The sequence below is a fragment of the Chrysemys picta genome, chromosome 7 (assembly GCF_011386835.1).
Source record: "Chrysemys picta bellii isolate R12L10 chromosome 7, ASM1138683v2, whole genome shotgun sequence".
NCBI lineage: Eukaryota > Metazoa > Chordata > Testudines > Emydidae > Chrysemys > Chrysemys picta.
Genome location: NC_088797.1, coordinates 127,481,269 through 127,593,829, shown reverse-complemented (window position 1 = coordinate 127,593,829; position 112,561 = coordinate 127,481,269). Strand labels below are relative to the sequence as shown.

At 43.4% G+C, this 112,561-nt stretch overlaps 1 protein-coding gene across 8 annotated transcripts; it reads right to left on the bottom strand.

Moving 5' to 3' along the window:
* Positions 1 to 11,814: 11,814 nt before the first annotated feature.
* Positions 11,815 to 103,950, bottom strand: LCOR (ligand dependent nuclear receptor corepressor). Of its 8 annotated transcripts, none has more exons than XM_065552697.1 (10): positions 103,790 to 103,919; positions 90,645 to 90,870; positions 72,739 to 72,831; positions 50,085 to 50,191; positions 47,606 to 47,671; positions 47,108 to 47,187; positions 39,122 to 39,254; positions 29,161 to 29,448; positions 25,460 to 25,553; positions 11,815 to 21,486 (listed from the first exon to the last, which is right to left on the bottom strand). In XM_065552697.1, coding segments are annotated over exons 3-10 (1,740 nt in total). In that variant the 5' UTR covers positions 72,741 to 72,831; positions 90,645 to 90,870; positions 103,790 to 103,919; the 3' UTR covers positions 11,815 to 20,516. The 8 variants fall into 8 exon arrangements, with proteins under 8 accessions (XP_065408769.1, XP_042701144.1, XP_065408774.1 ...); XM_042845210.2 differs by having other exon boundaries at positions 103,794 to 103,919; XM_065552702.1 differs by lacking the exon at positions 50,085 to 50,191 and adding an exon at positions 45,244 to 45,525 and having other exon boundaries at positions 103,794 to 103,910.
* Between the last annotated feature and the right edge of the window lie 8,611 nt (positions 103,951 to 112,561).

Below are 112,561 nucleotides of genomic sequence, written 5' to 3'. Positions count from 1 at the left end.
CTCTGCCGCCAGAAACAGCTACGTTTTGATGCTGTCACTCACACCTCCACAGACCATGCCATTGTTCACAGTCCGAGCTGTCACTATGGGCTAGTCTACAGGCAGTGTTACCGCAATTTCTAACAGAAGTTGTGATTTTTAAGCCGATTATGTTAAACTGTTGTAAGAGGATGTGTGGACACATTTGTTTGGATTAAACCAGGTATGATACTATTCCCCATATTCTTCACAGAAATATTGTTATAATACGATTATAGCATAACTATATTTTGTGCAAGCTAAGGCATGTGAGATATCATTGGAAAGGTTATGATGTACTGAATATGATTAACCCATTTGTATCATTTTTGTGTCTAAGGTTAGGAATATCGACTGTACATCTATACTACAAAAGTGTTTGCACCTGGGGAACGCCCACCAGACAGAATGCAATCAGTCTGGCTAGCTAGCTGGGGACAAGTCAACGAACCATTAGGGACAACAATAGGTGTTTGAAGCAGCGGCGTAGCCAGCTTTTAAGAGGAGGGGGAGCAAAGATAAAAAAGGCGCCCCCTTGGCTCCTCCTCTGGCCACGCCCCCTTGGCTCCTCCTCCGGGCGCACTGACCCTCCCCCTCCATGGCTCCTCCGGCCCTGCCGTGCCATCCCCGTAGCCCCTCCCTCTCGCTCCTCCGGCCGCGCCCACCGCCCCCCCATGGCGGCAGGTCGCCAGCCTGGGCCCCCCCTTGCTCCTCTGGCCTGGCCGCGGCTGCTGGGCCGCGCTGCGGGCCACCAGCCTGGGCCCCCCGCCCCCCCTTGCTCCTCCGGGCCGGCCGTGGCTGCCGGGCCGCGCTGCGGGCCGCCAGCCTGCGTCCCCCCTCGCTCCTCCGGCCTGGCCACGGCTGCTGGGCCGCCAGGCTGGGCCCCGCCTCACTCCTCCAGCCCAGCCACGGCTGCCGGGCCACCCGCCTGCGTCCCCCCTTGCTCCTCCGGCTGCTTTTGGAAAGGCGGGGGAAGCGGCTGCTTCCCCTGCACCCCGCTAGCTACGCTAGTGGTTTGAAGATGCCAATCTCCCATCTTCCTGAGAAGCTGTCCTGAGATGCTACAAACAACCTCTGATTCATGGCTGCTTTGACACTGCAGGGTCATGTGATTAAGTCACCTGGTACTGGACTCTGACTCTTTGATCTGTTTGCTAACCTTTATAATCACTTGCAATCTATCTTTTGTAGTTGTTAGACTGGTTTTTGTTTTCTCTAAAACTAGTTTGTGGAATTCATAACTAGGGGGTGGAAAGCTGTGCTGATCTTCCTCCACACTGAGGGAGGGGGCGGATTTCATGAGCTTACGCTGTACAGTTCTCTGTGCGGCGCAAGACAACACAATTTGGGGTTTGCGCCCCTGAGGGGGTGAGCACTTGAGTGCTGGGCAATCCCCAAGCTGAAGGCTTCCCAGGCAGAGCTGATCTCAGTGTCTGTGTCTTTCTGCAGCTGGGGGTGTCCCTACCTGTGTGTGCTGGAAGAGGGTTGAGGCCTGGCTCAGCAGGACAGTGTAAGGGAACCCAGGCTGATGGAACAGGTGAGCTCAGTGGCACCCCAGGGGGAACCCGTCACACCAAGCTTCTTTCAGCTGGGCTCAAGTCAATTAGGAATCAAGTTCAAGATAAAACAAAACAAGCCACTCTTAAACCAAACTAAGAGTGTCCCCAGAGGCATGAGTCCAAGTTTAATTAAAATGGTACAGTTCAACCAGGGCAAGTTTGTATGTAGGCAAAGCTTATGTTTAACTGCTTTTTAATCCTGGGTGCTCTGTAAAGCTGACACAGCTGCAGAAATGGGAGTTGGAGTCATAGAAATGTAGGGCTAGAAGGGACCTGGAGAGGCCATCTAGTCCAGCCCCCTGCACTGAGGCAGAACCAAGTAAACCTAGACCATCCCTGACAGGTGTCTGTCCAACCTGTTCTTAGACACCTCCCGTGATGGGGATTCCACAGCCTCCCTTGGAAGCCTGTTCCAGAGCTTAGCCACCCTTAGAGTTGGAAAGTTTTTCCTAATATCTAACCTAAATCTCCATTGCTGCCAATTAAGGCCATTACTACTTGTCCTATCCTCGGTGGACATGGAGAACTATTGATCACCATCCTCTTTATAATAGCCCTTAACTGATTTGAAGACTGTTAGTAGGTTCCCCTCTGTCTTCTTGTCTCAAGACTAAACATGTCCATTTTTTTAACCTTTCCTCAAAGGCTAGGTTTTCTAAACCTTTTATCATTTCTGTTGCTCTCCTCTGGACTCTCTGCAATCTGTCCACATCTTTCCTAAAGTCTGCCGCCCAGGACTGGACACAGAACTTCAGCTGAGGCCTCGTAAGTGCCAAGTACAGCAGGACAATTACCTCCTGCATCTTACATACCACACTCCCCAGACCTGAAAGAGTTCTGTATAAGCTTGAAAGCTTGTCTCTCTCACCAACAGAAGCTGGTCCAATAAAAGATATTATCTCACTCACCTTGAGTCTCTAATACGACACTCCTGTTAATACACCCCAGAATGATATAAACCTTTTTCTCAGGTGCATCGCATTGTTGGCTCATATTCAATTTATGATCCGCTATCACCCTCCAGATCCTTGTCAGCAGTACTATCACCTAGCCAGTTATTCCTCATTTTGTAATGCATTTGATTTTTTTCTTCCCGAGCGTAGCACTTTGCACTCGTCTTTATTGAATTTCATCTTGTTGGTTTCAGACCAATTCTCTTATTTGTGAAGGTCCTTTTGATTTCCAATTCTGGTCTCCAAAGTGCCAGCTACCCCACCCAGCTTGGTGTCACATGGACATTTTATAAGCATGCTCATTGACTTTAAGGCCAGAAGAGACCATCGTGATCATCTAGTCTGACCTGCTGCACATTGCAGGCCACAGAACCTCACCCACCCGCTCCTGTGATAGACTCCTAACCTCTGCTAAGCTACTGATGTCCTCAAATCATTGTTTAAAGACTTCAAGTTACAGAGAATTCACCATTGACGCTAGTTTAAACCTGCAAGTGACCCAGGCCTCATGCTGAATAGGAAGGCGAAAACCCCCCAGCGTCTCTGCCAATCTGATCTGCGGGGAAATTCCTTCCTGTCCCCAAATATGGTGATCAGTTAGACCCTGAGTATGTGGGCAAGACCCAGAAGCCAGACACCTGGGAAAGAATTCACTGTAGTAACTCAGAGCCCTCCCCATGTAGTGTCCCATCACTGGTCATTGGGGGATACTGACTACTAACAGTCGCATATCAGCTACGTGCCATTGTAGGTAGTCTCATCATATGATCCCCTCCATAAACTTATCAAGCAAGCTCGGTCTGAAAGCCACTTAGGTTTTTTGCCCCACACTGCTCCCCTGGAAGGCTGTTCCAGAACTTCACTCCTCTGGTGGTTAGAAACCTTCATCTAATTTCAAACCTAAACTTGTTCACCAGCCAATTTATATACGCTCTACTCAATTATCCAAGTCAGTATCGTTTTTCAACCAGTTGCGCAACCACCTTATAGTAACTTCATTTGGACTCAACTGCTGTGCTTTATATATTTTTTCAAGAGCTACCACGTCCTTTTGCTATTTTTAATGTGATTGCCTGAGCTGAAGAAATGTTTTAGTGCCGATTCCTTGAGCTGGGTAAAACTATCAGTAGCTTGAATGCCAAATCCTGTCACCTTCCATAAACCTGTTCAATAGTTTGCTTATGAGTAAGCCTGCGAGTTTGTCACGGAGGTCACGGATTCTGTGATTTTCCGTGACCTCTGTGATTTCTGCAGTGCTCAGTGCGCCTGGCTCAGGGGCAGCTCAGGCAGCCCGTGCACCAGTCGCACTGGCTGCTCCTGGGACAGTCTTGGGCCACTACACCCTCCCACCCCCCCGCAGAGTTTGGGTGTAGGAGGGAGCAGGGGGTTGGGTCACAGGCTGGGGTGGGGCAGCGCTTACCTGGGGGCTCCCCGGAAGCAGCGATATCCCCCTCACTCAGCTGGTAGGTAGAGGCGTGGCCAGGCAGCTCTGCGCACTGCCTCTGCCCAGAGCGCTGGCTTTGCAGCTCCCATTGGCCGGGAACTGCGGCCAATGGGAGCTGCAGAGGCAGTGCCTGCAGGCAGAGCTGCCTGGCTATGCCCCTACATAGCAGCTGAGCGAGGGGGATGTTGCCGCTTCTGGGGAGCTCCCCAGGTACTGAAGTTAGGCTGACTGGTCTATAATTCCCTGGGTCCTCTTTGTTCCACTTTTTAAAGATAGGTGCTGTGTTTGCCCTTCTTCAGTCCTCTGGGACCTCACCCGTCCTGCCTGAGTTCTCAAAGATAATCACTAACAGTTCTGAGATTGCTTCAGCTAGTTTCTTAAGTACTCTAAGGTGAAATTTCACTAGGCTCTGCCAACCTGCATCCATCTAACTTATCCAATATTCTGTAAACTGTTCTATTACTTTTTGTGCATTAACAGAATTGTTTACTGAGTTACACCAGTGCAAACCTACTGCCAGCAATGGGGTTATACGTGTGTATCCAAGAATCTAGTTTGCCATATGGAAAGTTTATCACTGATGAATAAGGTTGCGATAGAAAAACCTAGCTTGATTTTCAAATCCCCGGCTGAGATTGAAGGGCTAGAAATCCAAAAACCAGAGTGCATTTGCTGTGGAAATTACACAAAAACGGAATCCCCAGTGCCATTTTACACAGACCGTTTTCAATGTTAAAATCACATTTTAAAACACTGCCAATATCTCGAAAGTGGTTACACTCTTGAAAGATTTGGAAGTAATCACACTCAGGTACCATGGCGACGGTATAAAAAGCTGAACAGAACAAATGAGATGTCCAACCACAACAGCGTACTACTAACGTAGGAGGGGCAGAAACTCCAATCTGAACTTCACCTGTCACCTGGTTGTAGGAACTGGAAATGCCTTTCTGGTATATGTAGCTTGATGATATGCTACAAACAATGTTTCTACATAGAGCAGTGCAGAGCTTTATAAACAGGTCAAAAAGGGAAATGAAATCACCTCCTCACTACCTTACCCATAACTGACCCACCTGCCTCTTCCACTAGCACCATTCGATCAAGCACCATAGCGGGGTTTTGTTAGTGGATATAACAACTGGAAAGTCACTGTTGGATTGTACAGGACAATATTTCCAATCAGTGTAATAGAAAAACCTCACCATGCACTCCCCTTGGAAGAACAGTATAAGTAACAAATAAAAATTCAATATATTGCTAAATTACAGAGGGCAGAGATACACTCTACATTCAAGAATATGGTCACCATTTCTGTTTTATTGTGCAGCCAAAGAAAAACCCATCAGGATTCTAAACTAAGGTTGCATTATTTGATCCTATATGGAAGCATTTTAGATTCAGGTTACAACAAGGTTCCCAGCAGGAGAATTCATCAGATACACGAGCACCACATCTTAAAACTACATCGCATGTGCATTAGTCACAGGAGAAAATGGCTGGCTGACCTGCATCTGACAGACTCAATCCTCTCCTCACACAACCCACTATTCAAATTTAACAATTAATGTCAAAACCTGCTTCGTGAACTGCAATTCTTTCAAAAACGGCAGCCTCAGAATCCAGAGATTTCATTCTGAACCAAATTAAGGCAGTTGAGTTGCTGAGGCTCTGGCCAGTCCTTCGGGAAGATGCAGAGCTGCACTTTAATGCCCACAATCTTTGAACTTGGAGGAAATGGCATTTATGTAACTTAGCTTTGAAAAAAATGTGTTAGACATTTTCTTCAATTTGTCTGTGTTGTTGATTCCATGAGGCTAGAAAAAGCAACCCAACTGAAATCCTCTATGCCGCTAAATATTCTCTGCACTTGAGACACCAACGCTTACCTTTAATTTTTGGGCTCAACTGCTGTGCTTTATATATTTTTTCAAGAGCTACCACGTCCTTTTGCTATTTTTAATGTAATTGCCCAAGCTGAAGAAATGTTTTAGTGCCAATTCCTTGAGCTGGGTAAACCTATTAGTAGCTTGAATGCCAAGTCCTGTCACCTTCCATAAACCTGTTTAATAATTCTTTGCTTTTAAAAAGTTACTTTCAAAATAATTCCCCAAGAAAGGAGTCCAGCTAGGGAAGAATAGACACTTATAAAGTAAGCACCCTAGAGACTTTTTGAACAGCACATGGGGCAACAGGGAAGAAAAGGGAATTCTAAGAGATTGAAGAAATCATTTTAGTGGAACACTGCTAGTGATTTTTATTTCATCAAATGCTCCTGTGTATTGAGTGTTCCTATAAAATGTCTATGAAGTTGAAGTAGGCCTGCAAAGAGGGAAAATAGAGTTTGCACTTTTCTGATGCTTTATTATGGACAAAGGCAGCTTGAAAAAGTTAGAATTTGTCCTTTGTTCCTTCAGAATAAAAGGGCGAGATGCTGTGTTTGTTTGTTTTCTCTCCCTCTCCGATACTAGAAATTCAGGTCTTGTCTACTCAATTTTTTCGTGGAAGACTATGGACAACTGAGAACTTGGCAGGATTATGACTAAGGCTGTGAGTCCGTGACTTACTGTGACTTCTACAGCAGCCAGTGCTGACTCAGGGGCTGCCCGGGTCAGGCATCCCGTGGGCCAGCAGCAGCAGTTTGGGTGTTTGGGATGGGGGCTCAGGGCTAGGGGAAGGGGGTTGGAAGGTGCGGGTGGGAGCTTACCTTGGGGTTGGGGGCTCCCCGGCTCCCACTGGCATGGCCCTGCAGCTCCTAGGTGGCGGAGGGGCCAGGGGGCTCCGCGTGCTACCCGTGCCCACAGGCCACCCCTGCAGCTTCCACTGGCTGCGGTTCCTGCCAATGGGAGCTGCACAGCCAGTGTTTGTGGTGGGTGAGCAGTGCGCACAGCCCCCTGGCCCCTCCGCAACCTAGGAGCTGCAGGGACACGGAGCTGGGTAGGGAGCCCCTGCCAGTCCCACCACCACCCCCCCAGCACGCGCGGGAGTCCCGCGCCGTGCGCCACAGCCTGGTCGTCTCCCCTCCCCGCCCATCAGTGGGGGTCCCAGGCCACACACCACTCTAGCACCTGCAGGGTCCCACTCCCCAGCCCCCCCGTCCCAGCACCAGCGGGGGGCCCGGGCCACCTCCCCCAGCACCCGGAGGCCCCCTACCCAAGTTTTAGTCACGGATATTTTTAGTGAAGGTCATGGACAAGTCATGGACCGTGAATTTTTGTTTACTGCCCGTGACCTGTCCATGAGTTTTACTAAAAATATCCGTGACTAAAACGTAGCCTTAGTTCTGACATTTGGAAACCAGCTTGAGAGAAGTGATTTTGAGTCAGACTGTTTAATACCAGGCTTTGTTCCGGTTCCACTGTCATCCCAACACCTCTTTACTTCAAATGCTGGGAGAAACTGTTAGCTGAAAACATGTCACTCCTCAGTTTTAATCCCTCCTCCGTTTCCACTGCATCCATTTCAACCTTCTTGGACTTGCCTTGAAGGAGCCACATACTTCGCTCCGCCTCACTTATCCACCCTCCCCGGCTGCAGCAGCAGCCGGAATGTTCCATTCTTCTTCAAGTGCTTGCGCGCGTCGCGTGCACGGACGGCGGAAACTTATCCCCTTAGCAGCTCCCGTCGGGACGCCAGGGGAGCCCCCTAGAGTGGCGCCCTTATGGAGGTGTATATAGAGCCCTGCCGGCCCAAACCCCCTTCAGTTCCTTCTTACCGTCTGAGACGGCGTTGGAACATTCTCTCTCGCTCACGAGTGAGCCCTTAGCTATTCAGTCTTCTAGTTAGAGTTGGTCTTAGATAGTTATCAGATAGTTACATACCATTGTATCCAGGTGTCTGGAAGCTAGTTCCAGCACCAGCCTTGGGCTGCGGGTCATGCCGCAAGCCCGGGGTTTCAAAGCTTGCGCCATGTACCGCAAGTCTATACCTAAGAGCGACCCCCACGACTCCTGTCTCTGGTGTCTAGGAGAAGGCCTTCAAACCACGCACTAAGAAAGAAAGAGACTTTCGTCTTAAGCAGTTGCTCATGGAGGCCGCGCTACAACCACCAGCCCCAGACCACCCGGCACCGGGCCAGAGTTCCTCAGTGCAAAGTGCGATCAGGCACCGTAAGAACGGCCATACTGGGTCAGACCAAAGGTCCATCTAGCCCAGTGTCCTGTCTTCTGACAGCAGCCAATGCCAGGTGCCCCAGAGGGAATGAACAGAACAGGGAATCATCAAGTGATCCATCCCCCATTGCCCATTCCCAGCCTCTGGCAAACAGAGGCTAGGGACACCATCCTTGCCCATCCTGGCTAATAGCTAGGGCCCTACCAAATTTCGGGTCCATTTTAGTCAATTTCACAGTCATAGGATTTTAAAAATATAATTTTAGGCAGCCTGACCCAAAAAGGAATTGTGTGTGTGTGTGTGGGGGGGGGGTCGCACGGTTATTGCAGGGAGGGTTGTGGTATTGCCACTCTGACTTCTGTGCTGATGCTGGCGTTGGCGCTGTCTTCGGAGCTGGTTGGCTGGAGACTGTGGCCGCTGGCCGGGAGCCCAGCTCTGAAGGCAGAGCTGCCATCAACAGCAGCACAGAAGGAAGGGTGGCATGGCCACTCAGTCAGCAGCTGCCGCTCTCCAGCCGCCCAGCTCTGTAGACAGCAGCGCAGTATGGGTGGCATGGTATGGCATTGCCACGCTTACTTTTGTGCTGCTGCTGGCGGGGTGCTGCCTTTAGAGCTAGGTACCTGGCCAACAGCCACCGCTCTCCAGCCACCCAGCTCTGAAGACAGGACAGAAGTAAGGGTGGCAATACCGTGATGCCCCTAAAATAACCCAACTCCCTTTTGGGTCAGGCCCCCAAATTGAGAAATGCCGGTCTCCCCCATGAAATCTGAATAGTATAGGGTAAAAACACACCAAAGACCAGATTTCATGGTCCATGATCCGTTTTTCATGGCCATGAATTTGGTAGGGCCCTACCAATAGCCATTGATGGACCTATCTTCCAGGAATTTATCTAGTTCTTTTACGAACCCTGTTATAGTTTTGACCTTCACAACATCCTCTGGCAAGCAGTTCCACAGGTTGACTGTGCATTGTGTGAAGCAATACTTCCTTTTGTTTGTTTTAAAACATTGCCCACTTTTCCCAAATCATCGCTGCACTTTCTTACATGCTCCCCTACGGCGCATAAAATGCCATTCCTCAGCTTATCTGCGGGCTGCTCCTCTCTGCTCATTAGTGCCACAGTTTAGCAAGGTACCTAACCTTAGGCATGTGCTAACACACGCAGAGTGGTCCCTTTGAACTTAATGGGTTAAAGATAGCCATATACTTAAGTATCAGGGGGTAGCCGTGTTAGTCTGTATCTACAAAAACAACAAAGAGTCTGGTGGCACCTTAAAGACTAACAGATTTATTTGGGCATAAGCTTTCGTGAGTAAAAACCTCACTTCTTCGGATGCATAGAGTGAAAGCTACAGATGCAGGCATTATATACAGACACATGGAGAGCAGGGAGTTACTTCACAAGTGGCGAACATATAATGCCTGCATCTGTAGCTTTCACTCTATGCATCCGAAGAAGTGAGGTTTTTACTCACGAAAGCTTATGCCCAAATAAATCTGTTAGTCTTTAAGGTGCCACCAGACTCTTTGTTGTTTCCATATACTTAAGTACCTGGGTGAACCAGGGCTTAACTCCCTCCTGAAGACTCATTTCTATCATGATGCCTGCATGAAAGGAGTTGGCTAAATATAGCTAGGTACAGAGGCCACTGGGATTTGCCATTTATTTAATATGCTTTGTATTCTCCTCTTGTAGTATTACAATATAACCAGTTCAGGGCATGGATGGTGTCTGCCTAAGTTTTACTAAGTGCCTGGCATACTTTGGTCACTGTTGTTGTATAAGTAAATTAATAATAATAAATAGCCTTCATTAAAGAGTCTACACCTCACTCTTTTAATTAAAGGCTACAAAACCTCTCAATCCACATCTCGGAGACTCCCAGTGCGTTCTCCAGCAAAACAAGACTTGACATTCCTGATAGTCCTACAGCAGAAAAGTTTATTTCATTAAAAAAATGATTAAAACCTTTCAACCCTTTATATGTTTTAAAGAACCCCAAAAGGGGACAAATGTATCACCTTTAAAAGGCTTGGCACCTACATTTTACAGTGCTGGGTGCACTAGTCATGCATAAAGATATGGAAAATATTAGTTTTCAAGGCACAGAGAAACTGATGTTTCTAAATTATATAAATATAAAGAGACTTATTGCTGGCTTGAAATGAAGTGTCACCTCCAATCAAAAGCACTTCGATTTTATTGTGAAAGGATTATTTGGAAAGTAACTGCTAGTCTAACATGGTCAAGTAACCTTTGCATTTTCAAAAAGAACAGGAGTACTTGTGGCACCTTAGAGACTAACACATTTATTAGAGCATAAGCTTTCATGGACTACAGCCCACTTCTTCGGATGCATAGTGGGCTGTAGCCCACGAAAGCTTATGCTCTAATAAATGTGTTAGTCTCTAAGGTGCCACAAGTACTCCTGTTCTTTTTGCGGATACAGACTAACACGGCTGCTACTCTGAAAACTTTGCATTTTCTTTTACTTCATAGTACCAGGGATAGTAAAACACTGAAAGCAGGCTATTGTGCACATTGTAGCAGTTACTTTTCCAGGATTTTTAACTGTGAATTGAACACAATGTTAGCAAATGTGGGCCCTTATGTACCCAAGCTTAGTTAGTGTGAACTATAAATAAGAAACTTCTGGTTGATAAGGGGTAGAAAACAAATGCAGGGCATCAGATTTTCCATAGCACTAACAGAATTTCTCCGTAACAGGGAGATTCCTACTATCTGTTGCCTTCACCCAATCTAGGTCCAAATAAGGAATTTTAGCAGAAACAGCTTGAAATTATGTGGGTTCCATCTCTTTGTACAACTTGTGCAGTAACCTACTTTTCACGAGTGAGCATTTCCAATATCAATAATGTATAACATTAAAAGTGGTACACACGAAGAATGGGTTAAAAGAAGGTAAATTTGGGGCTAAAGTCAGGAACAGCTGAAGCAGGGTGCCACTATATTGAATGTTACTCAGGACCGAATGCAGAAAGATGCCAGCGAGCACACAGTTACTGTTATTAGAAGCTTGCCGTGTATTAATCAGAGTTGTTGACATTCCTCAATATCTGCTCAGAGGATGAGAGCAACACTAATGCTGACTTCTGCACAGCAAACGGTCAAGCAAACCACAGTTCTCTTGGTCCAATTCCATCTGACAAGCAATCCAGCGACACAACAAAGACACACCAGCACCACTATATAACTGTACACATTCTAGGCAAAAAATATCAGCAAGCCACGTCAAACCACACAAGCAGAAAACAGGTATTTATATCTAGGCATTTACGACCATGGTGTATACTCCTAATTCATTAGTAAATCCTCAATAAGCCCAGCCGCATCATTTTGCAAAGAGACCACTCTCTCCCTTCACTAGATAAATTATTTACTATGAAAGAAAATTAAGGTGACCCGTAAGGGAGAGCTAGTTAGAATACGGGAGATCATGGGAATAGACATTCCTGCAAGATTGCATTTCAGCTTTCACATGCATCCTCTACTCAACTGCTAAAAAGGTTTAATCAGGAATCCTATTTACTACAGAAAACAGATGGAGACTCCAAACCTTGATCCCTCTACCAGTAATTATTTCCTTTACATTTGTATTTCCCCTCTGCATCTCTTTATTCTTCTTAATTTACATTTTACAACATCATAGGCTGTAATTGTGACACTTTAAAATACACACTAGAAACAACAGAATTACAACCCTTTTAAAGTTTTTCACAACAAAATTTATTAGAAGAATAGTGGTTTTGAAAAGTCTAGCATCCAGTGAAAACTACCATACACAACGTTACAGCTGGGAATGTGTTTCCAAAATGACATGGTCAAATAATACAATGGAGCCATTAAATCTTACACATGCACAACAAGAGAATTAGCGCTTCTGACATACAATGCAAAAAAAATAAATGGACCACGTGAATTAAAAATTTAAAAGTACTTATCACATACATTAAGACACAGCTTATTTAGTCCAGTCAAAAAATCAGAACTGCATTAAAAAAATTAATGTAGTGCAATCAAACCAAAAACCTTAATTTGTGATCATAAGTGCTCTACTACATAAAACGTTGATCATAGCAAGGAACAAAAGTTCAAATCACACAGTACAAAAAAATCTGTAAATAAATATAAACTACAGTACAAGAGAAATATTAAATTATACAATTCCGTCAAACTGTAAACAGTATATTGAAATGAGGTCCATAAGAGTAAAGGGGGGGTTCCTGTATTTTTTCCCATGACACTTGAACTTCTAGAGGTCAGAGAGAAATGCCATTTTCCATACTCGTCAAAGACTATGGGTCACATAAATAGAAAGAGAACTCTTTTCAGATGTAAAGTATCAAATAATAAAGCAGAGGTGTTGCTGACTTGTAACTGCAGACACATTACTACAGGTACAGAGAAGCAGATTTTTTCTTAAAATTTCACCCCCTGTGCAGATACAGCAGACAGGCCCATCTCTACAGCTGTTAAGTGCCAACACATTCTGAATTAGTGCTCAGCATTAGAAAAGAGACACCTGTCAGGGGCTTAGTCTTTCCAATTATGTGGTAGTGATTATACAGACTATTATAGACTTGTACCTCTGCTGATTATCTGACAGGTTTACATGCTTGTCATACAACACCGACTTTGGCAGAACAATTACTAATAAACTCAAAGCACTTCTGGCCCGTTGGTTTCCATCACAGTGGCCAGTGCACAGAATTCTCTAAAGACATTGCATAACTAGAATGTAGAGGTCAGACACCCAAGGACCGGTGCTTGAATTTAGAAGTAGTTATGGTGAAAGAGAAGCAAGAGCCACATTAAGGAAATGCTCCTGTAGAGTTTACAGAAGCAGCTGGGAATGTATTTTACTTTAGCTGCACTGGCTAGTAGTGGCATTTTAAAATATATACGCTTAAGATTACATATATAATATATATGTATAGAATATAATACATATTATATAATATAGAGAGAGAAATTTCTTACAATACATAGTTAACAGGAACCCCCATGCGATCTGCTCAGTAGTAACTGAATATACAGAATGCCACTATAAGTGTCCGAGGCACTGTGTGCTGGAGAGTAATATGCAGCTTTAAAATCCGTTTGGCTGAGTTATACCTGGATACCTGAACTGAGTTTTAAGTTGACATTCATCAAAGATGTGCTATCAGCACGTCAAAAGAAAAGCAAAACAAAAGACAAGTCACTGCTAGGTTTAAGAATAGAGTACAAGTACCTGAATTGAGTGAGGATAGTGTGTAAACTGTCCCTGAGGGTTTTTAAACAGTGTGTACAAGCTGGATTCCTAAGAACATTAGTTTAACTTACATTGCGGACTGATAAAATACCAATGTCTGACAATTTAACAAGTGGAGGTTAGAAAGAGTTATGAGCAAACACTCCAAACATATTTTATACATTTTTTAAAGCAGCAGTAAGCTGCTGTAAGCATACATCCCATCAGTACAAGCAACACATGGGACTCAGATAAAGGTTTCTATTTGCAAAAAGCCCATCACATATCAATAAGTAAAGAATAGTCACCTGCTAAATTAGAATGCACCTAATTACAGACTAGCAATTCAAGATTAGGTTTTTAATCAAATACTTTGCTATTACATACTAAAATTCCTTAAGCACACGAATGCTGGTATTCTAATCTAGTTAGTTTTTTTTAAAATGTTCCCCCTTCATTTAAGAAATAGACCATTCCACAATTTAAACATTAAGATCCATTTTCAGTCCTCAGACGTAAAAAGCATGTCAGTGAGTTTATATTAAAAATTTACATGGTAAAAAGGCTTGAATTTCAGCCAAAAGATTCTAAACACTGCTCATTCCCTGAAGGTGTAAGGGAGAGAGAATCCCTACCCATTTTTCTAGTGATATATTTTTCAAACTGAACACTACACAATGGTTTAAAATGATTTTTCATTTTGGGAAATTTCCCTCCTCCCTCCCAGTTACCCCAGATTCCAAATCTCAAGCCCTGAAATGGTCTGTGGAAATGATTTGTTAAAATATCAAGCATATACATTTAGAAGTTGCCTGAACACTATAAAATATTGTAGTATTATTCTTTAAAGACAGATTAATATCTCAAGAGAGCTTGTGATCTGACATGACAAATGGTTAATAATAATCCTAGATTGTAACATTTACAGTATCTAAGATTCTGAAGACCAGATAAATTAAGACTTTAGTATATTAGAACACAAAAAAGTGCTGCAGGATCCCTTTTCCGGTATTGTACAATAGGTCAGACAAGTGCTTTTATAATGACAGTAACGTTTACTGGACTTGCTGCCACCAAGCATAAAAATATCACCTGCAAAAACATTTGAGATGTAGCACCAAGTATTTGATAAACTGTATTAGTAACTCTAGTGGTGTCTTCATTATTTTAGGGTGGAGAAAATATCTAGATCTGATTTCATCTGGCTAGTGACCACAGAAAATTCTCTTCTGATGGATCTGTCTGTATCCTAACCCCAGCCACCATCATATTCACCCAGACAGACATATCTGCAAATATATTATCTTAAGAATCTTGCTAAATTCTACTCACCCATTTAATAGGGACAAGTAAAATATATTTTTAGAAAGAGAATGAAATTTTCTGGACAGAATTTTAAAAAATCCTTAATCATTGTAAAAAGGGTGGGGAAATAGATTTTGCAACTGGGCTAGGAAATTTTCATGAGGATACTATAAGGCTATTTTAAAATGAATGTTTTCAGGACATTACCTGAGTAAGGGTATAATTTTGTAGGACATGAAATCCAAGACGGCTGTAATACTGGTACACAGATTTTTGCCTAAGTCAAACCCAGAATCTGTGAAAGACAGATGTTGGAATATATGCATGTAACTGCTTGTGGGGTTTTTTGGTATCTGTGTAGTGTACCTGTGGATCATTTTTTGTGTCTACAATATTTCTGTTTAGCGATCATCAAGATATGATGAAAAATTCAATTATATATTACATACTGAAAGAGTAAATATAGTGATTACAATATATGATAGTTCCAAATGAACTTGCAACTAACTAACAGTGCATACGTTTAAGCTTCTGCAGGATCTAATTTCGAGTTTTCAGTATAATTCAAAAGCAGTGGAAACCTTACCAGTACCAAAACTAGTCACAGAAAGAGAATTTGATAGATATAATTTGTATACTAGCATTAGTCAATATAATCTTATTTGGAAAAAAAAAGGTGGGTTTACTTAAACCAGCATAAATCTCACCGCTGAAATTTCTATTAAGGAAAACCTCAAGTTATTCCTGACCCTCATGAATATGTAGGCAACATACCAATGTTACCACTATGTTTTGGCAGAGAATTTAAAACAAAAATCATTTTGTGACGAATAAAGCTTTCTGTACAATGTAATAAATTCTCCTTCATACAGTTTGGACTTGCAGCTAGTGTACATCATCTTTAAACCAAAGCGTTAAGCATCTGTCTTTATTTAAAAAAAAAAAAAAAAGACCTCTCCATGTTCTAGTTCTGGTAACACTGCATTTTGGGTAAGACAAGGGAATTGCACAGCCTTCCCTTCACTCACAGGCCACATTCATCTACCACTCCTAAAACTCGAGGACAGCCAAGAAGAGAGACTTAATCCTAAAGAAACTGAACAGAAAGACTTGGGAATTTGCCCTTCCACCTGACACCAGTATAACTATCCTTTTCAGTACAGTTTGAAAAACAATTTGATATGAACAAATAAGTTATTACGGCTTGTACAGAGTTTAGTAAACCCCAGGACTGGGGGATCATTTTGCCAGTTATCTTCACAAAACCCTAATCAATTTCTTTAGGAAGCCAACCTACTCTTTAGCGCTTCCCTGAAGGAAATGTTTACAGACTCTTTTAAATGCAGATTTGCCATGAAACACAGCACAAACCATAAGCACTGGAACTAGGGGTTTCGGGGTGCTGCCACACCCCCTGGCTTGCAGTAGTAATAAGAGTTTCCATGTTCAGCACCCCTACCATAAAAATTGTTCCAGGACCACTGGCAAAAATCATTCTTTGTGTGCTCCTGAACAATCTAAATGTATATGTGCAGCTGCCTCTTGTGTGACAGGAGTGCCCTCAGGCATGTGACTCAGGAAAGAACCACAAACAAAAGGGTACATAATAGTTACATCAAGACTGAGCAGCTGAATTTGTTACCATGTAAGAGGCACCAATCATATACATTTATTAAGAATCATTTCTGTTCTGAAATGGGAAATATTAGGGCTGGATTTCAGGTCTAGTGGCAGGCAGCATGGGCCAGTCAAAGTTTGGGTCCTGGGGCCAGTGAGAAGTAAGAGCACATTTTTTGTGTTGCTATTTAGGAACTTCATCTGACTAATGCAGAAGTAGCAATGAGTGATTCTAAAGGAAGCTGTGACTTGAGCTTTTAATGGACTGCATGGGGCTCTGAGGACCTTCTCTCTACACCAGAAATAAAATAAGCCCAAATACTACATGCCCCTACAATATAGAATTGGAATGTTCCATTCTTTATAGCTGGAGTCAAGTGTAACAGCCACAATAAGAATGCCTACTACATTGTGGAATGAGGATCCAACTGGCTGAAAGTGAGGTAATAATTTGTAATAGGTCACTAGAGTTCTAAAAAAGCACTTTTACATTTTACAGGTCCAAATAAAAAACAGATACATTTCATACATGTCGGGCTTGCTCACCAGAACTGTACGATAATTAACTCCACACCAGGACCCCTACCACATCTTCATTATATGCTGCAGCAAAGATTTACCAAGCAACATCTAAACTTCAGTACAATATGAAAATTGATTCTTAAAACTTTATACACACAAAATAGAACATTACTTTTCTAGGATGGGAATAGAGAGAGGGATTCTCCTTCATGATAGTTGGACTGAAAAACTAGTTTTCAGAGACTGCCACAAATATGATTCACAGTTTCTTGCTGTCATCAGCAGCCTCTTTCAGCTAAGTGAAAACTACATCATCAGTGTGCTATACAACAATACTGCTGAATCCAATGACTATATCTGATGGTTACCCTTGGGAACAAGAGAAAACTAGTGACTGAAAATACCTGAAAGGCCGCCTCCTACAGACTCCCTGATTTTCACAGGGTAGCAGTTTGTCTGTGTTCTGTTAACATTGTGCTCCCACAAAAGCACCAGGAGGAACAAGGTCTAAGCCCTATCTCCTGTCCAACTGATCCAAATAACATAAGCATCCACTTATCAGAAATAACATGAGAAACAAAGCCTTTGTTATAAAGACAGCAGTGAACCACCACATCTTCCCACACCAAAATATGGTCAACTGGGAATTCTGGCCATGCAAACTGCTAGTCAGCAGAAAATTAAGCATGCTAATGGACAAACATTAATTCCAATTATATATTTAAAATGATCCCAAATACTACGAAGATAGCTACACTGAAAGCGCCTGTAAAGAATATGGAGTGAAAGAAAGAAATTGAACATCAGTGGATCACTGCAGCACTAGAGCGATACCAGTCATGTGATCAATCACCTCAGAGAAAATACGTTAGATGGGACTTTGAAACAAAATTTAACATTAAAAGGTGCACCTGAATATTACAGACTAAATTTACAAAACCTACAATAAGGTAAAATATATATCTTTTGAATATTCAGCAGCTTTTTTTAATTGTTTTTATTTTTTTGAGAGGCTCATGAAATTTTAAAAGGGACCACTAACTAATCTCAACCATGCTTCACAAAACAATAATGGCTATTTTATATTGCAGTTACCAATGTAATGCAATTAGTGCTTAAAAAATAATCTACACTTTTTTTTTTCCTTTTTTCTTTTTAAACAGAGACCTTTGGAGGAAATATGGTTGTTCAAAAGCTTCTCAGAAAAGAAAGATTACCTGAATATTAAATGATCACAGATCTCAAGTGTAATGTTTAAAAGCTTCGCAGACATGAATATTACAATCTTCAGGTCTCAGGACATTTAATCTGAGAAAGATAAGCGTTTGGTTTGTTTTTAAAATTCACTTTCTAACCAAAGCAAATAATAAGAGTACTTCACTTTTCACTATCTATTTACAATTCTTAGCCTACAGTCTGAACTGATGCAAGACAAGTTCTCTTTTTAAACTGCAGCATTCAAGGGTAGGCACACCATTCTTCTGCTGCACGATTGTCATCCACTTAAACAGACACACACAAAATATTGAGGTGAGTAAATGAGCACTCCACGTGCACTGCAATAAAACTCAACTCATACACCACTTAAATAAAGACAACCGCAAAAGGTTAAACCTCTCTGAACAGTAAAACTCTATGCAAGTGTAACATTTTTAGCTTGCAGCAAACCTTCCACTATAACCTCCAACAGCAGATGAAATCACACATTTAACAGTGCACTTTTATTGCAATCTCCAGATAAACTGGACTATATTGCAGAGTTTATATACTGCTACTGAGCTTACAACTGCTTTAAATGATGAGATGGCAGCTAGATCTCTATGAGGAACCAGACTTTTGAGTGTTGACATTCAGTAAAAAACAAAAACAAAGCACAGCTGGGCCAAAAGCCCCGACCATCTCAAGAATGAGCAGTGCATATTTAAAACGACAGCAATGGTGTGCCTAACCTTTGAACAGAATAGGTTGCTGGAAAAAAAATATAAACAAAAGAAGGCTAATTGAATTAACTGCTCCAGAATTCATTCAGTAGCCCTGGGGCTACGGAGGCCATCTTCCCATGAACTTTTTAGTATCCACTTTCAATCACCAACAGTGCTTAATGCTCTCTCACACACAAATTCCAACACTTCTTTTGGTTGTGCAACTGGGGAAATAGTGGTCCTACAAACCTTTTGCACAAGTTTAAATTAAGACTAAATTGTTTCCACCTGAAGAACCAGCAATTCTGATTTTGTCAAATTGTAATAAGTCCAGTGAGCTTTATCTGGTGACTGATCACTCCAGCAGAAATGATCAAAGACAAGAGTATTGTACAAAATGTATCCTGAATCTATAGAACGATAAAAATATCACCATACTAAAAACAATTGGACTTGTGGTTTATGGAGTGTTTATATGATGTTTAACTGCTAACACTAGTGTGTGCTAAACCACTATCAAATCAACACCAGGTAAAAGTAAAACAAAGAAATGCAGGATATGAGAGAACATTTCCTGCTACTGGCAACTGTAGTATTTAAAAAGGAAACACTCATTGGGTGTTCAACCCTGACAGTATTACAGCTAGATATGATGTGGAGCCTAAATCAGATCAGGCTACCGGTGTGTTTTTATTTCTTCCCTGAACATTAACACAGATCCTTCATTAATGTGGATATTTGGGCAGACTAGAGAGGTTGTAAAGTTTATGAGATCACTGTTGTGTTTTACGCAAGATCACAGTAATTTGTTACGCGTACCCCCACTCCCCAGTTTAGAGTCATTTAACCTAGTTGTTGGAACCGCAGTTTAGTAAACTCAGAATCAAGTCTGTAAAAAGTGACAGGTTACAAAGAACCATAGTTTTGTTAAAATGAGGCATACCCCAATACATCATTTAGTGTACCCTGACTGCTCCCGACTAAAAGGAGCTTGTCTTCCGTGAGATAAGGCTACATCCTCAAACAGGTGAGTCTAAATCTCACCTTTATAAAATATCAAACAAAATTACAGCGAAGGTAGTGTTACAAAGTGGTTAACCAAAGTATTCTGAAGGTAGTGTATGTAAGTTTCCCACCCCTCCCCTCTGGGTGAGCACTAAGCAGACTGCTAATGGTAAATTAATTTAGAAAGAAAATGGCAAAAGCCTAATTAGACCCAATTGATTACCCATCTCCAAGTTCAAGAGATTTGCCATTCCTAAAGAGCTTGTGTTAGTTTAATTCTTCAATCAACTGGATCCAAGAAGGGGGAAAAAAGAGTTCTGAAGAATTTGTGAAGCTTTTCAAATTATTATAAAAAGTAGTTTGATTCTCATTCAAAAATGTCTGGCATTAGAGAGAATCAGTTTCACAGAGTGGACTTGGTTTTGAAAGGCAAATATGAAGGAAAAAAAAAAAGAAAAGAAAAAAAGTACAGGCTCCACAGGCAAGGAGTCTACTTCCACATGTCTGCATTCTTTGTGAGGTAACTCAATTCTCCATAGAACAATAGAGAAACATGCAAAAGGCAAAAAAAAAAAAAGAAAGAAAGAAAGAAAAAGGATCTGAGCCACACTGGGCCAGAAAATTTACAACTATGCAACATTCGGAGCACACCTTTCACCTGTGCCCACAAGAGTCTCATGCTAAACTGCAAAGGAGCAAGTGTCACAGTAAACAGAGGGGAGTCAGGTGCACTCAGTAGTAGCTGAACAATGCAGTAGTGCTCACCCAGTCTGTAAAGTAATTGGCACTCTACAACATCCCTATTCATCTTTTGATTCATTCGCACTTTGTGCTGCCTCTCCCTGGGGATCTAATTCCATCTTTATTGAAACATCCTGCCCCTCCGACCTCATTAATTTCATTTTTTTCTTTGGAGGGTTTTTCAAAGTGCCCAGCCTCTCTTTAACTTTGTACTCCAGTGTACTGTGGGGAATCCCATAAATACTCTGAGCTTTGGAAACACTCATTTTCCCACTCATAACCACAGAGATTGCTTCCTCCAGTATCTCGCTGTTGTACTGTCTGTATCTCCCTCTTTTCTTCCTAGGTTGCTTGGAGCCAGGATCTCCCTCTTGATCAGAGGTGGGATATGGCTGTCCAGAGGTAGACTGCTCAGCATCTGAGCCCCAGGAATCTGGTCCAGCATCCAGCAAACTTCTCCTGTTTTGTTTTGGAAGGATAGCCCTTAACTTTTTACTAAGCGCGCTCTCCGTTTGTGAACCCATTACCAAAGAGCTATAGCTGTACTGGTCACCAGTGCGGGACTCCCATGAAAGGTCCATGCCTCGAACTTGTGGTATCTTTAAATCCACAGGAGATGAATGGCTCACATCCTTTTTCCCATCCTGTTTAGTATGAAGTGCCATTTTTTGAAAGGCAGAGTTTTCTGTAAGAAAAGGAAGGTCACTGATGTTGCTGAGTGCACCATTTCCCCTGAATTTCATGCGGCTGAAATTGAATTCATAGTGTGGTTTTGCCCAAGAAGCCTCCCTGGATAATATTAAGTGCTGTCCATGATTCTGCAGTCCAGATGGCCCATGGCTGGCAGCTGTAGAAAACTGGTTTCTGCTCAGCAGTTCTTCGCTAATCTGTAGTGATCGAGCCAGTGGAACTTTAAGAGATGTGGAGTGGCCATAAGCTTCCCTGGTTCCATCTTGCAAGCTTCTTGGAGGTACCCCATCACCACTCCGAAGTCCCTCTGGATGGTGCTGGCTGGGTCTCCCAGGTCGCCTAATTGGATGGAAGGAAACTGATGTGAGCAGGACTTGCACAGGTAGGGAGGGATGGGTGAGGGGGCCACTCCTTTATTAGAAGGCCTTGCTTGGGTAACATCACTTTTTGTGTTATTTATTTTTGTCTCTATTATTATTATTTATTTATTTATTTATTTTTTTAAAGTCTCAGCATCAGTCAGTTTTAAAACTTGTTCGCAAAAAAAGAGAAGCTTTTTGGGCAAAGAAAAATGAAAGCTGCTGCCTGGTCTCTGGTTGGGTTCACAAATTCTCGGAGTAGAAAAGGCTTCGCGCGCAAGCGTCTGAAAATAGCACCTTAATTATAAATTACAAAGTAATAGTCAGTCTTCATAGATCTATACACGACTGTGTTACTATTGTGACGTTACCACTAAACAAGTACAGTAATAAAAGAGTGATACAAAAGTGATACCAAATGCAACATATTCAACACACAAAAACCACAGCCACCTGCAGTATCAACACATTGGAGGAAACCTTGGAAGTTGTTTGCTTACATCACATACAAGCAAGAGTAGCTGCTCAATGTAAAAACGCTTAGCAGAACTCCAAGGAATTTGCTTAACTTGTAGTAAACACTAAATGTAAGAACTGGAATATTGCAGATCACAAAGAAAAACACTACATTACACCAGACTTACCACACTGATTCCTTTTAAATACAACTAGCTGCATAAATACATGTTCCTGATTCTCTGTTTGATATACATCAAGGCTAGAAGAAATGGTCTTTTCTTACCTCCAGAACAGTTATTCAGGTTCGTGCTCTACAAATTTTAGTCCAGATCAGGGGTTAGTAATAGGAAAATCAGTGTTTTTTAAATATAAAAATGTTAATTTAGAGTATCAAATCAAAACATTTGTTTTTGTTTTTAAATGCTTTTTTTCCAAAGAGCATTCCTGTAGCAAGGAATGCTTATTTAAGGTAATTTTTAGAATACTGTAAACCAAATTATATTGGTCCACAATAAAGTAGCTAAACAAACACACAAACCCTAAAACCTTTCCATATTCAAGACAGATATTAGTTGAAAGAAGAGACTGCAAAAGCATGTCAGGAAGAAGCAATTACATTTTGAAGCTCTGGGATATTAACGTGGTGTGAAGCCATCCCGGTTCAGAGCAAGAATGGCTTATTCAAGGATAGCAAATTCTATAGAAAAACTGCACTAATACTTTTGGAACGTTGCATTTTAGATTGTCCTTACTCTAAATATCTCTTATGTTATTCCCTTTTAGCTGACATTTGCAACCCACATGGTGCTTAAAAGGTATACTGCTAATCTCCCTCCAGAATCTGACAGGCCTTAAAAATTATAATCAGGTAACAAGAGTCCACGTAGATTCTGAATAAAATCCATCACTCGCAAAGAACTGAAGAAGATACCGCTACTATTTCTGATGGACCGTCAGATAAACAACGTGCGCTGCCTACTGGCTCTGTACCAATGAACTAGTAAACCACCCCTGAGGATGCCCCAATTTTCCCAAAGTTAAGAAAGCATTGACAGCTTGCTAAGGAGACAGAGCTAATTTGCATTAAACAGAGCAGACTGCAGTCACCCTCATTTGCAACACAAATGTGAAGGAAACTATAGGTGTCAGTATGCAATGCTTTTTCTTGATTCCAACAGCTCTGATCAGGACACAGCATGGGATGTTGGGGCCTATAGTCTCCACATGCTGTATTCTGGCTACCCTTTGACGTACAAACAAGGAAGCAGGTGGTCAGAGCCATGTTAGCTTCTGATGCCTTCAAAATAGGAGAACAGAGATTGAAATAATCTTTTCTGAATTGAAACAGACGAGTTGCTGGGAAAGATTTATTTTAGAGTTAGAAAAAAGTTTAAAACTACTAACGTGGTAAATGGGGAACTATACAAGCAAGTACTTGAGATTATTCCTTTTTAATACCTAGTAATAAGGCTTTAAGAGGAAACACAGTAAATGCAACCTTCATCAAAAGATACAGTTTAGGAGGTTAGTCACGTCGATGGCTGCCAGTACTAGTTTTTTTAGTAATTAAAAATCCAGCAACTTTCATAAAGCTAAATCCAACAATTAAGTATTCTTTAGGCAAACTGGCTAAAATATTTATTTCTATATTCCACTATGTAAGTGTTCTCTGCTCAAGGCAAGTTCTCGAGGCAAAATCCCATTGTTAACACCCCGAATCCCTTTGACTCCCAGCCTACCACCTAGTGCAAGTGCCTTGTTCCTATCTGAGCATACAGGGTCACTAGACATATACAGCCATAATCATGAGAAATCTGTAGTTTAAAACTAGATTTGCTGATAGAATATTCTCTGGTACCTGGAACTAATTTCTGCAAGGGTGCTGTTTAAATTGACTTTCTGTGTGTCCTCATTTAAGCTGTGCTAATGCTAGCAGCGTTGTAGCCCTGTTTGGTCTCAGGATATTAGAAAGACCAGGTGGATGAAGTTATAGCTTTTATTGACAAACTTCTGTTTGGGAAAGAGACAAGCTTTTGAGCTATGCACAGCTCTTCTTCAGGTCTGAGAAAGGTACTCAGAGTGTCACAGCTAAATTCAAGGCAGAACAGATTGTTTAGCATAAGTAGTTAACACATTCAAAGAGACCATTTAAGGTGACGTGGCCCATTAAACAATTACAACCCATACTTCATGGGGACCACTCCCTGAGAGAAATCTTTCCCAAATCCCCTCTTCTGGCCTTCAAGCAATGCCTCTACCTTGCCTAAGGAATGATCATCATCAGAAGCAAGCTTCTCACAGACCAGGAGACACCAACCAAAGCAGCACCAGACCCTGCCAAAACAACAGATGAAACACTTGCAGACATATCTCCACTGCTTTTATGATCAATACCCCCAACAACTATGTACATGAAACCAGACAATTACTATGCTCTCCAATGAAATCACACAGAAAAGTGATAAAAACAGAAACACCCTATCACCTGTGGGCGAACACTTTTCACAAAACTATCACTGCATAACTCACCTCTCATTCTCATCCTCAGAGGAAACCTAAACTACACCTTCAAAAGACGAGCTTGGGAGCTTAAATTCATAACTTTGTTAGACACCAAAAATCATGATTTTAATAAAGACACTGTAACCCACTAACCCCATTTTTTTTGTCCTTGACAGCGGAGGTATTAACAGGCCACTTCACCTTGAATGGTCTCTTAGAATATGTGTTAACTACTTATGATAAACGATCAGTTCCATTTTGTATTTAGCTGCCACTCTCTGAGTACCTTTTTCAGACCTGAAGAAAAGCGGTGTGTAACTCAAAAGCAAGCCTCTTTCACCAACAGAAGCTTGTCCAATAAAAGTTATTACCTCACCCAGATTGTCTCTCTCATACTATCAGGCAGTTACAAGTTACCCCTCCATAAGATGCATCAACAATAACGACCCACAATTTATGTCTTCTGAACTGCTAAACATTTTTAGTGCTTTGACAACAATGTTAGAAGAAAGTACCAAAAAAAAAAAAATGTAGTAAATCTTGTCTAATAAAGTTCAGTTTCATTCACTATCCAAAAAACTTTTACCCCCCCCCCAAAATTTTTCCAGATTGTTGTGTTAAAAGCTCCAATCTCTAAATTATACTGCAAAAATGCAGTCTTCATAGCTTAAGGGGAGAGTGAGTTTTCACCTACACTCACACTGCTAGCACTGAACCCAACAAGAAGGTGAGGGGAAATCAAAGAACCAGCAGTACTGAATTCTAAAATTAATTTTTTTTTTAAACCTGTCCTGGTTAACAATCAAGCTTTTATTTGGCAGGTGGGAAGAAGGTATTTTTTGCAAAAGGCCCATAATAAAATACTCGTTACTCCAAAAGGTTAAAACCAAAATTAATCGGTAGCAGTTACCAGGAGGCAACTGGTATAAATTTATGCTAAATCAAATAAAATCAATTATTTTTAAAAATGGTAGTAAGCTGTTTTCCCTTACCCATTCCCTGCAGTACTGGAGCTGGCTGGAGAATGGCTCAGAGAGGTGCTGCCGGCACAAGGACTTTTCTTAGTGGACAGATCAAGCACTCCGTCTGCAGAGACATAAGAATCACTTGAGGAGGAAAAGAAGCAGGAGCAAACTGTAATTTCCCTTAGGTAAAATAAACATGTTGGGGGACTAGATGGTACAGTGGCTTAACACACTGGCTTTTCATCACTGGAGAGTTGGAGTCACTTCCCAATTTGGTTACACATGATGGCTTCCTTTTAGTCCTCATCGCAGTCACTACATAGACTGGCAGAGTTTGGCAGAATTGACTTCTCTTTACTAGGAGAGGAAAAGGACTAGAGCACCAGATAATGTTAACAGTTAGATGCATACTACAGCATCACCAAACACAAAAGGTTCCAAAATCAAGAATAAGACTCCCAAAAAATCATGATATCGGCTTTAATATAAGGGTTAAAAATTCTTTGCTTTTTGGTCTGACTCTGGATTTCTGGGCCCATGGGGAATTTGCATGGGATAATTCAATCGCAAATGAACACCCAGAAATGCAAGCTCCCTGTTCAACTGCTAGGAATGCAACTTTACCTTTCTCTCCTACTCCATGATGAAGTGTCCCAGTGGGGAAGCTGTCAACCTCTCCCTTTTCTGCCTCCCTCCACATACTCCATGCCCCAGAACAGTTTCCTGCTACAACCACATTCTTGTTCCTTTCCATTCCCATGCCTCCCTCCATATTCTCTTGTCCCTCACACCTCAATCTCCCTCTCTGTTCCCCCACTTCACATACACATTTCCTAACATTAAAAAGTTTCCTGACCAGTTTCCAGACCACAGAGAATGGGGAAGCCATCTTTGCTAAGGAAAGCCTGACCTCAATCCCATTGGAAACAATGGGAGACTTTGGCCATTTGTAATAAAAACAACTTTTTGTGAGACAAGCCCAGATGCCTGAGATTACTGGCAACTCTGAAACATGGGGCTTATGGGCAAGGCAAAGAGGAGAGTTACCACAGCTACTTGCCCATGGTATGTCTAGCTTGAATAAGTACCATCAATTCTTATAAAAAGAACAGGAGTACTTGTGGCACCTTAGAGACTAACCAATTTATTAGAGCATAAGCTTTCGTGGACATACAGAGCTCTGTATGCATCCGAAGAAGAAGGCTGTAGTCCACGAAAGCTTATGCTCTAATAAATTTGTTAGTCTCTAAGGTGCCACAAGTCCTCCTGTTCTTTTTGCGGATACAGACTAACACGGCTGCTACTCTGAAACCTATCAATTCTTATGTTCATGATGAAATATATTAAAATGCAGGGGAGTTCTCAGGTTGTCTCAAACTGCCCATGTGACATATATGTATTTTGTTTTATTTCCCAGCCCCTCCTCTTTCAGCACATTGTTCTATACACTCTGTTTGGAAATGTAGCATAATCCAAATTTAAGTAAACAGGCTTCTAGTTTTGAATGTAGCAATACCCAGACACAATGTGTTTATAGAAGTACAATAACATAGTGAAACAGCATTCCCTTCTCAAGCAAATCTACTAAGGGCTGGTCTACACCAGGAATTTACATCGGCATAACTGCGTTTCTCAGGGGTGTGAAAATCCCCCCCCCCTTTCGCCCCCACAGAGATGTAGCTATACTGACCTATCCCCCGGTGGAGGCAGTGCTAGGTGGATGGAAGAATTCTTAGCTACCACCTCTTGGGGAAGTGAATTCCGAGCAATGACAGGAGAACTCTCCCATCGGTGTAAGTAGTGTCTACACTGAAGTGCTACAACACTGCAGCTGCACCATTGTCGTGTTTTAAGTGTAGTCATGGAGCATGACTGCTTCAAAGGAAGCCACATCCATCCCCCCTCTGCCAGGAGGGTCACCACGACATGAGGGTGAGGGGGATCCTTCAGAGTGTTCCCCATCATTAGCCACAGGGGGATAGCTATGAATCATCTAATTTCCCCCTACACTCCTTCAAAACAAAGATATACCAAAATGGCACCACTGGAACTGCTCCAAGAGAGTCTGTTAAATACATCATTACAATAGGGTTTTTTGCCACATTCATTATCTGTCATGTAGCAATGTGAACTATAATACATACTTGTATGGATTAATCACATAACTGCGAATAATTATGGAATTACAACATGCATGCACACAGTAAAAGTGTTATGAACATTTATAAATTCACTTGAAGTTTTTCTATATCTTGGCAGATAACAACAGCAACAAAAGCAATTCATCCATTTTCTGAACAACCTATCAATAAATACTTTGTTTTTCAGCACACATTTCTGTAATTAAAAGAGCTAAGACAAAAACCCTCTGTACCAGTCTTTCAGGCGAGGGACTAGGAAGAAAACGGACCTTGTAATGACCTGAATAGTTGAACTCATTTCTCTATAATTTTGCAAGAAGATCCATTCCCGTGATTGAGATTTTTATACCAAATTTAGCCCAGAGCAAACTTCTGTTGGCTGAGTTACAATGTACTGGCACTACCACAGTCTTCATTACAACAGCTCTCTGCTGCCACGGTTAACTTAAGAAGTGACATGACCATTTACAGTAAGTGACATCAATGGTATTTGTTCATGACACTGTTTCCAGGATATGTTTTGTTTTAACCTTCTTATCAAAACCTCCATAAATGTGTCTCTCACAATGAATATTAGAAAGATGTCTGCAGTACCCAAAATTAATTGTACATAAAAATAGCAAAAGGCTTTAAACATGAATCCTTTTTAGTAGGTGTATTTAAAGGCAGTGATTTTCAAAATAACCTTTCCCAATATGGGGTACGCAGGCCTACCCTATTTTTCATGCAATCATTTCAGACATCTTTTATTGACACATCCTCACAAAGTTCAAAGGGTTAATCTGAATCATATCAGTCCTGTTAAAAGCTCCTCTGCATTGGACACAATGATCCCCTCTATTCAATACAGTTTCAGGAAAGAAGAGACAAAATGTTCAGCTATTACAATGGTGTTCGGAGAATTTGTTCTTTAAAAGCAGTTTGACAGAAAGCAAGGTTATCCATTTAACACAAGCTCGGCAGCACTGCACTATAGAAGATATTCAGTCTGTACTCTGCAAAGTATTTTTTATGTACAAAAATAAACTTCTGCTAAATACATAAAGAAGGAAACCATTGTATACCTTGTACAGGGGTTCCATTTTTTTATCCTGCATTCACTAAGCAACGTGCCATACAGTAACTAGCATTTCAAAAACATACTGCTTCTAATCCAAGCCAAACACGATTCAGGACTACTGTTCTGACCAAATAAAATAAGATAACATTATACATAAAGCTTCCTAACTCTCTGATCTTGCCTTATCAGCAGGTACATAAACAAACACACTACACATGTTCATAGCATAGCTCTCCTTGTAACAGTACCCTTGTTGCTAGAGTCAGTTTGGAGCCTTGTCAACAACTTTTCTCCTCTTGCATTAAAGGCACATAGATTTTTATAGCCTCCAATTTTTCAGCAACTTCCTTCTCCCACCCCATCACATCCAATCAGTCACTACATTATGCACTGCATTATGGGGTCTACATCTTTGCCATTCTGTGTTTCAATTAACAGTTTACACTTCTAATTCTTCCCTTCTTTGTGCCAACAATGCCTCTAGCATATTGGAACTGAATGCAAGATACTTTTGGTAATAGTCATACCTTGTTCACTAGGTTCTGACTGAGACTTTCTGACAGTAAGGTCCAGAGGCGAGTCTTGGTCAGCCATGAGAAGTTTGCTGAGCACAGGGTTCTGAGCAGTTGCAGCCGTGGGAGAGGAGGCGACCAGAGATGCTTTCAGCAGGCTTTGGTTCTTTGTGCTATTGGGCTGGCTGGAGTCCTGAGTAGAGCTATTTTTTGAGGTATATTCAGCAGCAAACTGTCGGATCATTCGCTGCATGATCTCCCGGGCCACTAGGGGAATATTGGGGTCAGAGACCCCAGGACTGTCTGTAAACATTAGAGATTTTTTTTAAAGGAAGAATTTTACAAGTAAAACTTTGAAATCAAAACATTACATTTCATTCTCTAGATTTTCTTAACGATGCAATACTTCCTTCAAGGAAACGCAACTTATTCTTAAGATACCTAAATAACAAAGTGTTGCTATTTATAACACAGATCCTCAATAGAACACCATTCCTACAAGATTTAAGTAATATTTCCTAAACTTTGTTTTCCAATAAGTATATCCCAAATGGACCTTTGAGAGGGGTTGGGGGTGAAAGGAGAATCAGAATCATGAAGGAAAATGTACAGTAATCATTTTAAACAGAAGTTTGTTACAAAAAACAGAACAGGTTTATGGTGGAAGAGTGGAGTAACTTACCTGCAGTAAGTTACCTGGAGTATTTTAGAATACAGATATTCAGGCCTGCCTGTAGAGGCTAAGGCTTGGTCTACACTACCCCCCTAATTCGAACTAAGGTACGCAACTTCAGCTACGTGAATAACGTAGCTGAAGTCGAAGTACCTTAGTTCGAACTTACCTTGGTCCACACTCGGCAGGCAGGCTCCCCCGTCGACTCCGCGGTACTCCTCTCGCCGAGCTGGAGTACTGCAGTCGACGGCGAGCACTTCCGAGTTCGACTTATCGCGTCCAGACTAGACGCGATAAGTCGAACCCAGAAGTTCGATTGCCAGCCGCCGAACTAGCGGGTAAGTGTAGCCAAGGCCTTAGACTTTAAGAACTTAGGTGTATTTTTATCACTTAGCTAGTTACAGGGGTATAAAAACAAAGAATCAAAACCACAGTCGGCCTGTGTCTGGGCCTTGTCTCCCTAGGAGAGTCTGAGGCCTGGTTCTTAGGCTCAGGCCTTTGGCTAAGCAGCAGAGGCAGCCATAAGCGGGGAAGCGACCGGTCACATCCTCACCTCCCAAACCCGTCACACTGAAATAAGGTGGGGTTGGACTGTCAGGAAGACGATCCCGTCCTGATAGTGCCCAGCACCACCAGAGAAAGAAACAGAACTGAGGATGGTTAAAGAAAACCTAGTTTGATAACATCCTGTCTGGCAAGAAATCACGTATCAGTGCTTGTGAAACCCTCATTTCTGTATGTTTTATCTTTATGGCCCGCACTTTTCTATTGTTAATCTGTCTGCTATGTTACGTTAGGATTGGTTAGTTAAATTTCAGTAAAATGATTGGTTAAGGTATAGCTGAGAATATTACTATATAAATTGGGGTCAAACAGGAAGTGGGGGGGAAGGGAAATTGGAATCATGTTTGCTATGGGGGGGAACGGGAACAGGGACACAGGCAAGGCTCTGTGGTGTCAGAGCTGGGAAGGAGGACGTGGGGTAAACGCTCTGCGGGGCCACAGCTGGGAACAGAACACTGGGGAACAGACCCTATCAGCGTATAAAAATAAGCCCGAATGGTGTGAAGGGCTTCGGAATATGCATGTTTGGAAACTAACTCCAATAAACATTGCATTGTTTGCACTTCGGACTTCTAGTCTTCTGCTTTCTGTCTACGTGACAAGAACCAGGAGAGAGGGTGAAGGGACAGCCCTCTAACAGAGTAACTTCCCCAAAAGCACAGTGGTACCCAATAAATATCCCCATGAGTGGGGCCTTATTTCTCTGGGTCACAGACTCCAAAGTAATTCCATCTAAAAAGCCAAGAGAAGTTCTAGGAATCCTTTCCATCCCTTCATACACAGTCACTGCAGCATGAGGTTTATTATTGAGTGAAGTCCTCTAATACGAAAGATGCCGAATAAAAACTAACACTATTTTTAAAACAGGTGCTAAGCAACTAATAAGGAATGTGATCTGGGGAAAACAAGAAATAAATTTTATTTATTTATATTAAAAACACCAGTGTTTGTACAGGGCATATCAGAACAAAGCCCCAATTCTGTCTGGAGGTTTGGGGACTAGTTCAATACAGATACATTTTACAATATTATTACGGTTTTAGATTAGTCATGCTTTGTGGACAGGCAGCAGATCCACAACTACTGCATCAGAGAAACTAAGAAGTCCTGCTACACCAGCTCGCAGACACCTCCTTGTGTTTAATTTGGCCACAGAACAAGTACTCCTGGTGATTTCTGAAGCTTTTAAGACTCAATTTTCATTATATGATCATATGTAATATTCAGATAAGTCTGTGCAATAGAAAAACAAGTTTTTAAAACTTCAAAAAGGGCTACTTGTAGCCAATGTAATGAATCTTCAAATGGAGAAGGAAAAAAACAAACAGTAAGTGCTCATTTACCCTTAATAGCTGCAATCTGTTTTAGTTGTCTGCCTAGGTTAAAATGTTTTTGTTCTAGAGAAAAAGGAGAGGGGAATAATATTATGTGCTGCATATTTCAATGAATATAGTGTTGCAAGTTTTGCTCTTCCACTACCTTTTTTGTCATCTCTTGTATTAAAAATAAAAGATTCATGGGGCAAGAACCTGCCATTTTATTTGTCTGTAAAATATCAGTATGTGGACTTGAACCAGGGTGGATAAAAATCAATGATTTAAAAAAAAATAAAAATAAAAATAAAAATCTGATTTTTTTTTATTTAAATCGGATTTTTTTGATAAAATGCTTTTTGCAGAAAAAAACCTATCTAAAGATAGTTTGAATTAAGATACATTATAGCTCAAAGATATCTCATCATGGAATAGAGATTATAAATTCTAATTCTATAGTCTGAGACAATATATTCATGTCATGTTTAAGAAAAGTTTTCTAAACGAGTTCCAATAGTTCATGGATTAGGGACCCAATCTTACGGGGTTCCAGGGACTTCTGTATAGATTATTTAGGTTAATCTTTCTATCTACCCAATGGGACTCAGCGTTCAGTCTAGAACAGGGGTTCTCAAACTGGGGGTTGGGACCCCTCAAGGGGCCGTAAGGTTATTACATGGGGGATCACAAGCTGTCAGCCTCCACCCCAAACCTCACTTTGCCTCCAGCATTTATAATGGTGTTAAATATATGAAAAAGTGTTATTAATGTATAAGGGGGGGGGGTCGTCACACTCAGAGGCTTGCTGTGTGAAAGGAGTCACCAGTACAAAAGTCTGAGAACCCCTCGCCTAGAAGGGACAGGCAGTAGAAACAAAAGTGAAACTGTTTGAGCAGCATATTCCAGAAGTCTTGAGGTCTTTCTGAGTGTAGCCTTCATTGATTTGAGATCTACCATACCGTTCTCTCACTAGAAGGAAAAACCTATAATGGCAGCAGGCCCTAAAAGAGACCCAGTTTGGGAATATTTTAATGAAGTTCCTCTACCTGTGGGTAAGACAGGCATGCGTGCAAAATGCAAACAGTGCAACAAAGAAATGCAAGGCCTGGTTGCCCAAATGAAACAACATCATGAGATATGCGTCTGACGAAGTGGGTATTCACCCAAGAAAGCTTATGCTCCAATACGTCTGTTAGTCTACAAGGTGCCACAGGACTCTTTGTCGCTTTTTACAGATCCAGACTAACACTGCTATCCCTTTGATACTTGACATCATGAGAAATGTTCTTTTTCAGGAGGAAACTGCATTGAAGATGATGAAAGGAATATGTTTGAACGTGCAGGATCTTCAGGTTGATAAACTTTTTTATTTCATACTTCTTTCTTAAGGACTGCCTGTCTTCCTTCTGGACTATTCTTGAATTCTCATATTTGAGCAAAAAATATAGTTGTTACTCTATGGTACTATAATTTTAGATGCAGTTGTGATAAAAAATGAATAGTTGAAATAGGCAGATCTTCCTTTTACAATTTCACCTTTAAAGTAGTACTGTCAGTGAATGCAATGAGTAATACTAAATGAGCATTATGGTAATAATAATTAAATAACTGCATTGACTTATTTTGTTTATGAGAATCCATCCTCAACATACAGGATTCTGAAGACTATCCACCTTCAAGATCATCATCATTTTCTATAGTTTCAGAGTTATCTGCCAACGATAGAGTTTCAGTCACATCATGTATGTCACATAGCCACAGTATATCACCTGTAGCAAAAAGGAAAAAAAATCTCCATCATCCAGAAACAATATAAGTTTCTGATAAGAACCAGCATATTACAAAAAGAGGTAACTGATGAAGAAATTGCCTGGTTTGTTTATGCAACAAATTCTCCTTTCCGTATGATTGAGAACCCACACTTCATTAACAGGGTTCAGTCATTAAGACCAGGATACAGTCCACCCAACAGAGCAGATGTCACAGGCAAATTGCTGGATAAAGTGCATGAAAGAGAAATTGAGCAATGTGCAAAAGGTCTAGAGGGTAAAATTGTTACCTGAGTCTTGATGGGTGGAGCAATGTCCACAATGATCCTGTTGTATGTGCTTGTGTGACAACAGAAGAAGGGAATGTCTTCCTTACAGAAACAATTGATACAGCAGGAAATGCACACACAGCAGAATACTTACAAGAAGTAGCAGTAAAAGCTATAACAAACTGTGAAAAAAAATTCAAATGTCTAGTACGCAGCTTGGTAACAGACAATCCTGCAAATGTATCCAAGATGAGAAGAAATTATTTAGGAGAGAGCGAAGAGAGTCCCAAACTAATAACATATGGTTGCAGTGCTCATTTGATGCACCTCCTAGTCAAAGACTTCAGTGTTCCAGAAATAAAGGTTAATGTTGTTGAAATTGCAAAATACTTCCATAACAACCACTTTGCAGCAGCTGCTCTGAAAAAAGTGGGAGGAACCAAGCTAACTCTCCCACAAGACATGCGATGGAACTCAGTAGTGGACTGTTTTGAGCACTATATCAAGAACTGGCCTAATCTGATGACAGTTTATGAACAAAATCATGAAAAAATAGATGGCACTGACACAGCCAAAGTTCTCAACATTGGGCTTAAGAGAAATGTTGAACACATGCTGAGTACCCTGAAGCCTATTTCTGTAGCCTTGAACAAAATGCAGGGAAATAGCTGTTTTATTGCTGACGCTGTTGAAATTTGGAAGGAACCAAGTGAGATCTTAAAAAGAGAAATAAGCAATGAGAGAGTTAAATTACAAGCATTAAAAAAACGAATGGGACAAGCACTATCTCCAGCTCATTTTCTTGAAAATATTCTCAATACTCGGTACCAGGGTCAAACCTTAACTTCTGAAGAAGAGGAGTTGGCTATGACATGGACATCCAGCAACCATCCCTCCATAATGCCATCTATAATAAACTTCAGAGCTAAGGGTGAACCATTCAAGAAATAAAGAGTCCTGTGGCACCTTATAGACTAACAGAAGTACTGGAGCATAAGCTTTCGTGGCTGAATACCCACTTCGTCCGACACATGAAGAAATATATGTTTGCTGATGATGTTTTAAAGAAAGTCACACCAGTGAACTGGTGGAAGTCACTTAACCACTTGGATTCAGAAACTGTTGAAGTGATCATCTCACTTTTGACAGCAGTAGCTTCTTCTGCCAGTGTAGAAAGAATATTTTCTTCCTTTGGACTAATTCATTCCAAATTGAGAAATTGTTTGGGACCTGAAAAAGCAGGACAGCTTGTTTTTCTTTTCCAGATTATGAACAAACAGGAAAATGAAGGTGAAGACGACTGAGTTAGCTGCAGAAGCCAATATTTTAAGTTTCTCATGTTGACCTGGCTGACATAGTCGATTTAATTTTTTTTACAAATATTTCATTTAACTATTTTAATTAAAAACTACTTTAACAAAAACAAACCTGATTTTAAAAAACTTGAATGTTTAACTAAATTCAAAAATTCATATGCTTGTTTTGTTAAAATATTATATAAATTTGCTGTTGAGGAAAAAAATCCAGAATAAATAACGTTGTTGTTTTAGTTAAATAAAACAATTTAAATGTCTGTCTCGTGATGTTCTCCTCCTAATACAACATGGCAAGAAAATCCACCAAATATTAATGATTAACCTGTTGAATTGGAGATAGTTCACCTCCCAAAGACTTCATAAATATCTGCTTCAATTACCTTTGGTAAATAAAATAACCAAACAATCATTCATTTTCTGATATAGCTGTAAAACTAATCTGAAAATTTTTCAAAATAAATCACTTAAAAATGTATACTGTGTACCTTCTAGAAATAAAACCTACATCTACTTCTGAGTTGTGAAGAATATGTATTAAGGTTATAACAACCAACAAGAATGCACTTTTATGTAGAAATCCATGATTAAATCAAGTCTTCCTGACTAGTGATTTAAATCATGATTTAAATCTCCTTCTTTAGAGGTTTTTAAGGTCAAGCTTGACAAAGCCCTGGCTGGGATGATTTAGTTGGGGATTGGTCCTGCTTTGAGCAGAGGGTTGGACTAGATGACCTCCTGAGGTCCCTTCCAACCCTGATATTCTGTGATTCTATGGTGCATATAGCAAGCCACAATCTAACCCTAAATAAATAATACCAACAACATCTTACTCCCTGTGAAGTTTAGTTCACTATACAATCACATTTCATAATCTTATACTGGTATAATAGTCTTAAACTTCCGAAAGGTTTATGTAAATATTTAATGTATTTCTGTACATTATACTAGCCCTTTATGGAAGTTTTCCTGTAAAGGGCAGGGGACAACAAGAGTTTATCTTGGGCTGAGATGTACCTAAGATTTTAGGTACATAATATACAGGAAACAGACAAGATAGATTCATGAGGCTTACATTGTAACACAGAGGACGTATAAAGGCTCTTTTCACCTAAGGTGAGATCTTCCTTTTCCTCAAGGTTTTATTAAGGCCTATTGAAGGATGTGCAAGATATGTCCAAAGAGAGTAAAAAGAGTCAAAGTTCTTGAAGCCTAGATCTCAGACCCAGACACTGGCAGCAAATATTTTGACACATCCCCTCAAGGTATACATGGGAGGATGCAGAACTCTTCAAAAACATTAAAGCTGCCTGGGGAAATTTCACACGAGGTGGATTACATGCAGATACAGAGTGCCCACAACACAGGGTATAGCTTATAGCTGGATCAATGAACATTTCCAGATAAGGAGAGAAGACACAGAACATACACCTGCCGTCACACATCACTGCAACCTGCAGCTTTAAAGGCACAGACACTGTCCTGTGCCTTCCAAGGTAGAGTGGCTCAAGATAATCTCATTAACTCAGGATAAAGAATTAGGACAGAAGAGCACAAACTACTGAATATAAATGATAAATACAAATAAAATACTCAGCACTTATATAGCACTTTATATATTCAAAGCATTCAACAAACAATTCTCAAATTTAAACGCTAAAGAAGAATAGAGTTGAGCATAACAGCAAGCAGCAGAAGTCTTGCTGATGCAGCTGCACTGTCTCTTCAAGCCAAATGGACACTTCTTTTGGGTACCATTGGTTAATAATTAGAAAATTAAATAATTTTTTACAGTAAAAGTACACATCTAATAAAAGCTTAGAATTTTCTCAAATAGAAAGAAAAATGCTACAGACTGGGGGACTACATAAATGGTCTAAAGCATAGTCCATGAATAAGGCTAAATTTTTATCACGGTTATTTTTAGTAAAAGTCACGAACGGGTCACGGGCAATAAACAAAAATTCACAGCGCCTGTGACCTGTCCGTTAACCGGGGGGCAGGGTCGGTAGGGGGAGGAATGTAGTCCCATTGGGAGCTGCGGGAGAACTGACAGCCCTGGCTCCAGTGGCTGCAGCAGGGGCGCAGCCACAAGGGGCACACAGGCCCCGTTCCAGAACTGGCCGCAGCTGCGGGACAGGGGTGCATGGCCCCAAATACAGTCCCCGCTAAGCCTCGGCCACGGCAGGGGGGCATATGGCCCTGGGAAGCTGCAAGGGGGGCACATGGCCCCCAGTGCAGCCGTCAGGCAGGGGTGCATGACCCCAGCTGCAGCCCTTGGCAAAAGCCGTGGGGCTGGAAGGCACAGCCCCTGCTGCAAACCCTGCCAAACCCAGAACACAGTGGGGCTATGGCGCATGGCCCGGCTGCAGCCCCCGCCAAGCCCAGGACACTGCCAGGCTGGGAAGCATGCTGTTACTGTCATGTAGCTGAACAAACCAAACACAAACACACACTAAACAAAGGCCAAGACAGACAATGAGCTGCATTCTTCAGTCTGCTTGAGCTACAAGTTGACTGTGGCAAATTCTCTTTGCACAGGGGAACTCTCTCTCCCCTCAGTATAGGGGAGCACATGTGCTCCAGAGCTCTGCCGCACCTATCCTCCACTAGTGCGGAGCTTATGGCAGTGGTGTAAGTTAGAGCAATCCCTCTATGGCAATGTTGCTAGGACTTGGCAGTTCAGCCTCAGAGAACTACAGGTCAGATGCAGGGAAGAACTAAGCCCTATATCAGTCAATACACTTACTTCTTTCACATGTCTATTTGGATATCCACACTCTGTCTATTAAAATCTGTTACCAAAAAAAAAAAAGTATTGCATATGCAGAGCACATTATTTTCAGTGGCTAATATTTTATTGTATTAGTCAATCTTTTTTTCAAAATTAGGAGGGTGCTCATTCTTCATTGGGACCTATGTACATGCCACATTTGAAGTTTTCAATTCAATCTTTCTTATACAAGTGCAAAGCACTTGAAAAACTACCTGTTTCCATCCCGGTATAACTCAGAAGGGGTTTAACAGATTTCCTCCAGGCTAATTTTTTTATATTATTTCTGGATTGAGAACGAACATGAGAAATTTAAACCCAAAAAGCAATTTTTGCCTTTAACAAAAAAGGCAAAGCCACTGAAAAGAGGAGCTTGGAATTAAAACTTTATCTCAACTATGACTTTAGTAATGAAATAGCCAACCTTCATATCATCCTACAAGATTTATGTATTTTATGCGATAGATCATTATATCAATTCATCTTTGGAATAGTCATAAAAGAGGGGCTAAAATATGGTTCTCTCTTTAAAACGCCTTAAATAGATGGTTAATAGAAGGGCAGGATGTTGACTGGCTACAGCAATTTCTAATTTGGTTATTTTAAACATAGGCCTTATATTGTCAGCCACCCAGAGCCAATGTAGAATTATTGATTTGGCAGATATTTGCACACATGGGTTATGCTGAGAAGTACATTCAAGACATGTTTAGAGGCAACTTCTGGCCTCCTGTTCCCCAGGTTGGCAGAGGCTGTGGAAGTGAGTTTCCAGCCTTCCAGGGAGAACAGCATAATCTGAATACCTCTTTTACCACAGTGATTCTTCAACTCTTACTGTGCTGATCACTACATGGTCCTCAAAGCATTTAATACTGTGGATCCCTGGGAAGGTCACCACAGACCACCGTTAGAGAACCACTGCTTTAACAATGCTGACTGCAGAACAGACACAGCACTAGAATGGATCTAATGACCACTCATTTTCCATCGAACTCCCCACTCACCCTTGCATTGGGCAAATATTGAACACAGCTCCCTCAAAACACAAAAAAAAACCAAAAACACAAAAACAACCCAGTGCTCCTGCCAGGGTGGCTTTACGCCTTGTAATAGGTGTCTCTCCCAGCCCTTCAGAGAGAAGATGGTTTTCTCTTTACCCTTTTCTAAAACTAAACACATTAAAGGGGTAAAGTAACTGAAAACACCGAATGAATGTTGAAAACGCCAACAGCCCGTCTTTGAGACACTAGTACTGCATGCAAAGGGCCAGGTCAGAGGTGCCATTCTTTCACTAAGACCAACCTTTTCTGTAAAAGACTGCATTGAGGAACTCTTCTGCTTGCCTCTCAAACCGAATGATTTTTGCTTGCTCTTGTCTAAGTAGAGCTTCTTGCCCAGCTTCTGAAGCTGGCTCATCCAGACTGAGTAGGTGTTCCTGGAAAAAAAAAAAAAAGGTAATGAAATGAAATGTTTGTAAGCTCTCTCCCCCTGCCACATTAATAAATCACTCACAGCTATCAAGCACTCTTTAAACCAGCACCATTATAAAAAAAGGGTTTTCAACCAAAACTTTTAGTTTTGCAATGACTGCCTACCCAATAGACCCATCTTGATAATTAAGGTTTAAACCTTAAGTCACATCAACAACAACAAAATCATGAAATGCAGTATGTTGGAAAGGCCAAAATATTAAATATAAACCTAAAGAGGGTAACCAGTGCTTTTCCTAGTATGACAGCAGTAGAGGAAATGAGGGATACCTAGGAAGGAGAAAAGGCTGAATATTTCACCTTGCATTTGGCCAAGAAACTGGCTTCAAACTCTTAATTTTCATTGAGAACTTTTAGTTCTATATGAAATCTAAGATGATAGAATACACAGAAAATAATTCTCATCCCGCCCCCACATTTTGCACAGCTTCCAGGCAAACTGAGCATGAACTGAGCACCGTCTGTTGCAAGACACATAACACCAACTTTTAAATGGAGAATAACCTTCTAGATTCACAATATTGCCATAAAACTGGAATGAACAGAAGACTCACAAGCTCTTGAAATCCCTCTTACAATTCAACTGAGAGCAGCTGGTTGGTTTCAAGAACATTCCAAAACAAAAAGCTTCATTACGATAGAGAGAGAGAGGGGTGTGCATGTGTCACTACAATTTTTATTTAAAAAAAAAAATGTAGTTAAAAAACCTAAAGTCAAAAGTCCAGAAGTGTATTTGTTCATTTATTTTTAATAGTGCAGTTGGTATGAATTATTTGTCAAACCTTAATTATATCAGTTGTACTGCAGTATAGTCACACACTGTCAATTAAATCTTTGCTATAAAATGGGTGGAGACCACTGGATTTTGCAAATTACCATCTTTTCAGTTTAGCAACGTAAGAATTAGCTAGGTTCTCCTATACATAATAATGTTCTATATTTACTTTGTCTCGGAGTAGATTGGTTGAGTTGGGAAGGCATATTCCCTTTTGTGTACAGCCGTGTGTGTGGCGTGTATGCGAATGCGGGGTAGTTCTTTTTAAATGTCATTTTTGCAGATTGTAAGTTTGAGTTGATATTTGTTCATGTTCTATTTGACATTGTTTGGTGCAAGGAAGGTGTTATGACAAATTCATTTTAAGAAGTGTGAAGTGTTATACAAATTAGGTGCAACTCTTTGGATTCTGGGAAGCTGCCAGTGGCACAGAGTTTGGTAGACGTTTCCCAGTTATCTCCCACTAGATACAAAGGCACTTGAAATGAAAGAGGCAGTGCAGCCTAGTGGACAGAGCGCTGGAGTGGCACTCCCAGTGCCATTCCCAGGTCTGCCACTGGCCTGCTGGGTAACTTTAGGCAAATCACTTCATCTCTGGGTGCTTCAGTTCCCCCTCTGTAAAATGGGGATAAAGATACTGACTTCCTTTGTAAAGTACTTTCAGATCTACTGATGAACTGTGCTATATACAAGCTAGGTATTATTATATTTGTGTATTTCATTATTCCTTCCAAATGACTCATTTGTACATTTAATTATTTCAGGCCATTTCTCCAATTTAACAAGATTGTTTTATTTTTGAATGTTCTCATCCAACGCATTTACTATCCCCCTTTGAACATCACATAATCCACAAATTTGCGTAGCGTACTCCTCACTCCATCCTCCAAAACAACTGCTACAAATACATTAAACTTTTCAGTATACTTCAGTTAGAAAGATTGTTTTCTCTCCTTTTAAAAAATGTGTGTGCATCTGACTGCTTGTGAAAGCAAGACTCTCAGCACAGACTAGAGCCAAGAGCAAGGGCAGGCATTTCCCCTAAATAGCTCTGCTAAGGCACCTCAATCTTGACCTGCACCACCCACTGTCAAGCCAATCCTGAGCTTTCCTTGAGCGCAGTCTGCTAGTCATGCTGAGTTATGTGGTGACTGATGTGGACAAAAGAGGACTAGGATCAGAGGACTAAAATCATTTTTACTTCTGATCTCATCAGGGTTTAAACATACATCTCTGGAAGTGCATCAACTCATTGTCCCATCTAGTCCCCCAGACAGAAACAGTAAGGATGGTGATGGGAGATGAGTGAGGGCTTGGAAAGGGGAAGAAGGTACTGACCAAAACCATAAAACTGGACAGTGTTTGCAATTGTTTCCTCCAGGCTGCAATTTCAATTACACAACTCAAATTCTGTAACTACACCCAAACAGCACCAACTCAATCCACCCTGTGCTGTCCAGCTCCCTTCCTAACATCGTCAAAAGGAAGGTGTGAACTGAACGAATAGAACTACTGTGTAAAGCAGTCAGGCCGTACAGGGAGCATTCAAGCTGACTCAAATCTCATGTCTGTGATAGAAGTACAGAATAATTACAGCACTGTTATGGAAATTGCAACCTAGAACTCCCTAAAAGAAGCCAGATAAAGATACAGTTGAAGTAGTTTATTGGAAGGAAGAGAGTTCAAACAAACCAGTACTATTCATAATTAAACTCTGTCCTTCAGCTGAAGACATACACACATGCGCCAAGTGAAATGGCATCCTTTATTATTTAATTAACAATGTACTCTCCAGGGAGCTTTTACTTGAAGTAATAAAATAGATGATTATATACCATACTGTCTGCAGCCCCCTCAAAAATATCACACTTGGTGTTACATATGGCGCTAAGGACACCAGCAAGGGTTGGAATGCTGCATCGGCAGAGCCATGTTTCCATGGGAAAGAAAGCACTTCACATTGCTCAAGCCATTTCTCTGGAGTGGCGCTGCCCAACCACATCCATCTCTCCTCCAGAGGGATGATCTTCATGACACAGAGCCATCATGAAAGGAAGGGAGGGATAAACGGGAAATCCCAAGGGTTCCAAAAAGAGGCTCTAATGTTTAAACCCACAGTGGGCATGGGGAGGAGAACCTACCAATAGGATTATTTTTACCGCATTAACCGGGAAGTTCAAAGTATGATCATACCGATTCCTTTGACACGGTGAGAGAGACAGCAAGATCTACTTGTTAAGAAACACAGCAGGTACAGGGAGCCTTCCTAGCTGCCTTCAGTTACTGTGCTACCAGTTATGAATTCCTACCAATGTGAAGGTCAGACTAGATCAGGAGTTTTCAGGACAAATTTTTTGGTGGCCTCAGAGTGCGGCCACCAACTCTTGCTGGTGGCCACTCTCGCACTTTTTCCTAAAATACTTAATTAGCTTCAGAAAAACAAATAAATATGCACATATACATGTCCAAATTATTGCAATTTATTTCTTGCTAGCTAGTAAATCTGTTGTGAAAAGTGATATTAACAAACATATAAGTATCACTTTTCATAGCAGACTTACTCAGCCCCGGCAAGCCTGGGAACAAATTAAGCCCTGGATGGGGGGGCCAAGGGAGGCAGCGGGGGGCTAGAGCCTGAAGCCCCACCAGCAGAGTCTGAGGCCTGCTGCTGTGCAGCCGGAGCCCGGGACTGGAGCCTGAAGCCCCGCAGCCAGAGCCTGCAACCCCACCCCCCCAGGGCTGAAGCCCAAAGCCTGAGCCCCACCGCCCCTGGGAAAGTGGAGAACCCACTGGGTGCCGGCTCCTCCCGTGCTGTGCCCCAGGTATCTCCAGAGGGTGGCAGAGCCCAACACCTGCTGGCGGCCCCAGCAACCAACACCAAGGCAAGGCATCCAGGAGCAACAGGGAGGGGGAGTGGCCGCTACTTTGCCCCCACCCCCAGCCCAGGAGGCTGTGGCTGCAAGAAAAGTCCCTGGTGGCTGCATTTGAGAAACGCTGGACTAGATGACCATAATGATTGCGTCTGGCCTTGGCATCTACACATTTCTGTTACTGCAGCCACTCTCGCCTTCTTCCATCTGTTTAACTCTTTTGATAAATAAACTCTGTCTAATTCTATGATGACTGACACTCAGCTTAGCCTTGGCACATCTCTACTCTCCATCATATTCAGAATCTTAAATCAAATCCTCCTCGAGCCTAACATGTTTGGATAATGTGGAGCCTCAAGCCCCTATGTTATTTCGAGTGTTCTTTTGCTGCATTCCCCTCCTGCGTACTTACTTCTGAAATTTCCTTTGACCAGTGAGAGCAGAACTCCATCCAACAGTCCAAATGTGGCCTGTCCTGCATTTTTCCTACTCACTTGTTTAAAAATGCCACACAGTATAAGGGATACAGTAAGTGCAGAGCTTAATTTGTAATGGAAGAGGTGCCAGAGCTCAAACATTTTTTTTTACTTTCATAACTGACATGCAAGCCCAGAGATATTGGGGCTATGAACTGCCAGGCCCAGAGATGCTGGGGTTATGAACTGCCAAGCCTGGAGGTGCCAGGATTCAGCCCTCGCACAAATTAAGCACAGAGTAAAATGACCCTAAAGAATTAACATTTGCTGCATATTAACTTCTATACTTTAAGGTTTATCTCACTCAATGTACATGACAGTCAAGTCCTGTGCACAATTGGAACCATGTGTTGATACTAGAAAGACAAAGCTAGCATGCTATATTCACAATACAGCAGGGACAGCCAAGCTTTCGGCTAAGGGCTGTATTAGCTATGGGACAGGAACAAGAGGACCATACCTAATTTGCACAAAATGGACCAAACTGCAGATGCTCTTGTCCTAGGTTTTTGCCCTGTACCTAGCAATACCAGACTGCTCAGTATCTTTATTTTCTGTGGGACTGTTTGTCTAAATAGGCAATTCAGATTCACCCAAATCCTTCTCAAATCTGCCTATCCACCATCTGATTCCACTTCCACAGATGGGGCCTCCCAGCCTTGTATCAGTTCCTGACAATATAGCCAAGCTCATGCCTGATTTAAATCCATTGGCTTCAATGGAGCTACACCAAGGATGAATTTGATTCACATGCATTTCGTGTGTTTTTGGAACAAATTGATAAATGAAACAGTACTAAGTCACCAGGAGCAGATGGGATGCAGCCAAGAGTACTAAAGCAACTCAAACATGAAATTATAGAATTTCTAAATGGGATTTGTAACCTATTGCTTAAATCAGCCTCTGTGCCAGATGCCTGGAGGATAGCCAATGTGACACCGATTTTATAAAAAGGCTCCAGCGGCAATCCTGGCAATTACAGGTGGTAAGTCTAACATCAGTACCAGGAAAACTGGTTGAAACTACATCAAAAAACAGAATTATCAGACACATAGATTAACATGATTTGTTGGGGAAGAGTCAATACAGCTTTTGTAAAGGGAAATCAGGCCTCATAATCTATTAGAATTCTTGAGGGAGGGGAGGAGGGAAATCAACAAGCATGTGGACAAGGGGGATCCAGTGGATATAGTGTACTTGGACTTTCAGAAAGCCTTTGACAAGATCCTTCACCAAAAGCTCTTAAGCAAAGTAAGGAGTCATGGGATAAGTGGGATGGTCCTCTCACAGATCAGTGACTGGTTAAAAGATAGGAAACAAAGGGTAGGAATAAATGGTCTGTTTTCACAGTGGAGAGAAGTAAATAGCAAGGTCCCCCAAAATCTACACCGAAGCCAGTTTCTGTTCAATGATCTGGAAAAAGGGATAAACAGTGAGAGGGCAAAATTTGTGGATGATACAAAATTACTCAAGATAGTTAAGTCCAAAGCAGACTGTGAAGAGTTACAAAGGAATCTCACAAAACCAGGTGACTGGGCAAGAAAATGGGAGATGAAAGTCAATGTTGATAAATACAAAGTAATGCAAATTGGAAAACATTATCCCAACTATAAATACCAAAATGATGGGGTCTAAATTAGCTGTAACCACTCAAGAAAGAGGTCTGGGAGTCATTGTGGATAGTTCTCTAAAAACATCTACTAACATGCAGCAACAGTCAAAAAAGCTAACAGAATGTTAGTAACCAGTAGCAAAGGGATAGATAATAAAACAGAAAATATAATGCCACCACAGAAATCTATAGTACACTCACAGCTTGAATTCTGAGTACAGTTCTGGTCACCCCATCTCAAAAAAAGAACTGGATAAGTTCATGCAGGATAGGTCCATCAAAGGCTATGAGCCAGGATGGGCAGGGATGGTGTCCCTAGCCTCTGTTTGCCAGAAGCTGGGAATGGGTGACTGGGGATGGATCACTTGATGATTTCCTGTTCTGTTCATTCCCTCTGGGGCCCTTGGCATTGGCCACAGTCAGAAGACAGGATAGTGGGCTAGATGGACCTTTCGTCTGACCCAGTCTGGCCGTTCTTATGTTCTTAAAAAAAGATATATTAGAATTGGAAAAGGTACAGAGAAGGACAACAAAAATGAGGAGGAGTATGGAACAGCTTCCACCTGAGGTCAGATTAAAAGGACTGGGACTGTTCAGCTTGGAAAAGAGATGACTGAAGGGCAATAGAGGTCTATAAAATCTTGACTGGTGTGGAGAAAATGAATAGGGAAGTGTTATTTACCCCTTGACATAACACCAAAACTAGGGGTCAACCGATGAAATTAATAGGCAGCAGGTCTGAAATAAACATAAGGAAGTACTTCTTCACACAACACACAGTTAACCTGTGGAACTCATTGCCAGGGGATGTTGTGAAGGCCAAAAGAAATAACAGGGTTCAAAAAAGAATTAGATAAATTAATGGAAGATAGGTCCATCAATGACTATAAGCCAAGACGGACAGGGACGCAATCCAATGCTCAGGGTATCCCTAAACCTTTAACTGCTAGAAGCCAGGACTGGATGACAGAGGATGGATCACTCAATAATTGCCCTGTTCAGTTCACTCCCTCTGAAGCTAGATGGACCATTGATCTGACCCAGTATGGCCAGATACTGTTCTTATGATAGCAGCTACCCCAACAGTACAGCATTACTCTAACAAAGCAGATCATATTCAGAACTCACTGTGTTGGTCAGGGGGCTCTCTTAAAGGAAGACAAGGTACCCCTCTCAAAACAGTTCTGCATCTGTTTCCTCCCCCTTCCCCCGACCCCAAGAGCCTTAATAAAAATCTTAATATCAAAATAAGTGGAAGGTGGCAATGTCATGAGCACTGTGGCTAACAGCAGCTAGGAGCCAGCACTTCCTATTTGCACAAACCGCACTGCCGTGAGCTGTTGCAAAGAAGGCTTTGTCTTTTTTTTTTTTTTAAAGTGTGCTGGGAGAACCTGCTAATAGACCACATAGTATATTACTTTATGTGATCACTTCCTGCAGAAAGAAGTCGGAGCCGAGAGGACCAGCTAGCCAGATTTCACTGAAACAGTTAAGCCTTCCTGCTTACATTACAGAACCACATTTCTGCACATGGACTGAGCAGTGACCATGTGCTAGCACTTGTTGCAAGCATGGCTACAGTCTGGTTACAAAACTTGTGTGTGGACAGAACTGTGTTCCTCCACATCCAGGCTGTGACTTGGTTACAAATGTGGCAAAAAACTCTACTATGTAGATGAGCCTTTTTATTCAGAGAAAAACAGGTCCCAGGATATGGAACAAGACTGCATGCTGGGGCTCTGCATCTGCATGCCAAAGAGGAGGGCAGTCACTGACTACAGTGTAGATGTGCAAGCCGCAATGCTTACAACGGAGCATGTGATCCATACTTTCTTTCCTAACAGTCCTTTAAAACAAAAAACCACACAACATACACCACTCACAGAGAGAAGTTACACAGAAGAGAGAAATCTTTGCCCATTAACTTGTATTAGGTTTACCAATAGAGAAAAAATTTAAGAGGGAAAGGGGAGTGTTAGGGGAACGACAGAAATTATATTTCTATATAACTGGGACAAGTGGAAAAAAAGCACAACCTACTAGCTTTACAGATCTGCATTGTTACCTTCACTTTTTCTCTTCTCAAGCAGCAGAAAAGACAATTTTCATCAAAAGACCAATCAGAAACACCTTCGGGCTCACAGTCTGTAAATCAGAGGAATAGCAAATTACTTCATATTCATAAACCACAACTTACTGGTGCCAAAAGACAAACCAATAAATACCTGTTTCACAACATTCTTCCCTAGATTCTGCAGATGCAGATGCAGATTTGGTTTCTGACATGTTTTAAATCCCAGAATATTACAAAACTATATACAGTTGATCTACGCACAATGAACCTGTTTTTTTCTAAGCAACGCCAAATACACTGCCAGCTACATAAAGATGAACGCACATTCATTAGTAATTTTAGCCAATATGAAACTAACTGTGAGCACTGCCTGGGGGGAGGGAAAAAAAGCACAAATCACCACGGTAACACACATTTTCTAGAGGCAGAGCTGAAATTGCTTCTGTGGTTAGAAATGCAGAACAAGACACAAAAATAAAGACTGAATACCTTTAAACAAACTGAGATCTTTTAATAATCCAGGTCCAAACAGCCCTTCTAGAATACTTTCAAACCCTAAAAACAAAGAAAAGAATGGTTAGCTTTCTAGATTAAGTACGTCACTACCAGAATATTTACAATAGCAGTTCTATTCCAAGAACAGATGTGAATGTGTTTTCTCCTAATACTCCCAAGATCTATAGGTCAATTGAAATGACTGAACTACTAAAAAAATCATAACAGAACCTAGAGTCCAGTTTCATTACGGTACTTTTACAGATAATTGGATTATAATATAGAACCATGTTAGATATAATGGAAATGATTTTGGAAAGATAATGTGAAGTTTTCGTTTCTACAATGTACCTCTCAATTCAAGGCACTTTCCCAAAATATTCATTCCTTAAGCATCAAAATTCAATTTTAAAGGATGTATATTTTCCCAGTGAAAAGCCTTTTAGCTGCTTCATCACAAATGATTCTGTGCCTTGTTCTAAATCTCAACATTCTGAATTTCAACATAGGCTAGAGTCAATTTTCAAACTTCCATCTCATAACTTCTTGGGGAGGAGGAATCCTAAAAGGAAGAGAATTTCAGCAATCCTATACCACATAAGAAACAAATTCAAATAATTATATATTCAATGTCAGAGGCCTACATCTTATATATAGTCCAATTTACCCTCATGCAATGTTCTGTGCCTCCCTTAAGTGCTAATCAATTTTAGCTCCCTCAAAAAAAGATTAACCCTCCCTCCGAAATTAGTGCCACTATGCAAAGTCAATATTAATCTAAATCCTATCTAGCAGCAAAGTCTTCAGAGGCATTAACTACCCAATATTGACCAGAAGACAAGTGAAAAGTGAGTGAATACTGAAAGGGCAAAGACAGTCTTAAAAAGAAACACTATCAACTCAATCCTATTTCTGGATGAAAATGTTTTGCCTACTGCTGCCAGAAGTGACACCTGAGATTATAACAGAAAAAAAAAATCAAAGAAAAAATATTTATCTAAGTATGGTTACTCTGTGCATTTGATAGCACTTTGTGTACAGGCAGTTCATCAGTTTCTCCTGTTTGTGTGGGTCTTTCCAACACAGCAATAGAAGAGAGAAAATCATTTTTGCTACAGAGGAGAAAATGTGATTGTAAAACCACAGAAACTGGCAGGGGGTTTCAGGCCTGAAACTACTTTCAGTTTTGTTTTTAAATTGGCTAGAATCCACGCTGATGGTATCCCTTTAAAGAAACCAAGCTTAATATTGGAAAATAGCAGAGTTATTTCAGAAGGCAGCCCTGTTCCCTGTGCGTACAGAATCCTGACCTGATGTCACGTCTTATCCTTTGGACAGCATGGTCAGTGTCTCAGTGGAGACCACAAACAGCACTACTCCCGCATTTGATGCTACCTACAGTTCTTGTGCAACACTAGAAGCATTAAGAACATTAGACATCAGATCTAAGACCCTCGAAGCACTTCTAGCATTTAATGCCATTTAGATGCTAAAAGCACTGCCAAGGCGTGATCTCAATGGCGGTAGTACATCTAGCATGAACACGGAGACTGATGCTAATATTTAATGCTAGAAGAGCTGGGGAGGAGAGCCAAAGTGAAAAAATGGCAACCGTGAAGAGGAAGAGGGAAGAGATGAGAGAACATCAGAGGAAGGATTATTAAAAAAAAAAAAAAAAAGGGCAGAGGAGATAAAGAAAAAAGATCCCATCAAACAGCACTTTGTCAGGCAGACAAGCCGCACTGCCTCCAAAAAACCCAATTCAGGCTTCAGGAAGTGGCAGGAACAATGGGGAAGGGTCAACCCACCTGACTTAAGAGAAGAAAAATGGAAGAATCAGGGTATTGACCCTTATGTTCCAAATTTTGACCCCTTTACTATTATTGATGGGACAATGACCCATCACAATTCACTTCTGAAATAAACCCTAAAGTAATATGGCCAATCGACCTCACATCTTTTAACTTTTTTGTTGTTAAAAAATCAATGGAGCGCAGAGATTTAACTCAAACTCACCATTCTTAAAATAGTAACTGATGATGACTCATGCCCCAGTTTGTCATGCATGCAACAGCATATTGAAATCACTGCCGAGTTTTACAGCCTGGATATCGTACAATCGTAGTTCGCTAGCCCACTGTTCTTACTGATGTTAATGCCACTCAGTTTTTATTAATATTAAATATTGGATTTAGCAGTTGCATAGCAACGGCAGAACATCTTATGTGCAATGCTTGACATTAAAAATGGCAAATAAGGGAAGAATGAATGTATTCAAAAATTATACTAAGGACCTGGCAGAACAGCCATGTAGCCCAACCAAAAAAAAAAAAAATGTAGAGTACAACATAGCAAAGGTGGAATAAGACTTGCCATGTTATGTTCAATCACTTAGGACTTCAAAAAATCATCTGTGCAGAATGAATCATGCATAATACACTAAAAACAAAATTTTGAAAAAGGAACTGCCTACTTTTTATAGTATTTTTTCTCTCCATTGTCACTGCTCTTAGAAGCTTGAAAAGAACATTTCTTTTCCCACCGATTTTGTCCTTTTCCATTTGGAAGATGATTTTTTCCCTGCATTTCAAATGGAATAAAAATTAACATGGCTGCCTTTGTTAAATTCCTTGTGTGTATACTTTCATCATCTATCTCAGTATTTGATAGTTCACAGCAGCTAAAGAGCAGGGCCAGTGGAAAAATCACAGAAGTCACAGACAATGAGAGGAGAGGGAGGGGAATGAAGATCCCATGATTTTGGAGGGTTCTGCAGTTTTTAACATTTCCCACACTGTTCCACAGAATCTCAGCATCTATACTGTTTAAAGCTTTGTCTATTGTTAAAAATGACCTGCAGAGGGAAGACAGGGAAAAACAAAGAGAATTTGTCTTTTTATTCTTTACGATGTATTAATAATGCTCAAAGAAGTGCTGGGGGGGGGTTAGGGGTTTGGGGAGATTTTTTTTGCTTGCACATTAGAAGTTAGACCTTGTTCACTCTAGAAGGCTCTAAGGTGTCTGGAGAATTAGTAAAGCAGTCAAAAACCTCAAAACCACAACAACTGACAGGGGAATGCATTTCTATATTCAGACTATTAAATAGTTTTAAATATTGTTAACACCCATTCCCTTCAATACCTAAAAAATGATACTTTAGGTGCGAGAGTTAACAACACATCCACCAAGAAGTCCCTAGCAAAACCTGGGGAGAGGAGACTTCACATTGACCTTCCTGATATTTGTTTGTAAGGTTAAAAAAACCCCACATGCATGCATATCAGGCCTTCTTTGTCGATCATAAAGAAACAAAAACTTTTGCAGGTCATCTCTGAGACCCTGCCCAATGTACACCACCAAGCTGCTGCCCCATTAACCCAGCCTTGGAAAAGAGTGTGAATTCTCTTCTCCATAATTATGTTCACCTTCATGAAGTGCTGGCTTCACAATCTGGATGTGCCATTTACCCGCTAACAGTAGCAAGCTCAATAAAGCAGGTTGATTATCCAGGTTTTCATACCATGTTCACATAGTACCAGAGTGCCTTTGCCCCTTTATCTAGGCAACTGTAAAAAGAGAATGGACACTGTGTCTTTCCCCCCACCCCAAACATATGAGCTGGCAAAGAGGTATTATGGAGCCATGATGCTACAAACAGTTTTCCTAGCCCATATTCAGCAAAATAGTGGCTCAATACTTCAAGCTTTGCAAAAGATCTAATTAGGGTGTAAGCACCTCAGGTCTTCTTTTAGACCCAATAGCTAACAACATTTGCAGTGCTTAACCAATAATAAGGCTGCTTAAAATATTAATGATGAAAAAAATATTATTGGGGCCCGTAAAAGGGGGAAAGCATCACCAAACTCAGAAACTGGATACTGTTTTGGCTGTGGCCCTTTGTCCTCTCCTACTTCCCCAAGGTTTGTCACTAACCCAGGTGCAGACAAAATCACTCAGACTTCAGCCCTATGATCTTTCTCACACCCTTACAAATCACAAGGACTTCCACTAAAGTCAATAAATGGGCACAGGGATTCACTCATGTAGGCTGCAGGATTGAAGCCTGTGATTATTTTAAGGCAAACATTGGGCATTGGATCAAGGACATCACATTTAATTAATGTGTAGAGCACTATGTATACAGTTACAACAGAAGTAACAATGCAAGTCTGTAGCAAGGTGGTCACCCACTTCTACCCTAAGGGGTTTAAAACAGCCCAGGAGAGGGCCGTGGCTGGGGGCAAGCAGCTCCCAGGCTGATTGGGGAAGCAGGCACAGCTGCGGCCACGCCCCAAACAGACCTCAGCTGGCCCTTATAAAAGGGCTGGGAGGCAGTGGCACAGAGAGAGTCATGTCTAGCTGTAGAAGGAGATGGGTCTGACTGCTGGGGAGCATACCAGGGTACCTGAGGTGGAGCAGGGCTGGGGAAAGGCGAGAGGAGCTGGGGAGCTCTTGCCTGGCAACTCCCCAGGCTGCCGGCCTTGTGCAAGGCCAAACAGGTACTGTGGTTGCAGGGGGCAGCAGGTCCAAACCCCCCTTGCCTGTGAGGAGTGGCTTGTACACTGCAGTCTGCCCCAGTGAACGAGGGCTAGATGGTGACTGGCATAGCCTTATACTGAGGCAAGGTGGGGATAGTGGGTGGGGGTTCCTCTGGGTGGGGAGACCCAGAAACTGTGGGGGTACTGCCAGGGGGCAGCCCCCAAGAGAAAGGGGCACCGGGGTCAGGGAGGGACACGGGGGCCAGCGGAAGGCGAGACACCAGCCGACAGATGGTGCTCCAGAGGATGGAAAGCTAATTCCCTGGACGACCATCAGGAGGCGCTGCAGCGGTGAGTCTCGTGCACCCTCACAAAGTCAAACAACCAAGATAACCAGCCTTCTTAAAACTGCTACTTTCCTTAGTCTTGTCCATGGTACAAAACTATGATAATTACAAGATTTGGGTCTCACTTCACTGCTTAACATAGGTAAACATCTTGCTGCTTAGCAGAGCAAGTTTTTGCCTGTAACAGCTTAGGCATTTTAAAAGAAACAGTAACACAACAAACTGATCTAAGAAAGTAACTTTGTTCCAGTTTGAATTACCATAACACCTTTGTTAAAAATGAAACATTACAAAGGACCCAAATGATAGGAATGCACCTACAATTTATTTACAGGTACCCTAAACTTTTGTCTCAGGCATTTGGGAAGAGTCCATCATTATTGTATTGGGCCAACCGCTGAAGTGCCACTAAAGGGAGCACAAAAACAAACACAAGCACTTGGGGTAGAACCTGAAAAGTGTTTTTTAGTTGATTTTTAAATCTTTCTGCAGTTTTTTTATTAAAGTAGTATATTTTATTTATATTGGGTTAATGTAGGGGCCTACTCAATGGTCTGGTTGAAATATAAAACAATGTAACATGTGGGTAGAGTTGGGGAAGGAGAGATCAGATAATTCAATGACCAAAAAAATACGTTCATGCAGAGTTAAGGTTGTGTGGTGGTATGCCATCCCCTTGGAGTTGGAGTTGAGCAAAACTCCGCCTGAAAAATCACAAAAAGCAGTTAATGTTGGCCATGAACCTTAACTCTGCCCACCTTCAGCAATGGCCCACTAGACCCCGTTAACATACATACCTTTACTCTGCCAACCCCACAGTTGCTGAACTGTATCAGCACTTCACCTCCTTTTACAACCCGTTCACGCTCACCCACATGATTCCATTAGATAACAATTTCCTAATTCCAAAAAGTGTTGCATCTAAGATGGGGGAATTTTATATTACACTTCATCTTGACAGATGAAGAATTGATCACAGAACTAAAAATTAATGGCAGCTTAGGTACGAGTGATTGTGACTTGATCATATGTATGATGTGCAAACAGAATAAAGTCCAGACCAGTAAAATATATAATTGGTGCTTTTAAAAAGGGCCAATTTAATAAAACTGAAAGCAATTATGAGCCAATTCAGTTGGGAGAAAGAATTTAAAGAGAAAGATCTGAATGATAATTGGGAACTCTTAAAGAGCATTTTACTAGATGCCCAGAAAGCCACAATCAAGAAAGAAGGCTGTGCTGGTTATAACCCCAACCTGGCTTACAGGGGAAGTGATAGCAGCTATAAAGTATTATACGTATGTGTAGAATCCATTACTATATACAAATGGTAGAACTGTCAATAATAACACAGAAAAAGACAGAAGTGTTCAATAATTATTTCTGTCCTATGTATAGGAAAAAGCAGGATGATGTATTCATATCCGATTACGCTGTATTTCCAGTCCAACAGTAACTAAGGAGGATGTTAAACAGCTACTAAAGTAGGACAGCTTCAAATCCGCTAGTTTGGATAACTTGAATGCAAGAGTTTTTAAAGAGCTGGGTGAGGCGCTCACTGGACTGTTTAATGTTGGGGTGTGGGTTTTTTTAGTAAACTTTGGAATGCTGGGGACGTTGGGACATTAGGACGGACATTAGGAAAAACTTCCTAGCTGTCAGGGTAGTTAAGCACTGGAATAAATTGCCTAGGGAGGTTGTGTCATTGAAGGTTTTTAAGAACAGGTTAGACAAACACTTGTCAGGGATGGTCTAGTTATTACTAAGTCCTGCCTTGAGTGCAGAGGACTGGACTAGATCAGCAGTTCTCAACCAAGGGTGTGGGGGCCACGAGCAGGTTATAGGGGATCTGTCAAGCAGGGCCTGCGTTAGACTAACTAGGGCTCAGGGCAGAAAGACAAAGCCTTGCCACCCGGGCCTGAAGCCAAGGCCTGAGCAGCTTAACTTTGCGGGGTCCCCTGTGTCGTGTGGTCCGTGCCAACTGCCCTGGTTGCTATCTCCTAACACTGGCGCTGGCTTTTATATCACAAAACAGTTGTTGTGGAACAGGTGGAGCATAGTTTTTATAGCACATTAAGGGGGCCTAAGAAAGAAAAAACCTCTGGACTAAGTGACCTATTGAGATCCCTTCCAGTCTAACACGTCTATGATTCTATGACAGCCAGGTACTCTCATATGCTAATAGCGCTGCAACCCCCAATGTCTCCAACAGCCTAACATAGACAACAGAAACCCCCTGCAGAGTCCCCCCCTCCCCCGAGCAGTGGACAAGCGATTACCCAGTACAACTCTCTAGAATCTAGACATGTTAGGTACTTATATGGCCCCATTACAACAGTATCTGAATGCCTCATAATCTAATGTACATATCTTCACAACAGCCCATAAGGTACGGAAGCAATACTAGCCACACCTTACAGATGGGGAACTAAGGCACAGAGAAACTAAGTAACTATGGGAGCCTGTGACAGAGCAAGGAATCAAACCCAAGTCTCCTAAGTCCTAGCACCATACCTACTTAGCTAGCCTTCCTGTCCAGGTAGAAAACACCTCCGATCCAGTGTGAACTCATCAATTCTGCTAGAGTCCACAGTAGAGTTGACCCCCAAGGTGGAACTAATAGTATCGAAGATTATGGGTAGATTCTTAAGTCTAGACAGTTGTCTAGAGGAGATTCAACCACTAGTCGACACCATGTAGTCTTCATGCCATCTCCAGACCCAAAACATAATTGACACAATCCTCGGATATTTTTTATTTCTAAGTGACAGTTACCTCATCTTCTCATGAAGTGGCAATTGCTCTAGCTGACTGAGCTTAAATATTCTAGGGGTTTGGAAAGGATGGGGGTGGGAAGGAGAGTCTGACTTTATATGTTACCTCTCTCTTTAATCTGCCTTGCTACTGATGCTTTATATCAGGATTTCTCAATTTTTTTAATAGTATGCCCACATACCTCCCCTTCCTTTGTGACCCTTCTCTTCCATTCATGAGGACATAACATCTTTGCAGCAATTGTTTACTTGGAAAAGCAGTATTAGGAAAGTGACATTTTATCTATTGTAATGCATCATAGCAACTGGAAACCAAGACAAGCTGGCCCCATGTGACCAACCAGCTTTCTTCTGAGCATCAGCTAGTGCTCCACCGACCAGACTTTAGGACCTTCTTCTTAGCTGTTCCCTCACACCAACCCCCAAAACCACAGGATGGTAAAGAATGAAAACAGCAGAGAGATTTTCTATAACTGTCTATTTACTACATGTGAATCTCTTTTTACCTTTAAATAGGTCATTCCATCTTGGGGGGAAGGGGGTTGGTTTGTTTAAAACAAACAGTTACTCACCTTCTCGTAACGGTTCTTCGACATGTGGTGTTCATGTCGATTCCAATCCGGTGTGTGCGCATGCAGGATGGCCAGAAGATTTTTCCCTTAGCAGCATCCATCGGGTCATTCTGGGCGCCCCCTGGAGTCGCGCCCTCATGGCGCCTAATATAGAGCCCTGCCGATCCGCCACCCCTTCGGTTCCTTCTTGCCGCCTACTCCGACGGAGGGGTAGGAGGATGGGTATTGGAACGGACATGAACACCACATCTCTAAGAACAACAGTTACGAGAAGGTGAGTAACCGTTTTTTCTTCTTTGCGTGCTTGTTCATGTCAATTCCAATCAGGTGACTCCCAAACAAATTTAGGAGGGGGGGTCGGAGCTGTCCACTGACTGGAGTATGGCTCTACCAAAAGCCGCATCATCTCTGGCCTGCCTAGTAACTGCATAGTGTGTGGTGAAAGTGTGTATCGATGACGTCGCCGCCCTGCAGATTTCCTGGGTGGGGACTTGAGCCAGGAAAGCGGTTGATGAAGCTTGCACCCTTGTAGTGTGCGCCGTTATCGGGGGCACTGGGATTCCTGCTAGACTGTAGCAGTCGGTAATGCAGGCCACAATCCATGATGGAAATGCGCTGTGTCAAAACAGGCTGGCCCTTCATCCTGTCTGCTAATGCGACAAAGAGCTGTACCGACTTCCTGAACAGTTTCGCCCTTTCGATGTAAAAGGCCAGCGCTCTGCGGATGTCAAGAGTGTAGAGTCTCTGCTCCCTGCTACTTGCATGAGGCTTGGGTAGAAAACCGGGAGGAAAATGTCCTGTTTGAGGTGGAACTGCGATACCACCTTTGGGAGGAAGGTGGGATGGGGCCTGAGCTGAACCTTGTCCTTAAAAACCACAGTGTAGGGCAGCTCGGTCATTAGAGCCCTGAGCTCAGACACCCTCCAGGCTGAAGTTATTGCCACCAGCAACGCAACCTTGTAGAGGAGAGAGAGCAGGGAGCATGTTGCCAGAGGCTCAAAGGGATGCCCCATGAGCCCAGGGAGGATCAAGTTAATGTTCTAAGCAGGAACCGGTTGGCGAACGTGCGGGTACAATCGAGGCCCTTCAGGAAGCGACTGACCTGGGGGTTAGCAAAAACCAAGCGGCTCTGTACCCCCAGTTGGAAAGCCAAGATGGCAGCCAGGTGTACTCTTATAGAAGACAAGGAGAGACGTTCCTGCTTTAGGTGGAAAAGGTAATCCAAAATCTGGAGCACTGAGGCGAGCGCTGGGGGAAAGTCACGCTGAGCTGACCAGATTGAAAATCTCTTCCACTTGGCCAGGTACGTGGCCCTAGTGGAGGGTTTCCTACTGCCTAAGAGAACCTGTCTGACTTGTTCTGAACAGGAGAGCTCGAACATATTCAGCCATGGAGCCTCCAGGCTGTGAGATGCAGCGACTGCAGGTTCAGGTGCTGGAGCCACTATGATCCTGCATGAGAAGGTCTGGGAAGAGCAGCAGGGTAACCGGGGCTCCGACTGACATGTCTAGGACAGACATGTGCTAATGCTGGCGGGGCCAGGCTGGTGCTATGAGAATGACCCGAGCCCAGTCTTTGCGGATCTTGAGCAGGACCTTGTGGATGAGTGCTATGGGTGGGAAGGCATACAGAAGCGGTCCCCCCCAATGGAGGAGGAACGTGTCCACTGTGGAGCCCGGACTGTGATTCTGGAAGGAGCAGAACTGCTGACACTTCCTGTTGCGTCATGTGGTGAAGAGATCGATCAGGGGACAGCCCCACCTCTGGAAGAGCGAAGATTTGACGTCCGGGCGAAGGGACTACTTGTGGCTGTGAAAAGACCTGCTGAGGCAATCCGCCAGCTCGTTCTGGACCCCTGGAAGGTACACCACCTGTAGATGGACTGAGTGCTCTAGACAAAAGTCCCATAACCTGAGGGCTTCCTTGCACAGGGGAGAGGAGCGTGCACCCCCGTTTGTTGATATAGAACATCATGGTCGTATTGTCCATCATGACCGATACACATTGACCTGCTAGATATGGGCGGAATGACACGCTAGGTGTACCGCCCTGAGCTCCCTGACATTGATATGAAGACTGAGATCTGTCTGTGACCAGAGGCCCTGCGTCCTGTGGTCCCCCAGATGAGCTCCCCACCCCAAGTCCGACGCATCCGTCACTAGCGTCAGGGATGGATGTGGGGCAGCAAAGGAGACTCCTGAGCACACCTGCTGAGCGTCCGTCCACCACAGGAGCGAGTCGAGGATAGAGCGAGGCAGGGTCATGATCATGTCCAAGCTGTCCCTGGCAGGTCTGTACACTGACGCAAGCCACGAATGAAGTGGCCAAAGCCTGAGTCTGGTGTGCTGAACCACGTACGTACAGGCTGCCATGTGGCTGAGAAGTTTGAGACCATTTCTCGCGGTGGTGCTAGGAGCGACTGCACCTCCTGAATGAGAAGTTGCTCGTGAGAAGGGTCCCTGAAGAGGGACGTGGAAGGGCAGGAGAGCACAGAATTGAATGGAGTATCCCCTCTCTACCGTGCGAAGCACCCAACGGTCCTAAGTTATATGGGACCATGCACGATAGAAAGGGGATAGTCGGGAGGAAAAGATAAGGCGTGGTGAATCCCATCTCTGGTCTGGTGCGCCATCCTCAACCGCACCTTCAAAAGGCCGGTTTAGAGCCAGAGAGCAGTTTGGGCTGGCCTTGATTAGCGGAGGGATGTTGCCTTCTCCTACCGCTCCGGTTCCCCCTCCTAGAATTGTCCTGGCAGTTCTGCTGCTGGAACCTTTGAGGAGGTTGTGAGCGGAAGTGTCTCCGCTGTGTGGCAGGGGTATGCAAGCCCAAGGATCTGAGGGTGGCTTGGGAATCTTTTAGGCTGTGGTGCCATTTGTCCGTCTTCTCTGAAAACAGATTCTCCCCCTCAAATGGGAGGTCCTGAATTGTTGGACTTCGTAGGGTAACCCTGAGACTTGCAACCAGGCCCAAGGCCACATAGCCACCCCTGTTGCTGTGACTCTTGTGGCAGCGTCTAAGGCTGCCTGCAGTGAAGCATAGACTAATTTCCCTTCTTCCACCAAGGCGGTGAACTCTGACTGAGAGTCTGAAGGGACGAGCTCTGTGAACTTAGCCATGGAAGCACAGGTGTTAGAAGAATACCTGCTCACAACAGCCTGCTGATTAGCAATACGGAGTTGTAAACCACCAGTGGAGTAGATTTTTCTACCACAAGCTCCAGGCGTTTAGCGTTCCTATTCTTTGGGGAAGGACTTTGGAAACCTTGTCTCTCCCACTGGTTAGCCACATCAACGACCAGCAAGTCCGGAGGCAGTTGGGAGTAGAGATGCTCAAAGCCTCTGGAGGGGATGAAATACCGGCACTCATTGCATTTGGCAGTGGGTGGCAGGGATGCTGGTGTCTGCCAGAGTCTTGGTGGTATCCACCACCGTCTTTGAGGGGTAACGTTACCCATGAAGGCCCCGAGGGTGCTACAATGCCCACCATGGGATCTGTGTCCTCAATCACCTCCTTGGCCTTGATGCCCAAACCTTGCACAGCCCTGCAGAGCAACTGCTGTAGAACTCTGTCCTCTAACGCAGGAGCTATGGATGTCCCTGCCAACACTTCGTCCAGTGATGAGGAGGAAGCGTGTGCCGGTGGCAGAACCCACACCTGCTGCTCCCTTCTGTCTCTGCCCGACCACGCTCTACGGTTTCTGCTCCTACTTGAGCAATAGGAGTCGGGCTCCGACTCCGAGGTCTCAGACACTGAAGACCACGGAGGAGCCGATCCTCGGTGCCTCGAACGTTGAGAGCTCGGGGAGCAGGAAGGCTCTGTCGGAGCGTGTAGGCACCGATGGACAAGGCGAAGGGGAGCGCCTCGACATCATAGCCGGCTGTCCCTTAGAGTGCATCAGAGGATGGGGCTCCGGCACGGAAGGTTTCTCCCTGGCAGGTGAGAACGGTGCCGTCAGGTGGAGGAGATCTCTGGTGACCTGGTACGCTTCTGGCGTGGACAGGAGCTGGAGCTGCTGCCTAGGTGCCGGAGATCGAGGTGGGGCCAGACTCAACTGCCTCATCTGGACAGGAGTCAACACGGTCCCGGAAGGAGATGCCGAGGAGTGGTCCGCCTGGGGTTGCACTCGAGGCTTAGCCAGAGGAGAACGGTCGTCCGGCTTTTCCTTCTTTGAGGCACTGGTGAATGGGAGTGGTGCCTACTATCAGATGGGCCCCGTGAGGAGCCGTGGCAGTGCCTAGTGTCCCTGGAGGAGTCCTTCCTCGGCGCCAAAGTTGCCAACAGCACTCCGCGTCAAGGACGCCGCCGTAGGGATCGGGTCTCTCGAGCCCGGGTTGGAATGGGGGTGCAAGGCTGCCTCCATGAGGATCACCTTCAGCCACTGTTCCCGTTCTTTAAGTGTTCTCAGGTGGAACTCACGGCAGATCTTGCAACGATCTTTCTGATGGGTCTCCCCAGACACCTAAGACACGACAAGTGTGGATCACTCTTAGGCATGCGCTTGGTGCAAGCCACGCAGTTCTTAAATCCCGGGGACTGCAGCATGCCACGGTGCAGGGGCCGGGGGACCTCCCAACTACTATACTATACTAAACTTTAACTGGAGTACTACTAACAACTAACTATATACACGGAATAATGAAGAAACTTGCTGAGCAAGAGCCAAGGGACGCTCCAGCCACCGTCACTGGCGGTAAGAAGGAACTGAAGGGGTGGCAGGTCGGCAGGGCTATATATTAGGCACCATGAGGGCACGACTCCTGGAGGTGCCCAAGCCAACCAGACGGATGCTGCTAAGGGAAAAATCTTCTGGCCATAGTGTGCGTGGACACACACTTGATTGGAATCAACATGAACAAGCACTCTAAGAAGAATGTGTATTACACTTTGAAATGAAAGTGGGGTTTGATTTTTAATATTGCATTATATAGGTGAAATCTGAGGCCAGAACTCACAAGATACAACTTTAGATGCACTAGAAAAACTAGAACCTTCTAGAAAGCCGCCAACAAGAACCTATGTGTTGGCAAGAGGAACTGAAGCCTGGTTTAAGATTTCCTACAATGCTTGCTTTTATAGAAACGTGCTTCTTCAGCATGACTACTTTCCATCTGAGACAGAACCTAACCAAAAGATATTCTAGAGTGTTTGACACACACCTTGTGAAAGCAATATCTGCATTTGTTCCAAATGCCATTTTGCTAGTGAATTTTTGACAAGTAGCTAAATATCTCGATAACTCTAGAAGACCGCACCTTTGCTACTGATTCCATTTCCAAACTAACAGTGTGACTATGCTGAATTTGGGTGCATGACTAGATACAGACTGAAACTGCCCTCTGGCAACAGCAGGAACACCAAGGATACGTACTGCTGTGATTCTTGGATCTCGCCCAGATGCATGTGTCCGAGGTGCTATTATAAAATTCCCAAATAAAAACTACAGTAAAGTGGAGTTACATTTGAAAGTACATATTGGTAATTTAAAATAAACTATATTACAGGGATGTTATAATCTCAAAACTAAGCATTATATATCCAAGTAATTCACAGTTGGAGTTAAATTTAAAGACATCCAAAACATGTTAAGGAATGTAAATACACAATCAAGAGCATTCAAACCACCGTAGCGCTGTCATGGGGCTTGTCTATACAGTGGGGTAATGTGCACTATAGGGGTGTTGCAAATTAACAGGTTCACATAGATTATGCTGGTGTGCTCTCAAGGTTCTCTAGTGCACTTTAATGTACCTTTAGTGAGCATCAGTAGGGTCTGCATGGACTAATGTGCAACACATCAGTGCATTTTAAAAATCACATCCCCACATGTGCACATTACTCCCATCATGTAGACAAGCCCATAATCTCTTCATACTTCCTATATTTTAAAAAAAAACTGTAGTCCTCTCCAGGGGCATCTTCTATTGGTGTGCTGTTGGCCACTGTTAGGCAAGGAGCGTCTCAAAGCTAAGTTGAGTAGGCCTTTCTGCCTGGAAAAGTCATGTGTTCTTTTGTTTTTGGATGCAAACAGGTACAGAACTGGTTCTCTGACCTTTAAGGTTAATGTCATTGAACGCAGACTGACTCAAGCTTATTCCACTCATCTTATTATCTTGACCTGATTCAACCAACTGGCATTGAAATGAAAGTTGTTTGTTTCACTTTGAATAAGAAAATCCCCAAACACAGGAACTTTTATCAGCTCACTTTGGCTCCCACATGGGATATCCCTCTATGAACCTGTTAAAATAATCTCCTGGTCAGTGACGGGGCTTTTATTTTGGATATCGAGAGAGATCTTTGACCATCTGAATTTCTTTGCTAAGGGTGGAGGGGATCTGTTGCCGGCTTACTCAGTCTATTGTGCAGCTGAGTTTCCCCTTGCTATAGAACAGGGGTCAGCAACCTTTCAGAAGTGGTGTGCCGAGTCTTCATTTATTCACTCTGATTTAAGGTCTCTTTCTAGAAGTCTAATATATAACTAAACTATTGTATGTAAAGTAAGTAAGGTTTTTAACATGTTTAAGAAGCTTCATTTTAAAACTAAACTAAAATGCAGAGCCCCCCGGACTGGTGGCCAGGACCCGGGCAGTGAGAGTGCCACTGAAAATCAGCTCGCGTGCCGCCTTCGGCACACATGCCATAGGTTGCCTACCCCTGCTCTAGAGGATATGGAAGGTAGGTGTTTTTCAGATGCTGTTAGGAAGGTGTGGTGTTCCATGTAATGGAGAACCCAACCTAGTTCTTCCACATCCCTTGGTCTACAGCATAGTTCTCATGATGTCCATCAAATAAAATGTGATGGGCCTCTAGGAACTGATGTAGATCTTTGAAAAGTTCATTCAATGTTCCTCACTTGAGGCTGATGCTGTGTAAACATGTTAACTCAACAATATGTTAAACAGAGAACAGATTATTTTATTATGGTATAATGCTTCCCTAAACAAAAGCTCACTGTTGTAATGATTGGGTTTTGTCTGATAGTTATATGGCAAGGATTTGCAAACCTGTTAAAACTTCCTAAATAAATAGAGAGAGGCGCTTATGCTTTGGTGGCTCAGGGAGACAAGGTATCAGGTTCTCTGTAATTTGTGATCACCTGACCCTGGGAGAACCTGTTCTTGATAGTCCATCAGTTAACTCGTCTCATGAAAGATGGAGTATATCCTTTGAGTCTCCAGGTAGCTAGCAATGCCCTAAGAATTCTTACAATGATGTATGGGAAGGTATCTTAGCTAGGTCAAATGCTAAAGGCATTTGCTCATAGCACTGGTGAGCAAATCTTAATTTTATGTGAAAGATCATGAGACGGCCTATAAAAAAAGAGGCTGCCAAGGATCTCTTAAGAGACATTTACTTATTGTATAATTTATTCTCTACCAATACGTTACCTACCCGCTTCCATACCCCCATTTGTATGTCCAGAATTGCAAACTCTCAAGCCACCTAGTGTCCAGTATCTTTTCCATGTGCAAGTGCTTATAGATAGGGATCAAGTCCACCCTTAAAATAAGAGGAGACTTCACTCTCTTGCTTTTGGTGCAATATCTCAACACAAGGTGGTTCTGGGGAAACAGAGAAGCTGAAGCTCAGGGATGAGTCTTACAATGATCTACATACTTATATGGCCCCTCTCACTTAGTATTGAAACACTCAAACAGTATGCCTTTTTTTAGGAACCAGTCCCCTTCTGACAGGATAACTGTCCTTACAGTAGGCCACAGCTATGTCTATCTCAGACAAGACCCCGTATTTGTATATTATAAAACGCTGTACTGTCTAAACAGACATTGGATTTAATGAGTTCCTCACATCTGGATCTTATGATGTCCTCATGCTGAATGGGAGGGAGGGCTGAAGGTATTGTATTGTTCCTTGTGGTTTCTACCTGAAACAATTTCCAGGTGGCCCAGCTTCTCTTTTGATCTAATCGCTCATTCAGGTAATCATCCTGAGGAAAGCCCAGGATCTGGCTTACATGGTTGGACAGGGCTTGAGCCATTTTGAAGGGGAAACGTTTATATTTGTCTCTGTGATATGATCTCCCCACCCCACCAATCATACTACAGTAGTCACTGTTTCCATTTTTTATGAATCAGAGCATTGGGCAACATTCTTCTGTTCTGCCTTCCCCTTTTTTCCATTATTTTGCAAAGAGGAAAACAAAGCTCTTTCCCATTTAGCCCCATTCTCAAAGAAACCTCTTGAAAATATGGAAAAATATTTCCAGGTCACGGACATGGAGGGAGAATCTATATGGGTTAAGTCTAAATTCTTTTCCTCTTTTATCTTTAAAATATTAATGACTTTTTTTTTAATAACTTGTCTTTATATTTATGCTTGAATTCTGGGTTCCTAGTGACCCTACAGCAGGTCACTACTTCTTACCACAGAATTAATCTGCTTCCTTATCACCCTCTTCTAAAGGAATTAGAGCTGTAGAACAGGGTGATGCAGCATGGGGGTGGAAAGGAAGTATTCCAAACTACAGAGTTTCATTTGTAGGACTGAGTCAGTCAGTAAGAAAAATGGACAATTTCTATTAGGAAGAATTACCCCTTAATATTCACTAGAGTACTTTATTTTAGTAGTCTTTCCTTTTGAGCAGAGGGCCTTCCAGTCTCTTGTAACAAGGGAGGGTGGTCTGGGGAAGGAATGATCCTAAGGGTTCAGAAAGGATGCAGAATATTCAAAAGTGGAGTGGGTAACTGGGGGGGGGGGGGGGATGAACTGGAGTTGCTCATAGCAGATGATGAGGTTGTCTTCCTACCAAGAAGCATCCACTAAGTATACAGAGCACAGCATCTGCCCAGGCATGCAGACATAAGCCTGGACAGGGGTGTACAGCAAAATGTGATAATTCTTTTTGAAAGTGTAGGTAAAGCATGTATTTGAGCGGCAGGGCAAGGTACAACTGATTTTAGCTCTGAAGAAGGCATCTCCTAAAGCCCCAGACCCCAGTTACTTAGTTATAGGCTCTATTTTTCTGGTTCTCGGGGAGCAGCTTTTGTATAGCTGATAAGGACTTAGGGCATAACAGAGGATGACTAGCTCTACAGCAACTTGAACCATTAGCAGAAGTATATTGCCTGGAGACTACAAATGGCATACCAGGTCAGTGGTCCACATAGTCCAGTACTAGCTGCTTCGAAGGAAGGTGGTGGAAACTATGCAGTAGCCAGCTATGGACTAATCTGACCCTAGGGAAAGTTTTTGTGCAATGCTCAAGTAGGGAGTAATTGACTGAAGCATGAGGGTTTGCAGCCCCTAATGTTTATTAGCACTGTGTCTAATTCTTTGAAATGTACTAATCTTTTAGCCTTAATCTTGCATCATTCAGTTCCATAGGCTACACAGAAAGGTTCATATACTCAAGGCCAGAAGGGACCACTAGGATCATCTAGACTGGCCTGTAGGACACAGAACTAATTCCTAGAGCAGATCTTTTAGAAAAACCTCCAATCTTGATTTTAAAATTGTCAGTGACTGAGAATCCACCCCAACCATTGGTAAATGGTTCCAATTGCTAATCATCATAGAAACATAGGGCAGGAAGGGACCCAAGAAGTCATCAAGTCCAGTCCCCTTCCCCCCATGCTATGGCAGGACCAAGTAAACCTAGACCGCCCCTGAGCGGTGTTTGTCCAACCCCCTTTCAAAAACTTCCAATGATGGGGATTCCCCAACCTCCCTTGGAAGCCTATACCAGAACTCAACTACCCTTGCATAGTGAGTTTTTATTAATATCTAGCCTAATCTACAGTAAGGAAGATTTTAAGCCTATTACTACTTGGCCTACCTTCAGCAGACATTGAGAACAACTGATCACTGTCCTCTTTATAACAGCCCTTAGCATAGCTGAAGACTGTTTTCAGGTCCCCTTCAGTCGTCTTTTTTTCAAGAAAAACCACTAGGTTTTATGATGGTTCATCCAAGGACAGGCTTTTTTTCTAAATCTTTTATAATTTTTGTGGCTTTTCTCTGTACTTTCCCCAATTTGTCCATATCTTTCCTAACACCTGGCACCCAGAACTGGACACAGTACACCAGTGCCAACTAAAGTGGGACAATTACTTCCTGTGTCTTCCATGACATTCCTGTTAATACACCCTAGAATATTAGCCTTTCACAGCTGCATCATATTGATTCATATGCAGTTTGTGATCCACTACAATCTACAGCAATACCACCTAGCAGTTATTCTCCAGGTAGTAGTTGTGCACTTGATTTTTTTGTTTTGTTTTGTTCCTAAGTGTAGTACCTTGCACTTGTCTTTAGTGAATTTCATCTTGTTGAATTCAGATCAATTCTCCAATTTGTCAAGGGCATTTTGAATTCTAATACTGTCCCAACAAAGTGCTTGCAATCCTCCCAATTTATATGCGCACACTCCATCCATTATCCAAATCATTAATGAAAATAGTGAATAGTATCAGACCCCAGGAGTGACCCCTGCAGAACCCCACTACATATGCCCTCCTAGGTTGACAGCAAACCATTCATAACTAATTGTTGAGTACAGTCTTTCAATGAGTTATGCAACCACCTTATAGTAATTTAATCTAGACATTTCCCTAGCTTGCTTGGGACTGTCAAAAGCCTTATTTAAAAAAATCAAGATATCACATCTACTGCTTCCCCCACTTGTAGGCCAGTAACCCGCTCACAGAAGGAAATTCAGCTGGTTTGACGTTTGTTAACAAATCCATGTTGGCTATTCCTTACAACCCTATTATCTGCCTGGAGCTTACAAACTGATGGCTTAATAGTTTGTTCCAGTATGTTTCCAGGTATCAAAGTTGGGCTGACTGGTTTATAATTCCCCAGGTCCTCCTCGTTCCCCTTTTTTAAAGATAGGAATTATGTTTGTCCTTCTCCACTCTTCTGGGACCTCACCTGTCCTCCAGGAGTTCTCAAAGATATCTAACTGTTCTGAGATTCCTTTAGCTAGCTCCTTACCTACCCTAGAATGAATTTTTCATCAGGCACTGCCAACTTGAATACATGTAAACTAGGGCTGTCAACTAATCTGTTAACTCAAAAATTAGTAGATTAATTGCAGTTTTAATCTCACTGCTAAACAATAGAATACCAAGTGAAATTAAATATTGGTAGAAAAACTATTTTTTTTATTTTAATACAAACTGTACAGTGCTCACTTTGTATTACACTTGATTACAATGACTAACAAAAGAGAGAGCATTTATCAATTCACCTCATACACACACTTCCAGGATAGAGATTGTATTAAAGTATAACTTACAAATAGATTATTTTGTTTACATAATTGTTTTGTTATGGAGTGCAATGTAAAACTTTAGAACCTACAAGTCCACTCAGTCCTACTTCTTCAGCCAATCACTAAGAGAAACAAGTTCACGTACATTTATGGGAGATAACAATGCCCACTTCTTATTTACATCACCTGAAAGTGAGAACACACATTTGCCTGGCACTTTTGTAGCCGGCCTTGCAAGGTATTTACATGACAGATATACTAAAGATTCATATGCCTCTTCATGCATCGGCCACCATTCCAGAGGACATGCTTCCATGCTGATGATGCTTTATTTTTTTTTTTTTATTTTTTTTTTTTTTAGTGTTAAATTTGACTGAACTCCTTGGAGGAGAATTCTATGTTTCCTGCTCCATGGTTTTCCCCACGTTCTGCCATATATTTGTGTTACGGTAGGCTTGGATGATGACCCAGCATATGTTTGATTTAAGAACATTTTCACTGCAGATTTGACAAAACACAAGGTTTCAATAAGATTTCTAAAGATAGCTACAGCACTCTACCTAAAGTTTAAAAATCTGAAGTGCCTTCCAAAATCTGAGACTAGGTGTGGAGCAAGCTTTCAGAAGTCTTAAGAGCAACACACTGATGCAGAAACTACAGAACCCGAACCACCAAAAAAAGAAAATCAACCTTCTGGTGGTTGCATCTGACCCAGATGATGAAAATGAAGATGCGTCAATCCGCACTGTTCTGGATCATTATCGAGCAGAACCTGTCATTGGCATGGACGCATGTCCCCTGGAATAGTGGATGACTCATGAAGGGACATAAGACATCTGGGACGCCAGCTACAACAATGCCATGCAAACAGCTATTGTCACTTTCAGGTGACACTGTAAACAAGAAGCAGGCAGCATTATCTCCTGCAAATGTAAACAAACGTATTTGTCTGAGCCACTGGCCAAACAGGAAGTAAGACTGTAAGAAGTAAGACTGGACTTCTAGGCTTTAAAGTTCGATTTTATTTTTGAATGCAGGTTTTTTGTACATAATTCTACATTTGTAAGTTCAACTTTCATGATAGAGATTTTACCACAGTATTTGTATTAGGTAAATTGAATTTTTTTATAGTACAAATATTTGTAATAAATATAAAGTGAGCACTGTACACTTTATTTTAATTGAAATCAATATTTGAAAATGCAGAAAACATCCAAAAACATTTAAATGGTATTCTATTATTTAATCACGTGATTATCATGATTACTTTCATTGCTTGACAGCGCTAATGTAAACTTATCTAAACATACTTTAACCTATTCTTTCCCTATTTTGGCCTGTATTCCTTCCTCATTATTATGTGTTAACTAAAAGTTGGTGACCAGATACTTATCTTCACTATTAAAAATGTACACCTTGTTTCCAGTCTGAATTTGTTTACCGTCAGCTTCTTCTGGATAACTTATACCTTTGTGTGCTAGACTGAAGAGCACATCAAATATTTGACATCCATGTTGGTACTTACATAGACTGTAATTAAGTTGCCTGTTCATCTTCTCTTTGCTAAGCAAAACAGATAGACTTAAGGAACTCAATCATTCTAAGGCAGGCTTTCTAGTCCTTTAAGCATTTGTGTGGCTCTTCTGTGAACCCTCTCCAAATTTATCAACATCCTTCTTGAACTACAGACACCAGAACTGGATACAATATTCTAGTACCCCCCACACAAACAATAACCTCTCTCTTCCTACTCAAGGATTTCCCTGTTTATCTATCCCAGGATCACATTAGCTCTTTTAGCACACTGGGAGCTCATATTTAGCTGGTTAGCCATGCATCCCCAATCTTTTCAGAGTCACTACTTCCCAGAATAGTCCCCTACCCTGTAAGCAGGGCCTTGTGTGTGTGTGTGCACACCCAGCTTACCAAGTGATCCAGATCACTCAATCAGTGAGCTAGCCTCCTCATTATTTACCATTTCCCCAATTTTTAGATCACCTGCAAATGTTATCATTGTGTTTTCTTCCAGGTCATTGATAAAAATGTTAAATTGCATAGGGCCAAGAACCAATCCCTGCAAGACCCCCACTAAAAATACAGCTGCTCAGTTACAATGCCTTGTTTACAATGAGACCTAGCTGGCAGCTGGCTTTTACTCTAATGTGGGCCAGGTTGATTTTGTATCATTCTAGTTTTTTTAACCAAAATATCATGTGGAACCAAGTCAAATGCTGTTCAGAAGTCTCAATTTATTACATCAATACTAATATCTTTCTCACCCAAAAAAACTCTTCAAAATGAATCACAATCTATTTTCCATAAACCCATGTTGATTTTCCTTAATTATATTACCCTCCTTTAATTCTTTATTAATCAGCTGCTGTATCAGCCACTCCATTATTCGGAGGATAAAAGAACCCTCATTAACAGGCTGAAATCTGTTTCAATTTCACTCGATGTCATTTTGTTAGGAGTATAAATGAAAAGGCATCCAATTTACTTTCTTTGTTTATTTTGTGTACCTGGTATTTGCCTTCTCAACTAAAGAAGTCCCACCTTTATTCCCACTCACCTCATACTTTAGTCTAAGCATAGCCGAAGCACTTGCCAGCAAATCACTATATTTAAGAGGAGGTGATCAAAACTGAAGACCATAGTCAGGGTGACGTATCCATCTGCAAACTCAATATTTTCTATCCCATTCTTTATACATTGTTTAATTTGACCATTCATGTTTACTGTGCATGTTATTAATCTCTCAAAATTAGGCCCATGTCTCTTCATAAATTGATAGTTAATTTAGAATCTCACCGTATCTGTGCAGTTCAAATTATACCTTCCAATGTACATTACTCGACTTGTATCTCCACTCATTTACCTGCTAGGTATCCTTTTGTAAGTCTAAGTAATTCTCTTCAAGTTTATCACTTCATGAGATGAAGAAAGGGGTGAACAGTTCACACCAGACATACTATACATGCCCTGGGTACATCACAGTTAACCCTTTGAAGCCCTGAAAAGTGACCAGTCAGTCCTACTTTGCTTGGGTGGAGTCCATACTTTCCCCTTGGAGTAGTCCTATTTTGAGTCTGGTAGGAGCTCTCTCCCTGGAAGCAGCTCTGGCCAGGGATGGTACAGAACAGAAGACCACTATACAGCGCTAGGTTTCTTCTGGGGTTAGCTTGCCACATTTGCCTCATATTGGTGGAGCATGATTAGCTGCTGCAGGGCCTCAGAATGTTTGATCAAAGCCAAGCAAGTAACTCTCTCCATCTGGGAACTTTAAACTATTAGGAAGACAAGTGCTCACAGCTCTTGAGCCTTCTGACACAGCTGTCAAAGTGGGGGGGGAAAAAGCTGGCTGGCACCTCAGAAAAAGGGCTTACTACTAATTAACAGAGCTGGTTTTGCCCCAGATGTTCCTTGGAGACTGAAGGAACACTGAGGATTAGTGGGCCCAAAATTAAACAGCAGGATTTTCTCCTTCCTTGCCAGGGAGGTATCAACAAGGGAACAAACACTGCCCAACCCCTCAGTTAAAGTCTGCTTGACACAGACCCTTGGGCTTGAAGTCTGAATTTTAGATTTTCCCTGACCTTTCCCACTGAAGAGTGTATCCTACAAATGTGACGCAGGAGGTACCACTGGAGCACAGGAAGGCTCAACTTCCACTGAAACTGCCTGTGTATGACTGAGCCATTGAGTTGTACTATGCAAGAAAAGCTTGTTTGAGACCTGGTGCCATGCTACTTCCTGTCTCCACAGCTACTCTACACCAGCCCCCAGTAGAATTACAGGAGCCTTACAAGATCTCTTGCAAAGCAGAATGGGAGGCAGTCAGCAGCACCACACAGGATGGAAGAAACAGACCCAAGCAGCTGGACTTACAAATAGTAGAGGCTGAAGTACCGTTGCCGCCCCTTGCCGTGTCAGACACAAGTGAGAATATTAGCACTATGTATGCACACACCAATGCCCTTGACCTCATGTAACCCTTCTTTTCCTTACACCCACACATATGTTGGTCATTTCTCCCTAATACAATTCTTAACAGAGTAAGCTCTTGGGGACAGGACCGTGTCAAGCTCTCTATAAAATGCCCTGCACACCTACTGAATCAATATTGGCACAGAATTTAGAATTTTAAAAGAACCATATAGGTAAGTTTGTACAGCAAGCCTACACAGCACCACCTGACTCACTGTGCTCAGTGCTAAAAGATTTAATTTGTAAGCTACAGGGGCATAATGCAGGGCAGTTTAGGCTACGCTAACTTTTATTAAGTAATTTGTAACCATTGTTACTAGTAACAAAAGTTTCAAAAGCTCGGTTTAATACCTCTGAACCAGTACCCAAGTATTCTAGTCTATCACAGTTTGGTAACAAAAGAGCTAGACTGTACCTCCAATGAGCTCAAAATCAGGAAGGCCCAAGGAGTCTTCCATGCATAGTTCTGCAGTGAGATGGGTGGGGGTGTGTCTCTCTCGAAATCCTGGCTTTCCACAAGGACAAAGGAAGCAACAGCAACAAGGACACTAAAAAGGGTATGTCTATTCCCTGTGCCCCTACAACAAGTGCACCCTGCAAAGAATGTAGCAGGAGACACTCACATCCAGGATCATTATGATTTTCTAGCCCAAGTCCTTGGGGATCGCTGATGCATGAGGAGGTGCAATGGATGTTACAGACCCTCTTCAACTAAACCACAATTTTACCGAACTCATTACCCATGTATGGCTGTTCAATGGAAAGTGTAAAGTACGTTTTGGGATGGGGCTAAACCTAGTTACTAATGAATAAAAAAAATGTGCATCTTTGTTAGCAATCTCAGCAACAAGAAAAAACAAAAAACAAAAAAACAACAGAAGTTGCATGTACCATTTACTAACATGACACTCCAAAAAGTGACTAGATGCTGAATACTCATTTTAGCATCGCAGGAATTTCAATCTTAACATTGACCTTCTTTAGATTTGCACATCCAGTGACTCAGCTGTCAGCCAACTGCTTTCATAGCAGAAGATGTATCATCTTCTTTGCAATAAGTACCAAGAATAACCACAATTCAGAACACAATTTAGAAGAATTTACAAGCCACTGCTATAGTTTGATAAGGCAAAAGTTATAGCTTAGGCTGCAACAGTGATTCGAAAGCTATTTCTTTTAAAAAGATGGAACAATATACTGCCATGAACTGCAGGGGTGCAGAATAAGCTCTAACATACATAACTAGTTTAGAACTAGTTGAAATCATGCCAAAAACTAGATGCCAATATTTCCATAAAGCATTTTGCAATTTAAAATATTTGAAGTCTCTACAGACCAGAACCTCATGCATATCCATGCATTTAGATGTTTTAAATGATTTGTAAAAGTATCCTGAACACAATCCAAAGATTTTGGATTAATCTCTAGTTGACTGTACTCAAAACAAAGGACTAAGATTTAAAAAATAAAAAGTGCCTAAAGCACCTCCCATTGTAGCAGCTCAGGATACTCAGTATTTTTAAAGACAGGCCAAAAATATTTAGGAGAGTAGCTTTAGGCAACTGTTTTTGAAAATCTTGGCTATACTATTACCGCTCTACAAACTCATTGCTGCTTCATGGTTAGCATTATAAAGTTGTACAATGCTAATGTAGCCAATTAAAATTGAACAACCCATGTGCAAATAAACTAGCAACATTTTAAAGCAAATAAAATTGTATAGGTATACTAACATCCTAGTCTTGGGATATCCAGTCAAGCTACGCAAGGAGATGTGTTTGTCCCTTGCATACTCCCAAATGTGGAAGTAGGATCAGAAACTGGATCTGGAAGAAAGGGTAAACAGCATGTTAGTTAAATTCACGGATGACACTACATGGGGAGAGGCTGCAAACATTAGTGAGGACAAAAATACAAATGGACCTAGAGAGGTTATAGATACAGCAGGAACACAGTATGGACAAGTGTAAATACATGAGAAAAATAATCTGAAACATTCAACGACAGGGATATAGAGTGGAAAGGAGTAAGTTGAAAGAAACCTAGGAGTGACAGTACACAGCTAGTTGGATACAGGCATTGCAAGAGGATTTTGAAGTACAGAGGCATCAAAAAGAGAGCAGGGAAGTGAAAATTCTTCCTTATGTGACCATTCAGCCACTAAAGCCATCAACTTGCACCACGCCAGGGATCGAAAAAGTCACTCACCCACAGCAAATAAAAAGCTTTCCTCAGCAAATGCCATCATGTTCTGAAGAACTGATTAAATTGCTTTCTATGATGATTCTGAAGATAGTCTGCGTTTGTAAGGGTGAGCATTAGTGAATGAAGCGGGGTCCTCCAGTGCCTCCTAGCTTTAACTAGCAGCAGAGTGAAATTAATAAGATTGGTCAGTTTCATGGCAGCTCTTCAGCGCTCTGAGGACACCTGTTAAACTAGCAAGAACCACATCAGCTTTAACAGCTGCTTTTGGGGAAAGCTCTGAACAGCAACCAAAGTAGATACTTCAGCTATTCACAGGGGAGAATAGGAAAATTTCTCTGCACCTTGCCTGAAAGTTTCCTTTCTTGAAGTAATGAGATCCACAGATCCATAACATAGGGTCTCTGCTCTGTGCAGCCTTGGAGACAGATCAGACAACTGTCAGTCTATGGCCAGGGAGGTGTGGTTTCTCCACACCATTTGAGAGACTTTCACAGCAGAGGAAATCTACAACCACAATGTGTCCATGAGGAAAGTTAAGGATTAAGTATTAAGACTGAATACTAACAATTCTCCTACAGAGCAAAGAATTTCAGTGAAGAACAAACTTGCGTGCCAGTTAATAATCCCATATCTTTCCCAAGTTTACAGCCCATTCAAGGTTGGTTGGATTCGTGGACCTCATTACCTCAAGCAAATATTTTTTCAGATAATGCACAGATACAGATAAAAATAAGAAAACATAAGGAGGCCCACAGATCCAGAGACACTAGGAATTTCATAGCAGTGATTTTTCTGCCTATGAAGTTACCACACCTAAAAGAGTAAGTTGATTTTCAAAGATGGAGTTACATTTTTTACTTGAATCTCAGAAGCATAAAATGTCTTCACCACCTGGAAATGGAAAATAAAAGAAAAGAAGCCCTCTGACACCAGTTGATAGACTGATCCTTTATTTCTGCTTTTGCTGAACTGAGCTGTGTGATTAATTTTATATTTTGAGAGCTCTGTTGAAGGACAGTTTCCTGAGCTCTATGGAACCTCAAGATAATCTCTGGTCTGAAGGAAGTTAGAGGTATTCAGAACTATCTTTATGGAAGATACAGTATTGGAGAGTTCATGTAGAGAGAGCTTCCAACTCAGATCCTTCAAGCTGAAGAGACTGCTTTAAAAAAATGCCACTTCAATTGGTTAGGAAGTATTGAGAGAGACTTTCTTGACTGGTTCAAATGGAGAGCCAGTAAAGCACTGAGAACCAGATGTATACGCCATGGAAAAACCCTTGTGTACTTCAGGATCAGATGCAGAGGAGACTGCTTTCCAAATATAACATTGGAAATCTGGATAAGATTAAATCTACATCTTGCCTGCTGCACGAAGGACACTAGACAAAAGGAGCTACTTGACCTCTGAGTGTCTGAATCACCAGGACTGGCCTGAGTCCAATTTGAAGTCAAGAATTTATGGTACTGATGCAGATATTAGGGGACGGGACAGGACTGGGAAGAGATACTTGTCCTGCCAGCTATGGAAAAACCTCAGCCAAGCTCATGAATATTCTGATTTAGTAGCATTCTTTCTGGAAGCTAGAAGCAAGGATATTACCTCTTGACTTGAGACTGTTCAAGAGCCAGGCACCCAGTCTGTCCAGACTCTTATGCGTTATTGACCGCTTTAAAAGCAGATTCCTTCTGGATAGAAAGCTGATGAAAGGTCTTTGTGCTACATCGAGGAGGTTGGAGAACCAAGGCCTCCTTGGCCAGAATGGGCTACCAGAAAATGCATATAGGAATCCCTTTGGCCACTTGGTCAACAGGGCCTCGGCTTCGTAATCCTGCTGGCAAGAAAAGAACCCTGAAGCTGTGTGTGTCAGGTGGGAGGCACAAATCTATTGCTGGGAGACGAAATTCCTTTATCAGGAGATGGAACCCTCTGGGTGTAATTCCCATTCTGAATGTTCTTTCTTGCCTGCTGAGCCAGTCAGTCATAACATTCATTCTCCCTGGAACGTTAAGGGAGCAGATTCTCCTCTACTCAAATCCTCAGGAGGGAAGTTTCTCTTTGAAGGATTGTGGACTTAGAACGGGGTGGGGTAACAATCAAAATATGGAATGACTATGGGGTTGTCTGTCATGATCGGTACATGAGGGGAATCCAGATATGGTTCAGAGCCTTGAGACCATATCAGATCGCCTTCTAGCCAGTTTATGCTATGTTTATTTTTGTTTGGACCAGATCCCATAGACCAGTTCTCAAACTGGGGGTCGGGACCCCTCAGGCGGTCACAAGGTTATTACATGGGGGTTTGCGACCTGTCAGCCTCCACCCCAAACCCTGCTTTGCCTCCAGCATTTATAATGGTGTTAATTAAAAACACTTTTTAATTTATAAAGGGCGGGCGCGCACTCAGGCTTGCTAGGTGAAAGGGCGCGCACTCAGGCTTGCTAGGTGAAAGGGGTCACCAGTACAAAAGTTTGAGAACCACTGCCATAGACAGTCTTTGACCCTCTGTGAGCACCCAATCCCTCTAAGACAGACATAGCAATAACTCCCCTGACTAGGAGGTGCTGTTGTCATCATGAACAGGTCTGACTACCAGAAGGAGGCTGCCAGACAACTCTCCAATACCAAATTCTACAGGCCACTTTCCTCAGATCCCACTGAGGAATACACTAGGAAACTGCACCATCTACTCAGGACACTCCCTACACTAACATAGGAACAAATCAACATACCCTTAGAGCCCCGACCGGGGTTATTCTATCTACTACTCAAAATCCACAAACCTGGAAATCCTGGACACCCCATCATCTCGGGCATTGGCACTCTCACTGAAGGACTGTCTGGATATGTGGACTCCCTACTCAGACCCTACGCCACCAGCACTCCCAGCTATCTCCGTGACACCACTGATTTCCTGAGAAAACTACAATGCATTGGTGACCTCCCAGAAAACACCATCCTAGCCACCATGGATGTAGAGGCTCTCTACACAAACATCCCACACACAGATGGAATACAAGCTGTCAGGAACAGTATCCCTGATGATGACACAGCACAGCTTGTTGCTGAGCTCTGTGACTTTATCCTCACGCACAATTATTTCAAATTTGGTGACTATACCTCCAGACCAGTGGCACCGCTATGGGCACCCGCATGGCCCCACAATATGCCAACATTTTTATGGCTGACCTGGAACAACGCTTCCTCAGCTCTCGTCCACTCACGCCCCTTCTCTACCTACGCTGCATTGACAACATCTTCATCATCTGGACCCATGGGAAGGAGACCCCGGAAGAATTCCACCATGATTTCAACAGCTTCCACCCCACCATCAACCTCAGCCTGGACCAATCTACACGGGAGGTCCACTTCCTAGACACCACAATACAAATAAGCGATGGCCACGTTAACACCACCCTATATCGAAAACCCACCGACCGCTATGCCTACCTTCATGCCTCCAGCTTCTACCCCGGACACACCACACGATCCATCGTCTACAGCCAAGCGCTGAGGTACAACCACATCTGCTCCAACCCCTCAGACAGAGACCAACACCTACAAGATCTTCACCAAGCATTCTCAAAACTATGATACCCACACAAGGAAATAAAGACACAAATCAACAGAGCCAGACGTGTACCTAGAAGCCTCCTGCTACAAGACAGGCCCAAAAAAGAAACCAACAGAACTCCACTGGCCATCACCTACAGTCTGCAGCTTAAACCTCTCCAACGCATCATCAGTGATCTACAACCCATCCTGGACAATGATCCCTCACTTTCACAAACCTTGGGAGGCAGGCCAGTCCTTGCCCACAGACAACCCGCCAACCTTAAGCATATTCTCACCATCAACCACGCACCGCACCATAACAACTCTAACTCAGGAACCAACTCATGCAACAAACCTCGATACCAACTCTGCCCACATATCTACACCAGCAACACCATCACAGGACCTAACCATATCAGCTACAACATCACCAGCTCATTGACCTGCACGTCCACCAATGTTATATATGCCATCATGTGCCAGCAATGCCCCTCTGCTATGTACATTGGCCAAACTGGACAGTCACTACGCAAGAGGATAAATGGACACAAGTCAGATATCAGGAATGGCAATATACAAAAACCTGTAGGAGAACACTTCAACCTCCCTGGCCACACAATAGCAGATGTAAAGGTAGCCATCTTACAGCAAAAAAACTTCAGGACCAGACTCCAAAGAGAAACTGCTGAGCTCCAGTTCATTTGCAAATTTGACACCATCAGATCAGGATTAAACAAAGACTGTGAATGGCTAGCCAACTACAGAAGCAGTTTCTCCTCCCTTGGTGTTCACACCTCAACTGCTAGCAGAGCCCCTCACCCTCCCTGATTGAACTAACCTCGTTATCTCCAGACTGATTTATACCTGCCTCTGGAAATTTCCATTACTTGCATCTGAAGAAGTGAGGTTCTTACCCACAAAAGCTTATGCTCCCAATACTTCTGTTAGTCTTAAAGGTGCCACAGGACCCTCTGTTGCTTTTTACAGATTCAGACTAACACGGCTACCCCTCTGATACTTGTCCCCTGACTAGATCACTTATTAGGAAGCCTGACTCACATCTGATGAAAGAACAGGAGTACTTGTGGCACCTTAGAGACTAACATTTATTAGAGCATAAGCTTTCGTGGACTACAGCTCACTTCTTCGGATGCATATAGAGTGGAATATATATTGAGGAGATATATATACACACACATACAGAGAGCATGAACAGGTGGGAGTTGTCTTACCAACTCTGAGAGGCCAATTAAGTAAGAGAAAAAAAACTTTTGAAGTGATAATCAAGCTAGCCCAGTACAGACAGTTTGATAAGAAGTGTGAGAATACTTACAAGGGGAGATAGATTCAATGTTTGTAATGGCTCAGCCATTCCCGTCCTTATTCAATCCTGAGGTGATTGTATCTAGTTTGCATATCAATTCCAGCTCAGCAGTCTCTCGTTGGAGTCTGTTTTTGAAGTTTTTCTGTTGTAAGATAGCCACCCGCAGGTCTGTCATAGAATGGCCAGGCAGGTTAAAGTGTTCTCCCACTGGTTTTTGAGTATTATGATTCCTGATGTCAGATTTGTGTCCATTAATTCTTTTGCGTAGAGACTGTCTGGTTTGGCCAATGTACATGGCAGAGGGGCATTGCTGGCACATGATGGCATATATCACATTGGTAGATGTGCTGGTGAACGAGCCCCTGATGGTATGGCTGACGTGATTAGATCCTATGATGATGTCACTTGAATAGATATGTGGACAGAGTTGGCATCGGGCTTTGTTACAAGGATAGGTTCTGGGTCGGTGTTTTTGTTCAGTGATGTGTGGTTGCTGGTGAGTATTTGCTTTAGGTTGGGGGGCTGTCTGTAAGCGAGGACAGGTCTGTCTCCCAAGATCTGAGAGAGTAAAGGATCATCTTTCAGGATAGGTTGTAGATCTCTGATGATGCGCTGGAGAGGTTTCAGTTGGGGGCTGAAGGTGACAGCTAGTGGTGTTCTGTTATTTTCTTTGTTGGGCCTGTCTTGTAGGAGGTGACTTCTGGGTACTCGTCTGGCTCTGTCAATCTGTTTTTTCACTTCAGCAGGTGGGTATTGTAGTTTTAAGAATGCTCGATAGAGATCTTGTAGGTGCTTGTCTCTACCTGAGGGATTGGAGCAAATGCAGTTATATCTTAGAGCTTGGCTGTAGACAATGGATCGTATGGTGTGTCCTGGATGGAAGCTGGAGGCATGTAGGTAAGTGTAGCGGTCAGTAGGTTTCCGGTATAGGGTGGTATTTATGTGACCATCGCTTATTAGCACAGTAGTGTCCAGGAAATGGACCGCTTGTGTGGATTGATCTAGGCTGAGGTTGATGGTGGGATGGAAATTATTGAAATCATGGTGGAATTCCTCAAGGGCTTCTTTTCCATGGGTCCAGATGATGAAGATGTCATCAATGTAGCGCAAGTAGAGTAGGGGCATTAGGGGATGAGAGCTAAGGACTGGGAATGGCTGAGCCATTACAAACATTGAATCTCTCCCCCCTTGTAAGTATTCTCACACTTCTTATCAAACTGTCTGTACTGGGCTATCTTGATTATCACTTCAAAAGTTTTTTTCTCTTACTTAATTGGCCTCTCAGAGTTGGTAAGACAACTCCCACCTGTTCATGCTCTCTGTATGTGTGTGTAATATTATATATATATATATATATATATATACATACACACACATACACACACACACACACACACACATCTCCTCAATATATGTTCCACTCTATATGCATCCGAAGAAGTGGGCTGTAGTCCACGAAAGCTTATGCTCTAATAAATGTGTTAGTCTCTAAGGTGCCACAAGTACTCCTGTTCTTTTTGCGGATACAGACTAACTCGGCTGCTACTCTGAAACCTCACATCTGATGGATCATTCAGATGGTGAATGAGTCAATGTCCTCTCAGATGCAGAGAACACTATTGAGAGGGGAATAGGAGGAAGCTTTGTAGTGGCCCCATGGAACCACAGGCCCACTGAAGACCATCCACCCAGGAGGCCACTGATCCCACAAAAGATGGCTGCCATGAAGGGGAAGACCTGGATGACCTCCTGAGAGCTGCTATTCATACTAGCAACATTTCAGAAACACTTGGTGCTGTTGTTAAACCAAAGGGCAGTAAGCTGTACTGGTAGTGTCGTGCTATGAAAGCAAAGCGTAGAAAGCATCTGTGAAACTGCCAAGTTGGGCTATGTACTCTCAGCCAGTCTGTAAGAAGGGAGATGTAGGATAGATGGCTACATGCCCTGTCTTGCCAAAGGATCCACAGACATGAAAGGTCAGACATTCAGGGCATGGACATATGCTAAGAGATCCAAAAGGTATCCCCAGTGAACAATTTCCAAAACCCAACTGAGCAACGTCACAAGAGACCAAAACATTCCTAACTGAAAACTACCACTGGGGCTCCACCCCAGACCATGCTGCCTGCAAGTCATGTTTGCTTTGAGGAACCTGAGGTCTGAATGGAGAATTTTCCTGCACTGCCACATTCCCCTCCCCACATCTGTTCCATTTTCTTCTGGTGTAGTTGGGTCCTTTCCTGTAGGATTTTCTATGCTGGTCAGCACGGAAGGACTCCCGGCTTTGGACTACGGCCTGTAGGCTTCTCCTATATTGTTTGCCGGGGGCACAGGTCTCACTTTTCCTACTAGTGGCTCTCCAACTTGATTCATGGTATTGCTGAGCAGCTTGCAATCTGTGGAAGTGGCTAAAAGCAGTTTAGCCTGTGAGCCTGCCTTCCAGTCCTGGAGCCACATGTGGGCGTGCTACCACCTTACAGCCCCTGGCCCATGCTTAATATCTGAGGGCATCCAGGGAGGAGTCGGATACAAATGCAGCAAAAGGACATCTTTTTAGAGAGATGTGCCCAGTTTAACAGGCTCTCTCTGCTTTAGAGGTACTGTCAGCCACATTGTAAACCTATGCCAGGATTGCTCTGGCAAAATAAGTGGGGACAGCTCAAGCTCCAGAAATGTGTTGCCAATTCAATCCTCCTATCTGTGGGATCCGCTACAGGAATGGCTGTGTCCTTAACTAAAGAGGCAGGTCTTCAGCCACCTTTAGAAAGGAGGCCAGATTTAATTTTGATTGGGTGGACATTTGTAGCACTATTTAGCCACCCTGCTGTCTTTCGACCTTGCTGGAAGCTCCCACTCCTCCTTGATAATGTTCTGAGAAGGGAAGATTTACAGGACTATACGGTTCTACCTTGGAACTAGAGAGGTACTATCACCCAGTAACCTCACTTTATCAGACAGGCTTTTCCTTTTCTCCTTCATAGGGAGTTCCTCTAGAGGCATATCTAGTAAAAGTGCTAAAACAGATCAGAAGGAAAATGCTTATCCTAAATCTCTTCTTTCTGATCTGGGTCAGAATCAGAGAGCTAGCCTTCCTCCCAAGAAGTGTATTGGATTCATGCCACTCATGGGAAGCATATTTCATTCGGCACCTCTTTGTCTCTCCTCTTACTCCCTTTTCCAGAAGTCTCAGAGCAAGGACAGTGAGGAAGATGGTTGGTCCAGAGTACAAAGGCTTGTGGGCTTTTTGTTGAAGCAACTAAAAAGAGCTGAACATCAGAGACTTTTTTTCTTACATTTCCCTTGATCCTCCTCGGATAGAGAAGGAGGAGGAAATTTCAGTCCTAGAGTCCCCTGGAGACCACTTTGTGGTGGCTCTTTCAAGCAGCTTTCTCGACATGAGAAAGGAAAAATTCTTTGAGATGTGTCCCTCTACGGGAGCTCAACTGTAGGTGCATCCCTGTGCTGCTGATCTGAGAACTTCGGTAGCAGCGTCCGTTCAGCCTGGGCATACACTGCTTTCCCCTTGTGCTTTACCACAGGGCTAACCAGCCTTGCACAGGCCAACCCTCTTCAGTTCCTTCCCTACCACAGAGTTATTGACAAGAACTCCAAAGTAGAGGGGAGGAGGTGGGTCATGGGGCACCTTTAAGAACACATCTCAAAGAACCATAATTACTGCACAAGGTGAGTAATTACTACTACTTTGAGTAGTGTCCCCTAGGATGGCATAGTGCTCTGCAAAGGTATGTGCAGATGTCCAGGTAGCTGCTCTGCAGATTTCTGATAGAGGGATACCCTTGGAGATGATAACAAACGAGGAGACCCACCTCAGAGTGAGAGTATTGAATATGGGGGAGTTAAATTGCAAATCTGATAGAGATTGATACAGTTCAAGACCCATTTGGAGAGTCTTAACTGAAATCGCAGTGCCTTTGGACCCATCTGCAACAGAGAGGAAGCGTCTCGGAGATTTTTTTAGAACTCTTGTCCTGTCCAAATAGAAGGCCACGGCTCTTCTCACCTGGAGCATATGGCTTCCCTATTATCCTGATGAAGTTTGGGATAAAAGGTTGGAAGGTGGATGAGCTAGTTCACATGAAATGTGGAAGTCAGGTTGGGGGTGAACTTCAGATATGGTCTAAGTGTGACTTTGTCAGGGAAGAACATTTTGGGGAGGTGGGGGGATGCGCTGCCATCACCTCTATCCTTCTAGCCAAGGTGATGATGAACACCATCTTCATGGAGAGGTGAGTTAAAGGACACGTGGCCATGGGTTAAATGGCAGACTAGTCAATCCTTTTAGTACTAGGTTGAGATCCCATTGTTGGGTAGGAAGATTGCATTGAGAAAGAGGTTCACTATACCTTTGAAAAACCTCTTCATAGTGGGTGGGGAGAAAGTACCCTTCAACCTGCTAGTGGAAGGTCGCAATTGTTGCTAAGTCGACTTTTAGCAAGCTAATAGTTTTCCAGTTTCTGGGAGTGTCAATAGATAGTCTAGGCTTATTGGCAGCGCATCTGTATCCGGGGTGACACATTTGGGTTGGCACCAGATTCAGTCCACTTTTGTAAGTTGGTACAATGGGTAGCTACTTTTCTACTGTGATATAACCCTTCCTGTACCTACTCAGAGCAATATGTCTCATGCTAGAACCATGAAGGAATCAGGCTTTGCACTGCAGTATCTGCAGGTTGGGATGAAGAGTGCCTCTCGTTCTGTGAGAAGTGGTAAGGAGTAGTTGGAAGAGTCATCGGTGGACACAGCCTCAGCTGTGACAGGTAAGGATACTAAGTCTGTCTGGGCCACGGGGGAGCAATCAGTATTAGGTTTGGTTTTTTCCTTTTTATTTTCAACAGGACTTTCAGCAATAGAGGGAATGGGGGAAAAAGGTGTAAAGACGACCCTGGTCCCATGAGAGGAGAGCATCCCCCCCATGGAGTGTCGTCCAAGCCCCGCTCTGGAGCAGTACTGTGGACATTTCTTATTCTGGTAAGTGGCAAACAGGTCTATTGTCTAAATAGGTCGGGGAGTATCACTGAATTTCTCCTATTTGCGGTCATGCAGGAATTTGCGGGTGAGACTCTTCACTATCATGTTGTGCACCCTCGGTAGGTAGGCTGCTGATATTGTGGGAATGCACCAGTTCCAGACCTTTGGTGCTTCCATGCACAAGAAGCGTGATCTGGCACCTCCTTGTCAGTTTGTAATACATGCCATATTGTCCATCATGACTTGTGTGTGCACGCGCCTCTGATCCATGGGAAGAAGTGAGCACGCGCATTTCTGACCACTGAGTTTGAGCAGGCTGATGTGAAGGCATGTCTCGGATGGAGACCATTTGCTCTGCACTGAGAGATCGTTGAGATGTGTGCCCCATCCTACGAGATCAGGAGTAGTGATGGGGAAGGCTGAACAAACAGGATTCCTGTGCAGAGGTTTATTGGGTCTTTCCACCAATTAAAGGATTGTTTAATCTTGGTGGGCATTGATAGTAGTTTATGTTGTCTCTGTTCAGTCTTTAATCTGAACCAAACCATGCTTGGAGGCATCTCACGTGCAGTCTCGCATGAGCTATACTCCTGGGGGAATACTGCACCACTGCACATGCACAGAATTTATGTCTCCCGCAGATTTCTTTGCTTCCCCACAGAAAAATGACTGATGGGGAAGCAAAGGGAAGCCAGAAGAGTGGTCATGCAACCCTCCCAGCAATATGTTTCAGGTGCCCAGGTCAGCTGGCAGAGAGGTAAACCACTGTGGGGCAGGAGGTGGCACTGGGGAAGATCTAGCTAGTGGCTCCTACCCTGCACTGGGCTCAGCTACTAGTCCAGGCTGGGGAGAATGGAACTTCTTTCCCTGCACAGAATCTGGGCCTAGATCAGACCCACCCCCAGATTTCTCCCCTGGCTGCAGGAACCTGTATAAACTCCTCCTCCCCCGCCCCCCGCTTCCTTGCGCCCATCGCTCCACAGCTGCAGGAGAAGGGATCCCTGTACAGGGAGCCACTCCCCCATCCGCCCAACCCACCTGCATCCAGACCCTCTCATACCCAGACCCTCCTGCCGAGCCGCACCCCCTGCACTCAGAACCCCCCAATAAGTCCCACTCCCCCTGCCCTGCACCACCCTGATGAGCCACCTTCTATCTGGATCCTACCCTCCCCACCCTACCAAGCCCCAACCAGTTGCACCTGAATCCCCACCCCACACTCCCAGGATCTTGGGCTCTCTCACACACACACACATACACACACACCCCCAACCATCTTTCCCTAGACCACCCTGCAATGTCCTATTACCAGTGCACCCAGAACCTCCCCCTCCCCCCCAACAAGCCCCTGTGCATCCAGATCCCCCAATGAGAAATCCGCACTCAGATTCCCCACTACAGAACCCTCTCAACCCACACCTAGAGCCTCCCACACTAAGCCTCTCCACACTTGGATCCTGCCTTGCTGAGCCTGCCTGTCCACACCTGGCATGGAGGGGCAGGGCCCTGGGATGTTTCTGGGGCAGGCCCGGTCCTTGCACTGTGTCAGGGTTGGGTGCAGCCTCGGCGAACCTATCAAAAACTGTAGCTTTGAGGATGTAGGTTAAGATCCCGACTGTTTCCATCTGGGAATCCTGAACTTCTTTCTCTGAGGTTCATACGACTTACAATGGATATTTGCGAGGAGCAGGGTTTGAATGACGTCTGAGGGCTATACTTTCTCTTATAACGAGATGTGTGGAGGGAGGCATCTGTCCTTTCAGCAAACAGTTTTGTCCCTTCAAAAGGAAGGTCCTCGGCAGTTGTTTGAACCTCTTTTGGGAAGCCAGACAGGTGCAGCCAAGAGGCTCTTCTCATCATGACAGCAGTAGAGATGGAACGTGCTGCCGTGTCAGAGGCGGCGTCTGCAGACTGGAGAGATATCTTCCTCTCCCGTTGGCCTTCAGTGACAATAGCCTTTAATTGTTCCTTTGGCTTATCTGGAAGCTGCTCAATGAGGGAGCTGAATTTTGAGTAGTTCTGGTAATCATAATTTATATGGAACTGAAGAGTGGCTGAAGAGTATATTTTCCTGCCAAAATGATCCAGCTGCTTCCAACCACGGTCATAGGGGGTTTGATTTGAAATGGTGCTGGTGGCCCTTTGAGTTGACCGCATCCACTATGATCAAATTGGGAGGCGGATGGGAGAAGAGGAATTCCATGTCTTTCACCAGCACATAATATTTTTTGTCACTCTGCTTACATGTTGGTGGGACCAATGCGGGGGCTGCCACATGATGTTGGCAGCGTCCAAGAGTGCCTCATCAATAGGGAAGGCTACCCTGGACAAGGTAGAATGTCCACTAGCTTGTGGTATGACTTGGTCACTTCCTATAGTGGTATCTGTAATGCCTCTGCCAACTGCAATGCCAGTTCTTGAAATAGTTTGAAGTTATCTACAGTCGAGGGCAGAGGGAGCATCGTCGTCTCATCTGGTGAGGATGAGAAGTGAGCCTTAGGGGTAACTTCCTCCTCAACTTCAGCCTCTTGTTCCTCCATTGTCTGTTGAGATGGAGTTCAGATGCCCTCAAAGCAGCAGCTGAAGGGGGATGTCTCCTTGGTTGCTGGTAGGCCACACTAGAGCTTTGGAATGCATGTTCTCTGAGCCTGACAGGGATTGTAGTAGGGCCACTGTGAGGGTGGGAAGGGGCCTGGTGGTTGTTACCATGGCTGCCCAGATCACGTGGATGGTATGGTTGTGGTTCACAGCAGAACTGGGCGCCATACGGAGGATGAGAAGAGCGATGGGAGACTACATCCTCTTCCTCACTTTCTGCCTTGGAGAATGAAAAGGGTGGTACACGACCAGAGGTTGCTGGTGAGTCAGGATCTCCAGGTGAACTCGGTACCGGGGCCCCAGTACTGAGCAGAGGCGAATCCAGTGTGTCACACACAGAGAGGTCCGTTGCATACCAGAAGTCCAGCGGTGGCAGAGGCGTCCATACTGGCAGTGGCTTCCAGTACCGAGATGTCTGTGCCAAAGGAGTCGGTGATGTGGACCTGGACAGTATAGTCTGTCGGTGCCTGGCATGCCACAAGCTGTACCAATGTTAATATCTGTACCACAGGAGCCTTCCCGGGGGCAGATTTTCTGTGTTTCTCATGCCCAGATGATACCAATGGTTCCTTGCCTGTGCCCACTGTGTCCTTAGGCAACCCAACACACTCTGTCGGGATGGTATCACAAAAGCCAGGGATACCAGATTTAAACAGCTTCAGTGCCGTCAGTACTGAGGATACTGATCGAGCCAGAGATTGTTTTCAGCTCAATCGGGGCTTGCTGTGAGGACTCACGGCCCTTTTTTAGCAGCCTTACATGAGTGGCGTGTGGAGATCTTCTCGGGCTCACTTCCCTTAGTAAAGAGTTGGGGTGAGGTTTCCCACCGACCAGGGTCTTGATGCGGCTCAGATAATTGAAAGACTGCCTCCATAAGTAGGAGTTTGAGCCTCTGTTCTCTAAGCTTTCTGGATCTGGGCTTCAGTAGCTGACACAAACCACACTTCTACGGAATATGTTTTTCTCCCAAGCAGCAGATGCACTGAGCATGTCCATCAGTCACTGGGATAGATTCCTTGCAACTGAGACATTTCTTGAACTCTAGGGGAGCTGGGCATACCCTGATACTCTGTCCAAACAGGGGGTCGAAGAAAGAACAAGATCATTTTCCTTTTTCATTGTATTTATTTTTTAAGGCAGCCACATAAAAGATAAATGAAAAAAAAAGCAGCTTGAACAGGTAGCTAAAGATTAACAATTCTAAAGAGGTTAAGGATCAAAGCTCTGTCTCTAGCCAGGGACCGTTGAGAAGGAACTGAGGTGGGTTTGCCCACAAACAGGAGCATCGGAAGAAGAGGGGGCTGTTCACATCTAATCTGTGCATTTTTATTTCCTTAGGATATTTGGATTCAACCAGAAGAACAATACCACCTACCATATGAAGAAGACTGTGGTGTCCTTAGGGATGGAGGCCCAGTTAATTCACAGTATTACCAGTGACAGACATGTAACAGAGGTTTCATTGATAGCGGCCTATGCCCCAAAACCCTCTTGGGCAAGGAGGTGGTAAGTAGACAAGATACTTTCAGAGAAAAAAGGAAGAGACCTACAGTTATGAAACTGAAAGGAGATTCATTAGGATTTGTAACCCATCAATCAAGGTCATAACAGGAACCTGTGTATTGCCAGAGGACTAAGAGTGGCAGTCCTCAAGAATCCATTAAGTAACAGTCGTGTGGGTTTCTTACAGAGCAATATACCTGCAGTCACTGACTTGTTTCTGCAAAAAGTGTTGGCCTTGAGGCCCATGGTTAGCCCATCTTGTTAAAAAACCATTAGACTGTCCTTTGCGTCAGCTGACTTTGCCCTGATGTATGTCCTTTATAATTCTAGTATCGAAACCTCAGGTGAAAGAGACATCCGTCAACTTCCTCTGAGACTTTGCCTATACTTGCAGCAGCATGTAGGGTACATGTAGCTAGTTAGTGAAAGGCACACTGCATCCACACTCGCTGTGAGGTTACCTGCAGCGATTAAAGGGGCCAGCAGGTTACATGCAGCGATAAAAGAGGCCAGCAGGGGAAATTCCCACGCCACCTTAATTACACCCTCAAACCAAGGGAGGAAGAATTAGGCAGCTCTTCAACTTTGCAAGTTTTATTTTTTGGCGTTTCATATATTTTGTACTTGTGAAGTTGGACACCCCCTCCCCCAAGTCATGCTATTTCTGGGTAGCTTAATTGAGAGTCTATGGTAACGCCCTCAATGCTTCAGCTGAAGAGATCTCCTTTTTAGAGGTTTAAGAGCTTAAGTCCCTTTAAGAGTAATTGTGAACAATATCCTTCACCAGTCCTTAGGCCAAACCCCTAAGAGAAAAGGGTGGGGGGCCCTGGGACAGGGAGTGTCAGTTACCAAGGAGATTGAAAAGACTGTCTGCAGGTATGTCTTCCTAAGGAAAAAAGTAAACTCCTTAGTACCTCCTTCAGGACCCCAGAGACTGGAAGGGGAGATAGTCTCTCTGGGACGGGGATCAATCATTTCACCCCATATTCCCTGCTGCTGGGTCCTGGCTGAGTGAGGACTGGAGCCACTGGAGACAATTTGTTTATAACAAAGGTTGTAGGAGCTGGCATCTTTCATGGCAGCAGAGGCCTCAAGTAAATAGTGGGATGCTCTGTTGTATCAACTGTCTCAGCATGGATCTTGTCTAGCTGCTGGCTGGGAACATGAATTTCTTCCTCCTGGTTGCTATGGGGGTACCTTGCCTCTCCCTGAGATTCAAGAATGATTCAGTGAAACTTTCCTGCTTGCTCTGCAGGCTGTGGGAAAAGGAGTCCCAATATCTATGGAAGAGGCAGGAGGGGGGGTTTTTTTTTTTTTTTGGGGGGGGGGGGGGGGGGGAGAGAAGAAGCTTATGCCCATAGTCCCATAGCACTCATTCTGGTGTGGTCTCACCAAAAGGAAATTTCCATGCAACCTGCTCAACCAACCTCCTCAACTGCATGCAGGTTAGGAGCCTTTTACTGCAGCCTGATGCCTCTGCCCTTTCTGAGTGGGAAAGCGGGGAGAGCTGCTGTTCTTCAAAGCTTATTTATGGACTGGTTAGACAGACAATGCTGAACACAGTTTGTCCTGGTCTGTAATGACTTAAGTCACGGTCAGCATTGTATCTGCTAGCTCAATTATTCACAATCACATCCAAACAAACATTTTATTGTAGACCACTGCAAGTAGATGGGAGAGTGAGGGAGGTGTGCACTGATGGGAAGAGAGAAAGAATGGTAGAAAAATATTGTATTGAGAGAAAAGTTTGTTTTTTTTAGGGAGGGGGACAGAAGAAGAAAGGAGGAGGTGGATAACACAGTGTAGGAAATGAAGGCAGAGAGGCTGAAGACAATTCAGGAAGACATACATCAGGATCTTATATATAAAGAAGTGGAGTGAAGCCAGGGAGGGAATAGTAGTAGAAGAGATGCAAGTTATATTTTTAAAAGTGTATTAAATAAAAGTTCATTTAATTGTAACATGTCAGTCACGTATGCAGTATCATATGCCTTTACGCTGTAAGAGGCGTAGCTTTGCTGCAGTATGGCTGGGGATGGAAAGATGTGGGGGGGCAGATGGTGCACTGAAGTGTAGCATAGGTATCTTTTACCCTAACTAGTAGCGCTGAGTAATCTTCAAGTCCTCTGTACCCTCCTCTTATTCTGAATAGGGAATTCAATTCAGAGTACATTAATAGCAGAAAGATGAGGAAATTTGAGGCAGTAGTCCTTAATCTGTTCATCATAGTTAATGACCCATACGTACCATCAAGTTAGACTTCAATTCCACAAGTCTAATTTCAATTTTAAAAAAGCATCTTTTAATCAAATATGAAACTGATTAAGTCATTCAATGCAATTACCCTATACGTTTTTTAGATTGTTAATATAAAAATGTAGAACAATGCGTAAGTGTGCTGTAGAAGTTGTCAGAGTGAAGGTGGAAGTTTGGGTAATTGGGCTTTTGACATATGGTAGCACAATAGTACCTATTCCACAATCCCAAACTAACTGGATATATCTGCTAAAACCATCTGTGAAACGGCAACATTTAAAATCATCTTTAGGTTAGAAAGTCAATATCCCTTTGTCAAGCCATTGTTTCAAAATACCTCCAGATGCAAAGTGATGACACTCCATCAGTTTAGACTCAGCTCAGGTTTTCTTTGCAACCATAAGGGATAAGTTTTAATGAAAGCTTTAGATTCAACAGCATAATTCCATGGCAAGGGGTGGATGTCATGGAAAGTTTCACATGGAATACACGAGGTCCTCATTACAGAGAGTACAGCAGTGATCAAAGTAGTTATGGTTACATAAATACTTCCATTCAGCTTGAAAGGTGAAACTTTCAGAAATTAAGTTCTCCACAGTTGATCTCTACCCAAAAAGGTGAATTTTACTGCAAAGTTTGCTCATAAGTAGTTCAGCTGTTAGAATACAAGGAAAATGGGGTGTGCGTATCCCCTATTTAAAAATATCAGTTTTTATAAAAAAAAAAAAAGTAAAAACCGCTCCAAAACAGCTGTGGCTAGAAAGTTTAAATTTGGCATGGAAATAGCCCTCATTGAGAAGTCTCTTAGAGTGTTCTGGTGAAAATTGGTTTCATTTTGACAGTTATGACCTGTTAAGGAAACATTCTATGCATGCTCAGTGCATTCTGTACAGAGTTCTTAGAGTTCAAAGTGCACAGCTAAGAAAGCGAGACAGAAAGACACAGTATAGCCTGCATTAGCTAAGACAAGAAGAGCTTTTAGTGTGCAATGAAAGAGAAAGGAACTCTTGCCTGGCTCACTGTGCATCTTCTAAGATAAAAGCTACAATAGGTTCACAGGAGAGGGTCTTTCTTCAGTGGACTTCCTAAGATGTTTAAGAGATGCGCCTGTGAGGTCTTATGGAAATCAGGGTCCCAAACTTCTTACCATATTTCTGTGACAAGATAACTGGTTTGGTGGATAAGGGGAATGCAATGGACATAATATACCTGGACTTCAGCAAGGCTTTTGACAGTGTCCCATGACATTCTGATAAGGAAGCTGGAGAAATGCAGTCTTGGCGGAACTACCATTAAGTGCATACAGAATTGGTTAAACAACCGCAAACAAAAAGTATCTATTCATGGAATGATGTCAAATTGGAGGAAGGTCTCAAGTGGGGTTCCACAGGGATCTGTTCTGGGTCCAGTGTTGTTAAACATCTTTATTAACGACCTGGATGTAGGAAGAGAGAGCATACTGATCACATTTCCAGACAACACAAAGCTGGGGAAAGGGGGAGGGCTGCCAACACTTTGGGGGATAGAACTAACATTCAGAGGGATCTTGTCAAATTGGAGAACTGGGCTATGGACAACAAAATACAATTCAATAAAGACAAATGTAAAGTGCTACACTTAGGGAAGAAAAACGAAATGCACAAATACAGAATGGAGGATAACTGGCTTGGCAGCAGCACTGCTGAGAAGGATCTGGGAGTTGTGGTGGATCACAACTTCAATATGAGTCAGCAATGGGAGACTGAAAAGCAAATGCAATCTCAGGTTGCATTAACAGAGGCATAGCATGCAAGTTACAGGAGGTGACAGTACCACTCTACTCTAGTTAGGCCTCAGCTGGAGAACTGTGTCCAATTTTGGTCACCAATGTATAGAAAGGATGCAGAGAAACTAGAAAGGATCCAAAGGTGAGCGACAAAGATGATCAAAGGGATGGAATGCAAGCCCTATGAGCAAAGGCTGAAGGAACTGGCTATGTTTCGTTTGGAAAAGAAGAGATTGAGGGGGGACATGAGATCTGCCTTCAAATACTTGAAAGGCTGCCATCAAAAAGATGGAGAAAAGTTGTTCTCTCTTGCCACAGAGGGAATGACAAGAGGCGATGGGTTCAAACTACAGCCCAGCAGATTTAGATTCAATCTCAGGAAAAATTTCCTAATTGTAATAAGAGTAGGACAACGGAACAGACTGCCATGGGGAACTTGTGGAAGCTCCTTCCCTGGAGGTTTTCCAAAGGAGGTTGGATGGTTTAGACACCACAAATCCCACATCTCAGCAGGGGTTTAGACTAGATGACCCTTGCGGTCCCTTCTAATCCTATGATTCTAAGATATAGCTCCACATTATGGATTCCCCTCCCCTCCCCCCCAAAGAACATAGGAAATTCCATCAAAATCTAGTATTCATCAAAAATTATGGAATTCCATTAAATTTTATCAAAAATTAACATACCTTAATACTAAGGTAGCAAGCACAGCTAAGCACTCAATCAATAAAATGTTGTACATACTACTTCAACTCTGCTCCCTCACATATACAACAGTTTGAACGTATTTGCCTGGTACTCAAGTACACCACTGTACTTTTTCCAACAGATTTAAGATACTTCATCGTCACAATGATCCTATATAGCTGGCTGACCTCACACATCAAATTCCCTAAGACTTGTCTTTAAAGTACTGCACAGCTCCGACACTGCCCACATCTCAGTCAGGATTTCTTATTACACTCCTTTTCGGACCCTCAGCTCTTTCCTGCTCCCTATAGTCTGTAAAGCATAACAACTTATCGTACCGAATCATTTAGAACTTAGTTGAACAATTAAGTTGAAAGAGATACCAGATGTGGTTGTGGTGTAAGAACCCAAATCATACCCATTCGATTTAAGTATTTAAAGACTGCAACCCCAGGGAAGAGGAATTAAAAAGTAGTATAAGGGTGGATAATTAGGAGCAATAGGAACAAGTTGACCAAGAGAAATCTTAGAATAAATATCACGAAAGATGCTAGTGATCAGATCTTGTAAACTAAGACTAATTGCCAAAAGAAAGCTGTAGATGTTTTTCAAAGAAAAACCACAAGCAAGAAAATTTAAGTTGGGGTTATCAGGTTCACTTCTCTTTTCTCATGATTCTACCAATATCTTTCTTAAAAGGATCTCACAAGTGATGTTAAAGACTCATGTGATCCAAGTTCCAGCAGTGCCTCTCTTCAGATTGGGGAGGGAGAGCCAGAGATCAGGTGACATCACTATTCTGGTTTCCAGTCAGGTAGGGAAAAATAGGTTTGTCTGTTCAGAAAGATTAGGAGTATCTTTATAAGTCATAAAACAGATGTAAAGATAAAAAGTGACTGCAGTTCATCTTTAGTTCCTTAGTTTTGCCAAATGGGGGGGGGGGGAAGAGGGGGGAGAAGAGAAGCAAAAAGCAAAATGCGACTCAAGTCATTTCTGAAAATCTTCTCATTTAATACATTTGAGATTTCATCTAAAGAGGGGCTGAAATGAAGATTTCATCAGTTTTATCAGGATCATATTAACATACCACAACACAGGAGGCTTTCTAATGAGAGAGGTTCAAGAGTGCCAAGCATCACCTGAACTTGAGACAGAAGAAAGACTCACCAACATTCAGCTAGTTCATGACAGGCAATAGCTGCCAAACATGTCTGGATTAACCCAGCCTCTAAGAAGCTAGGCAAGCACTTTGTTAAGGACATATAAAGGAATCCAATTGGGCCCAATCGCACAACACCATTGTTTTTTCTACTTCAATTTGTAGATCTCCCAGTATGCTCCTTCCAAGAAGCCTGGAGGCTTCAGATCACTGGCTAAAAAACTAGAACAAGGAGTACTTGTGGCACCTTAGAGACTAACAAATTTATTTGAGCATAAGCTTTCGTGGGCTAAAGCGGCTTATGCTCAAATAAATTTGTTAGTGTCTAAGATGCCACAAGTACTCCTCGTTCTTTTTGCTGATACAGACTAACACGACTACCACTCTGAAACCTGGCTAAGAAACTATTCCTCTTGAACTCGGGAAACATGCTATCGGGGAAAAGATTGCTGGGCTGGAATGGAGAAAGTTGTGCCAGCTCTGACTGATCTGTGGCTAGACTGAGAACACAACTCATAATTGGTGTGTGGTAGTTAAGTTTAGGGGAGAGGAGGATGGTTAAAGAAACAAGGTTGATGGACTCAAAAGGAGTTTTGGTTTGCAGGACTCTAAAGCTCTACTGGCCTGTAAAAGTGCATCTGCCTTATATGCAAATTTCATAATCTGGAACTATTTTGCTAGAAGACTATCTGAACGCCACATTTCTTGATAAATCCTCTTGAATCCAGCCAACCTCGAGAAAGGCCTTTTGAGCACCAAGAAAGATCTACTTCCTCAATCTTTATTGCCATCTTGTGTATTAAACACAATAGAATGATAATATATAACATGTGGTTATCCACCATCAAATCACTTGGCACACTAACAAATTCAGCTAGTACCAATTAAACAACAATAATCATTATTGACTACCTTTATGCTAAACTGATGTTCCAGAAAAAAATCCCAATAAACTGACGACTAGTGAGGTAGAATACTTCACCTACACATGAATATACTTTGTAACAGTTGAACTTTATGTAGCACCTTTCATCACAAAGCACTTGATATGTTCCACACGGCACCAACTAACTAGAGCAGATTGAGGTGAGGGGCAACAGTTAAAATGGTGTATATTCGTCACAACAGCAGCTGGGTAATAACATCAGGGCCAACCCTGCTCTTTGAAAACACCTCATCACAGACTCCAATGTCCACACAGCCAACCAAGATTCAGTTTGTAAAATACAGAATGAAACTTCTTCAGTGAACGACACAGAACTCAACTCCTCTATCCTGAAGATGGAGGCCTGAACCAGCCCTTGCCTAGATTTGCACTTAAGGAAGACAAAGTCAGCAGTGAAAATAAGAACTCAGGATCTTGTGGCTCCGAACCTAGTACATTCGCTAACAGCAACTTGGTGAGGAAAGCAGAAGGGGACCTTTTGCCACACTCTAGACTATTTTAAGCTTTGTCCAGCCCAATTCAGTACTGAGGAGTACAACCCAGTTCACAACAAAGCTAAGTTTGCTACAAACACAGTCCGTGCATCGTTAATGTGTGCTTACCAAATTCTGCAAAAAATTCCTAGTGTGTATGCTCAGTAGAGCTTGCAAAACTGATTCTCAGGCCATGGCTACACTCGGAAAAGTTGGTGTTTTTACAGTAAGAGCTAACAAGTTGTAACACCACAGTGTAAGCAGGACAAATTGTAGTTTTACCTCAAAGTAGCTGGTCAAAGTGAATCCTAAGACATGGCCTATCTACACTTGAAATGTACCATGTCAGCTATCATGTGTTAGCTTCATCATTATATGAAAAATGGGTTTCAGAGTAGCAGCCGTGTTAGTCTGTATCCGCAAAAAGAAGAACAGGAGTACTTGTGGCACCTTAGAGACTAACAAATTTATTAGAGCATAAGCAGTGGGCTGTAGTCCACGAAAGCTTATGCTCTAATAAATTTGTTAGTCTCTAAGGTGCCACAAGTACTCCTGTTCTTCTTTATATGAAAAATGGGTGTATTTTAAGTGTAGATAAGGCCACAGGACAAGCAGAAATTTTACCTCAGGGTGGGCTTAATTGGGGCAAGAAGCCACTCCCGGGGTTGGAGTGGGAAAGTAAGGAGTGGAGCAGCCCAAGCCACTGTTGCTTCATCAGCAGGAGAGGAAACAGGCAGGAAGCAGAGAAACCCTAAACTGCTTGCTTTTCTGGGAGTGGAGAGTGAAAACGCAGAGAGCAGTAGCAGGAACTACTGCCCTTTTATAGGAAAATACAGAAATGGAGTAGCAGACACACCCACTTCTCTAAAGAGGAAAGTAGGAAACTTCTTACTGCTATTCCCAGAAAAGAAGGGGAGCCAGGAGCAAAGTGGCCCATGCAGAGAACAGTTGCTAAAAGGCAGGACTTTCCAGATGTCCTGGAGGACTAGCGTTAATTTATAGGCGGTGGGTTAATGAAGAGCCCAGTATTCATTCAGTGGTGAGAATCGAGAGGTAACCCAAAATTTGGGGGGCAGAGGGAGAAGACAATGGAAGAGGATTCACTAGCATTGGGAGGGAGACACGAGGACAACCCCAAATACATGTATTTAGCAGGATGGGGAGAATTCAAATCTGTGTACTTAGAAGGGAAATAGAATTTATTAACAAGAGTATGTCAGGAATGACATAACACAGAAAGGCAGAAAAGATTGGGGAAGAAGTGAAGCTGTGATTATGTAAGTTTAATAGGTCTGGGGGGAAAAGAGGGCTAATGGAGAAACAGGTGCATTTTACCCAAACTAGCAGGCTTCGTCTTCAGGCGAGACGATATTGAGCGTTTTGAGCCCTGATGTTTAGTACATAATTGTCAGACTCCCATAATTCCCAAATCCAAACTAGTTTCCTCTGGAACAGGACTGTGCAGAGGTCCCCACGGAGGACTATTTCCACACCAGATCGTAATTTTCAAACCTCAGCCTCAAATGTAAAAGGAAAAAGGTACTCCATTTTTTGTCAGAGTTGTAAGCATCTGAAAACAGGGGATTAGGGAAAGTGTTTTGTAAGTTTAACCCCACAAAACCTCTACTCTTAAACCAGAGATCCTGAAGTACTTTAGATAGCTGGAAACAGAGCCCTCAACTCCTGTGCTCTAAGCACTAGACACTTCCTTAAACATTCAAAAAAGTGTCCTACCATTACCACTCTCTCCAACTACTGAAGCTTTAACTCGGCTTTTTATTTTCATTTACCTTTGACCTGAAGGGAAATACAGGAAGTTTTAACCCAGGACTATTTTTTAATCAAGAATTATGTCACCAATTTAAAATAGGGATTATAATCTAGGTATCTAACATTTATCACCATGGTATTTATAAAAAAAATCCTATCTACCACATGTGCTTATAATTCAGCAGGATAGCAAAAACTTGTTGTTAAAATTGTTCAGTGCACAATAAACATGAAAGTACAAAGTACAGGAAATGAAAATAAGATGAAGGGACAGAGAAAAAGGAACCAATTAAAACTGGAAGACAAAAGCAAGGATTGAAAATTCACATAAAAGAAACGCAATTACCTACTGTATTGTTTCATATAAATGTAAAAAAAAAATAAAGCTACATTTCTTAAAACCATGCTAAATTCTTGTCTTTTTAAGCCTTGTCTAGAATGGGAATTTCAGGGAATGCTACTCCCATCATTAGTTACCATGGGGGGGAGGAACACACTAAAATTCTCAGTATAGACAAGACCCAAGACACTATTTGTCTTGATACAAAGTATTTGAAGGTGGCAGTACATTACTACTAAAGCCAACATATTTAACTAATGTGCAGTGGGGATTTAAAGATAACTACAAGAACCAGAATAGGGGACTATTCATCCATTTTTAGTTATAGCAAACTTACTAATTAAAATCAGAAGATTATATTCCTATACATAATAGGTGTTGGGATTAACACTGCTATTTCTTAGTAAAAAAATCCCATCAAAGGTTGTCTTTAAAAAAAAATCAGAGGATTCCATGTTTCTTGTTATAGATGTTCGTTTAGAAGTGTATAGCAGCTACTTACAGTCTTGTAAATCTTTACTGTATGACTGGTATGGAAGAACAGGGCAAGATACTATCTAATTTTAGAGTATTTTTCCAACGTGTACAAAAATAGAATAATGTGATTATTTTGGAAATTCTATAGTAAATGTGGATGAAATTTGTATTTCACCAACCCCTAGTTAAAATTAAACTAGAGACAAAGCTTTGTCCTGCAATGCAATCCTTTTCCAGCCTCAGAACACCTCCCAAATTACAGCAATAACGTGTACGAAACAGTTACTTGACTTAAGATATACGTTTTGTTAATATTTAATAAAGCAAGTTATTTGACCTGGTCCATGATCTGGGGTGAATTTCAGGACTTGCAACAGCCAGGAATGCGGGGCAATCATCATAGGACTCAAGAAGACCACCTGTGTGAGAGGTTTTAAACCAGCTCAAGGTATCTTGCTGTAAACATGTTTTGGCCTGTCGAGTGATTTTTCATGTTTGAAATACAGTTGTGAGGTCAGCGTGGGTTGAAGAGGGCACTTCTGAAGAAAATAATTTCCACTGAGAATGCCTTCTACCTTATGTTACATAGGTTAGCAAATTAAGTTTCAGCATCGCTGAGAGGCAAGAACTTGCCCTCATTTTGCAGATGAGGGAATGGATGCACAGAGCTGAAGCAATTTATCCAGGATCAAAAAGCAAATTTGTAGTAGATCTGGGTTTTATTCCTAATTCTAACTCCCAGTCCTATTCCTTAGTTACATATCATTCTTCCAATCACACTGAAGGTTAAAACAGCTAGATAGCAAGATTCTTCTACTAACTCCACTGCTTAGGAGTTTTTGATGAAATATGAATAATTTTAGATCAGTCTGCCATACCTTTCAAAAAGACGTAGGTACAGTAAGTCAAACTGATTATAAGGCAGAAGATCACCGTGATCATCTCTGTCTGACTTCCGGTACAACACAGGTCACAAGACTTCCCTCAATTAATTCCTGTTTGAACTAAAGTAGATCTTTCAGAAAAACAACCAGTGAGGATGAACCTACCACAACCCTTGGTAAGTTGTTCCTATGATTCGTTATCCTCACCTTCAAAAATTCATCCCTTATTTCTAGCCTGAAGTTGTCTAGCTTCAACTTCCAGCTGTTATATCTTAATATACCTTTTCTGCTAGATTGAAAAGCCCATGATCAATTTTTTGTTCCCTATACAGATACTTATAGACTGATCAAGTCACCACTTAACCTTCTTGTTGTTAAACTAAACAAATTGAGGTCCTTTAATCATTCTTGCGATTCTTCTCTGAACCCTCTCTAATTTTTCGACATCTTTCTTGAATTGTATACACCACACCTAGACAGTATTTCAGTAGCAATTGCACCAGCGCCAAACACAGAGGTGCTATAAACCTCCCCACTCAATATTCTCTGTAAGCTAGAACTAAAAAATGTATCCTAATTACAATTAATAAACATTCTGAACCAAAGCACAGCATTAGAGAAATTCTGAAGGTTAATATATGCTTCATACCTGAACACAGTGATCATTTCAGCAACTAATCAAACTAAGTTCTGCTTTTATACCAAGTGATAACCACAGACTTGTCTACACTGGGGCTTTTTTTTTTTTTTTTTTTGAGGGGGGTACTGGTGTATCTAGCTGCACTAATGCAAACTGTTAGTGTAAATGCATTGCACTGGTGTAAAAAGTGATTTGCACCAGTCTGGGTTCCCCTAGTCCAGCAGTTCTCAAACAGTGGGTCACAACCCTGTTTTAATGGGGTTGCCAGGGCTGGCGTTAGACTTGCTGGGGCCCAGGGCCAAAGCGGATGCCTGAGCCCCACCACCCAGAGCCAAAACCCCAGGGCTTCAACCCTGGGCAGTGGGGCTTGTGCTTCAGGTTTGGCCCCCCTGTCCGGGGCGGTGGGGCTTGCATGGCTTCAGTCCCCTCTCTTGGGGTCATGTAGTAATTTTTGCTGTCAGAAGGGGTTGCAGTGCAGTGAAGTTTGAGAACCCCTGCCCTAGTCCAAAGGTAGTATAGATGGACTGTGTACACTGTGGGGTGGGGAGAAGCAGATGACAAAATGTAGGCAAACCCTAAGTTTACACTTTATTCTTACCCATATTCCAGCTGTTGATTAAAAGCAAATTATTCCATGAATTTTCCATCACTACCAGTAATATAACTAATGTAATTCTTCACTAAAAAATAAGCTGCAATTTTGCTTCATTTGTACTGGAACTGCACTAGCACTGTGAGTCAAATTGCTTTCTAAACTGCATAAAAAAACCTTAAGATGCCTCCAACTGTCCTATATTATGAAGCAGCAGTTTATTAGTTCATCCCGATCAGTTGTGATATCACATATGGACACAAAATAAACCAAATATCTCAATGACAGGCAAGCCTAGAAGCCATAAGAATTGTTTCAGAACTATACAGATCTTGTATACTTTCTCTTTATTAGTACTATTGGCTTTTAATGCTTTCTGCTATAGAATAGAAGGAGCATGTAATACACACCTCATAAAACCTATGCTTACATCTTAGGCAGCTAAACTTCCAAATGTCTACTGCTATGCAAATTCTATTCATATGAAGGAACTTAGGTCACAGCACTTTCCCAGCAATAAAAATGGGAGAAAATTCAATGTTGCATACCAGCTTAGAATCCAAACAGCTACGTTTGCTTTTAACACTGAAACATATACACAAGCCAAGATACTTCCACATCATAAATTCCAGATCAATTATTCTTATAATGGAAAGAGTTTCTTTCAAGTTACCAATGTAACACCATTGCTTAAACAGAACTAGTGGATCTATCTATTTCAAGCCTTGTATAGCAGCATTCTTATAGACTGACTCCTTGACTGAATTACAACCTAGTACTCAATAGGGGGGCCAAATGCATTGCTAGCCTCTTAGTGCTTTCTGGATATCAAGCTCTGTGGACAGTTATCAAACTACTCTCTTTTTGGACTGATGCTGCTAATAGAACACTATCCACATAAGATTCACTCAGCTACCAAGGTGATAGGTGCTTCAGAAACACCCAAAGTAGATATTTCCTCTTTTTTTCTCCAATAAAGTATTTAGTTCCTATAAAGATTATTATATTAAGATTATCATGGAATTGTCATGGCAGAATAAGATCAGCTTCTGAACACAGGCTGTATACAACCCATTTATGGCTGATAAGTTACCCCTAAATGTATTTATGTATTTAAAGTTGGGTTTTTATACCTCCAGTGCAATTTCAGTTGGATATCATGAATAGTAGTGAGGCCTTCATCACTTGTAAGAAGGAAAAATAAATGAATTACAATTTCTATTCATATGAACAGACAGAAATTATGCTAGGTACGTGTTAGGAAAAGGGCACGTCTGAGGTCTCATAAAACTGATCAATTTGAGGTTCAAACTATTTCTGGCATACTGCCATCAAGATAAAAGCCACTTCACGCTGTTATACTTTGGACTTTTTACAAAATGTTTTTTGTACTTTAGCTCCAAAAAAACCGCGTCAACTTAGTAATTAACAATTTCCTCCATAGCCTCTCTTGTAAACAGTCACAGGGACTGGAAAAAAACATACCAAACCACACCTATCAATTAATAAAGGGTGAGGGAGGACCAAGAGGAGACTGAAGGGAACCAATATTACCAATCCCTGGAGAATTTAAGTGCTTATTTTTTTAAACGTTTCTACCACTTATGGTTGCTAAGAACATTCTAAATGTGCCCCAATGCTATGTTTTCTTTGAGTCTGCAGACAGCTCCATTACCTGACTTCTCATAGCTTTCCCAAGCAGCAGCAGAATGAAACAGGTACGATTTTCAGCAGTCTCATTGAAACCCCCAAGATTTGGAACTGCAGCAATAGAATTGCCCAGACATTTCTTAGTTTCACTATGCAGCTGTTAAGGAAAGCTCTGAGAAGCCCCAGAGAGCAGCACTGAAGCTATTCAAGGATGATCCAAAAAATGTAAGATAAGGAGAGGAAGGCACCCCGCTCCCTCATACATGGTGCAGCCAGAAAGGAAGAGTATAATGGTCCCCCAGAAGCCAGGCAGGTTTGTGGCAAAAGGAAAAGGCAGAACACATCCAGTTGAAGGAGACAGAGGTGGGTCACAGATTCTAGGCCAAAAGGGACCACTATGATGATAAAGTCTGACCTGTATAACACAGGCCATAGAACTTCAGCAAGGTAGTTGTCAAATGACAGACATCTGTTATCCAGAGACTGATCCAAAAGAAAGCTCCTAAGCAGGATCTAGAGACATCATTCTGGTAGAAATCCAAACATCCCCCTGTTCCAGTAGTTAGGAGTAGAGATGAGTTTGTCAGCAGCTAATTAACCTTGGACCTCCCAATTTAATCATTTGTACTAGCTGCTAGTTAATAGGATCTGGTATATTCTCAAGCCCTGAACATTTTATTTACATAAAATACACTCACACATGGATTCGGTGAGCAGGTATATACCAAATAGCTTTGTTACGATTTTTAGTGTAACACACAATGATGTTTCCAAGCCCAGATACTAAACTAGGATGCTGAACTACCTCACAATAAAATACATTTAACTCTGTTCAGTAGGAACTAAAGTGAATCTGAAAGTTTCACTACAGATTACATATACTGAGCAATCATTGACATATTATGGACATACTTACATATTGGAAGAATAAAAAGGATGGGCTGTGTTTAGAAAATGTGGGAGAATATATTAAACAAGAATAAAAATATCAATTCAGGGATCAGGCTATAGAATTTCTTAAGGATGTCCTGGAGACACATAGTGAAGCAAGTAGATTTAAGGGGGATAAACTATCTACCCAGGGAGCTCAGACAAATACAAACTTAACTTCTGGGTTCTTGCACTTTCTGCTGTTAGTATCTGTATTATGAAAGACCATCTCTAACTGAAAAATGGAGACTGCACTTTTCTTTCTCTGGAGAAGGTTACCCACAAAATGAAAAGGAACTACTAGACTTTTTTTTTTTTTTAAGAAAAAAATAAATATGAACATAACAGCCATACTGAGCCAGACCAAAAATCCATCTAGCCCAATATCCTGTCTTCCGACAGTGGCCAATACCAGGTGCCCCAGAGGGAACAAACAGAACAGGTAATCATCAAGTGATCCATCCCCTGTCACAGTCACATAGGGACTGTTATATAAGTACTATGTAACAAGAATGTTTACAGGCAGAATTATACGTCCCTTTAACTCTTATGAGGACTATTAAGAGCCAGAATATTGGGTCCAATCAATGACTTTACAATAACCTTAAACTCACTCCATTCCTTCTCTCACATAACGATAGAGAGAAAGGTATGTTTTTGTTGGTACTTTTGACTTTGAATTCAAGTCACTCTATACAATGAATAAAGGGGCTAAAATCAGAATAAAAATTAAAACATTTTGTTATAATAGATGCAGTTTACAATATGCTGAAGTCACTATCACTACATAAGATACATTTGGCAGTTAAATTTCAGGAATTCAATCAAAACCAGCACGAAACAGGACTAGTATTATGGTGCAAGGATAGACAGGCAAACTAGACAAGGATTCTGCTTCAGACACACAGTTGCAGGGTTCTAATGTTAATTCTGAAGTCATTTGCACTCTTTCAAATTTCAAAAGGGTCCCTTGTGCAAGTGTCTAACACTGAGCTTCATATACACCAGAAACTGTATCTACTGACCAGTAATTTATATTACGCAAGGGAAGCAATATGATCTGAATGAATAAGACAGGTAGCAGAGTCAAAGCAGATTGAAGACAAATTGAAAAAATGACAGAAGAGCTGTTTCTTCTAGGCTAGAGTAGTCTTCAGATTTTGCAAAACTGAGTTCCTCCTATTTTTAATTCAATGGCTCCTCCATTTCTTGCAAACAAGTAACGAGGTTTCCCCGCAGAACTCTGAAGGAACTCACTACAATTCGGGGTAACGTGGCAATCAAGTTCAAGACCAAGGTTTAACAAGCTCCAAGAGCAACACACATTAGGAGGGGTTTTTTTTCTCCATGCCAAAAGAAACACATTTCAGCCTTCAGCTGCCCCCCAAACACTGGGTGCGGTCCGCAGGAGGGTGCACGGGAGCCGCAGAAATGAGTGCCCTGGTCCCGCGAGCGAGCCGATCGGGGGTAGCCGAGGTAAGGACCCCGCTCCAGCTCTTCCCGAAGGGGGATCAATCCCGAGGGAACACGTGCGAGCGAGCGGTCCCGCGGCGAGGGAGGAAGGGCAGCCGAAGGGCTTCGCCTGGCTGCGGCCGGAACCCCGTGGGGGCGTTAGCTCCAGCGGCGAGCGGCGCCCCAGGCCTCCCCCCACCGGCCCCGCCTCGACAAAGGGGCCCGGGAAACGGCGGCTGGGGAGGTCCCGGCCTGGAGACGGGCCGGGCCTGCGGACCCCGAGGTGGGGGCGTCCCCCGACGCACACGCCGATGGCGGCGGGGGCTGAGGAGCAGAGAGGCCGCGCCCCCGGACGCAGGCTGCGCGGGCGGCCCAGGGAGGAGGCCGCAGCCCGGACCGGCCCCGGGGGAAGGAGGGGGCGGGCGGCGCACGGAGCTAATCCGGGCGGGCGGGCGGGCGGGAGAGGCCGCGGGGGGAGGGGCGCGCTGTGTCTCCGAGCGGTGGGGGTGGGGGAGGGGGAGAGGAAGGGGCGCCGCGCGGCGGGGGGGGGCGGCGGGGGGCTCCCCCTCCCCGCGCCAGCCCTCACCTACACAGTGAATGAGCTTGTGTCGCCACGAGTCGAGCTGGTGGCGGAAGCCGCGCCTCTCAATGGAGCATTCCTGCCGCCCGCACGGACTCGCCATCTTCTGGGGGAGGGCCCCGCACCGGCACGCCCACGGCCGCGGCTGGCCACGTCATCGCGCCACGCAGCGCGGCGTCGCGTCGCGCCGCGCCCCCTCGCGCCCGGCCGGAGAGGGGCTGCCTCCGCCCAGCCGAGGCCACGTGCTCGCGCGCGCCCCCGCTGCCATGGAGACGGCGCGCGGCGCCTTGCCCCACCAGCAGGGCCGCGCTATGGAGGCCGGGAGCCCTTCCAGGCCCCGAGGGGCAGCGCGCGCCCCCGGCTCCCCGGCACGTGCAGGTGCAGCGCTGCGCCCCGCAGCCGGGCTGGCAGCGGGCCGAGGGGCCGAGGAGCTGCCCCAGGGGACAGCGGGGAGCTGCCTCCAGCTCTAGCCAGGGCAGGGCGGGGGCTCGGCTGCTGGGCGCTGCGGAGCACATCAGCGGGCCAGCAGCAGACCAGTCGCCGCGGTGACCAGCGCCCACACGGCTTCGCTACCGCCTTTCAGGCGGCCCCAGCGAGCAGCCATGGGCACTGCTCCGGGCCTCCCCGCTCCCGGCTTTCTCCCAGCGGCTCCGCCATGAGCCCATCGGGAGCGAACTCCCTGCTCCTCCCCGCCGTTCCGTCGTGAATTCGCCCCCGGTCGGCGGGAGGCCGCTGCAGCCTACCCCGGCTGAACCCGGCATTGCCCTGCTCCCGCCCGGGAGCTGCAGCTCTGGAGCCGGGCACTCGGTTCTGCTGGTGCCCCCGAACGAGAAGTGACAGTCCTGTGCAGTCACCGAGTTCTAGGGCATGGGAGCTGCTTCTTCCTCCTCTGAGTGCTTGTCCAGGTCTTTCCGCTCCTGGCGATTCCCAAGTGACTGACAAAAGGAGGCAGGTGGTAGGACTCTAACTAAATAGACTTCAGCACAGTCCTGCCAAATCTGGCACCAGAATGAGCTGCCGCTACTACCAAATCACATCTAGTACAAGTACGAGAGGTTCCATTTCACTGCCTTATACCTGTCAGTAGAGGGACACTTCTGAAAGAAGATGTGGAAGCTGCCTACACTCTGGTGGAACGAGCCCTAACCTAACAGACCTTGGGGGACAGGCCAGTCCTCGCTTACAGACAACCCCCCAACCTGAAGCAAATACTCACCAGCAGCTACACACCACACCACAGAAACACCCACCCAGGAACCAATCCCTGTAGGAAACCTCGTTGCCTACTCTGTCCCCATATCTACTCTGGCAACACCATCAGAGGACCCAACCACATCAGCCACACCATCAAGGGGTCGTTCACCTGCACATCCACTAATGTGATATATGCCATCATGTGCCAGCAATGCCCCTCTGCCATGTACATTGGCCAAACCGGACAGTCCCTCCGCAAAAGAATAAATGGACACAAATCGAACATCAGGAATGGTAACATACATAAGCCAGTAAGTGAACACTTCAGTCTCCCTGGTCATTCTATTTCAGATTTAAAAGTCACTGTCATGGAACAAAAAAACTTCAGAAACAGACTTCAAAGAGAAACAGCAGAACTAAAATTCATTTGCAAATTTAACACCATTAATCTGGGTTTGAATAGGGACTGGGAGTGGCTGGCTCATTACAGAAGCAGCTTTTCCTCTCCTGGAATTGACACCTCCTCATCCTTTATTGGGAGTGGACTACATCCACCCTGATTGAATTGGCCCTGTCAACATTGGTTCTCCACTTGCGAAGTAACTCCCTGCTCTCCATGTGTCAGTATATAATGCCTGCATCTGTTGTAACTTTCACTCTATGCATCCGAAGAAGTGAGGTTTTTACCCACGAAAGCTTATGCCCAAATAAATCTGTTAGTCTTTAAGGTGCCACCAGACTCCTTGTTATTTTTCTAACCTGACTAGTAATCCTTGACTAGCTATTCTGTAGCAAAATTTAATACAATCTGAGTCCCAGTTAGATAATCTTTGGGTTGAAATCCCTTGATCTTTGGATTCTTCACCAAAAGCAATGAAGAGCCTTGAGGAGACTCTAAATGGCTTTGTTTCATGCTAGTAGAACAGGCCCTAAAGATGTCTAAAGAGTGGATTCAGAGTAGCAGCCGTGTTAGTCTGTATCCGCAAAAAGAACAGGAGTACTTGTGGCACCTTAGAGACTAACAAATGTATTAGAGCATAAGCTTTCGTGGGCTACAGCCCACTTCTTCGGATGCATAGCTAAGAAGTGGGCTGTAGCCCACGAAAGCTTATGCTCTAATAAATTTGTTAGTCTCTAAGGTGCCACAAGTACTCCTGTTCTTTTGAAAGAGTGGAGTGCAGCCTCCCCGTGGAGGAATGCAGTTTAGGGGAATATACTGCTCCATGTATAACATACATGAAAATCTCAAACAACTTTTGGTAGAAATGTATGATGTGGTCCAAGTGTGTGACCATATCCTTATGAAAAGTGGTGTATGGAGGTTGCACTACAAAGGCCTCTACCCTGTGGGCTGACGTGATTGCTACTAGAAAAGATGTCTTCATAGATAGAGATAATAACAAGCAAGTAGTTAACCCCTTGAGGACAGTGTTTAGGTCCCAAGGAGGGGGAAGATCTTGTATTAGTGGAAATAAGTGCAGAAGTGTTGAGTGGGGATATTCAAAGTGAGACCTAATAAACTCCTGTGGTACTAAACTAACTCTAGATGGCACAGGGGAGCCAGGTTTCCTAGCATATTGTACTTTCCATGGCAACCAGTATGGCTATGAGTGGGAACCGTACAGATAATTAGCAGGTGGCCAGGGCGTGTGGTTCCAAACCAAGGGGTCCTGTCTGAAGTCCCTATGCTTACTAGGACTCCTATGCCTGGAATCCCTATCTGAGAAATAGGGTGTGACGGAGCAGGGAGCAGGGCGGATTTGACCTGGGAATGGAGCCTGGGAGTTACATTGAGCTACCTGAGCCAGGAAGGGGGGTGGGAGAAGTGACACCTTCTGCCAGGGAGAGGAACAAAGGAGAGGAGGAGCAGAGGGGAATGGGGAGAGAGCTGCTGGAGGGTTTTGGGAGTTCTTCAGTTTTGGGCTGGGAGGTGCAACGCAGGGAACCCCAAGCTGGGGTCTAAGCTCCCTGCACTCCCCAAGAGGACTTGATTGAGGGATCCTGGTTGTATCTGCAAGCTCTGCTGTAGACTGTGTTCCTGTTATCCAATAAACCTTCCGCTTTACTGGCTGGCTGAGAGTCACGGTGAATCGCAGGAAGCCGGGGGTACAGGGCCCTGAGTCCCCCACACTCCGTGACATAGGGGTCATAGTGTTGTGAGCTAGGGTAGTATGTGGGAGAGTCCCCTGCACTATGATCTGAGGCAGAGGAGGAGTATGAAACTTCTTTCTCCTGGAGGGTGGGAAAAATTATTTGCTGGGAATCTGAGGGCTCTGGCATCATGGAACCTGATCAGTGTTGAGTCATAGAGTTTAGGACATGAAGGAACCTCCTGTATCTCATAGGCCACCCACATAACCCAAAATCCATATCCTAAACCCAACAACCGAAAAGAGACCAAATATTACTGCTCGCAGCTATGAGGAACCGTTATGTGCCACAGAGAGAGAGGGAGGGACCAAAGTACACCAGTATCCAAGGCCCCTGCAATGGCAGGGAAATAATTAAGTGGTATCCAGATAACCATGGCAAGTGGCCAGCACCCCGCACTGTAGAGGAAGGTGAAAAAAACCCAAAGTCACTGCCAATCTCACCTGGGGGAAAATGCCTTCCTGACTCCACATATGGCGATCAGTCAGACCCTGAGCATGTGAGCAAGAACCAGCCAGCCAAGCACCTGAGAGAGAGACTGCTCAGCATCACCTCAGAGCAACTGCCCGCCCTATCCAGTGTCCCAGCTCCAGCAGTGGCCATCTCTGATGTTTCAGAGGAAGCAGACACAAACAAACCAAAACAGAATACATTGGGATGGAGGGGAATCCCTTCCTGACCCCTGCAGGTGGCTGGCTGAAGCCTTGAAGCATGATCTTTTAGGAACACAAGACATAAACCAGAAGTGTGCCCCAGGACTGCTGAGCCTTGCCCTCTACCATCATAAACAACAACCTTGTCATACAATGTCACTCATAAATGTGTCCACTTCTGTCTTAAAACAAATTTAGTTCTTTGCAATCACAACTCCTCTTGAAAGGCTGTTCTAGAACCTCACCCCTCTGATGGTTAGAAATCTTCTGATTTCTAGCCTGAATTAGTTCATGGCCAGTTTGTACTGATTTGATCTTGTGCCAACATTGCCCTTTAGCTTAAATAGCTCTTCAAGCTCCCTGGTGCTTTCACCCCAATGTAGAGAGCAATCATCTCCCCTCTCAGCTGCCTTTTTGCTAGGCTCAACACACCAAGCTCTTCCAGTCTCCTCTCGTAAGATAGGTCCTCCATTCCCCTGAACTTTCTATTAGCTTTCTCTGCACCTGTTCCATCTTGAATTAATCTTTCTTGAACATGTACCAGAAATGTACACAGTATTCCAAATTAGGTCTTACCAGTGCCTGTACACAGTGGTGAGCTGGAGCCAGTTCCCACTGGTTCGCAAGAACCGGTTGTTAAATTTAGAAGCCGGTGTAGAACTGGCTGTTAAAGAGGCGGGCGGGTAGGCAAACAACTCCAGTCCACGGGCCACATCCGGCCCGTGGAACCGTCCTGTCTCCGGTCCGCCTGAGCTCCCAGCTGTGGAGGCTCCCCCAGACCCTCCCCCGCTTCCCCCCCTCGCAGAGCCGCAGCACGCCGTGCCACCTGCACCAGCACTCTGGGCAGCTCTGCAGCTCCTGCCGCTTTGAGCGGCAAGGTAAGGGGGTGGGGGCTGCAAGCTCCAACGGGCCACGTGGCATCCTTACACAGCAGCATGGTAAGGGGACCGGACCGGGGCTGGGAGGAGGGGTTGGATAAGGCAGGGGCCGGGCAGGGAGCGGTTGGAGGGGGCGGAGGTTCTGGGGGGGCGGTCAGGGAACGGGGGAGTTCCGGGGGTCTGTCAGGGTGGTGGTGGATGGGGTCGGGGGAGTCAGGGGACAGGGAGTGGGGCGAGTTGGGTAGGGGGTGGGGAAGGGTCCTGGGGGGCAGTTAGGGTGGGGGGTCTCGGGAGGGGGTGGTCAGGGGACAAGGAGCAGGGGAGGTTGATGGGTTGCGGGTTCTGAGGGGGGCAGTTGGGGGCAGGACGTGGGTGGGGGTTGGATGAGGGGGGCAAGCAGTTTTGGGAGGCACAGCCTTCCCTACCCAGCCCCCGATACAATTTTGCAACCCCGATGTGCAGGGCCCGATTCGAACAGTTTCTACGGGACCACGGCAGGGATGACTTAAAAAAAACACATAAAAAAACACCTGGGGCTTTTATTAGAACTAGGTGACTGACTTTACACTTTCTGCTATTGAATTTCATCCCATTTCTGTTACTCCTGTCTTCAAGATCGTCCAGATCTTCCTGTATAATATTCCGATCTTTCTCTGTATTGACGATGCCCCCTGCCTTTGTATCATCAGCAAATTTCATTAACACACTCCTACTGTTTGTGCCAAGGTCATTCCTAAAAATATTTAATAAGATTGGTCCCAAGACTGATCCTTGAGGAACTCCACTAGTAACCTTCCTCCAGTCAGATAGTTCACCTTTGAGCAGAACCTGTTGCCTTCTCCCTTTTAGCCAGCTCCTTGTCCAATTTACAGTGCTTATACTAATCGCTATCTTCTCTAATTTAACTCATAATTTCCCATGTGGAACCATGTCAAATGCTTTGTTGATGTCCAAGTACAGTAGATTTACTGCACTTCTCTTATCTAAACAAATTAGTTATTTTCTCAAAGAAGGAAATCAGGTTAGTCTGGCATGATTTACCTTTGGAAAACTCATATTGTATTACATCCCCTTTACTGTTTACCTCCATTAATGTAATTATTTCCTTCACAATTGTTCTAGGAAGGTCGGTACAGAAGCTGACACTACCAATGCAGTTATTTTCACAGAAGAAGATAAGAGAGAATCAGGCAGAGCTAAGACAGTTAAATCGGCCATTGCAGTAAATCTCGGTACCAGTAGTAAGAGATTCAAGATAATGGATGGCACCAGAAATGTTGGCACAGGTACAGAACATTCCGTGATTGGTTACCACAAGAGTATGTAACCATAGTGGGGACTCTATACCAAAGTCAGAGTGAACATTAGATGGTACCGGAGTTTTACTAACAGGGAGTGCCAGTGCGACATGGATCACCCCTGAGCTGTCCTTTCAAAGTAGAGACAGGGGATTTATCCCTTGCTGTCTTAGACCATCTTTGGAATGGAGACCCACATCTGTGCTCCTTAGGGGAAGGGTGCTGTGACCTACCCTTTTCAGACACAGAGAAAGACTTTACAGATACAGCAGCAGGGGATTGCCTCAAAGCACTAAAGCGTGATGCAAAAATAGTGCCTGCTGCAATGCTTTTAGAAGAGGAATTTGCAGAACTCATCTGGTCTTGTTTTCCTGGGTCAGAGGCAGAACTCATGGACCTGTCTTATAGAAACATTTTAAGCAAGCATCTGTCACTTTCAGGGACCTCTTGGAGAATGAGTATCCATCATTAAGAGGAATTGCAGCCTCACATGATGAATAATGCTTAAAACCAAGGGATTTCTGGTCAGCCATAAGACTGAATTCCCCATACCAGGTGAACAAAATAGAAACAAGGTAAAAAAAAGTCACCCAGCTAAGACTTATAAAAAAAACTGTCCTAGGGCAGCTATATACAAAAACCTTAACTAGATCGTAAGCGCAAGAGACAGAAACACTGCTCGACATTGTGTCTTTCAGCCACGGGTAGTAAGAAGGAACTGAGGGTCAGTTGGCCTCTCTCTGCCCTTGGGTAGGTGGGGGTATGAGGGCATGCAGGGTGGAGGCATGGAACACAAGACACTGCTGGCCAAAGGATTCTCATCTCGAGTGCAGGTGCACCACAAATGGAATACTATAGACAAGAACCGGTGTTACTACCTCACATCATGACTAATCACTACTTTAGCAAGTAGAGTTTACTCAGTGAGGAAGAGGGAACTAGTTCTCATACATTTTACCTGCTTCTTAGTAACCTCCTCTGCTGTTTTCTGATCCTCTCACTGCCTAAATCCAACCTGTTTCTCATCCTTCTGTTGCCTCCCCAGGTCAAACAGTCCCTCCCAAACTGTCAAATTCAAATTCATTCCTCCATCACTGTCCAAAATGTCATGACCAGCTGGTTCCTCACTTGGGACTAGCCCCTTGCACAGTTATCATTTAAAATTATCAGTCACCCCTGCTGAACCAGTCCTTCCCAACCGTCACTCCCCCTCAAACCTGCTCTGTTCATCCCCCTCATCCCAACTGCCAATCCCAACTGACAGTCCCCATCCAGATCAAACTGACAGTCCCAACTGTCATCCCCTCACCCCATCTGCCAATCCCAACTGTCACTCCCCTTATCCCAACTGCCAATCCCAACTGTCATCCCCCTCATCCCATCTGCCAATCCCAACTGTCACTCCCCTCACCCCATCTGCCAATCCCAACTGTCACTCCCCTCATCCCAACTGTCACTCCCCATCGAGTTCGAACTGCCAGTCCCAACTGTCATCCCCTCATCCCAACTGCCAATCCCAACTGTCACTCCCCGTCCAGATCAAACTGACAGTCCCAACTGTCATCCCCTCATCCCAACTGCCAATCCCAACTATCACTCCCCGTCCAGATCAAACTGACAGTCCCAACTGTTATCCCCTCACCCCATCTGCCAATCCCAACTGTCACTCCCCTTATCCCAACTGCCAATCCCAACTGTCATCCCCCTCATCCCATCTGCCAATCCCAACTGTCACTCCCCTCACCCCATCTGCCAATCCCAACTGTCACTCCCCTCATCCCAACTGTCACTCCCCATCGAGTTCGAACTGCCAGTCCCAACTGTCATCCCCTCATCCCAACTGCCAATCCCAACTGTCACTCCCCGTCCAGATCAAACTGACAGTCCCAACTGTCATCCCCTCATCCCAACTGCCAATCCCAACTATCACTCCCCGTCCAGATCAAACTGACAGTCCCAACTGTTATCCCCTCACCCCATCTGCCAATCCCAACTGTCACTCCCCTCATCCCAACTGCCAATCCCAACTGTCACCCCCCCTCATCCCAACTGTCATCCCCCTCATCCCGTCTGCCAATCCCAACTGTCACTCCCCTCAGCCCGACTGCCAATTCCAACTGTCATCCCCTAACCCCATCTGTCAATCCCAACTGTCACTCCCCTCATCCCAACTGCCAATCCCAACTGTCACCCTCCCTCATCCCAACTGTCATCCCCCTCAGCCCGTCTGCCAATTCCAACTGTCATCCCCTAACCCCATCTGTCAATCCCAACTGTCACTCCCCTCATCCCAACTGCCAATCCCAACTGTCACCCCCCTCATCCCAACTGCCAATCCCAACTGTCACCCCCCCTCATCCCAACTGTCATCCCCCTCAGCCCGTCTGCCAATCCCAACTGTCACTCCCCTCAGCCCGACTGCCAATTCTAACTGTCATCCCCTAACCCCATCTGCCAATCCCAACTGTCACTCATCACCCAGTTCAAACTGGCAATCCCAACTGTCACTCCCCATCCAGATCAAACTGGCAATCCCAACTGTCATTCCCTCACCCCATCTGCCAGTCCCAATTGTCAGTCCCCTCCCTGTTCAAACTGAAAATC

Excerpts from the sequence above, each read along its gene's own strand:
- LCOR (XM_065552696.1), bottom strand. Across the intron at positions 47,672-50,084 it reads GAGAAAAAATACTATAAAAA|GGTTTGAAAGTATTCTAGAA; the intron begins GTAGGCAGTTCC and ends CTTTGTTTTTAG. Across the intron at positions 47,188-47,605 it reads AGATCTCAGTTTGTTTAAAG|ACTGTGAGCCCGAAGGTGTT; the intron begins GTATTCAGTCTT and ends TCTGATTTACAG.